This window comes from Suricata suricatta, chromosome 8 (genome assembly GCF_006229205.1).
Source record: "Suricata suricatta isolate VVHF042 chromosome 8, meerkat_22Aug2017_6uvM2_HiC, whole genome shotgun sequence".
Taxonomy (NCBI): Eukaryota; Metazoa; Chordata; class Mammalia; order Carnivora; family Herpestidae; genus Suricata; species Suricata suricatta.
This window is the reverse complement of record NC_043707.1, coordinates 45,200,704-45,338,558: the sequence shown is the minus strand read 5'-3', so window position 1 is coordinate 45,338,558 and position 137,855 is coordinate 45,200,704. Positions and strand designations below refer to the sequence as shown.

General features: G+C 45.9%; 3 protein-coding genes and 1 long non-coding RNA gene across 18 annotated transcripts in view; 2 read left to right on the top strand and 2 right to left on the bottom strand.

Moving 5' to 3' along the window:
- The window catches only part of TTF2 (transcription termination factor 2), a 41,881-nt gene extending 33,260 nt beyond the window's left edge, over positions 1-8,621 (top strand). For 2 of the 3 annotated variants that reach the window (XM_029948030.1, XM_029948027.1), the window contains 4 exons: positions 3,147-3,297; positions 3,974-4,056; positions 5,966-6,040; positions 7,864-8,621. In XM_029948030.1, the coding sequence (XP_029803890.1) occupies positions 3,147-3,297; positions 3,974-4,056; positions 5,966-6,040; positions 7,864-8,008 (454 nt within the window). In that variant the 3' untranslated portion in view covers positions 8,009-8,621. The remainder of the gene's footprint in view (positions 1-3,146; positions 3,298-3,973; positions 4,057-5,965; positions 6,041-7,863) is intronic. The other variant, XM_029948028.1, reaches the window with a different exon arrangement.
- A 9,978-nt stretch (positions 8,622-18,599) lies between these two features.
- On the bottom strand, positions 18,600-26,657 carry TRIM45 (tripartite motif containing 45). Of its 3 annotated transcripts, none has more exons than XM_029948680.1 (6): positions 26,000-26,657; positions 23,649-24,382; positions 22,252-22,381; positions 21,568-21,682; positions 19,733-19,893; positions 18,600-18,884 (listed from the first exon to the last, which is right to left on the bottom strand). In XM_029948680.1, the coding sequence occupies exons 1-6, from the start codon at positions 26,485-26,487 to the stop codon at positions 18,806-18,808; spliced, it is 1,707 nt and encodes a 568-aa protein (XP_029804540.1). In that variant the 5' UTR covers positions 26,488-26,657; the 3' UTR covers positions 18,600-18,805. The 3 variants fall into 3 exon arrangements, with proteins under 3 accessions (XP_029804540.1, XP_029804539.1, XP_029804541.1); XM_029948679.1 differs by having other exon boundaries at positions 19,733-19,859; XM_029948681.1 differs by lacking the exon at positions 18,600-18,884 and adding an exon at positions 21,174-21,252 and having other exon boundaries at positions 19,809-19,893.
- Positions 26,658-26,944: 287 nt separating this feature from the next.
- LOC115299312 lies at positions 26,945-47,904 on the top strand. Of its 11 annotated transcripts, XR_003912118.1 has the most exons (8): positions 27,479-27,561; positions 28,033-28,120; positions 34,260-34,512; positions 36,017-36,117; positions 37,584-37,630; positions 40,273-40,384; positions 44,922-45,253; positions 47,064-47,904. It is a non-coding gene; the product is annotated as an uncharacterized LOC115299312 (long non-coding RNA). The 11 variants fall into 11 exon arrangements; XR_003912117.1 differs by lacking the exons at positions 27,479-27,561; positions 47,064-47,904 and adding an exon at positions 26,945-27,034 and having other exon boundaries at positions 44,922-45,369; XR_003912114.1 differs by lacking the exons at positions 27,479-27,561; positions 47,064-47,904 and adding an exon at positions 27,245-27,380 and having other exon boundaries at positions 44,922-45,369.
- A 291-nt stretch (positions 47,905-48,195) lies between these two features.
- VTCN1 (V-set domain containing T cell activation inhibitor 1) lies at positions 48,196-104,606 on the bottom strand. The gene is made up of 6 exons (XM_029948031.1): positions 104,451-104,606; positions 70,144-70,208; positions 60,391-60,738; positions 57,301-57,579; positions 52,419-52,588; positions 48,196-49,771 (listed from the first exon to the last, which is right to left on the bottom strand). Exons 1-5 carry the CDS (start codon positions 104,480-104,482, stop codon positions 52,464-52,466), a joined length of 849 nt encoding a protein of 282 aa, XP_029803891.1. The 5' UTR covers positions 104,483-104,606; the 3' UTR covers positions 48,196-49,771; positions 52,419-52,463.
- Between the last annotated feature and the right edge of the window lie 33,249 nt (positions 104,607-137,855).

The window sequence follows — 137,855 nt, the reverse complement described above, 5'->3', positions numbered from 1 at the left end:
GCAGGGCTTTCATCTGCCTCCTGTCTTATATCATATACCCTAGTCAGATTAGTGGGCCTCTTAGCGGCCGCTTTGAGACCTGCCAATAGAGCCTGGCGATAGATCTTGAGGCGCTCCTTACCTTCTCCTGTGTAATAATTCCAATTGGGGCAGACAAGGGGAAATCCAGCATCGATGTCAGCGGGGTTTATGGTGGGTACTCCTGTCGGACCAGGAACAAATTTTCGTGCTTCCAGCAGGATCCGTTCTCGCTCCTCAGTTGTAAACAGAACCTGTAACAATTGCTGACAATCATCCCAAGTGGGTTGGTGAGTAAAGAGTACAGTTTCTAATAACCCAATGAGGCCTTTGGGGTTCTCTGAGTAGGGAGGGTTTTGAGATCTCCAATTATAAAGGTCAGAAAAGGCAAAGGGCCAATAATGATGAGGCTGGTTTCCTGTCTTGTCTATAGGTCCCATGGCTCACAAGGGGAACATGGTGGAGTCTGGGGTGGTGCCCCTTTGGCCACGGGTCCCATATGCTGGGCCTCCTTCAACGGAAGGGGACGGAGCAGAGGAAGATGGCTGTGGTGGCAATGGGACATTAGGAGCAGGGTCTGAGGGAGTTGGAGGGGGTTGGTAAGGTGGAGGGGGAAAGAGGAGATCCTCATCCGCTCCTTCCTGCAAAACCGGGTAGTGGGGTGCCGAGGGTGAGGTCATGGTTCGTCTTGGCTTTTCTTCTCCCGGGTTTCGATTCACCAGAACCTGAGAAGATACTGGAGAGAGAAAGGATTTCACCCAAACGGATGGGTTAGTGACCAGATCCTTCCAGACAACAATGTATGGGATCTGATCTAGATGACCCCCCATATGTTGGAAAACTCTTTCTTCTATTGCTTCTATGATGGGGAGGTAAAGGTCCCCTCAGGTGGCCATCCCACATTAAAGGTGGGCCACTCAGATTTACAGAGTTTTTCCATCTTTTCCTTTTTGATCTCTATTGCTAGATTGTGGGCTTGGAGTTTTAACCTCTTTAAAATGAGTCAGAACTAGATCTAGGGGATTGGAAGTAGATTGTGCCATGGCGCTAGTCCAAACAAAATAAACCAACACGAAAAACAAAATTAAGCCACAGAACACAAGAATTAGTCCTCCTGGCCAGGGGAGGAGAGAACCAAAGTGAGATAATGGTCCTCGCGCACTTTCCAAAGAAAAATATGTTGGGTAAAGACCCCACATTCTCGTAAGAAAGTCCCTAAATGTAGTCACAGCAAAAATCATACTTAGATGCACAGCAAACAAATGCACAGAGAACGGACACACGCACGGCAAACAAATGCAAGAGGGGTCTCACCGCTGCCACCAGAGGAACCCCTTAAACAGGGAGGAATTACACTTCTTCACTTCCGTCCCGGTGAGAACTTATACCTTGCCTTTCTCCCGGGGAGGACTTACACACCACCTCCGTCCATGCCTCCCTTCCGAGGAGGACTTACACAAACAACCGCACAGGGAAATACACACACAATGGGGTCACACTGCTGCCACCAGTGGAACCCCCAGAAATACCACACTATAAACAGATACACAGAGAGACAGACACAAATTGACTCTATGGCTAAGCCAAGGGCAGCCAGCTTTCCTTTGCGCCACCGATGTATGACCTGTTCCAGAGAGCCACCAGAATCCTGGCAAGAGGAGATTTACTCCAGTCTCCCCCTGTTCCTAATGGAGTCTCGCCGCTGCCACCAGCGAAACACCCTGCAGGCTCGCCGGCTCTCTGGCCTCCCGGTGGGATCCTAGATCCCACTCACCTAACCTACTGTAGGTGAACCAGCTCTCCGGTCTCCTGGTGGGATCCTAGACCCCACTCACCTACTTCCTCGGTGGGTGCAGACGTCTCTTGGCACCCACGGCCCCGAGCTTTCTGCGGCGCATCCACCTGGCTCCTTTGAGGCCCCACAGAGGTCCTAATGGGGTCGTTTCGGCCACCCCCTGTCTAGGCCCCGCGCACAAGGGCCCGTGCACACAAACAAACACAAAAACAGACAAGAAAACAAAAAAACGAGTGCACTCCCCAGCCGGCAAATAGGCCCAGCGTGTCGGTGTCCCAGGAACTCTGGGGCGGGGGGGGGGCGGGGAGGGAGGATTTCCCGGCCAATGCACCAAATGTTGTGCCCAAGTTTGTAAAATCACCCCAAAACAAGCACCAGAGACTACTAGGGAGACCGAGTCACGCCTGCAAAAGCAAAGGGCTTTATTATGGGCTTAAGCTCGGGCTCACAGACTCCACCGAACCGCTGGCCATGTGGAGAGAGAGCCCCGAACAAAGGCAGGGCAGGGCTTTTATAAGTTTGGGAAGGGGAGTTACAGGAAATGACAACAGGAGTACAGTGATCCAATCCCTACCCCCCCCCCATCAATACTGGCAGTTGTGGGAGCCAATCACAACATCCAGAGTATTAACCAATCAGAGTGGGCCCAGGACCCCCATGTAGGGCGTGACTAGGCCTGCCTCTAGAAAGGTCAAAGGTATAGGCCAGCCTCTCCCGATTGGGCGCCGCAGGAGCTGTCCCTCCTTAATGTGCACCCAATCATCTGGAGAAGCCGGCGCCTTCCCCTTTAAGTACAGGGGAAGGCTGAATCGGACCTGCGTCCTTACAATTTCGCAGTTCATGAGTTCAAGTCCCACATCGGGCTCTGTGCTGACAGCTCAGAGCCTGGAGCCTGCTTCAGATTCTGTACCTCCCTCTCTCTCTGCCCATCCCCTGCTCACACACTCTCTCTCTTTCTCTCAAAAATAAATAAATGTTAAAAAAAATTTTTTTAATAAAAAAATCAAAATAAAAACTTCAAACTAGCTATGGGATGCCTGGATAGCTGAGGTTGTGATCTCAGGGTTGTGAGATCGAGCTCCACGTCAGACTCTGCTGGGTGTAAAGCCTCCTTATGATTCTCTTTCTCTAGAAAGTAAATATAGATACAGCTAGATGGAGATAGAGATAGGTATAGATGGATATCAATATAGATTTGCCCCACAGGGAACAGAAGGCCTTTCCTTGCCCACATTTGATGACTGACTTTAGTGTAACAGGGACGGGAAGGCCCTGCACATGACTTTGTTTCACCTTTTCAGGGACTGATGTTTCATGGTGTGCTTTCTTCCAGCGTCATCGTCTCCCAGTGGACCAGCATGCTGCACGTGGTCGCATTGCATCTGAAGAGGCGCGGCCTGACTTATGCCACCATCGACGGCTCCGTCAGCCCCAAACAGAGGATGGACTTGGTGGAGGCATTTAACAGCTCCCGGGGCCCTCAGGTACAAGCTAGCCCCATCAGAGAGAGCTCTGTGGCTGAGAGCAAATTGTTCTCAGTTACACAGAGAGCATTCCAGCGTAGCAGCTCGGTTATAAAAACATTCACTACCTTGCTCCCTCCACATGCTTTTAATTTACGAGACATTTATTGGGGTATGTATCAAAGTGTGCAAATCCTTTAAAGAGAATAAAATGCAAGGGCTGTGAAAGCAGAGGAAGAGCAGAGCCGGTTGGACCGAGCGAGTCTTTGTGGACAAAGCAGGCCTTGAAGGGCAGGTGGGGGTTTGATGAGAGGGAGCATGGGGAGAAGCGATATGACAGCAAGAACACGGAAAACATCAGTGGGCCAATGGGCAGGAGAATCAGCAGCGGCGGGCGTGGGGGTGCAGAGACCCCAGGAACGGGCAGAACATGGCTCGTGGAAAGCCTGTGGAGCCAGCCGCCCCAGTGCTCTCTCAACAGCAGACTTTGTGTATTTGGGCAGGCGTGTGTGCCTCATGTTTTGAGCTTGACTCACAGAAAAATATGAGTGAGTTCTCTTATCGGTCAGGCATGGGAGATAACCTCTCAGAGTTTTTTGCCAGCAGAAGGAAATCTGATAAGTGACCTTGGGCTTGAACCTGAGACCAAGGGAAAGACCAAATCCATGTAAAACGAATGCTGTGCTTTCTTTTGAAGGTTATGCTAATCTCTCTCTCGGCTGGAGGTGTTGGCCTGAACCTGATTGGAGGAAACCACCTTTTTCTCCTGGATATGCACTGGTAATGATTCTGGGTTTTGTTGCATTGTCAACAGCATAACTTGGGGGTTGGGGGGCTAGAGGGGCGTTGGGGCCTGACCCCATGTAGAGGATGCTCTTTTTTGCATTCTGGAGATGCGGCAGCCGCGTGGGCATGTACAGGTCCAGGTCCAAAGAGGGTGCAGGACTGCTGATGGCCCCGAATTCCCGAGCAGGCAAGGCATCAAATGACTACTTAAAATAGCAGTCACTTTATTGTTAATCTGACATCTGTTTCCATGGAAACCGGAAAGAGGGCTTTTTCTCATGGCTAAGAGCTATCTCACTCAGTCCTACCTCCTTGGAATACCATATTTCACACACGCCTGGTGACGTCCAAGGAAATTTCAACCCTGGAAAGGAAGGAGAAGCTTTGCTCCAAAAGGAAAAGGAATTTTCTGGTGCTGCTAGGAATACACTGAACACAAGGCCATTAGACTCACATGGAGCGTCAACATTGGGAGCATAAAGCAAATTTCCTACACATGAGAAATGAGTGTGTGTGTTGATGGGAGAAAAATGTCACAATTAGTCCCGGTTTGGGGTTTTCCACTTATGCCAGATAGGGATTGTCTGACACTCTAGGCAGCCCGGATTGGTGCAAACAGGCCACCCTGTTATCGTCTCCTGGGAAAATGTGTTTTGGTCTCATCTGGGACTCCCTGGTACATATGAGGGAGGAATGGGTGCCTGGCTGGCCGTCGGTGGGGTGTGCGACTCTTGATCTCAAGGTCGTGAGTTCGAACCTCACATTGGGCATGGAGAGTACTTAAAAATAAACTTTATTAATTTTTTTTTTTTTTTTACTTTAGAGAGAGAGAGTGAGAGCAAGTGAGGGAGAGGGGCTGAGGAAGAGAGAGAGAGAATCGTAAGCAGACTCCATGCTTAGCACGGAGCCCCATGCAGGGCTGGATCCCATGACTCTGGGATCCTCACAAAATCAAGAGTTAGACCCCCAACCAACTGAGCCACCCAGGTGCCCCTAAAAATAAAGTTTTACATACATACATACACACATATGTGCTGTGTTCTGAAATGGAGAAATCTTGTCCAAGATTTCAGATGGGTAAGATGAGAAACTAGGTTGGAGTTGATTTTGAGAATCTATACAGAAGATAAGAAATTAAGTTCCCTTAGTTGAATCTCATAGTATGAGGGATGCCTGGGGGGCTCAGTCAGTTAAGTGTCTGACTTCGACTCTGGTCATGATCTCCTGGTTCGTGGGTTTGAGCCCCACCGCAGGCTCTGTGCTGACAGCTCAGAGCCTGGAGCCTGCTTTGGATTCTGTGTCTCCCTCTCTGCCTCTCCCCTGCTCATGCTCATGCTTTGTCCCTCTCTCTCTCTCTCTCTCTCTCTCTCTCTCTCTCTCTCTCTCAATAATAAACATGAATCTCAGAATATGAAGGTTGAAAAAGGGGTTTGGTCATTAGGCAGCCCTCACGTTTCCAGGTAGCAGTCTGAAGTTGAGGTTAGGGGACTCACTGAGCTCCTCCAGCTAGTTAGGGACCAAATCGAGTGTTGGTGTCCCCTGCGTTGCTTACGGTTGTCAGCTGATGGTGCTGTGCGGTTCCTGTCGGCGGACTGACCCGAGCTGCTGGCCCCAGGGCAAGATATCCAACACTAACTTCCTGGGCCCCAGTAGCCGAGGACAGGGATTTGCAAACTTTGTAGGCATTTTAGGCCTGATGGTAACTGTGTGAGGCTTTGCAGGCTACATCGGTCTCCGTCCCTTATTCGTCACTGTGGGTTTTTTTCCACCCTTTGAAAATGTGATCACCATCTTAGCTCCCTCCAGAGCTATCCGGAAGCAGCCACAAGCCGGCTCTGCCCAGGGCCCCTGCCCATCCAGCCCAGGGCATCAGCACCCTTGAGCTTTGCCTCTCTTCCAACAGGAATCCATCACTCGAAGACCAGGCTTGTGACCGAATTTACCGAGTAGGGCAGCAGAGAGATGTTGTTGTGCACAAGTAAGTCAAGGCCTCCCGGGACCTAGGCCCCTTCGCAAGCTTTACTTCTGTGAACGTCTTTCTTGGGTGGTTTTTTCGTAGAACGTAAGGTATTTGGTGATCCCTCGACTCACGACATCCGTGGGGCATGGCCTCCGTGGCGCTCATCGTCAGGAGGGAACATGAGCAACTTGGGGTCCCCGGGGGTTGTTCCCTGCAAGAGAAGAACGTGCTTATGTATCAGGGCGAGGGACGGCGGCCTCCTCCCCCGCCTTTGTTTATTGAGTTTTTGCTTTTAACTTCTATGTTGACATACTTTGAACCATGTGGAAAAGAACGTAAGAGTTCTTAAGAGAATAATATCTCCCAAAAATCGTGTTTGCAAAAATATTGCCAAAAATTTCTCACGTGCTGTACCAGGTACATGTGTGCGTCTCCAGGCCATCAGCGAATTCCACAGGTTGCCAAATACAGCGACGTGCCGCTTTCTCTGTCGCTCGCTCTCTCCTTTAATCATCCTGTGTACCCCACGGAGTCCACAGTCTGTGTCTTCGTCCCCAGGCTCTCCGACACATCAGACCTAGATACCCAAATCTGTGCTAACTCTCTGAATCTGAGCCTCCTTGTTCACTCATGCATCGTCTCATTCAGCTCCTAAAACTAATACCTGTTGAACGCTCTCTCTGTAGCGAGCACTGTGACCTGTTCCAGGCCCCCAGGAGGTCGCAGACTGAAATGGGATACCGCCTCACGTCTCCTGATGCTTCCGAATTCCTTGTCTTTGTGAATAGTGTCACCATATCCAATCCTGGAGCTGGGGACTATGTTCCTCCCTTTATTCTCACTCTTCACATACTAAGTCCATTAATTTTATTTTCTAAATGTCTGTGATAACCATCCCTTCCTTTCCCTCCACACTGCCACTTCCCTCTTGCAAATCTAAATTTCCTAGTATGACACGCAAAGCCACTCAGAATGTGGTCCCCGCCATCCCGTTTCGGTACAACATGGTGGAGTCCTTTTGACTTTTGCCCTGGGCAGACTGGACAACCTGCTCTTCCTCCAACACACCCATGTTCTGAAACTCCGCCATGATTTTACCAGGTTCCCAGTCCTAGGACGGGCTCCCTGTGTTCCACGTGGCAAACCCTTGCTCATCCCGCGGGTCACACATTGCGAGTGAGGTCTTCAGCGGAGCCTTCCCTGAACACTGCAGATGTTTCCCTGTGCACGCTGGACATCCTTACATAGCACTTGCCGGATGCCTTGTGTTTATTTTCAGGTCTCTCTCCTTGTGTGCCCTTTGACAGCACAGTACCTACAGCCCTCCATTCCTACGCCTGGCACAGCATATGGCCTATTGCAAATGCCTAATCAGTGTGTGTCGAATGAGTGAGTGACAGCAATGGCATCTCTTCAGGTTGTAAGACCTGTGTTCAGTGTGAATTCGCCACGAACTCAGACACTGCACTTACACGGGCACACATACCCCTTGCAGAAATTTGATAAGCTTTAAGGCCTTTCGACTTAATCAAGACTGAGCTTTTTGGGTGAAAGTTGTATCTCTACATGTTTTTGGATAGGGATATTTTTGGCTTATTTGGAAAATTTTCAGCCACCTTAGCTTCAGAAAGAAACAAAAAATAATTTAAGCTGCATCATTTTACATGGGCATATATTTATTCCAGGTTGTATGAATCTCCTAAACGTGGAGTTTTTAACTAAACCTTCGAAAACTTACATAAAGGAAGAAATCTTAAAAACCAAAGTATAAATAGAAGTTTGAATATGTTATGAAATACACTGTTCTGGGTGCTTGATTATTTGCTTATCTATTTTTTTAGGTTTATTTGTGAGGGAACAGTGGAAGAGAAGATCTTACACCTTCAAGAAAAAAAGAAAACCTTGGCCAAACAAGTTCTCACAGGATCTGGAAAATCTGTCAAGAAGCTCACATTGGCTGACCTCAAAGTGCTTTTTGGCATCTAGCTTCCTGTTTGCAGGGCTCAGGGCGTGCCCCTGTTGGTTTGTGTGGGGACCTGGGAGCTCGACCTGCAGTGACCCCTTGAGCCCTCCTCGGCCCTGGGCCCTCCCCGGAAGGAGGCGTACTGAACCCTCAATCGTCATGTTAACCAACGGGTGCCTCAGTTAGGGTAATCAGTCAACTTATTTAAGAGTGACAGAGAAACCAATGAACTGCTTCAGAAAAAAGAAAATGCCTCAGAGTTAGAGAATTCTGGAAGACAATGCCAGGGCAGTTGTACAAAAGCTTCAGTAAACGCTCAAAAAGCCATCTGTTGCCTTTCTCCTCTCAGCTCATGGGGGACCGGTGTCCCTGCGCTTTCCAGTGCCGGCTCCACGTCATGTGTTTCTCTCTCCTGCCCGAGAGGCTGCTCCTTGGAGCACGTCTCCGGGCGGCCGCGCCCCTGCAGCCCTTCCCGGGCGTGAGACCAAGGGGGGCCTCGGACGTGAGCAGGCGTCTGGGACGCGTAGCATCACAGCACTCAGTATTTGGTATCCTTTCACCTAGTGTTGTTCCATTGTTTCCTGTCACTATAATATGCGCTACTTGTGAAATAAAATGGACTGGGTCTTTTTTTTATGTTTATGTATTTATTTTTGAGAGAGTGAGGGCCAAGCAGGAGAGAGGCAGAGAGAGAGAGAGGGACAGAGGATCTGAAGTGGGCTCTGTGCTGACAGTGCACGGGGCTCGAACTCTTGAACCATGAGATCATGACGTGAGCCAGAATCTGCCGCTTAACCGTCGGAGCCACCCAGGCGTCCCTGCTGTGTGTCGTGTCATTTTTACAGTACAGGCAGATCTCACTTCATGGCATCTTGCCTGATACTGCATTTGTTGCAAAAGCATCTGCTCCTTTCCTGTCTGTGTCCCAGTTTGGTAATTTTCGGTGTTCCAAGCTTTTTTGTTATATTTGAATGGCTGCAATCTCGTGATCAAACTTGAACAGGTGAGGAGCTGCTTGTAACGGATGCGCAGAGAGTGGCTCCTTGAGATGGACTCTGCCCCTGGGGAAGATGCTGTGCAGACTGTCTGAAATGACAACACAGGATTTAGAACATTCCAGAAACTTCCTCGATGAATCAGCAGCAGGGTTTGAGAGGATTGACTCCCGAGTCTGAAGGACATTCTCCGGTGGATCAAATGTGGTCAAACTGCATCACATGGTACAGAGATACCTGTTTGTGAAAGAAAGAGTTGATCTGTGTGGCAAACTTCCCTGCAGTCTTGAGAGATGGCTGCAGCCACCCACCCTGATCCACGCCAAGGCAGGACCCTTCACCAACTTGCTGAAAGTTCAGACAGCCTTTTTAGCAATAAAATATTTTTTAATTAAGATATATATATATATATTTGTTTTTTAGATATACTGTTGTGGCACACTTAACAGACTACAGTATAGTGTAAGTATAATTTTTATACACACCAGGAAACCAAGAAATTTGTCTGACTTACTTTACTGATATTTGCTATCTTGTGGCAGCCTGGAACGGAATGAGCAATATCCCAGGTATGCCTGTGTTTGCAGTTTTACAAATTTACAGTATCGGGGGCACTTGGTATTACAGTCTCATAGTATTTTATTTTAGTATTTCTGCCATCGGATCCTTTAGTATTTGTAGGATGGTTGGTTTAATTCAGTGAACGTGTGCCTGATGCTGTAGCAAAGGTCATGCTGTGTGCTCACTAACCCTCCTCTCCCTGGGCGCCCAGAGAGACCACATCTCCCAGGCCACATCACCACAGTCACATGGGTCCGTGTTACTGAGTTCTAGCCAATGGAGTGAGGAGAGGAGGGATGGGAGTCATTTCTTACCTGCCCTGCTTGAATCTGTTTCTTCCCTCATTGGCCCACCGGATGCAAAGAACTGACGGACACCTAGGGGGTCCCAGAGAAGCCACTAAGTCAGGGATTCCTAACCTACTTCTGGGCCGTGAGCCCTTTTGGTAGACTAGCAAGATCAGAGCAAAGCCTTCCCCATGTGTGCCCCCCCCACCTCTGCTCACCCACATTGGGTTGTCACATGATCAAGAAAATATTTTTTAAGCCACTGACCTTGGGGGATTGTTCGTATAGTGTTGAGTAGTCTAGTGCAAACTCTTGATACTTGTATACTTGGAGAACCTTATCATGTTTCCTTCCCATTGGCAGTCATTTCCAAAACACATGTAGGATAGCCGTTGTCCTCGATAGAACTGTTGCCGTCACTTACATTAGGGTTAGGAGATGAAGCCTTTTGTTAACCCTGTCACAGTAACGACCAAGGCACCGGAGGCGGGGTAGGCGGAGGTGCTGAGGACCAGGACTGAAAGCCTACGAAGGCGAAGACAGCACGGCCTGGTAGAAAGAGTTCTGGTGCAGAACGTAGTCTTGAGTCGAGTCCCAGGTTCTTCCTAGTGGGGGGCATAACCTTGTAAAAGATCATTAACTTGACTGCAGTTTGGTTGCTCCACTTGTTAGGTGGGCATTGTTTTCAGATCTCAACAACTAAAGTGAGGTCCCTGATAAGTTCAGGAAATGAAGGAAGTAAGACAGCCTTTCTTGCAGGTTTGCTTCTAAGATCAATACATAGGGCGAAGACACAGTCCCTTGTAGCAATGGCTCCCAGGCCAGCAAGAATGTATCAACCCTGGCCCCTCTCTGTGCTGATTGTCTGCTATTAGGCCAGTGACAGATCCCCTGGGCGCCTCGGCTCTGTCAGCTGTAAGATGTATGGATTAGCATATCTTATCATGCACCCCTGGGAACTTAGTAACTAATACATGTACTGTAACCGTCTGACTAAACGGAAGTCAGTTGTGTCAGTGAGAAGGCATGTAAGAAGAACACCGCATTCAAGCACTGTTTAGGGGAGAGGCGCTGTTAGCTTTGAGGTTCAAGCATTTTATTTAAGTTTATTTTTGAGAGAGCATGTGCACAGGCATGAGGTGGAGAGGGGAAGAGAGACAGGGAGGGGAGAGAGAATCCCAAGCAGGCTGACAGCGCAGAGCCTGACACAGAGCTCGATCTCACAGACCATTCGTGACCTGAGCCAAAATGAAGAGCCAGATGCCTAAGTGACTAAGGTTCCCAGGCACCCTGAGGGTCAAGCATTTTTGCTTTAGTTTGGAGCTGGATGCAGGGATTATAACACAATCTTCAGGTATTCATGGTTATCTGTAAGATCCCATCTGATACCTTCACTAGTTTAAACTCTCTAATGTTCGGACTCTAAGCTAGCAAAGCCATGTGATTATGCCCTGGGTAATGTTCCTATACCACTGAGATGCTATTGGCGTGAAGTGGAACACTGCTTCAATGGGATGAATATACCAACCTATGCATTCTTTTTTGTTTTTTAATATTTATTTATTTTTGAGAGACACAGAGCACAAGCCAGGGAGGGGCAGAGAGAGAGGGAGACACTGAATCCCAAGCAGGCTCCAGGCCCTGAGCTGTCAGCACTGAGCCGGATGCACGAACTGTGAGATCATGACCTGAGCTGAAGTCAGACGTTTAACTGACTGACCCACCCAGGCTCTCCCCCCACAACCATGCATTCTTACATCCTACTCCTACTCATATTCATGAATTCATGTAAGTAGCATTCTGGTGTCTCACGCATTCACATTTGTCTTAAGTTATTGTGAGTCCATTTCTAAGGCCTGGGCATGACTTAAGGGGTCTCAATGCCCTCTGGCAACAGACCGCATGCCATAGTCGTGATCCAAGTGAGTTTCTGCCAGCGTCAACCAGCCTTCCTTATGTGGCAGCCCTACTGCCCACCCACCTACCTTACCAGACTCGGGCAAGGACAGAAGGACGGAATAAATGCTTTGTAAACTGTGAGTTACCAAACAAGTGCTAGTGTTACTGCCATGGGACCGGGTCTGGGGGTGAGAATAAAATAGGAGCAGGGGTGCCACTGAAGGCCGGGTGCTGAGTATCCGTCACCACAGGGCAACACTGCCGAGCACCCAATGGGTAAGGTATTTCTTATGTGACAAATTTGCCTTCATGGGGCCTTACAATTTGACTTTTCTTTAGTAGCGCTCATCTTAAAAAGGGCCATTGCATATGCCATGGTGGGACGCAATCCTGACCCCTTTAAAAATCCCGCCAAGGACTCTAAACATCCCACCAAGAAGCCCTGTTGCCATGCAATCGTTATGACCAGCAATAGGTAGGATGGCGTCTTTGTGGAGCATGCCTCTTTTCCCTAGTGGTTGTGTATGACTTAGGATTGCTATATATGAACTTGTTTACACCCTGATTCTCTCTGTTGCCCAATGACGTGGTTTTCACCAGTGCTCAAAGGTGGAGCCAGATTCTTCCCTACTAATAGGGTCATCATGCTGCCACCAGTGTTCAGTATGACCTCTGTGGTCATCTGGAATCTTGACATTGACCATGATGCCGCGAGAGAATTGAGTTTACCAAATGGGATATTGCATTGTATTTGCCATTTGGCATCTAGCGCCAAAAAAGGCAGAGGAATATACAAAGCATAGCTGCAGGCACAAAGAATTCTAATGGGAACTTAGAATTCCTAAGCGTATAACCTAGAAAAAATGTTTGCATAAATAAAAATGAAATTAGGGTCCGTGATAGCACAAAGGGCCACAACAGTCCCCCATCAGAATGGAGAAGGAAATGAGGGCCAGCTTGGCCCCGAGAGAGCAAACAGGGGAGACAGACCTGCAGTCACATGACCTCTTGCTGGAGTCCTTTTTACCCAGAATCCTTAGCTAATCTGAGTGTAGGTAGAGATCAAGCATGAAAGGTAGGATGGGGAGACTACTTTCAGTGCTAAATCATTCATACATTCAAAAACACATATTAAATGTGCCGGGCACTGCTGGGCACTGCAAGTGAAGGCTAAACAACAGCCCACACAGCCCCCGTCCTCCCTGAGGCTTGCAGTCACACAGGGGAGGGGGCACGAATCTCTTCACATGTGGACGCGAACAAGGCAGAGTGAAATGCCTCTTTTTATAGTTGCTCCAATTGGCATTTGCTTTACCCAGCCACCTCCTGTGACAAACTTAGCAGGTATACATCCTCTGGACGATTGCTTTTTAGAGATTGGAGTGGGTGGGCTGACGGGCATAAGTGTGTGTTTATGATCTAAGACAGCCACCGTGTTTATCCTGTCACAGCACCCCAGAGGACAGAGGCTCTCCTTTCTTACCTGTCACCCCAGAGATCACACTCCCATAATAACATTGCACCTTGTTGCTGCTTCAGCGCTCACAACTCCAGGTGATCTCTGAAGCACTTTGTGACACTGGGGACAATTCCTGAATCCCCAGACTTCTTGTTTTCCTCACCGTGGGAGTGGTGGGCTCTGGGAATTACTCTGAACTCGGCTAGCAGGGCAACTGAATTGAGTTTAGACTCCATTGTATTGGAGGCCAAGGAACAGGCCACCCTCCCCCACCTCCCACACAAACTATCGCGTTATTTGTAATAGAATTATTACTATTAATACTGCTTCAAAGCTAGGGCGTATGCCGGAAGCTGGATGTCTCACAGAAAATGTCTGTGGCAACATAATTTCATCTACTGTTGAGTTATACAATAACCAACCCCTTTTTCCAACTGAAATAAATGATACGCATTTTATCCTCAGTTCTGAAACCTGACTCCTTAAAAGACACGTAGGGAGAAATGATGTAACACAACAGGGTTCTTCATGGCAAAGCAATTCCCTGGATGTCTGAGGTAGTTGGAAAATTCAAGGCTGGTCCCTAAGGTGCATATAATTTATCGAGCGGGTTTGAGAGAAGGCTACGATTTTTTTTTTTTTCCAAGTGGGATTTGGTTAAATGACAAATACTGGAGTTTGGGGGAAGGGAAGTCTGGCGTGTAGAAACAGATACCAAGGAGATCCAAACTAAAACTTGTACCAAATTGTATCTTTATTTACTCAACAGAATGTTGATAAAGCCTTTACTGTGTGCCAGGAACCGTCCTACACGGGGACAACATGTTCGATGAATGTCACCCTCCTGCCTTCACAGAGCTGACACTGTCCAAGGAGAGAACAGACATTATATAAGTAGAGTATGTATGTGAGGTGGTGATGAAGCTGAACAGGGTGATGCGGAGTCCTAGGGGGAGGAGATGCCGGAGACCTTTCCGGTGAGATGTTTGACAGGAGCAGAAACGTGAGGAGAGTGAATCATTACGTATCTCTGAGAAAAGCACTCCAGGTGGAGGGTCAGTGATTGTAAAGGCTGCTCCACAGACTGCTTGGAGAGTTTGAGAAGCCCCGGGCAGGTGGGTCTGGCTCGAACGGAGTGATGGGGGGCAGGGGTAAGAGATGAGAGAAGAGCAGGGAGCCGGGTGCCGGCTCTTAGAAGCCGCTGCAAAGGCTGGCTTTGTTCTGAGTAAGACGGGAGGCCATTGGCGCGCGTTGAGCAGAAGAGTGGCGTGATCTAAGGTCTTTCCGAAGGACCCCTCTGACTCCTGTGGGGAGAAGAGGCCCCAGGAGGGGGTGGGGTTGGAAGCAGGGAGATGAGTAAGAAGGCCAGGAAGGAAGCTTGGTATCTTCCACCTGGACAGTAGCAGTGCTCCGCAGGTGTATTTTGAAGGGACAGCTGGATGGACTCGCCCATGCATTGGATATGGTGCTCCAGAGGGCCGGCAAGCCTGTTTGCAAGGCCACGGGCTTGACCACCTGTAAGAATGGATTTGGACTTTCCTTTTAAAGAGGCGGAACAGACTGCAGGAGAAGCAGGTTGGTAGTGTAGGCGGGTGGGAAGTGAGAACTGGAAACTGGGGTTTCTGCCATGGACATCTGAAATTTGAGGTGCCTGTGATACATCCAGGTAGAGGGGGTGAGCTACTGGAAATAATCCTTTGGAATTTGGAGCAGGAGATAAACGTAGGCGTTATCAGTGCCTACTTGGTATTGGAAGTCAGCGGAGGATGAGATCACCTAGGGAGGGGGAGGAGATGGAAATGCAAGGGTAGGACCTGGGGAGACGGGGAGGAACTAGCAAAGGTGAAAAGTCCGGGAAAGGCAAGGAGAGGAGGATGAAGGAGAATGATGCCACGGGAAGCACGGGAAAAGAACATTTCAAGGAGGGGGAAGGGATCGGCTGTGCTAAATGCTGTCGATGGAAACACTGGAGACTGATCATTGGATTCCATAATGCGGACATTATTAGGGACATTGATAAGCGGTTTTGGTGGAGTGGTGAGGAAGAAGGGCTGATTGGGTTAGATCTAAGAGACGATGCAAGAACATGTAGGGATAGCAAACAATTATTTTCAAGGGTTTTATAAAAGGAAGCAGAACAATGGAGCAGTTGTTGGGAGGAGGAGGGGATGGAAGATTTTGTGGACTGAAGTTTGTTCCCCCCAGATTCTTAGGCTGAAGCCCTAGGCCCCAGGGTGACAATATTTGGGGACAGGGCCTTTAAGGAAATAACTGAGGTCACATGGGGTCAGAAGTGTGGGCCCTGATTCAGTAGAACAGCTGTCCTTATAAGAAGAGAAAGTTGGGGGTGTGTGGAATATTGTAGCATGTTTATTTTATGAAATAAGTAGTGAGCAGAGGGGAAAATTCTGGGAGCAAGGTTCCTAGGGTGGAGAGATGGAATGTGCTCTAGTACAGACCCCAAGCATAGACAGAAATATTGGCAGATGTGTAGATGTAGTGGGACAGTAGGGAAATTCTCTTCTGAATCCTTTGATTTTTTTGGTGAAATAGGAGGCCAGGTCTTAAGTGGGGATGGGAAGTTGGTGGAAAGTGGAATTTGAGAAGAAAGTATGAAATAATTTCATTTTCTCAGGGTGGGGGAGCAAACAGACTAGAGAGGTCATCAGACAATTGGGCAATGCTAAGAGCCCACTGACATTAGAGGTCATAGATTAGAAGTGAGGCAAGTCCTTGTGTTCTTGTGTTTTTCTCCAAGATTATCCAGTTGGGTTGGATGGAGAGTCACATCCAACGGGGCACTTTGTCAAGAATGACAGGGAGGTCACAGGCAAGAGAGATTATAATGATGGTTGGGAGAATCTAAGCTGAGAGAGGATGAAGGAAAGCACATGGGAGCGTGATGGGAACAGTGAGAAGGACGTGGGGTCCCTGCATCGTGAGGTCCGGGAGGAGAGTCAGATTATTACAGTGGGTGAGCTGGAGAGGTGGGAGCTTGTGGTCACAGGATGCAGAGGGTACGGTGGAATCCAGCCAGGTCCAGGGGGTGACCGACTGACCATACGGCTGAGGATATGTGGATATTGAGACTGCGTGGCTCTTGAATTACTCTGAGACTGAGGAGTGGTTCTGCAACGGCAGGAAGCTCAGTGCTAAAATCTTCAAGGACCAAGGGGAAGTGATGTGGGGCTGTGTAGATGGCCGAACCACGGAGGGACAGCCAGTCACAGGAAGGCGTGAGCTTCAGGGCTGGCCATGTTTTGAAAAAAGAGAAGTAGTGGTCCAGAACAGGGTTTCTCAACAGCAGCACAGTTAAGTTTGGACCAGGTATTTCCTTGTTGCAGAAGGCTGTCGTGAGTGGAGCAGTTCCTGACTTCTATCCAATAGGTGCGAGGAGCACCAGCTCCCAGTTGTTGCAAGGACAAATGTCCCCAAGACTTTACTAAATGTCCCTTGTGGGGAAAGATTACTCCTGGCTGAGGAGCACTGACCCTAAAGCAGCATGGATGAGCCAGCAGGACACCTACCTGAGCTCGGGGAGTGAGGAAGGGCCAGCAGCTAACACTTGGAGAGGGTCACAGGGCCATCACTGTCTTCTGGGAAGATCAGACCGAGTTCAATAGCACCAAGGGAAATCTTCCCAGAAAACAATGAGAACACGGTGAACACCTTGATTTACAGCTCCCATGTAGCTCACGTCTGTCAGCCCTAAGGAGGAAATAAACCTCCTCCATGATGAGCTGACAGTTGTGCCTGACTCAATTCACGGCTCAAATGAGCCACCTCCTTCCTAATGGATCTTGCGATGCAGATTTCAGTAATTATATTTAATACATGTTGAGTTTTTGCCATGTAATAAATCGAGAGTCTCAGAAGGACACATCAAATATGTACAGTGAAGCCCTGGGCAGAGATGAGGCACCAGCACTATGTTCCTCCTCTTCCAAGAGCTCCCTGCAGACTCTAACAGATAAGTAGGCACACTCCAGGACTCAAAGCTTGTAGTTAACTTCCTAGCTTTATGGACAAAAGCGAAGACTCCTCTCTAAATGACAAGAGGGCTGAGAGAGGTGAGGAGGATGAACATATCTAGATTGCCTGGCATGGGTAGAACTGCAGTACATTTAGGAGGTGGTATTTCAACTCTGTTTCCTTTATTTACCTACTACTTGCATGGCCTTGACCCAAGAGTGATCTAGGCTTATGAGTGCGAGATGAGGGTGGCATAGGAGTCAAGTCAGGACCTTCCCCTAAGCAGCAAGACTGCATTATAATCCATGTAGTGTGCTAGCAAAAGGAGATACAATGGAAGGTTTTCGTTCCTTGATGGAAATAGCAAACATACGGCTCAGGGAGAAATAAAAGAGTTACACATTCAAAAGTAAGGAAACTAGGGGTGCCTGGGTGAGTCAGTAGGTTAAGTGTCCAACTTCAGCTCAGGTCATGATCTCATGGTTCGTGGGTTCGAGCCCCACATTGGGCTCTGTGCTGATAGCTCAGAGCCTGAAGTCTACTTTGGATTCTGTGTCTCCCTCTCTCTCTCTGCCCATACCCTGCTCACACTCTGTCTCTCTCTCCCTCTCAAAAATAAATAAATATTAAAAAAATTTTTTTTAAGTGGGAATGCAAACTGGTGCAGCTGCTCTGGAAAACAGTATGGAGATTCCTCAGAAAAAGTAAAAATAGAACTACCTTATGACCCAGCAATTGCACTACTAGGTATTTATCCAAAGGATACAGGTGTGCTGTTTTGAAGGGCACAGCACCCCAATGTTTATAGCAACACTATCAACAAGAGCCAAAGTATGGAAAGAGCCCAAATGTCCATCGACGGATGAATAAAGAAGATATGGTGTATATATACAATGGAGTATTACTCGGCAATCAAAAAGAATGAAATCTTGCCATTTACAACTACGTGGATGGAACTTGAGGGTATTATACTAAACGAAATTAGTCAGAGAAAGACAAATATTGTATGACTTCACTCATATGAGGACCTGACGATACAAAACAGATGAACATAAGGGAAGCAAAAACAATATAAAAACAGGGAGGAGGACAAAACATAAGAGACTCTTAAATATGGAGAACAAACAGAGGGTTGTTGGGGTTGTGGGGGTGGGGATGGACCAAATGGGTAAGGGGCACTAAGGAATCTACTCCTGAAATCACCGTTGCACTATAAGCTAACTAACTTGGATGTAAATTTAATAAATAAATATTGGGCAATTAAAAAAATTTAAAAAAAAAGTAAAGAACTAAACACCGAATGATCTCTAAGTTCCATCTGCACGGAGCCCATTCCATTCATGAGCCCTGCCAATCACCGCGAAGAGAAATGTGCTGGTCTCTTGTGCTCAGCCATCCACACACGTGATCAGTGAGTAACTCACAAAAAAGGACTTGGTTCTCGAGAGTATAAGACAAGGCACTTTGCTTTTAATTCGATCTGTTTCTTCAGAACTAATCAAGGCCTGGGGTCCTCTGGTCATCTGAGGTTGTGCTGGCTGCAGCTGTGAGAGGCTGACTGTGTGGCCACGAACGCGTCAGAGGGCCACGGTCCTGAGTAGGCTCCTCGGTGCGCCCTGCCCGCCTGTGCACGTGCATTCCGACTTCTCAGCAAACTTCCCGCAACATGACCAGTGCGGGCGGCCTGGGTGGCCTTTGTGTCCGTGGCCACAGCCCAGGTACCCACCTGCGTGGGGGTATAAAGAGGAGACAGAAGACAGCCGTTAGAATCAAGTCAGCAGCTGAGCAGGGAAACTCAAGCCTTTGGTGGCATTTAGACCCAAGGATGTGAAAACGTTTAATAAAATCCCAGAAGAAGAATGAGCGTCTGAGCAGGAGGGCTCCCAAGGGTTGTAGGCAGTCAATGAAGGTTCGCTGAAGTTCTAGGAAGGGTGTTGTTTTGACATTCTGCTAACTCTAGGAGAGGAGCTGGTTTGGATTTTAACTGAAAAATAACTGAAATAAGGGAAGAGTGGCAGAAATACAAAAAAGAAGGTAGTTCCTGGAGCATTTATGCAAAAGGGTGCCCAAGCCCATCTTAAGGCCCACCATCAGAGTAAGAACCCAACAGAACACTTTAAAGGAAACAGCTAGATCTCTGGCCTGAGCAGACACCCCACGCCCAAGAAAAGAGCTGGTGAACTGGTTTAATCATCAACTTCCCCATCCCTGCCTTGCTTGGGACTTCTTGAAGGTTTTAAGAGGAATGGCGTGGACGTCCAGTTTTTACAGTGCCGGGCTGTGGGACAGAGAACAGATGGAAACCGAGCACCCTAGGGGGAAGCACAGGGCTCATAAGATGGGGAAATTCTCTTGAAACTAAAAGAACTCTGACTTTTTCAGCTTACCGGTTCACTTTTCAGAACAAAGAAGCGCTAAGGGAAGCTTTGCGAGCTGTGGTAGATTTATAGGCACGGATTATACTGCCAGCAAGAACGCCAGTGTCTAAACACCCTACGCCTGGTTGGTGTCTGTGCGGTGGGTGCTGGGAGACAGGCCTGCGGGGGAAGGCCTTTCGAGAGAGGTCGTCCTCACCTGGCATGGTGCCTCCACAGGCACAGCGAGCCGTTTTCTGGCCTCCGCTGGAGCAGAAGGTGCAGCAGTGAAACACGCCTGGGTGTGGGCGGTGCCGTTTCCTCACGGTCACGGTGAATGGTGAGCCCTTCGGTGTGCAGACCAAGAGCAAAGAACAGCACCTTGTGAGTCAACAGGGAGGTGCTGAGCATCACACGTGCTAAACGCGGTATAAGTCACAGGGCCTGGCCACGGAGGACAGGGACCGCATTGGGGAAACAGATGAGGGGACAGTAACCAGCTGGGTGCTCAGCTGGGTGGCGCCAGGTACAAAGGCAGTGAGAGTCGAGGGATGTGTGCAGCCCTTCTGGCATGGGGCCCACCCGATACATGAGTAAGCCCCATCTGTGCTGTCGGGTCATGGACGTCATGGTCTTCCCCATCCCGGAGGGGTGTCGGGGTAATTAGTAGGCGCGCTGCAACCCCAAGGAGGCTGGGCCATCCTGTGGCCCGTTCTCCCCACTTCTCAGCCACACAAACCTCCTTCTCTAGCGTCCTGTGCCTCGCTCCCTTCCTTCCACCCGTCCACCTTGGACATATCCGTGTACCCATCTGCTTCATCTAGGTCTGTGAGGATGCAGGCAGGGGAGAAAGGTGACTAATTCTCAAATCAGAAACGCTCCTATCTGCCCCCTTCCTTCAAGGACAACTTCCACTCTCCAGTTTCTATTCTACGCTAGACAACAAATATTTGGTAAGTGTTGGTGCTGGGCCTGTTGTGAGTGGGAACCATGCTATCTGCAAAAGCACAAAGCAGAGGCGCCTCAGAAGCCTTTCAAATGCTCCATCTCTCTGTCCTTCGAGGGTTTCTGATCTATTTTAAAAACAACCTGGAGTTCAAAGAAATGGTTTCGAATTCTGATCCTGCTATACAGGGCCGGTGTATTTCATGAAGGAAGTTTGTTTCTCAGTCCAATTGAACGATGGTCACTATGCCTGAACAGTTTGGAAGAAAAGTGTACGAATGTATGAAAGGGAGCTGGCCCACCCGGAGTGCTGTAATCGGACAGCCAATAAGTGAATGGAAGTCTAGCCCAACATATCACGACACTATGGTATCTTACGGTCCCTGTCAGTGCTGCTTTCTGGCTGGGGAACACCTGTGACTACTTGAGACTCCGTTGAACATGCTGAGTATTGCCTGATTTTTAAAAATTTGTAATCTCCAAGCCGGAAGGTGTTATCCTTGCTGCGGATGTCGTGTGGTAACCCTGGTAATGGCTAAGCAAGTATGAAAGAGTGACGAGGGCAGGTGGCCAAGCAGAGAGAGGACTCGTCCATGGAAGGGAGAGAGCATAATTCCCCAAACTGCGTTCCAGTAAGTTCCCGTGCGTCCAGTCACAGCCTGAAGAAAGCTGCAGAATCCCTAGCGAGATCATATTGCCTGAAGGTGTATACTTGCCCCCAGGCAGATTGCCCACTTTGATTGAGGTATCTTTCCCAAATCAAGAATTCTCCAACTGGGAGGATGAAATACAAGCCTGCAAGGAGGGGACATAGGGATGGTGTTCTTACGGTGCTGACAGCTCAGAGCCTGGAGCCTGCTTCAAATTCTGTGTGTCCCTCTCTCTCTAACCCTCCCCTGCTCGCGCTGTCTCTCTCTGTCTCTCGAAAATAAATTAAAAAAAAAAAGTAGCAAAGTGTGCGTCATGAATAGAAGTAGGAAAGAGAATCCTATCAAGCCCTTCGTACAGCTGATCCTATGAGACATGTCTCCGTGTCCTGTGATCGTAGAAGCCAGAGGAGCCCGGGGAAAGGAGCCCAGGGAGGCACGCACATGGGTCCCGCTCACTCACCTGCACGTGCTGCTCTTTGACGCAGACCAACACAGTATAGACGCCAGGCTCCTTGGGGGTATAGGAGACACAGTATGTCCCATCCTTGTTATCTTGTACCAGTGTCCTGACCGGACTGAAAGCACAGAAGGTTCAATAACCACTCACTCTCCCAGGCCTGCCCCTGCCCACTACTTTGGGGTGTACTCTCTACACCATCGAACCCGATACTCATTTGGAATGTCCCCCAGCAGGACACTTCTTTCGTTGGTCTTGGAAATTAATTTTACAACAGAAGTGAAGCAGCCTAAATGCTGATCGAATCTGATGTACAGATGAGTTCCCTGAAAATGCCACGGTGTTCCTGTTGTACCCTCCCGCTCTCTCCTCCCTCCTGTGAGTCCAGAAACACATAAACACGCTCCCAGCACAATGCGGGGCTGAATTTTGAGAAGGGGACCATTCAGTCTACCACAGAGTATTTTCCAGACAGTCTGAGGGGCAAGGCATTGAGTACTGGCATGAAATCCACACAAGAAAGCCCATGTGCTCTAACTGGTCATATCACATTTTTAACAGCATGGGGTGGCGGGGGGCGGGGAGCGGGGCATCTAACCATGCAGTTACATCCCCACAGTAAAGGGCCTCAGGTTTCCAGTTTCGTCACCGCTTATTACCTCCAACATCTGACTGTGTAATACAAACCTGTCCTTCTTATCTTTGGGGACTACGGCCACGTGCACATTCTCTCCTCCCCTGCCCATGCTCTCTCCTGCTGCATCCTTACAAAGCAGGGTGAAAGAGGCTGTCTGTTTCTCCCGGGCTCGGTGGAGATCTGCAGAAGATAAACACTCCAGTCCTTCTCTCCAAGGCCAACCACTGGTGACTGCATTCCCAGACCAGACACCATCTCGCTCCTTCTCTTTAGAGCAAATGGTCGTGCTTCCTGTTTGTGATGGCCCCCTGCTCCCTTTCCTTCTCTTCCTGCTCTGTCCCCTAGAGCATACCTCTTAGCAGTCCCTCCTGGCGAGCCTGGTTGTCTCCCAGCCAGTAGCTGCTCTTGGATCCCACAGGATCCTGAACCTTAACCTCGGCCTGAAGGGAGCTAATCCTAAGGACAGACCTAGGTATTCAGAGATGAAAACTTCTAGACCCTGTGAGAGAAGATAATAATCCCCAAACTGCTCTCTCTGAGCTGCGGATCATGCTGGAACAGGCAGGGGGTCGGTTCATCAGCTTGGACTTTGCGGCGCTCCTGCCAAGGTGCTGGGGGAATATTCAGTAGCTACAGCCTCTGGTTCAGCAGATGCAACACGGCTTCTTCACCTGGGGTCCATGAACTACACTGTGGTCTCTGGAGAGGCTTATGAAGGGTCTAAGGACCTCCGAAACCAGGTGCCCAAATGAGTGGCTGTTCCTGGGGGAGAGATTATTCTCGAAGGGAGCTGTGACCTCCAAACAGTTAAGAATTCCTGCGCCAGAGTCAGCCTTCTTCTGCAGTACAGTCTAGCTGTCAGGACCCGTCTCTAAAATATATGTTGGAATGGCATGCCTCCTTTAGGAACAGAATGGTCAAAAAGAAATTGTTTCACCCCCGACTGAATGGAATGCCTATCATAATCTTTTAGATGCTGAGACGGGGCTTACATAAATCAAAAAGGGCACAGAAGAAAGGACATTATAACATTGTCTTCCTCCCTTCTCTGAAAGTCTCTTCAGAACCAGATCGAATACTCTGGGGCCTGCCATTCTCCTCTTCGGGCAGGCAGAACTTTGCCCCCGCCTATCCCGGTATCTTCTCTGGGCACAGGCTCTGTCCTATCATCTGATACAAACAGCATGCTCCTTGGGGTCCTTGCTAGTTACTGCTTTGCTCAACTGGAAAAGGGTCAAGCCTCACCCCTGTATGGAACACTCACTGTACCCTGACCAGAATGAAATAGAAAGAAAGGGGAAGGGAGGGGTCGCTGCCCTTCAGATGAGTATGGCTCTCTCCCTTGGTCAACCGGTCAGTGGGAAGCTCTTCTTCCCTGGCTGAAAAAGCGCTACCTCTTTAAAAACCATGTCTCCATCTCAAAAGCCAGCGAGGAACGCCTTCCTACCTTCTCCTTGAAGGACACACTTAGCTGGATCGACCTCTTTCGTGTTGATGGTCCCATAAACTTCATAGCCACGGCACCGGCCTGCTCTCTGCTGAGGAGAGAAGCATATCTTATCGTTTACTCCAGGACGGGCGCTATATTCGACTTTGTTCAGCTTCCTGAGTCGTTCTACCACCACCCCCTTGGTGATGAGGATCTCCAAGTCGGAGCCACTGGTCAGCAGGTGCTCGGTGAACTCCACCCCAGTCCGCATGTCCGCCAGCAGCTGCTCCAGCTGCGCCTTCTGCAGCTGCAGAGAGTTCTCCTTCTGGACCCGTACGTCTTCCAGCTGCTTCAGCAGCCTGTCCCGATGCTCCTCAATGGCCTTGACGTAGCCCTCGGAGAAGATTCGCACCTCGGCCGCCACAGCCTCCACGCGCGCCTGGAGGGTGCTGTTCATCTCTTCGATCTGCACCAGGGCTTCCCCCAGGGCCTCCACGTGGGGCTGTGTGCCTCTGAGAAGCTCCCGCACGGAGTCCCCGTGCTTGTGGATGACATTGCTCGTAAAGTCACAGGGGTGCTCCCGGTGGTTGCCCACCACGCAGTCCCGGCACACGGGCCGGTCACAGAGCTCGCAGAACAGCCTCAGCTCCTCTGCAGGGTGCTCGGGACACAGAATGGGCTTCCCAATCCTGCTGTAGCCTTTCAAGTCTTTCAGGTCCACCATCGTGTGGTAAGTTGTCTTCTTCTGCCGCCTACGGGCAAACAGAGTCGGGACCAGGACATTAGGGGATAATTCAGGTGGGAAACAGTCTGTCAGTTTCAAAAGCATGGGCTCCGAAGTCAAATCTGAGTTCGGTCCCTTGCTCTAACCTCTTACTGACCACAGGGTCCTTCCTCTCTGATTCCAGTTCCTCATCTGTCCTGGGGGGTTAATACCTACTTGAAAGGGCTACTATATTGAATAAAGTAATTGTGGACTAGGGCTCTCTGGCCTGGAATTGGACTTTGCCAAAGGTTGAAACACTAAGGCTATGTCCCGGAGCTTTTTCCGAAGAGTGAATTTGGCAAGTTTCAACAACAGCCACGGCCTGCCTCTTCAGCAAGCTAGAGGCGAGAGCATGGTGGTAATCCAGCACCAAGAGACAGAAACTGGGCAAGAGGGCACAGCCCCACACCCTCGGCAATTAAAAAGCACTAGCTGGTCATGATAACAGGCCTCCCTCAACTTTCACCTAAGATTTTGGTAAAGCATTTCCTCTGACCAGTGCCTCCATCATCACCCCAGAGCAGCAAGCTAGACTTTTCCTCGTGTCATCAAAATTATTAGAGTGAAATCAGTGGTCAGTAGGATCACAGTTCTTTTAATTCCCCTTTTCTGTAGCTTTCTAGAGATTCAAGGAAATCCCTAGGAAACCTGACTGTTGAGACATCCCCTGCTCCCCCCCTCCCCAACTGTTCGCATTATATCAACTTGGAGCTTGCATGCCTATTCTGGCCCTAGAAAAGTGGCTTTAGAGAAAACAGGGTCAGCTGTTTGGCAGCAAGGCAGTCATAATTACCAGTTAAAAATAGACTGAAGACTACTACCTTGTTCTGTTGGCGAGACCAGAAACCAAATGGAAGGCAGAATTTAGTAACTATTTTAAGCTAGTCCTAAAATCATGGCTATTTTCTATTCTGATGTCCTGGAATGGGGGAGAAGGTTGACAAGGGACAAGGACTGGTCCGTGTCACAAATGATTCACAAATGCCACGGAAGACCCCAACAGGTGCCTACCAGCCCACCCCACCAAGCTCCGGAGTGACTCTAGGGTACAAGGTAAAGGCTGTGGTGGGGCACGACCAAATAGCACCTTATACTGGCAGGGCACCGTGGATTAGCAGAGAGAGCACAGAATGTGGCCAGAAGCCCTAGGTGTAAAAATCAGTTCTGTTATGCGCTACTTCCCAGTTGGGGGGCCTTGGTGAATCACAAAGTGTTGAGCATCAGTTTCCTCAAATAATAAACAGGAGTGAAAACAGTGCCTGCTTTTTTACAAGAGCTGTGAGGCATCAAATGACATCAAGGCCAAGGGCTAAGCTATTATATTCATTCTTTTCTTTATCCAACACCCACTACAATTATTTTAGATACAAACGATCAATGATCTAGGGGAACTGAATGTGCTTTGCAAACCGCAAGAGAGCCATGCAAACCTTTGGTTCCATCACCCCTCCAGGTATTATGTAAGGTTGCAGGAGTTAACTACCGTCCTACAGTACTTATCACAGCATATGTTGCTATTTGACCTTACATGGCATTTGGGAGAGCTTTCCTTCCCATCTGCTCACAAGCGATTTCTACACCAGGTGAGGTATCCCATCTTTACCTATGAGCCTGGCAGCAGAAGTGGCAGAGATTGGCTTTGCAGGTCTGACATCTCTTCTCCACTTCCCTGTCGTTGCACAGGTCACACACCAGGCCCTGGCCTTCCCCACGAAGACTCTCCAGCATCACATCATTCATGGCCAGGTGGTCTATGGTTAAAGCCTTCACTCCACCCATGGGCAGGTCCACCTGAGCATCACATACCGGACACAGGATGCCGATCTGGGGTTGCAGACTGGGTGGCTTGAGTTCCTGGAATATTGACCCCTCAGAGCTGGTGTCAGAGTCACCCCCTCGGATGTCCACTACTGAGAAGGGTTCCAGCTGCTCCAGACACGTGGTGCAAACTGTGTGCAAACAAGGCAAGAGCCTGGGAGCTTTGAAAAGCCCCATGCACAAAGGGCAGTGAGTCTTGCCTGAATTCCCAAGTGCAGTCCCACTGGGGAGTTTGCTCACGAAGCCCAACAACGGCTTCCTGTTTTCTGACATATTCCCCCACGTTTGTGCCCAGTATCAGGAAAGGCTCTGGATAGTTCTATAATGAAGTAGTAGGTGATTAAGCCCACCCAAAGAGAAAGTTTCCAGAATTGGAGCAGAGACCATGGGGACCCTCTCTTGGGGAAAGCAAAGGGCAAAACGGTACAACAGTCAAAGGAACCACCCACCGATCTACTTAGGAGGGCGCCCTCCTTTCCACGGCATCCCATACCAGACGCGCCCACGCCCTCCTCTGCTACCCAAGTCCTTCGCCCCGAAAGCTCTTCCAGGTCTAAGTCTAGAGCTGGTCCTGCTGCCAACTTGTGGACCTCTGCACCTCTCACCCCCTCCACTACCACCCCCCTCCCGCCTCCCGTCCCAATGGTCCTGCGCCGGACACGCGACAAGCGCCTCCCCCGCCCCCGCGTGATGAGGTGGGAGGGGGCCTCCCGCTCCTTCCCTCGACCCGGCCCTTCGCGGACCGCACACGGCGGGCAAGGGAGCTGGGAGTCTCGCTGGCTCCTCGGCGGCCGCCGCCTCCCCGACACCTTGGCCCAAGGTGCCCGATGGCTCTGGCCCCTCCTCGCACCAGTCCCAGCCCAGGTCTATTCAGGCGAGTCCAATCACCGCCAGAGAGGGTCGGCCCTCGCCGCTGGAGGTCCCGCCTCCCCTCAGAGTGACACCGCCAGCATCCAATAATATTTGGGCATTCCACATCTTCGTCGGGCCACTCCGACGGAGAGGGGCGGGATCAAGTTAAGGACCGGGGGTCGGGCGGTGGGGAGGAAAAGAGCGAGGCTGGAAGTGAGCGGCATAGTATAACCAGCGTGACCCTTTTACGGGGACGATCTCTCTATCGCTGTGGCTACCAGAGAGGCCAGAGGACCACTTAAAAAGCCCCGCCGGTAGGCCACGGGGACGACCTCCTTTGCGCCCTCGGATTGGGCCCATGAACCCAGACTGGGCCCTTCCATTGGCGGGTGGCGCTGTCAGTTGCTCAGCGCACAGCTTTCTGGGAGTTGTAGGCCGAGGACTCCTCGTCCCGGAGGCTTCGGACGCTAAGAAGGACGTTTCTGCTCCGCTAGTGTGAGCCCGCGAGTTCCCGCCCCAGCCTCCCCAGCGTATTTTAGTTCAGAAACCTCAATCCCTCCCCCTCCGCTAGGCTCAGCGTGCAGGTTCTAAGAGCTTCGGTTCCCGGGGCTAAGGACCCAGAGGTTCTGGGGACCCGTTTGCGAGACCGTTGAACCGAGTGCTGGCTTCGCGGTTCCCTGGCTTCGCGGTTCCCTGAAGCCGTTGTTCGACCCGTCGGGCCAAGGGCGCAGAACACCTGAGGGGTTAGGTGTTTGTTCCCCAGAGGCCTACAGTTCCGGACGCCAGAAACGGAGCAAGTTTGTCTGGCTGTTTGGCTCAGTCAGTCCCAGGGGGCCTGTGACTGGTCACAATGGGAGAGTGGAGGACGGCCAAGAGGGAGGAACCCTTTGTGGGCTCACAAAATAATTGGGAGATTGACAATTGACAGGCACCCTTGTCAATTGCTTTGTCTCCTTCTTCAAGTAGCCTTACCAGGAGTCTCCTGACTCGGCCCGGGGAGCGCTTTGCCACAACTCGAGATCTGGGACCTGTATCTCCACAATTTCCGGAAATGGTAACACTCTAGCTCCTTCCCTTCCACTGTTGTGTGATTTCCAGTCCCTTAAGTTTGTCTATCTCGCTGGTGTATAACCCACAGCCTGGGTGTCTCACTGCTTGTTTTGTTCATGACCTTCCCTAGTTGATTTGGACCCAATGGGCAGTTGTTTCATTTCATGCTCTAGGCACACTTTACCTGGAGACTAAGCTTTAAAAATATAGAATCCGAAACACAAAACAAAGCAAAATAAAACTTGACTCTAAAGTATGAAAACTAAACATCAAAAAAAATTTTTTTAATTCAATTTTGAGAAAGAGAGAGCGTGGGAGGGGACAGTCAGAGAGGGAGGGAGACACAGAATCTGAAGCAGGCTCCAGGCTCTGAGCTGTCAGCACCACAGAGCCAGATGTGGGGCTTCATTCCACCAGCTGTGCAATTATGACCTGAGCTGAAGTCAGGTGCTTAACCCACCCAGGTGCCCCGCAAACTATAAACTTTTTAAAAAATGGAAACACTTGGCCATTTCCAAAATATAACATGGCAATGAGTCAAATGCCACTGTTATATAAAAATTATTTGTGATTTCTAAAAATAAGTATGACCACAGCTGTCTTGAAAAATAGTCCTTACCTAGATTTCTTCAGCTTCTCCTCCTGCTCCTCACTCTGACTCAGACTCTTCTTTCTACACTTGGGTGTGCTGGAGTTAGTCACAAAAACTGGGCAGATTTGTGTTTGCTATAGATTCTTGTTCTGACCTTCACCTGATGCTTGGTGATGCTTCGCTTCATCTCTTATTCATAGGCTTTATCCCATTTCCTGTGGTCTGTGTTCCAAGCTTCTCTTGTTTAAGAGGTGCTTTCTAACTTACATGTACGTTATTTAATTTAATCTTTTAACAGCTCTGTGAGGAAAGTGAGTCTCAAAGAGGTCTGGTGGCCCGCCCAAGGTAACACATCCGAGACTTGAACTCTTGTAGAATGTTTAAGATTCTACCCTAACCGTCTCTGCCCTTTCCTTTCCCAGTTTCTTAAGTATCTAATGCCTTATGTACTCAGCAGGCAACTGCCTCAAATGGGCTGAGAAAAGCAAGACTATCTGGAGAACTCCCTCACTTTCTACTTAAAAATCTCTGGTGTGTCACACCAACCTGACTGCCTTTCTTCTATTCCTCAAGACCTTTGCTCTTTACTCTGACCTCTCCTGGTTCCTCAAAACTTTGCTGCTCCTGCATTTTCAGTCACCCCTTTACTAGCATGTTCTTTCTGCCAAGAGTTATGATGAAGTCCTAAATCCTCCCTTGACTTAGCTGGCTTTCAACTTCACTGACTTTTGTGACTCTCGCCACTATGTTTCTCAAAAGAGTTGTCCCACTTTCTGTGTTCGTCACCACCCATTTCCCCCCTCCCTCCAATAAACTCCTCTTCCTTTAAACAAATTATTTTTAATGTTTATTTATTTTTGAGAGATAGAGTGGGGGACACAGAATCTGAAGCAGGCTCCAGGCTCTGAGCTATTAGAACAGAGCCTGACATGTGGCTTGAGCTCACAAACCATGAAATCATGACCTGAGCCAAAGTCGGATGCTTAGCCAAATGAGCCACCCAGGTGCCCTGTCTCCTCCTCTTTACTGTTGAAACTTTTCACTTGTAGATTCCAGGTGACCAAATCACTTTTCTCAATATACAGGCTCTTCAGTACTCAACCATTTTTAGGTACTTTCTCATCCTTAAAACTTGCTTCCTTCTTGTGAATATTCTCCTGGCTTACTTACACGCTCCTTCCTCGCTGGTTTCCCTTCGTACTGTTTATCACCTGCCTTTTGTTCTCTATTGGTCCTGTTACTAGATGATTCCCACACCCACACTTTCTCTCCTGAGCTTTGGTCACAATTACTCAAATCTGCACCCAAATGTGTCCCCATCATCTTGAACCCCACACACCTTAAACTTCATTGAAGTTTTTTGCTCACTAAACTGTGCTCTCTGAATTCTCCTAGTTTATTCTCTCAAGGATATCATTATTCCCCCTTCTCTCCAGCTTGAAACCTTATAGTGTTCCTGGTGTCCTTTCTCTTTTACCATGTCCAGGCAGGTACCAATTTATTTCCATTCTCACTGCCAACATCTTACTGCATAGAATTCAGGGTGATACAGGACCCTTACCTGTAGTCTTACACCCTCACCTCTGATATTACAGTTGTCTCTGAATTATCCCTGCCCTCCATTTTTTTCGCAATCCATCCTACAGTTTTCCTCAAATTAATTATAAAAACATGTGAAAACATGGTTCAAGTCAGTCCTCATTCTAAAAGTTTCATAGCTCTCTATCTCTGTAGGATAAAGCCTGGATTCCCTAATACATTGTTAAAACTGGCCTTTTCGTTACCCCCTACACATTGTCAGATGCACTTCTTGGTCTTTGCCAGTTGTGTCTGCAGAATTCTTCCACCTTTACTATTTTAACCCTCCCTTCCTTTGAGGTCAGGCCCGCTTTATACTACCTCCTCAAAATTCCCTGTTGTTTCAGAGCTCCAAATTTGAGCTCCAATAGCTCTTTCCCTACACTTTTCTCTTTTCAGTTTGTGCTGCATGGTAGTATTAAATGGTTTATTATGTATGTATATATGGGTGCATGGATATATATATATATACCACACACATGCACAAATCTGCTCTGTGAAGATGAGAACCCTTGGGAACCAGCCTAGTGCCTGATCAGTAGACACGTAATAAAGGTCTGTTACGGATGAAGCAGGGAACGGCGATCTTGAATTAAGGAGGATAAACAGGACTACAGGCAACCACAAGGTTTGTGGCTCGTGCAGACTGTAAGCGATATGGCGTGAGGTCACAGGAGAGGGTTAGTTAAGGACTCCCCTTTCCTAGCATCAGTTCCATGTTTTGTTTTATGCTAGCATGCTGCTTCGTCTTTCTGGGGACCCCAGGCAGCAAATAGTTACAGGGAGGGACAGAAGTCACAGGGCCAGAGGAATGGGACTAATGAAAGCGATCAGGTCCATCGGGGTGTCGAAGGAGTTGCAGCCCACTCTTGCAGCCCAAGACAGGGAAAGTACCAAAGGCAGGAAAGATGGAAACGCAGGATGACCAGTCAAGAAGTCAGTCAGGGTTTGCTTGGACATTTTGATCGATCAGCACCGCCAGAGACTGTGTATGCGTAGAAAGTGACCCAGAGAGCTATCTATGTCAGACTTTCCACTGTTACCCTTCTTTCTCACTCACCGTCCTTCTTCCTTCCTGCCTTCAGAAGAAGGAGAATCCTTTTTCCTAGGATCCGTGCTCTGAGGCCCAGCCTCCTCTGTCTCCTCCCTCCCCTCTGTCTTCAGCCGTTCCTTTCTGGTGGATTTTTCTTTCAACAAGTATTCATGCTGAAGTCTCCAACTCTCAGCCCCTCTTGAGCTCCTGATTTCCCTTGGCCTCTTAAAAAGAATAGTCTACACTTGCTTCTCTAATTCTTGCATTTTACCCCTAAACACTAGAACCTGCCAGGAGTCCCTAATAACTTCCAACGTGTTAAATCCAGTGGACATTTTTTAGTTACAATAGAACAGAATTTGCTGTCATTTTGGTTTGTTTGTTTTTTAAGTAAGCTCTACGCCCATCGTGGGGCTGGAGCTCACAACCTGGAGATCAAGAGTCACATCCTAGGTGCGCCTGCCTTTTTTTTTTTTTTAATTTTTTAATGTTTATTTATTTTTGAGAGAGAGAGACACAGAGTGTGAGCGGGGGAAGGTCAGAGAAAGAGGGAGACACAGAATCCAAAGCAGGCTCCAGGCTCTGAGCTGTCAGCACAGAGCCAGATGCGGGACTTGAACCCACGAACCATGAGATCATGACCTGAGCCGAAGCTGACCACCCAACCGACTGAGCCACCCAGCTGCCCCTGCCCCTGCTTTTGACATTGCCACATTTCTTCTTGAAACTTTCTCCTCCCTTGGTTGCTGTCACACTATTTTTGAGTTTCCTTCCACTTCCTGCCTCTCTAACTAGTCCTTTTCTTTCTCCCTGGAGTGCCCTACTTCTTCCATCTGGCTCTTACTGCTATTTCCCAGGGTCTTCAGCCCTATTTAAAAAAAAATCTTCATCCTCTCCTGATGGCTGTGACATTCGGAGGTGGTGTTTATAGAGCACTAGCTCATGTGTTATGGGGGTCCTCTTTCTCTTTTTTTTCTTTTACTGTTACTACTATTGCCCACATCGTATCTCTGAATTTACTCCCTTCCTTCTATGAACCCCATTATTTCTGCTTTTTAGTTCAAGTCCTTATTACGCTTTCTTTGGATTACTTAGTGTCCCTGTTTCCATTCTCTATGGTCCTGTCAGAGATCTTTCTGAAACCCTAATTAGGTCATGATCTTCAGTGAGTATTCAGGACCTTCATTTATTCATCACATATTCTTTAAGCACCTGGAATATGTTTTCCCCAAATGTCTTTGGGGCTTGCTCCCCACTAGAATAGTGAGGAGAGCAGGAACTTTTGACTGTGTGCTGGGATACATCATCGTGTGGAGCAAAAATCCCTGCTTTTGTGGACGCTGTCTTCTAGGAGGGACTTCCCTTAACCCTTCCTCTGCCAGCCTTGTCACCCTCATTTCTTGTACTGCCCCACCCTGATTTTTTTAAGAGCTTGATTCCTAAGAGTCTTTAGTGCCATCTAGTGGAAGTAGCTGCAATAATATGCTCTCCTACTTCCAAAGCTTTAGACAGTGCACACTTCTGTTTTGCTTATTTTGAACTGAGATGGACACGAAAAAAACTTGGTTGCATTGCATTATGGCTGCTTTGCATTTTATAGAAATTCATTACACATTGAGATGTTTCTTTTTGTAAAAAAAAAAACATTTATCTTTGAGAAAGACTGCGTGTGCACACGGAGGGGGTGATCCAGAGAGAGAGGGAGGCAGATGAACCAGTATGGAGCCAGATGCGGGGCTTGAACTCACGAACTATGAGATCATGACCCGAACCAAGAGTTGGACGCTCAACAGCCTGAGCTACCGAGGTGGCCCAAGATGTTTCTAATTGTGAGATCTAATAAGTATAAATAGTTCCTTGTAACTGATATGTTATGTTTATGTGAACTGGGCAGCTCTTCAATCTTGAGAAGGTGTGGGGTGAAAGGCCTAGAATGATATGAGCTTCGGAGTTCTCCTTGTGTAAGCATGGTCAGGTCGGACCAGAACTAAATGACACATAAGTTCCGTTGTTACTTGTTACCCACTGTTTCAGAAAACATTCTCCACAGTCTTCTTTAACATTGTCTCACTTGTCTTGTAGCTGTCTGACCAAATGCTCTGCCCTGACCCCAAAGAGTCCATAGTTAATATAGTCAGGAAGCTGCACCCAATCTTAATTGGTTTGGCATAAATACAAGCTATTCTTAGATGGTACTTTATTACCCACTTTTTTCATGTTACTCAGTTTTTGTGAATTCCTTTTTCTGTTTATGAAATAATAACATTCATTATTAACCTTTTTTGAGATAAATGTTTTATGAAGCGCCTAATAGATGAACATATTTACTAAAATTTTAATGTGGATAAACGCTTGGTGATTAGATTATCTTTTATATAAATTTATTTTCCCCATAAAATGTACATAAATAAGTTGGGTCATAATATAAAGAAAATGGCACATTTCGAGATTGGATTTTTGTACTGCGTATGGTGATAATTCTTGTGATTAAAATTAGAGCAGTAGTTGTGGATGCTCATATTGGTGTGTTAGAGAACAGATAGTAAAAGGCGTGTTCTGTGAATCAATAAACCAAGAGAATCACACCTGTATGCACAGAGAAAAAACTGGTGGTTTCCAGAAGGGAGGGAAGCAGGGGAAAGAGCAAAGTGGATAAAGGGCAGTGGGAGATACAGGCTTCTGGTCTTGGAATGAATGGGCCACGGGAATGAAAAGCAACAGCGTAAGGGATACAGTCAATGATATGGTCACAGCATTGTATGGTGACAAATGGTGGTGACACCTGTGGTGAGTGTAGCATCGTGGTGAGGCTTGCCGAATGACTATGTTATATACCTGAAGTGTAACATTGCATGACAACTATGCTCAAAAAAATTAATGAAAAAGAAGAAAAAAGAAAAGGCTCTTTATAATATTGCATATGCTGTTTTTTTCTCTTAGGGTTCTTCTGTTATTTGTATTTAATGAACATGTCAACTTGCCGGATTCATCGTGACACTTGATTTGGAAGAGACCCTTTGGCTGGAATGCATTCGCCCCAGCTGTCTCCATGGCTTTTCCATGTCTGAAGACAGAGGCTGTTGTCTGTGATATTCTCTGTGTATTCACAGTAGCTAGATGCATGCCTGGCCCAGAACTGGAGCCCCGTAACTATGTATTAAATGGACATATGAGAAAATTGAGGCCCGGCTAGGTAAAGACATGGCCTGCGGTCCCATGAAGTTACTAGAGAACTCGAACATGAACCCATGTCTTCTGACTCTTACTGCTGAGTTGTTCAGTATAATGTGTGGTCTCTATTCAGCATAGCTTTATTTGTTTGTTTGTCTGTTTGTTTGTTTAGAGAGCCTGAATGGGAGAGTGGCAGAGAGAGAGATTGGGAGAGAATCCCAGGCCGGCTCCACGTCGTCAACACAGAGGCTGACGCAGGGCTTGATCTCATGAACCATGAGATCATAACCTGAGCCAAAACCGAAAGTCAGACACTTAACTGACTGAGCCACCCAGGTACCTTTAATCAGGCACCTGGGCCCCCTACCCTGAGCTCTTTGCTTTGAAAGGAACTGCTCAGGCTTCTCTCCAGTCACACCCCTACTACGAGTACATTATCCCACTCCACCCCTCCACCGTGGCCTCAGGAGCCGTCAAAGGGTAGCTGTTGGGGTGGTGGAGCTTGATGGAGTTTGTCAGGATGCCCTCCATGGGGTGGTAAGAGAAAACCAATATGGCCTAGTGCCTCGTTTTCTCCTTTTGCTCACGGCCCCCCACATGTTGGGGGTGGGCCTATCTCCATAAGTGAATTGAGGTCCCCCTGTGTATTAAATGTCATTTAAGCCAACACTATGTGAGTACCTGTATTGTGCCAGACACTGTGCTGGGTATTTTCAAATGTATTTTCTCATTTAAATGTTATCCTTACTTAATAAGGCTCAGAAGTAACTCAATTAAGGACCCACAACTAATCAGTATCCATAAATGCATAACCAGTATCCTCAGGAAGTGTTAAGTGTTCTCCCCTTACCAAAACACTAATGTGTGTGTGTGTGTGTGTGTGTGTGTGTGTGTGTGTGATTTTTCTTATTGAGAAAATAATGGTTGATAAAAACATGTGAACAATTTAAGACAGGGTAAATAAATAGTAAATCTCGCGTGCCAGGCCCTGAGTCAGAAATAACTAGTTAGCAATTTCTTTTGTTAAAGATACCTATATATTTTAAAACTTAGCACCAACGATTTTGAATTTTTTAATTTGGGAAACCTTAGATATCAGCTATACAGAGTGGAGAGAGCATAAGGAACCTCCAAGTATGTATCATTCAGTGTCGCCAGTTCATAGCATTCTGTCATTTGTATTTCCTATATTTCCCCCACTGTTACTTTTATTATCATTTTAATTTGTTGGGCTATTTTAAATCAAGTCCCAGATATAATGTCATTTAAAAAATTATATTAAGATTATATTAATATACTTAATTGAAAAGGTTTAATTATAGAGATGGAAAATATTTTGGCTTTTCATGTAGAATTCTTAATTTGAAAAATACCACATACAGTTAAGTACTAATTTAATTTAAATCCTCTCCTGCATTTCAAAGAGAACTCAGATGGGAGCTGGGCATTTAAAACTGATTTTTGTGACTATAAATAAAACTTAACATGTATACAGTCTGCGTTATATCATGCTGTTTTCTTTTCAGGATTCTGTGGGACGGTGTGTTTTTTTGTTAGAGTCCGTCCACTTTTCGGGTTTTTTTTTCTTTTCCCTTCCTTCAGAAGAGCTGTTCCAAATGGTAAGCAAGTAAGTGCCTTTTTTTCTTCTCATTTCTCTGAGTGATAGGACCCGAAAATGATGAATATAAAAGGGCAGGCTGTGATTTAATGTATCGCCTTTTCTAATTCAAATGACAGCTAACTTTTCCAAGCTCACCCACACCTGGGTAATAGCATTTAGAGCATGAGTGGATTATAATATATCATGGCTTGTAGAGAGCCTATACATTAGTTCCGGGAATGGCGCTAAGGAAATATATATCAATAATGTTCCTGGTTGCCCAGAAATCTATATAATCTCCACCAACTGAGGCAAAGCTGAGTTATTTATTTCTATATTGACAGCAACTCTTTTTATCTTAAGAACTTATTTTCTAGGTAGCATTTAAATATGAACTGCATTTTAATAAATTCTTGAATTTTTTTTTTTTTTTGCACAGTGTGCATATCCTGAAAGCTTTTTGTCCTTTTATTAATGAGGAGTTCATGGTGGTTTCAGGAAACTCCGGTGTGATACATCCTTATATTCTTCTGTGTTCAGTGCCTCTCTTTTAGACAGAGTCCCATCAGGAACATCTTTGGAGTGACACTGTCTATGGGGGCTGGACTGGGGAGGGGGCTTTTAGGGAGGTTGTTCCTAAATATCTATATGACAGGGGAAGAGGCAGCAGTCTGGGTGGAAAGAAGGTGCTGGGCCTTGACTGGAAGCTGCCTTTGCACAGCAAAAACACATTTTCCTCACATATGTATCCAGCATGGTTTGGTAGCGCCACTGTCTAGACTTGCGCTGTCCCACATGTGGCTTTTGAGCCCTTGACATACGCTTCATCCAAATTAGAAATGGTGTACGTGTAAAATCATGCTGGTTTTAAAAGATTTATAGTGAGAAAAGGAATGTCAGATATCCCAAATATAATGTTTTATATGGATTGCATATTGAAATGGCATATATTCTCAATATACCTATGTTTTAATATAGACACTTGATGAACGACTAGAGTCGTTCTAGATTCACAGCAAACTTGAGCAGGAAGTGCAGAGAGTTCCTATATATCCCCACTCCTCTCATGTGCGGCCTCCCTACCATCAACACCCAGCACTAAAGAGTTACATTTGTTGTAATTGAACCAGTATTGATACACCATTATCACCGAAGTCCATGGTTTTCACTAGGGTCGCTCTGGGTGTAGTATATTATATAGATTTTGACAAACATATAATGACATGCATCCACCATTATGGTATCACACGGAGTACTTACACAGTCTTAAAAATCCCTGGTGCTTCACGTATTCACCTCTCTTTCTCCTCCAACTCCTGGCAACCCCCTCATCTTTTTACTGTCCGTAGTCTTGTCCTTTGCAGGATGGCGTATTGCTGGAGTCATTCAGTCTGCAGCCTTTTCAGATTGGCTTCTTTCACCCACTAAACAGACATTTAAGTTTCCTTCGTGTCTTTTCATGACTTGATCGCTTATTATTATTTCTTTTGCAGTGGCCACTATTTCAATCTATGAATGTCCTACAGTTCATCTGAAAGTGGTAATATTTTCATAAAACCTATTACATAAAATCTTTTATGAAAATTCTCTTTACTTGTTCCTTTTTACTTTCATAATGTGGCTTCTAAAATAAAACTACGTAGACCACTTACGTTAGATGTGTACGGAACAGCACTGCTCTAGACCTTGGTCGGACAGTGTTGTTGCTAGTTTGTCTTCAAGAAAATCTTCTCATCCTAATACGTGCCTAAACTTTGCTGCCCCCGCAAAGAGCATTCTCCATCTCTAGGACTTGTACACTTCGGGTGGGTCCTTCTCTCTGTCCCCAAACTGCTGGGATTACCATGGTTCTCCCCCTACCTTTCCCAGAAGAGACTTATATTATTTAATTCATTTTGTCAGGACCAGGTGACAACTGACGAATTAGGTCCTTTATCACTGTATTGGGTTCTCTGGAGCATGTTAATTCTGGTGTCCATGGCCATGTGGTTTACAATAAAAAGTATTTCATAGATGTGACACAAAGCCTTGGGAATGAACCATTTTTTGGTTAGAGATCTTTGAATTTATCTTACTTCACATTCATAGAAGCGACTAATACATTACTATTGTTTATAAAAACTAATTGGAATAGAAGTTCATTCTATCATAGTCTGATTTATTCATACTCTTTATGTTAGATCTGTTTATCCTTACGTTCTCAGTGGGAGTGGTGTTGCCCGCAAGAAGGCAAAAATCGGTCCTTGGGGTATGAAAAAATCTTTCTTAAAGTGTAAAACATATATATTATAGATACATAATATGTATAACACATGTGTATATGTAATAAACGCACACACACACACATCTTACAATGCCATATATACAGCATATCTGTATATTAAAGTTTCCTGAGAAGGCAATTAGGAAAAAAAGGCTGAAAATGTTCCTTCGGGGGTTAGTTATGAAAGGCATGTTGAGGAACCCTGGTCTATCTGGGCTAAATATTCCTGTAGCCTGCACATTACGAAGGGTGTTTTTACGACCAGTTAATCCTAAAAGTTTGTCAAGTAGGGAGAGGAGGAAAAACTACAGGAAAGATACAGAAAGATTTCTACTTGCAGACTGGGGGAGAGGGAGAATCTGGAGAGTGTTAGAAATCCCATTTGATCACCTGTTATTAACATTTTGCCAGATTATTACTTTTTAAATCTTTTTTTATATTTTTAGCACAAGCAGGGGAGAGGGGCGGGGGTGTGAGAGAGAGAGAAAGAGAGAGAGAGAGAGAGAGAGAGAGAAAGAAAGAAAGAATCCTAAGCAGGTTCCACGCTCAGCACAGAGCCCGATGTGGGGCTCAGTGTCACAACCCTGGGATCATGATCTGAGCTGAAATCAAGAGTCAGACCCTTGACCGACTGAGCCACCCAGGCGCCCCTGCCAGATTATCACTGATTGGTTGATTCATGCATTCATTCTCTCTCTCCCTCTTCTCACTGACCCTCCCCACCACTCTCTGGCTTAGTGAGGCGATAGTATATGGACATTTATTGCACTATTTTTTCAAGTGTTTTCTAGGTGTGAACATTTTCAAAATACAAGTTGGGGTAAAATGCCATCCTTTTTCACATCCTGTCTTTACCCACTTCTGTACGCTCATTCTACATGGGGGCCCCCATGGAACTAAGTTTCTTGGTAACATGTCTCTGTCACCTTTTGTCTTTTGCATATATTGCTCCCTTCTCCCTGGACATATTATTTGGCCTCCTTTTCTTCCTTTACCCACACCTTTGCCTGGCTAACTTCAGGCATGAAGTCTCTGAAGGTTTTACTTCCTCCAGGAAGCCTTTCATGACCACCCAGCCCTCCTTAAGTCTAGGTTAACAGTCCTGCATATATTCCCCTTATTGTGATTGCCCTTGTCATGTAATGTCAACTTGCACATTGAACTTGGCTGTCTTCTGTGGACTGAGTTCCATGAAGACAAGGCTTATGACTTCTTTTATTCATCTTTTTTTCCCTTGGTAGTTACTACAGGGCCTCACACAGTATTTATTAAATAAAGCAACAGTTAATTTTTCTATGAGATATATATTTGTTTTATATAATTGCATACAAAAGGGAAAACAAGAAAAATTAAAGAAGGCATTGATGTTTTATTTAGCTTGTAAAGCTTTACCACTGATAACAGTATAATATCAGGTTAGACATTCATAAATATTAAAAATAGCTCTTGGGTCCCTATTATTACCCCTGTAAAACTCTTGGCGAGATGTCACTGACAATTCCAGGAAAAACTGTTTCTCTCAGCTCCAGCAGAGCTCTGTGTCTGCTTCTATATTATATTCTGGGGAATTCAGCGGCGAGATACAAAGATAGGAGGCAAGGGTGTTGTCTTTTAGGAGTTTGGAGTTTAGTGAGAGAAACAGGTTAGGAGTGTTACTAATAGCTTTCCCTTACATTTGTATCATTTAAAAAAATAATTTACAATGCAATTTAACATAAGTTATCCCTCACAAAAGACCTGTAAAGTAGGTACTATTAACTCCATTTTAAGGATGTTGCTAATAAGAGCCAGAAGGTGTTATGAAGATAAAAGATTCTGTTTTCTGTTTTCTAGATGTTAGGCATTTCCCCCATATCTGGGGTTCATCAATTTTAAATGGACAGCACCTGACCAAACTCTGCACCCTTCCCTTTGTACAGAATTGTGTAGGTCTAACCAAGCTCCAACTTCACCCTTCACCATCAAGAACTACTCCCTAATGAATAATGTACTCCAGATTGGAAAGTCCTCAAGTGAAATGCATGCGATTAGGTAAGGTCAGTTGTTTTTCTTTCTCTTTTTTAAAGTTTATTTAGTTTTAGTAATCTGTACACCCAATGTGGGGTTTGAACTCATAATCTAGAGTTGTAATGCTCTTCTGACCGACCCAGCCAGGTGCCCCAGGTCAATTGTTTTTCTGACTTAGCACATCTTGCCAGTGCATGGGTGGTTCAGTGGTAGAATTCTGACTTAGCACATCTTTAGATATATAATTCCATATATTTACCCAAGACAAAGGCTATGATTGCAGCTATACAAAATATGCTTGCAGTGAGAAAAGCCTGGAAGGTTGTGCACGGACATGGTAGTCCTTATCAGGGTGGTGGATCGGAGTACTTTTTTTCTCTATAAATTAAAATTTGTTTATGATTTTTAGAGTGTGTACAGATCCAAGTTCTTTTGCATATTAATTAAGGAAAGCTAAGGGTCACCTACCTTGAATCCTAATAGATTCTTGGCTGATTTAACCCACTAGTTGAATAGCCATTTTCCTCGTGTCTTCCCATCTCTCATCAAGAATATCTTCCCATCTCCTCTCAAGAAAATGCCTAGAACCCTTCCAGAATCATTGGTTCAAACTAAGCATCAAGTCACTTTGACTGGGAAAGACTTGACCCCCTACTCCTCAGCTCTATCACGTTTCTCCTGTGAGTTGGACCTAGTGAATTCTTGCTTTGTCCCTCCTGAAGTGAATGACTTTGTTCCCGGTGGGGGTGGGGGGGTCAGGCTTGTATTCCCAGCCACTGTGTTTCACAGCAGTGGCTCTCTGATCAAAACTCAGAAATCAGAATGAAACTGGGGCCAGGAAGATTAGTTCAGAGGCTGAGCAATTGTTTACTTGAGAGAAGGTACAGAACCAAGCCAAGAACAATAAAATAAAAGGTGGAACAATACGGATACAGAGGCCCTTGGGCAGTACAATTGACAAAAGATGATGCTCAATTAATTCGGCCTTAGGGGTCAAAGATGACTGAAAGCTCTAACTTGGATGACTTTGGTAGATAGTGTAACTCACAACAATGAGTTTGTTTTAGATATGTTTAGAATGAGGTAGCTTCGGATAGAGATGCCTGGGCAGTTAGTTGGGAACATGTCTGGGTTGGGAGAGATGAAAGCTGGAGATAAAAATTTGAGAATCATCAGATTTGTTGTTGTTGTTGTTGTTGCTGCTGCTGTTGGTGGTGGTAACTACCAAAACCTGTATGTGATCTTTTGGTTAAGGTGTGAGCCTCCTCCTTTGAGGTAAATTACATCTGCTCCACAATATGTTTGGGACATGTTTACTGTCTTCATTGTGTTAATGAGCATTTGGACCACCATTCATCCAGGGTCCGGGGAGCAACTGAACGCATGAAGCAGAGCAGAACATCAAAGGAAGAGACTTCATCACTCAGTGAACTCAGAGGGCTATCCTCAGAGGGACCCACACTGTTATCTCTCTCCCTGGGGATGAGAGACTGTTAGTGGTCTGCAAAAGACAGAAAGGAATCTAGAGATCCCATGTTCATGGCCCTTTCTCAAAATATGACTCCAGAGAGCTTCCTTAGTTTTTTTGTTTGTTTTTAAATCACGATTTGGGCCCTAAGGCAAAAAAAGAGTCCTGCAGAGTCCGGGCTCACGCTGCATGTGCGGCCACACCTATGTAAGAACTCTTGAAGAGAATCAGTCACACTTTGGGCTGCCATTTCAGTGACCTCCAGTAGTCCAGTGACATAGGTAGTGAGGATTGCCCTCCCCACAATGGTGGGTACATACTCTTTTCCTTGGCTGAGCACAGCCCATCTGGAGGGCCTTGAAGGCCCTTGGAGGGAGAATGATCTAGTACCAGTTCCCGAGCTCTGGGTGATCCCCCTTCTAACAAGGCCATTTCCTCCACTGGGGACTTCCATAGCATCGTAGTGACCTACTCGTCCTTTTCTACAAATACATAGAGCAATGTTGTGGGGGGAGGGTCACTTTCCACTGTAGTGGAGGTGGTGACTACTCTCTCCTTGAATGCTTGATCCCGATGAGTCCAGTGCAGCTATGCCCGCCCAAGCCTGCCACCCTCCCAAGAGCACAGAGGCTTGCCCTGCTCCTTCAGATCTGCCTGGAAGTTTTTTTTCCCCAAGTAAACCCTCTTTTATATTTACATTATGTAGCACTAGGGGTAAGCGTGTCTGTATCCCCTTTATATCACTTTGGCCAACACACAGACATTTTCCATCTTCAAAGACTGCAAAAGGATTTTAGTGAGAAGGAAAGAAAAAAGGAAAAAAGCTGTTGTCTCTCCTGAGAGCCCCAAGACAGAAAAGACTGTGATCTACCTCTAGCCCAGAGATAGCTTCATACTCAGCAATTTAGTTTAGTCACATGCAGCCAAACTGCCTCTATCACTCGGTTCTCCTCCTTTGAAGATTGGGCCCACACTGGTTTTATTTTTCATCTTTTCACGCTCCACGGTCTCTTGTACCATTTAAAATAGTAACCTATGGTTTGGGGAGGCCATTAGCCAATTCAGTCCCCTTAGCTGCACCCACCTGCTGAGCCATTGTGCTCTAGTCTTCAAGTATCCTCTGACCTGGTTTGAATCAGTAGCTCTTTGGACAAGGCTTTCTGTTGTGCCCAGCTGTTCAAATATTAGACATCTGTTCTTGGTCAAAAAGGAGGAAAGAGCAAAGTTGTTCATATGTTTCCTGTTATGGTTGCATCAATATGCATTTGCCTCGCCCAACACGTTTCCTTCATAATCGCTCATTTTTATTCGTTCCTTCATATATATATGCCAGTGTTACTGTGTGAATTGTACCTGCCACATTCATATGTTGAAGTTCTAACCCCAGTACACATCAGATGATGACAGTATTTGGAGACAGGGCCTTTAAAGAAATAATTAAGGTTAAATGAAGCCAAGTGGCTGGGCCCTAATCCAATATGACTGGTCCGTATAAAGTAGAGGAAGAGACCCCAGGGAGGCATGTGTGCTGAGAAAAGGTGACGTAAGGACACAGGACACGGTGAGAAGGTGCCATCTGTAAGCCAGGAAGAGAGACCTCAGGAGAAACGAAACCTGTTGACACTTTGATCTTAGATTTCCAGCCCTCAGAACCGTGAGAAACTCAATTTCTGTTGTTTCAGGCACCCGATCAACGGTATTCTGTTAGGGCGGCCCTAGTGTACCAATACAGCCGGGCCATGTGGTGATTGCTTTTCATGAGTTCCCTCTTTAATAGTTGCAGTTACCAAATGAGGCAGGCCCTATTGAGGCAGGGTCTCTCAGGATAATTTTTACCCACAGTATGCTCAGGTCTGACCCTGAAGGTGGGTAAGTAAATAAAATACCCTGGCTCATAAATAGGTGAGGGGCAGAGAGGAATGAAACAGAGCCAAGCCTTTTCCTGACAGGCATGTCTCTATCCTGATTATGCTTATTCCTTTCTTGTTGCACTAAGGGAGAATAGTAACACTTCATTTACACCATGGCAGATTCGTACAAGGTTCTATTTATTGAACTGATAAGTCCCTTCTCATCATTCACTGTTTATTTCTAAGTTTCTCCTCTGTTTTGGTCTCTTACCCATATCTAGGGAATAGCTGGGGAAAATGTATTTGCATATACCTATTTTTTTTCTTTCCTCTATAGACTGGTTAAAGTTGTAGGTCTCAAAGTTTGCCAGAAATTCAGAAACTGACACAAGTATGTAGAAGAACATGCAGAGTAATTCAAAAAAATTTTTTTTCACCCTTAAATAATTTTTGAAAGACAGAGACACAGAGTGAGCAGGGGAGAGGCAGAGAGAGAGAGAGACAGAATCCGAAGCAGGCTCCAGGCTCTGAGCTGTCAGCACAGAGCCCGATGCGGGGCTCAAACTCACCAACTGTGAGATCATGACCTGAGCCAAAATCAGATGCTTAACTTACTGAGCCACCCAGGTGCCCCAAACATGCAATGTAATGTTGTAAAAAGTCAGTGGGGGTAAGGATTGATTAATAAATGGTATTGGAGAATAATTTGAAAAAACAATAGTTGACTCCCTTACCTCACAGATTATACCCAAAATTAAGATGGAGTCAAGATTTACATATTAAAAAAGAAAGATGGAAGCATTAAAATGTAAAGATGAATATTTTAATATAATCTTGGGGTACAGAAGTTATGTCTAAACACCCCTAAACAGATGTACTAAAAGAAGAAACAACGCTGGAAAAGGTGACAGGTTTGATTGCAAACAAGCAGCATGTAGGTCACGGCAGAGGAGGTGGGACCAGGGCTCAACATCAGTGGATTCGAGGAAGAATTTATAATATTTAAGGGGCACCAGGGTGGCTCAGTCAGTTAAGCGTCTGGCTTCAGCTCAGGTCATGATCTCACGGTTCGTGGGTTCAAGCCCCACGTCAGGCTCTGTGCTGACAGCTCAGAGCCTGGAGCCTGTCTTCAGATTCGGTGTTTCCCTTTCTCTCTGACCCTCCCCTGCTCTCTCTGTCTCTCAAAAATAAATAAAAAATTTTTAAAAAGGATAGATTATAATAAGAAAAGTTTCCTTTCCAGGTGTACTTGAGGCGGGACAAGAACGAACGTATCAGCTGGCCGCCGGGGACAGTTTTGCCAGCTGGAAAAGGCTTCACCTCAGCAGCTGACACCCAAGATCTTGAAGGCTTAGAGGCAGTCCCCTGAAGGGCTGTTGGGGACACACCAAGGTGGTGTCGTTTGAGCCAGTCGGAAGCAGCTTGCGTTTCCGCTGCCAGCGCCTTTGTGAACCAGGGGAGTGGCCGTGATGAAAAGCGGCCCGCGTGTAGCTGAGGAAGCGTTGTGGTCTCCTCCAGGGAGAAGAGCTGTCCTCACGGGGAGCTGCTCATGAGCAGCTAAGCCGCAAGCTCCCGGTGATTCCTCCTATTTTTATACACATAATAATGTGATGGCCCATAGTTATATAATATCTGAAATCTCTTGTAGCACTTTCACACATGACCCTAAGAGTCTGGGTAGTGATGACGAATCTGAGTTTGAATTCTGGCTGTGTGATCCTAAGTAAGTTACTTAACCTCTCTGGACCAGTTTTCTCCTCTGTAAAATGGTGATGGTGATGGTGATGGGTCAAGGTGAGACCCACCTTACAGGATAAGGCTTGCATTTGACCCCAGGAGGCGTGGATTTCTTTTCCTTCTCTAAAGGTTGCTATTTGCATCAGGTGACCTCAGACTTTCACAACGGTCGCATGTTGATCAAGGGAACACAGTCTCTTCATATGTGTCTCCAGTTACACAGCAATTCCTCACGGCAGCAGTGGGGGTGGAGGTGGTGATGTCTGTACTGTTAAAAAGCACCCGCACCCCAGCCCCAGACTTCCTGGCGGGGGGTCGCTGGCAGAGGAGGAGATATCCCAAGTATCTCCCAGTCGTCGGATATTTTCAGTCCTCACTTTGTTTCAGTAAAGTAAGGATTTCCTCAATGGGATGGCAATACGTTAGGCTAATCGAGAAGGTTTTTTTGCAGATGATGTTCTCATGTGTAGCTAGGTGCTGGGATGCATCTGTTTCTTGGGTGGTGGGAGGTGGGCAGTTAATGGAAAGAATGGGGGAAACACAAAGAGCACTCAGGGCTAGAGCAGGGTGGATTGGGCCATGTGGGGGAACGTGCATACGCAGGAAGGGAGAGGGAACTGAAGACAATTACCACTTTTCTCATAGACCCTCATTCTGCAGCTGTGACGTGGCTTCTCCGGGGGCCCCATGCCTCTCAGTAGAAACTGCTGCCTGTGTGCTGTGACCCTGCATACCCGTAGTCTGTCCTCCCCTGGGTGTGAGGCCTGGATCTGCTACTCCAGTCACACAGGGCTCCCTGAACCGACCCATCCAAGTCCTGTCAAATATCATACGGTCCTGGAATTTTATCTGTCAAAACCTAAATCTCTCTCCCTAGAATGACACGTGAACAGCTACAAATACCGTTTGGTCACTGCAAATATAGAAGGTGCCAAGAAGGGAAATGCTCTCATTCTGCTGTGAATTGCTCACAGGCTGGAGTCACCGAGCATCACTTGGGGCTTATTCTAAGGAAGTGCTATGGGACCAAGGTGTTCCCAGAGTTCTTATTTGAAATGTTGTTTAGAGTTTGGGCTAAGGGACCTTATACCTGAAAAGGCTAAGGATACATCTTAGGCCAAACAGTTATATTTGAGCTGAGAGATAAGATAATGCTGAAGGTCCGGCTATGACTTTGAGAAGATGCAGGCCTATCGTTATCTGGCGGGAGTCAAAGCGTTCAGTAGACCCAGGGGCTCCTGCAGTGATTACTGCAGACCCCCCTTCTAGGCTGCGAGTTAACTGCTTTGTCCCAGCAAACGCTGTCAGGAAGCTAGGCTTCCTGGGTTTATGTGCTTGACCTTCTTTTTAATAGCAGACTTCCAAGGGCTGCCTGGACCCCATCCTTATTTTGTCATCATCCTCAGGGGAGTCTAAGTACATAGCAGTTGAAACCAATAGACAAAACAGTGTGTGGTTTTTTGCTAAATTGCAAGTATAAGGACAAGAGTAAAATCATATCGTGTGAGGCTCAGAAACTGCTTCATGGGGAAAGAATTTCTGCTCGAGGGTGAGTAGAATTTAAAGAAAGGAGAGGGCAGAGCTAAGCCTCTGTTTTTATGACTGTTGATTCTCACTCATGGCTTTTATCCTGAAACTCCTGGAGAAGACTGAAGTGAAAGAGAAGATAAGACAAAGTTTAGGAGGAGCCTGGAGCTCGGGCACAGAGTAGGACAGTCTGAATTAGAGCAGCCCGTCGGATGTGCGGAGACTTCACCAGCCGGAGGGAGATTGGGAGTCATGTTTCATCAGGAGAACCAAAGCATACCACATACGCCGTCGAGCAGAAGTTTTATGATGCAGTGGTGAGCCACGCACGCCCCTTCCCCCAGTTAATGCACACACGGAGGCCACTGTGCACTTACATCTTCAAAGAGCCTGGGTAGAGCTGGGAGCCAATACTTCCACTTGAAGTTTGACTTGGTTGGTCAAATGTGTTAATATTTGCAAAATGTTTTAACCTTTGGCATCTAAATTGGAACTTCCCCAGATGTCTGTGGTGTGTACCATATTTGGTCTTTGCACTTTAGCAGATATGATCCACCTGTTTTCTAATGCATCTGCCATGTGCCCAAGGGCAAGGCCAGAGGATGACCCTGGGTTGGGAGTGTTTACGCTCTCGCAGTTTGCTCTCTCAATTTGGTTCAGCGTTGGTCTCCTCTTGCAGAAGGCCTATGAGAACCAAGCTAGAAATACAACAAGGAAGTGTTATGAACGTCCCCTGAAAATTTCCCCTTTGGCAATTAAATTGTCTATTAACGACTACCAGTGCAAGTTTTGGCACGTCCCATAACCCGAGGATAGCCAGTTACCCACACTTCCGCCTGGGCCTCTGGGTCTTCATCTAAAACGTGAAGGGACCAGGAAAGATGATTTTGAGGTCCTCTACCTCCAAGATTTAGAATTGGATACTTCCTGAATAGTAAAAATTGGATTTTTTTGATACTAGAGCAATGGGGTTGTCCACCTTTATGTATTCTCCCAAAGTTGTCTGCGTCAAGCCCCTGAGACTGTTCCCTGATGGATTCATGGCAGGTTGGTAAAGGCCGTGGCGGTTCCTTATGTAGCCAGGCCCAGTCAGTTGGCCCACGCTCATATCCTATTCATTTATCTTTTCATTCAACAAACACTTATTGAAGACCTGTTATGTGCTAGGTTCTAATCTTTAGAACTTGATCCATGGCTTCCTGCCCATCTTCCCTTGCACTCACTTTGTTTGACAAACCAGGCAGACAACAGCATAGGAAATGGTGTATTTAATCATTCTCTTGAATGGTCAAAACTCAAAAATCAAGTTTTCTGTAACAAAATGTAATACAGTCACAGTGGGTCCACAGTGCTGGGGGCCAGCAGGCAACACATGAAAAGAAGGGGAAGGGGGCTTGTGAACAAAACATTCTTTTCAATCACAGCTGTGTTCCTCAGGGTCTCACTTCAAAGGTTCATTGCCCCCACTTTCTTAAGTCTCTGTGTGTTTCAAAGAAGGTACATGTTTTTGTTACCTTAATGTGACATGTGGCCAGGCAAGGTCCTGAGCTCTGAATTTGAGATCTGAGACCTTGAGATGGAGCGCAGGCAGCTCTCCTGGGGCCTGGCTTGCACACCAGAACGAGGGGAGAGGGACCCGTCAGGAACTCCGGATTGCCTGACACTGAGCTCCCACTCTCTGTGCTGACGCAGCAGCCAAAGAGACGGAGGACGGCGCCCGCCTGTAGGAAGCAAACAGCCTTGTTTGCTCCCCTCTTTTCTGGATCCTTGTCTACTCTGCATCAGGGTTTCTTATTCCAGCACGACTGACGTTTGGGGCCGGATAACTCTGTTGTGGGTGGATGTCCTGTACATTGTAGGGCGTTGAGCAGCCTTCCCGAGGTCTGTCCATGACAGTGGCACCCTCCCCTCTCCCCTGAGTTGTGACAACTTCAGTTGTCTTCAGACATTTCCAGATGTCTCCTGAGTGTGGGGAGGGGTGTGAAAAATCACCCCAGCTGAGCAGTTAAGCATGCTCTAGATGCGGTGGAAAGTTGAGGTCCTCGCAGTCCATGCAGGACCGAAAGCAGAAGCCTGAAGCCATGTGATGATGCTATGTGGATAGCACCACATGCAGCGACGATGAGCGGTCCTTCCCGGACTGTTCAGGCGTGAACAGCATCCGGGAAATGTAATGGCATTTGTTTGTTTTAAAAACAGAGGCTCAGATAGTTTAGAAAATTTGTGTCATAATTTTTGTGTCGCATGTATGTCCTGTCCCCCATTTCTTTAGCATTTGTCACGGGGGAGGAGATTTCAAGGTGCCCATGGAAGCACCCTTATGAAAGGTGAATTATCTGACCCATCACTAAAATGCAGCCATCTCTGGATTGTGAAGTGGCAGCCAATTAGCAGCCTCCTACTATATCCGCTGCACTTTAATTTGTGGATTATAAGATGTGGATCTATTGCAGTCAGAACTTTCTGGGAAATTAGGGCAACATGACAGCAATATAAAGATTCAGAGATCAAGGAGATGCAGCACCCCTTCCTCTCACCCCCTCGATGGGCAGGGGTCAGGGGAGGTCCCTGAGATATGGAGATATGCCTGTCTCCATGTGCAGTTTACTTAGTCTTAACACCTATCCAGTTCTGATGAATTATGTTCCCAGCTTTTATTATATGTCTTTGAAGACAGATTTATCTTGTACATCCTGGAGTCTTCCGTGGGTTGCTTTTGGCTTTTTTTGCTTCTTGATCTTATTTGTTCACTCAAAACTTCATTTCCCCCCAGAAATATAAAACTAGGTCATAGCTTGTGGTGAAATAGTTCTGCAGATTCCTGGGCTTCTGAAAATAAGAGAAACAGGCCATCATTACAACCATTCAGCACACGTTTGTTGAGAACCAACAGTCTGCCCCTGTATAAGGGCATCTCTTGCTCAGAAGTGGGCTCGTTTTTCTGTGTTTTGATGGTGTTCTCCCAAGACCACATGGTACCGTGGGTTGCTGGGGGAAAGGAGATGGCTAAGTCTCTTCTTAAGGGCGGGGATCATCCTTAGAGCAAACAGGACCTGAGAGATGAACTCTGAGGCTCCCAGGGAGAAGCAGAAAGATGACTTCTGTTTGAGTGTCCAACCGAGGAAAGACCTAAAATGTTGTAATCTGCATCAGTTGGCATCTCTCTCTCTCTCTCTCTCTCTCTCTCTCTGTCTAGCTTCCTGGGTGTAATCTGAGACTGCCTCGCCTCCTCCCCACTGAGTAGTAGGGCAGGCAAGGAGAGAGCAAAGAAAGAGGCAGGTTACTACAGGCCCATAGGTGGCAGGGAGCACTTACACGTGGGGCTTGTCATGGGCGACCACAGATCAGTGCGTCCCTGCAAATCTTGATCCAGGGGCCGTGGGAGGCTCACATTACCCACAAGGTGTCCTCAACGCCACTTCATTATTTCAAGGCTGTGTTCTTGGAGCAGCTCTGGGAGCGGGAAAGGCCAGTGGGGACCTCATTCCACAGACAGAGGCGGTGGCCAGGAGCCTCTGATCACCCAGGTCTAGCTCATGGGTCAACTGACAGTCACGTCTTTTCCGTGACCTTCCCCAACAGTCACTTATAATGTGTATCCTAAGTAATAATCTATTGGGTTATTTAAAAATACATATTTCAAGGTTCCCCCTCTGTAGTTGATGGAGAGCTCCTCAGTTACCAGTATATAACCTATGCATACTGCATGTCAACATTATCCCTTGTGTATATGGCATGGCTTTTAAAAAAAAAAAAAAGCCTGCAAATTACTGCTTGAAGGGAATACAAGATCAAGATGAGGGGCGCCTGGGCGGCTCAGTCAGTTAAGCGTCCGACTTTGGCTCAGGTCATGATCTCACAGTTTGTGAGTTCGAACCCTGCGTCAGGCTCTGTGCTGCCAGCTCAGATCCTGGAACCTGCTTCAGATTCTGTGTCTTCCCTTCTCTCTGCCCCTCCCATGCTCATGCTCTGTTTCTCTTTCTTTTTCTCAATAATAAATAAATGTTAAAAAATAGAAAAAAAATCAAGATGAATAAGTGATATTTTATAGGTCAGATTCTCTAGTCGCAGGATATTAAAAATTTATTTACAGTGTTGTGGGGAATCAGGGAAAGAAGAAAGTGTTCCTCCTTCTACTAGTGAGATCCTTGAGAGATCGTTTCCTTGGGGAAATCTCCCTCTGCTGACAGCAGTGGAGGCGGGAACTGGCTGCTTTCCTTACAAAGAATCCAGTCTGTGCACTGCACCGTTGTGTTTGGAGCAGGAGCAGGAGTGAGAAGCAGATCAACAGAGCTTCGCCTGCCCTACTTAACGATCTAGGCAAGGAACGGATGTGCCTAGAGAGTGTAAGATGTAAATTATTCACGCATGCCGAAGGGATGTGGAATGAAGGGGCCACCAGGAAAGTGGGCCAGAAGCTGGGAAGCTCTCAACCGAAATGGATGAAGGAAACATGGGGGTGAGTCACCACAGAGCAGAGGGGACTTCCAGGAAGGGGCAGTGAGAGAGGGAGCAGAGCCAGAGAGAGGAGTGGGTAGCCGAGAGAAACAGGAAGTTCAGGGAGAGAAACTGTTAGAGAGCTGTGACCCCACGGCTGAGGCTTTCAAGTTTGACACAACAGTGCCCCGAGAGTCACTTTGGGTTCCAGAGCAAAGGAATGCTGTGATGAAAATAGTATTTGAAGAATTGTATTTTGGTATCTGACTTCGTATCACTGGAAACAGGGAGAGGAAGGAGCAAGTATAAGGTTTTAGAACTAGTCTGGTGTGTAAAACAATGAAGGCTGGATTAGGGGCAGTCTGAGGGACAACACGGGACAATGCAATAAGGGCTTGGTAACTAATGGACATGAAGGACAGTGAGGGACAGAAATAGCTCTCACTGGGAGCCCGGGTACTCAGTGGTGATGCCCCTGAACGTGGTCGTGCTGACTGGAGCCTTGTGAGTTCAGCTCTGGGCAAATTCCACACAGAAGCAGATTCAGAGAGAAACGTCTTACCAATCACTGGAGCCCGAGGACTGAAGTGATAGAAGCCTCGGTGGGGGAGGCTAGTTTCTGAGTCACTTGTCAAATTTCTGGTCAAGAGGAGCTTTGCTGGGGTCCTAGGAGGAGGTCATGTGTGGGAGTGGCATGTTCATGTCATGATGCTTCGTAAAGTAACAGCAAAACCCAAAGGAACTCTCAGGGCTGAACATCTCTTTCTCTCTTTGCCTTGTGGATGGATGACTCAGGAAATGAAAAGATGTTTGAATTTACACGAGTATCTGAATTGCATCATTGCTCTTGCTGTGTGCGTTATCAGTGAGATCTACACTCTTGTTCACAAACATTTACCTTTCACAATTACCAGTGGGAACAGTGCCCACTGGCCTGGTACCATCAAATGCTTCTCCCCTTGGCTGAGGCCCCGTGACCCATGTGAGGAACACCAGCACACACGGAACGGCCCCCCACACCGTCCGTGATTCATCTCACCTGTTGTGCCAATGACTTTGCACGTTTCTGTGTGGCCAGGGCTCCTTATTTGAGCATCAGGTGAGGGCAGAGAGGCAGGAGTCCCCAGATGATGGCAGAGAAAGAAGAGACACACAGGGAGGCCTTTGAGTTCAGCAGTTGCAGGTGGCTTCGCCTTTTAATCTCAGAGTCTACAAAGGGAGAGAAGAAAGTTCAGGGTCGCAGAGGAAGAGCTAGGTGTCTTCCTCACATGGCTGGGTAGCAAAGAAGAGTACCTGAGAAACTCAACACGTTGTTTCTAATACAACTAATACCCCAACTGGGCGGAGAGGCAATTTCGTACCCTATTCTCTACCTCTCTATAACTGGCTTAAAATCAGAACTTTCTCTTTCTTCGAAGGGAAGTCCCATTCTGTTGTCCATGCCAGTGAACACTCAGCCAAACGGAGAACAAGGTCAACCAAGAGATTGTCACTGCTCACCAAATGCTGAGTAGGGTGGACAGTCATGGCCAGTCTCTGGTTTCAGACATATTTGTTCCTGTGGGCCGGGACCTCCACAGGTTGTGTCATTTGCTTCCTCACACCACCACGCAGTGATGAGAAAGTAGCGTCCCCGTTTTGAGGTAGAGGAAGGTAGAAGTGAAGACAGGAGATTACTCTTCTTTGACTCTGTTTCCTTCCTAGGCAATCCAGTCTCACTTAGTTCATTTCGGCTTTGACACTTACGAGCTGTGTGACTGTAGGCAAGTTACTATCTTTACACGCCTCAGTGTCTTCCCCTACAAAACCAGGCTAAAATAATAATAATCTGCTTCCTAGAGTTCTTCTGAGGATTAGTGAGTTAATACTGGCGAAGAACTTAGAACAGGCCCTGGCACGTAGTACGTAAGCCCTCAGGAAGTATCACCTGTAACAACAGTCACAGTGACCCCACTCAAACTCAATCAGCTTCACGTCCACTAAGCTGATGATCGTTTCCAGACCCTCCTCCTCAGTGTGAACCCTGTCCTGAATTCCACCTCTGGATTTACGGCTGCTCCTGAATATGTCAGTTAAAAATGGAATCATTCGGTAAATATTTTTGAGTACCTGCTCTTGGGGTTAAAGGAGACCAGTACTAAAAAAAAACCCCAAACAAATGCCTTCTTTCCCGGCTGAGTTCTGCGTTGATTGAAAAATAGGACAAAAAGAGTGAGCCCCCCAGGAGACCAGAATATCACCTTTATTAATTATTGGTAAGCCTGGTAATAAAACATGCAGCTTTGTCTGTAGGCAGATGGGCTACCGCCCAGGCTTTCCCAGTGACGGACGGCACCGGACTGGGACAGGCTTCCGGCCGCAAGGGCAGATTCTGTATTGGAAAAAAAACTGATGTCTTAGAGGAGTGAAGTATTGTATAGACTTCCTGAGGGTTAGCTGGAGAGAAAAGGAAAATGAAGGGGCCAAACTACTTGTATCTAGTTTCTGCTATTAAGGCCAGCAGTCAGATAAATTAATTAATTCCTCCTCGGGGAAGAAGGGGAGGAAGGGAGAGAAGAGAGAGGCTAGAGGGGTTATGCTGGTGGGGATTCCTCATCATGGAAGGAAGTATGTAAAGTAGGGTTGAAGGTTTGGAGGAGAATGCTGTCCGTGCTGGATAGTGTGCTAAGCATCAGACACATGTACCTACGTGCATAGTGAGCACTTTCAACTCCACATCTCTCAAACCCTCGTCTTCATGTTCTCCTGTGGTTTTTGTTTGTTTTTTTTTATCAGTTGTGTTACTAACCTCCTAACCAAGCTGGGTACAGGTATCAGGTGCAGTTTGACTTGCTCTTGCTCTCCTTCACATTTGTGTCACCGAGATTATTTTCTTCATTAACTTTTGATTCTTCCCCTTTCCTTTCCACGGTCACTGCCCCAGTTAAAGCCCTCACAGTTGCCCCCCCTGGACCACTGCCATTGGTTCCCGACTTCATACTTTCCTGTCTATCAGAACCGTTCTTCTTCTCCCTCAAAGCCTAGCTTGAACTCTGCCTCCTCTACTGAGCCACAGTCATGATGAACAATGCTTTCCCCTAGACACCATATCTACACCGTGATTGACCTCTCTTATGACCTTTGTGTTATTCATCTCAGTATTTCATGGGACTTAAAAAAATTGCTTTTTACATGTTTGTCACACAATGCATGCTTGTTGAATGAATGGACCACATTAGCACTACAGTCAGAGAACACAGGATATAAACTTCATGGTCTCATCTGATGGTTTAAAAACATGTATGGAGTAATTACTTTGTACATGGCGAGAAGGAACTGTGTTATTTGAGCTAGGTCATGCTGCCATATTGCATTTAGTCCTAGTACCGATACATGGAACATTTGTCCTAATGTATTCAATAAACATGTATGGAAAAAGAATCTACTCACTGAATAAAATGTGTGCTCAGTTTCTATGGTTTGCTCAGTCATTGTCCTTTCTCTTAGAAGGCATTGGTTACACAGTTTAGATATTTATTGAGATCTGAACTGAGATACTATTGTTAACACCAGTTGTTCTAAATGCCCGATGTTTCATTCCCCACTTTCCTTCTGGGAAGGCCTTCCATCAGCTACTGCCTCATTGGTCTATGTGTGGGCAGCTGACCCAAATGTAGGATAGGACTGACGGAGTAAGGCTCAATATGGCTACTCTACTGAGTGGGAAAGACTTTTAAACTAGGAACTCTTGGCAATCACATTCTGCCCTATAGACTAAGACAAGAGAACCCAAATTAGAGAGTAAGGAGAGAATAGGGAATTGACAATCCCAATGGAGTTTGTGTTCTTGGTTCCAGTACTTCCTGAAGGCAAACTGCACTTTCTGTCCTTGGTTCTACGAGACACCCTAATGTTCTTTTATTAAATTTCCCTTTTAGCTTAGGCCTATGTGAGCTGGTTTTCTGCTATAATCAACTAAGAGCAGTCTATTTAGTATAGTCACCAATTTGTTCCTCAGGATGGTCGAAGAGCTCTCTTTTTCTCATATGTATGTTTTTTTTGTTAGTTACTTTTTTTATTGTGGTACACATACCATAAAATTTACCATCTTTACCATTTTTAAGTGCACAGTTTAGTAGTTTTAGGTATATTCACATTCTTGTGAAACAGACTTCCAAAACTCTTTCAACTTGCAAATCGGAAACTCTGTTCCCATTAAACAACGCCCTTTGTGCTTGTCTTCCCCCGAGCTCCTGGTAACCACCATTCTACTTTCTATTTCGATGAATTAGACTACTCCTTTAGATACCTCACAAGAGTAGGATCATAGAATATTTGTCTTTCTATGACTAGCTTGTTTCATGTAGCATGATATCCTGAAAATTTGTCCATTTTGCAGCATGTGAGAGAATTTCCTTCCTTTTTAAGGCTGAATAATATTCCATTGTATGTATGCACCGCACTCTGTTTATTCATTCATCTGCTACGGACACTTTGGGTTGCTTCCATCTCTTGTCTATTGTGAACCAATGCTGCTATGAACATGGGTGTACAAATACCTCTTAGAGAAACTGCTTTCAATTCTTCTGGGTTTATACTGAGAAATGATAGTGTTAGATCATGTGGTAGTAATATTTTTAATTCTTTGAGAAATCTCCATCCTGATTTTCAGAGTGGCTGCACCATTTTATAATCTCATCAACATGTACAAGGGTCCCAGGTTCTTCACTTTCTCACTGAAACCTGTTATTTCCTGGGATTTTTTTTTTCTTTTTGATACTAGCTCTTCTAATGGTTGTGAGGCAATATGTGATTTTAATTTGCATTTCTCTGATGATTTCCTGATATTGAGCATCTTTTCATATGTTTGTTGGCCATTTGTTGGTATCTGCTTTGGAGAAATGTCCGTTCAAGGCCTTTGTCCATTTTTTAGTTGGGTTATTTGATTTTTATTGTTGTTATTGTTGTAGAAGTTCTTCATGAATTCTGGATATTAACCCTTCATCAGATACATGATTTGCAAATACTTTCTCCCATTCCATTGGTTGCTTTTTCATATTTATAATTTTAAATTAAAAAGTAAGCTGACAGAAATATGATTTATTCAGTTAAATCCAGCAAAAATTTTTAGGACTTTTAAATGTGCAAGTATTCCACTGGTTCTGGGCTGGATATAAGACAGCAGTTCTCCTGACATACACCTTCCACTCTAGCCTGACTTTAATTCAGCTGCAGTAGAGATGGTCTTGAAAATCATAATCCAGTCTGTGCACTTTCTAGACACTAACTCAACCTTAGGTGTTGTTTTGTTTTGTTTTGATATTGGTTTTTTTTGGTCCATGAAAGCAGAGCAATAGAGTGTTGGGCCTCTCTGAGTCTTGGTCATCTCCGCCTGGGAGGTCACTTAATTCCAGAGCTTTCAGATTAATCCTGGGCCAATATTAGTGGGATCATGAGCCAGTCCCAGATGGGCTGAATAAGATGACTAAGTCAGACCCTAAAAAAGTCTTCTCAAAAGCAGGCTAGAACCAAATCAATGTTGGGGGGTTTGGGATGTGGATCACCAGCTGAATATGTCAAATATGTCAAATAATTGTCATTTTCCTCATTGCTTCACCAAAGCAGACCTGCTGGGCTAGACAGGGCCACAGATTCCTAAATATTGCTTTCCAGGGAACTACCCCCAGTCAATGAGAAGGCATACAAGATGAAGCCTCATTGTGATTTTTGACCTATATGCCCTACATATTGTCTTGTGTGAGTCTTCTTCTTATGTAATGACATCATTGGCTATCATTGTGGCCAAGGTCTCCCTGAAGAGGACTCTAGAGCTTTTTGTTCCCTGATACATATCAGTTAACGAAATTAGATTTTAATTCATATTTGACTCTCACCCCAATAAACCCATATGAAAAGTGTACAAGAAGCATGGAGAAACCCACCTGTCACTTTGATATCCCCTGTGGCTTTGGCAATGTTGTTCTCAATCATACAGGAGTATGTGTTATTGGTGGTGACATTGTAGAGTACAGACACAACCTTCATGGTCACATTCTCAGAGTTCAGCTCAAAGCTGGTATTGGAGACTTCGGAGAAGTTGGCTCCCTTGTCAACCTGGGATGCCCAGACCACTGTAGGCTGGGGGAACCATCGGGGAGCCTCACACCGTAAGCTCTCTGAGCTGGCATTATAGTCCACGTTCACCTCTGGGATGCTGAAGGCTGCAGGGTTCAAAGGGGCATCTGTCAAGGTCATACCAATAAAACAATATAGCCTTTGAAGTGCTAGGTCTTAAACATGCAGTCATTTCCACCACTGAAATGACTCAGTACTTCCCCAGTGGGTGGTCTGTGTATGGCCCATTGTATAGCAGTTGCAAATAAAGATTTGCGCAACCCTTTGGCCAAGATCACAAACTCCAAGGACCTATGTTTTAGGTATAATTGTTATAACAGATAAATCTCTCCAACTAAGATGAGTTTTCCAGTTTATCCCTTAAAGATAAAGGATAATGTTGATCTCTCCGAAAGTTTATCCCTTAAGGAAATTGGGCATTTTCTCAGGCACCTGTGAAGTCTGTTGGATTTTTATGTATTTTTCTGCCTGGAGGATAAGGTTAGGGTGGGGAGGGAGAAGGAGAAGGAAAAAAAACAAACAGCATTCACCTGTCACCCACAGAAATTCCATACACAGGCCTTCCCATCATGGGGGTTTGGATTTTGCTTGGTATCCAACCTTGGTATCCAGGAGTAGAGGCAGGCATTTGCCTTCTAGATAATTCTTTTTCTTGGGGAAAAATAACTTTGCAATACCTCTTGGGGAGGTAGATGAACTTTGAAATTAAGACTAGCTTCCTCTAATATTCAGACAGAGAGACACTTGTGGGGAAATGGTAAGACCTGGACTTTCGACTATAAAATGCTTATGCCAGGATAAATCTATTAAGTTATTTAGCACTTTGCCTTGCCCAGGACTGTGCTGGAACTGTGACTGGTAAAAGGAAAGCCCGTGTCTTGCCCTTTAGGAGTCTGCCGTGTAGCAGCGGAGATGAGACTCATCCCCTCACCGCAGGCAGGAGCTCCTGGGAGATGAAGTAAGGAACTGAGTGTACATGGCAGTGAACCACCATTTAGTGAGGGTGTTCTCTGTGCCAGCTACCAAATTCCAGACATTATTTCATTTGCTCCTCACTCCAGTTCCAGGGATATCCATTATTATCACCGTTTTTTAAGAAGCTTTTCATTTTGGCACACTTTTAGATGTACAGACACGTTAGCACAGAGTTCTTTTTCTGCACCTCTCCCGGTTTTCCCTAATGTTAACATTGTAACTAACCAAGACACGTTTGTCAAAACTGAGAAGCCATCACTGGTACATACCTGTGAACTCATCTCCAGACTTTGTTTGCATTTCACCAGTTTCCCCACTAATGTCCTTTTTCTGTCCCAGCCTCCCTATTGCCTTTGGTCGTCCTGTCCTCTTAGGTTCCTCTGGTCTGTGACAGCTTCTCAGTTTTTTCATGTTTTTCCTGTTCTTGACACTTTTGAGTGGTATTTTTCAGGTATTTTGTGAGATGTCCCTCTCCTGGAATGTGCCTGATGTTTTTCTCATGGCTAGAATGGTTCTATGGGTTTTGGAGAGGAAGACTATGGGAGGAACAGTACTCTTCCCAACACGTCCCATCAGAAGCCATGCTGTCAACATGACTTATCACTGGTGAGGTTAACTCTGGTCACCTGGCTGAGGCGGGTTTCTCTGGAAGCTGGACTTCCCTAAGAAAAACACACCCTATGTGTGGTCATGAGGAAGGGAGGAAGTGTTAAGCTCTACCTCCAGGAGTAGGGGGATCTATATACATTATTTGGAATTCATCTGCAAAGATTTGTGTCATCCCCTCATATTTATGGAGGTGTGGGCTCGGGGGGTTATTTTATATGTGGAGTTCTGATTTTTTATTTATTTGGTTCTAAGTTTTATTTGGTTGCTCAAACTGTTCCAGCTTGGCCATTGGAGGCCCTTTCCATTGGCTCCAGTGTCCCTTTGACATAGCCCTAGGAATCCCCATTTTAAGATGAAGAAACTAAGGCCCAGTCAGGTTGCCTTGTCCAGGTCCCTGTGCCTGTCCAGGTCTGGCTCCAGATCTGTGCTTCAGACAAATATAAACACATGTTATGAACTGTCCAGGGAAGGTATGTGCAGCCCTGGGGACCTCAGGATACTTGCTGCCTATCTCATGAGGCCTTTCTCAAATGCGAAATTCTCCATTCCCTCCTTATGCATTTGGATGTGATCTCCCTCTCCCTCTGGATCCCCAAATCACGGTGTATTTCTCTTAAAGCATTTGATACACTTTACCAATTATTATAGTTATTTACCCATTTTTCTTATCTCTGTTCCAGCCCTCAACTCTATTTGCTCTATACTATGAGCTCTTCGAGAGGGGGGACAATTATCTAGTTTTCTTAATCAACTTTACTCCCGCAGTACCTATTTGAGTTCCTTGTATGTAAATTCACCAAACTGAGTTGATAAGGAACAGTAAGTTTCACTCGGGGAGGATTAGTGAATTTATAGAACAATACTGGTTTTGGTTAGTTCCCTTTGAACTCCTCCTAAAATGGGTTCCACTGCTGTGAGTCCCTGGAGGTACTGATTTCAGACCTGGGCTAGGGCTTACTTCTAGAAAAGTCTCAGGCCAGATCACAGGTGTCTCTTACAAGCAATAACAAAGGTTACCATAAGAGATCACATTTATTTTGGCAAAATAGTTCAGGGAATATACCTGAAAATCCGGGAAAGACTAGAGTCCAAAACAGAAGATTTTAAGACCTAATGTGATAGGGGGCTATTTTCAGAGTTGGTGTGGGTCTTGGACAGTGAGGATGGCTGCTGGCAGAATTCAGACGCTCTTTGTCTTATTGGTCACTCTTGGGCACAACATATTTCATCAGCCATCCATGGTCTTTAGCCCCAAACACCTTTGGATGCCTACCTTTGGGCACTTTCTTTCCCTCTCTCCGAAAGCGACTCACCTCCAGTTTTATACTCAAGGTTGGCATTCCCCTTGCCTTTGGAGGTGATGATGTAACATTTATAGGTGCCAGCATCCGTGAGTTGCACGTTTTTCAGCCTCAGAGAGGCATTGCCACCTATCACTTGATCTGCAAACACTGCCGTCCGGCCTCTGAACATCTCGTCTTGGTCTGACAGGTCGTCTTTGCCTTCTTTGAACTCATGTACCAAGCCCATAACACCTTCCTTCAGCCACTGTATCACGATATCAGAAAGTTTGATGTCAGGTTCAAAAGTGCAGCTCAGGATTCCGTCCTCCCCGATGTTCCCGGCTGAGGTGAGGGTAGTGACTGTAATGGAGTGTGTCCCTGCAATTCAGGAAGCAAGGGTCAATGCTGACGGAAGTCTCAGAACATCTACAACCAAACCCTTCATTGCTGAAGGCCAAACACTTCTGGAATCAATTAGAAATGTAGAACAGGAGGGGCATAAAAAAAAAAAAGAAGAAGACATAAGAACGGAATGAAAGGGACACAGTCATCTTGATATCTAAAGCAGATCTGCTCTTTGGGAACAGGCAGCCCAAACTTGAGAGGCGGCAAGTAGAGAACATACTGCACTTGCAGTCTGAAATGAGAATTCAAGTCCTGGCTTTGTCACTTAATAGATGTGTGACCTTGAGTAAGTCATATAACTTCTCTGGGTGTCAGAAAAATGGAGGGAGTGATGTCTGTCTTACCCACCTGAAAGGGTTCTTATGAGGATCAAAGCAAATGGATGTGAACTTGATTTGTAGACTGCAGTGGCACACATCATATATTATTACTCTTGGTTAACCAGAAGTGAGATTTCACGTCAACTAAGTGTGGCTAGTGATCGTGAATAACGGTAAATTCTAAAGTGCCGTTACTTTGATCTCCATTTGAATGATGAAGAAACCAAAGTAAGGAGGAGAGAAGTGACTTGGTCAAGGTTATAGTGCTAGCTATGGTGTAATGAAGAATGGTACTTAATGTAATTGATTTTTGGCTTAAGATAGATGTCACCCTCCCCAAACATTGCACCAGTAGAAATATTAATTATGATGCCCGCCTGTCCACTGCCTCTCACCCACTCGCCCAGTGGACAGCCTGTGAAGGACCAGCCAACTGTTCCTCAGTCCCTGGAGGCTGCTGACTGGGCATGCCTGTGGGGGCGATTTAATTAACCGAATCTTCTTGAGAGACTCTGTGGTTGGATGTGAAGTGAAGGAGGCGGAGGGGTATTTGAGCCCAAGAGGAGAGCGGAGCAGATACAAAGTGTGGGGGGAGAGAACATGACAGAGAAAGATGAAACGAATCCTGTATCCCTAGAACTGTCTTAAATCCTGAGAGTTTTCAAGCCTAGTCCCAATCTCAGAGCATCTCTTAAACAAGCGCTTTATAGTCAAACAGTCTGTACACCCCTCTCTTTATTAGAGCCCATAGGGTCCAACCTGATGGGTCCTGAGCACGTCTCAACCACACATCTTGGCTTCCCTATTGGTGCTTCTCCTCTTTGGCCCCATCTAATCTATTTTACATGCATTCATCTCACAGGTAGACCTTAAAATACCACCTGGACACGTCAGTTTTATAATCACGAATCTCCTCGGCTAACTAGCATGGCCTTCAAAGCTAAATACTGGATGGCACATAGTAAGTGCCCCATAGATATTTTTTTTTTATTGCTGCCTTTCCTATCTCATTTCCTACCCCATCCTTTCATAGTCTCTACTATTTATGTATATCAAGTGATTTGTTGATGCTTTTCTGCTTTCAGTGGAGAAAAATATACAATGTATACATGCTATTTTTCAGATTTAAGAGGTAAACATTATGAACATAAGGATATCCTTGGCATTTCACCCCTCCCAGCCCATTAGGGATTGGAATGAATTGGCTCCGAGGCTTTTTGGAAAAGTAGGTGAAGGAATGGATGGGGGACAGACCTGGAGAAGCTCAGCTTGATGGATTTATATTAGAAGGAAGAGAGTTACTGATAGAAGCAAAGTTCTAGGTAAAAAAGAGGCAGGGGAATCAAAACCTGCACCCAGGCTGGCTTGGGGAGATGTTGGGAGGCTTTAGGGTGTGGGGGACGTGAGACTTGGAAGCAGTTGCCATGCATGGTGGCCATTCACGTGGGAGGTGTGGGAGAGAAATTAGGAAAGCCAACTGTATGGGGTTTTGCTGTGTTATATGAATGCCACACGCTCCACCCTCTGCCTTGGCATTTTCTTCAACACTGCTTTAAAGATTTAATTTGCTTTTCAATTATTTTTACTTGACAGACTAATATCCAAGACATTCCAGGGTAGTGCTGGTTATACAATTATACAATGCATCTTCACACCCCTGTTCATCTCGCACCTACAATTTATAGTTCCCTCCTCTCCTTTATCACCAGTTATCCAAATTCTACTAATATGCATGGCTGTTCAGATGGTGGCCCTTGCGTGAAGCCCTCTTTTGATCTGCAAGACAAGATTAATAGATTCTCTACTCTCCCATAATACTTTCATTGCCTTTATTATAGCAGCTGTCTCCCTCTCCTAGTGTCTAGTCGGTCCCTGGCACACATTTGTAAGCTTTTCAAGGACAGAGGCTGTCTTAAGGATATTTGTAAGTCCTATAATGCTATGATTTTCTATGTCAACTTGACTGGACCATGGAGTGCCCAGGCATTTGGTCAGACACTCTGGGGTGTCTGTGAGGATGTTTCTGGATAAGATTTAACTTTGATTCAGTAGACTGAGTAAAGCAGATCACCCTTCCTAATGGGGTGGGGGTGGGGGACTCATCCAATCACTGGAAGGCCTGAATAGAACCAGAAACCCGAGTAAGAGAGGACTCCTACTGCCTGACTGCTCTCAGCTGGGACATTAGTCTTTTCCTGCCTTTGGGCTAGAACTGAAACACTTGAGGCTGCCAGGTTTTGGACTGGGACTCCATCCTTGGCTCTCCAGGTTCTCAAACATTTGGACTCAGATTGGAATAAACCATCTGGGTCTCCAGATTGATGAAGCAGATCCTGGGATTTCTCAGCCTCCACAATTGTGTGAGCCAATTCTTTCTAATCTCCCCCCCCCCCCCACACCTCTCATTACAAACACATGCACAAAAAATCGAATTGGTTCTGTTTCTCTGGACAACCCTGATTAATACAAATTTTGGTACTGAGAAGTGGGGGTGCTAGTGTAACAGAGTACTAAGCACATGGAAGAGGCTTTGCAACAGGGTAATGGAGAGGAGCCGGAAGAATTGTAAGGTGCATGGTCAAAATACGGATGCTAAGGGTGATTCTGGTAAGGCCTCAGAAATGAGGAATGTTATTGGAAACTGGAGGAAAGGTCATCCTGTTATAAAGTGGCAAAGAACTTGGTTGAACTATGTTCTCGCCTCTTGTGGAAAGTTGAATTTATAAGTGATGGAATTGGATATTTAGCTGAAGAGGGTTTGTAAAAATTAATTATATATTTTTAAAGTGATCACTACACCGAACATGGGGCTTGAACTCAGGACCCTGCAATCAAGAGTCAGATGCTCTACTGACTAAGCCAGCCGGTACCCCTGGCTGGGATGTCTAAGCAAAAGTTTCAAGGAGCATCTTGGTTACTCCTGACTGCTTATAGTAAAATTTGGGAAAGGAGAGAGATGAACTGAGGAAGGAATTGTTAAGTTAAAAGGAACCCATACCTTGAAGATCCAGAAAATTTTTAGCCTATTGTCTGGCAAAAAATGAGAAAGGTTTAGTAAGCCACTCAGCAAAATCCAGGAATAAAAATGGGGACTATACCATCAGTAACACCACCCGCAGAGGACAAAAACAGTAAAGGGAATAGAAAGAAATGAGACAAAATGAGGGAAGGCTGCCAGATTTCTAAGATCCTGCAGGACGGGACCATAGAGCCATTTAGCCTTTAACATGTGCTATTCTTCCAGAAAAGGGAAGAATAATCTAAAGGTGATTCAGAGATCATTGGGTGTGCCTCCTTCATTTCAAAGGATGAGGGCCATTGTCTGTGTTTCAACCGGCCAGAGGGCCACTGATGGTAGTCTTGGAGACAGGGCCACCTGAAAAGCAGGGGAGGACTTTCCAGCCTCCAGAACTATGAGAAAATACATTTCTGATTTTGAACTCGCCCAGTCTATGATATTTTGTTATGGCAGCCTGAGCAAAGTAAGACAAGTGCCTAATACTACATTTCTACAAAGAAAAATAATATTTGTTGGCTGAATGAATAAATGAATGAATGGATGGAAATGAGTGAAAATCAAGGCACTATGTGAGATAATGGTTCTATCCAAAATGGTTGTAGGAATGAGGAACATTCAGCAGGATTACCGCATCTAAATTTGGGGGGAATGTGAGTCAGTGAAAAGGAAGGCAATGAAAATACAGAGATTCTCAATCATGGAGTGAATGGAACTATGTTAGAGCAGGGATAAATTTGATTCTAGTTTATAAAGTGCCATTAAAGTTGAATTGAAAAATTACTTTTCAGAAAAACACATGATTAACACAGTTTATAGAGAGAATGAAATGGTAATGACATATCTTAGTTTGGTAATTGTACTACCAAATTAATTTTAATGTGTTGGCCTTGAGCCCAAAGGTAAAGAATTCGCCGAACTGTCTCTTAGAGAACTTAATGATTGAAAAATAGACAAGTGCGGAGTGCCCCAGGGACCCACTGCAGGCCCTCGCCCATTTAAGGTTGCATTAAAGATGTGGCAGATGGAATAAGCATAATGTTGATTAAATCCTCCCATCCCTTATCAAATCGAGAGGAGGAATAAACACCAAGGAGAACTAAAAAAAAAAAAAAATTAGAGGACCTAGCCATGGCTTTGCACCCAGAAAGCCATCAATAAATGCTTGTTGGGTGAATAAATGATTAAAAGTGATTAAATGAAATTTAATTTGTAAGGAACAGCATATAGATATTGCTTCTCAAAAAGGAAGGAAGGAAGAAAGAAAGAAAAGAAAAGAAAGAAAACAATAGAAACTTTTAGACAAATATTGGCTCAAAGAGCTATGTTCTAGGAAATACAACAGGGCCCAGTAGGATTCTCCACGCCCCTTAGCCCTTGTGTGAGTTTTAAAAAAATTTTTAATGTTTTATTTATTTTTGATACAGAGAGAGACAAGAGCATGAGAGGGGGAGGGGCAGAGAGAGAAGGAGACAGAACCGGAAGCAGGCTCCAGGCTCTGAGCTGTCAGAACAGAGCCCGATGCGGGGCTTGAACCCACGAACGTGAGATCTGACCTGAGCCAAAGTCGGAGGCTTAACCGACTGAGCCAACCAGGAGCCCCAGCCCTTGTGTGATTTGGTGAGCCAAATGGTAAAGGGCTCTAGGAGACTGGGTTGAGGCAGTTCTCTATAGATAGAGATTTCTGTTGATTGAAACGGGCACAGATTTTAAGAATTTCACTGGCCTCTAAGATTTGAACTTGAAAGTTGGGAGCCCGCGCTACTCACTGAAAATGCATCCACTAGCCCTTGAGGGGGAATTACTCTGACAGCTCTGGGTGAGTGCTATCCAATTGCCCTGTCTTGTAGGAGCAGAAACCTCTTGGAAAACGAGGTGATAGGTAACACAAGGTAAGACTCCTTTATGGAAATTATGAACCTGGGATGTCCAATGCCACTGGATAAAACCTGGAAAATGAACTTCTTTTGAAATGACTCAGTGAGACAAGTTTGGTGCCTCCCAGTAGTGTGGAGAGCATACGAGAGGCTTTCAGGAACTGTCGCTCAGTATCAGTCGGAGCCCAGCCGCCTGGATGGGCACCACAGCAGGACGCTTAAAGGCGGTGACACCGGCTTGAGCTGGCACCAACGTGAGTGCCACTCTTGCCAGAGAGGAGAGCAGGACTGGGGTAACGGTTGCTTCCATGAGAAGGAAGGATGCTGGGCCATGCTGGATGAAGGGACAATGTGGGGAACCACCGTAGAATATGGTGTTTGAGGACAGTATCAGGCTGTCTGGGTTCAAGTCTCAGCCCCGCCACTTACTGGCTGTGTGATGTTGGGCAAGTTTTCTCACTTCTTTATTTCATAATTTTTTTCATCTTAAAAAGTTTTTTTTTGTTTATTTATTCTTGAGAGACAGAAACAGAGCATAAATGGGGGAGCGGCAGAGAGAGAGGGAGACACAGAATCCAAAGCAGACTCCAGGGTCTGAGTTGTCAGCATAGAGCCAGATGCGGGGCTCGAACTCATGAACCATGAGATCATGACCTGAGCCGAGGTTGGATGCTTAACCGACTGAGCCCCCCAGGCACCCATGAACAGAAGATGTTAGTGATCATACTCCCTCAGATGGTCCCTGAAGGTTTAAATCATACAGCACAGGCAAAGAGCTTAACATAGCACCTGATTTGCCACATGTTAAATCTTAATGCTGTCAATAACCATTATTAACTAGACTCACTGGGAAAGATTGTAGAGCAGAGCACCAGGAGGAAGGGAACACTTTTCTAAGTGCTTCAGTTAGTGACTCCTTTTAAGCCTGGTAAGCACCATGAGAGATAAGCATTACCATTATACCCATTTTATGACTGAGGGAAAAGAGGCTCCGTGGGTCTAATCGGCTGGCTAAAGCCCTGTGTCTAGCACGCCGTGGCACTCGGATCCAACACGATGTTGTCTGGAGCCGAGCCTGTGCTCTCTCTACCACATTTGGCTGACAGTCATGACCCGCTTGAGACGCACAGAGAGCCCACCCCCTGACATGGTATCCTCACCTTATGTAAAACAAAAACGACCGAAAACCGTAAAACAAAAGAAAGGCCAACAACTGTTTCTCAGATGATGACAAAGAAAAATATCTATACATCTAGATCTAGATCTAGATAGATAGATCTATATGTCTCTCAAATACTTGCAGACAATTTGTTCAGTCTCCTGTTTCGGCACCAGGGGCACATGCCTGGAGGCTTATCCAGTGTCCACAGATGGAGAATTTATTATGAGACCGTGTCCTGTGGCTTCCTGCCCTGGCCTAACTTCAGAGGAGGCGTCCAGCCCTAGTGTGATCAGGAAATTATGTAAGTTTTAGGAAGTGCTATACAATGCACTAATAATAACAAATTATTATGAATAGCACCAACGCTATCAGTCTAAATAACAGTGATCACCATTTATTGCACTCCCGTGCCAGGTACTTCGCAAAGGCTTTTCTCATTTAATTCCCACGGTGGCTCTTTTACCAGTGAGGAAACTATTTCTGGAAAGTTATGTCCCCAAGGACATACAGCCAGTGTCAGACCTGAGATGAGAACGTGTCTATCTGATCCCTCAACTCTTCCCTTTTTTTTTTTAATGTTTTATTTTTATTTTTGAGACAGAGAGATACAGAGGGGAGGGGCAGAGAGAGAGGGAGACACACAATCCAAAGCAGGTTCCAGGCTCTGAGCTGTCAGCACAGAGCCCGATGCGGGGCTCCAACCCATGAACATGAGATCAGGACCTGAGCCGAAGTTGGAGGCTTAACCGACTGAGCCACCCAGGAGCCCCACCCTTAACTCTTCCTCTACATAGAGCTGTCTCAATGTCTCTTCCAGATGATCCACCTCGAATGTGTTCTGGGATCCATACTTAGTACTTATCAGGAGTAGGATGACAGTGAGGAACTGGCATACATGTGACCTCAGGAGAATTTTGAAGAAATGGAATTTTTTTTCTGTATTTAGGAATATCTCTGTGTCTGAGCTGTGGTCTCAGGAATAATGCCTTCAAGGCACACCAGAAAACACCCTTCCCCGCCATAACTCTGTATGAATGTCATTATCAGTACAGGGTGGTAGGGAAGGGTGTGGGTTCTGGAAGCAAATTACCAGGGCTTGAAACACAACCGTCCTATTTGCTAGCTGTGTGCAACCCTGAGTGAGTAGTTAGCAGGATGTAGGAAAAATACTTATCTCCTATTTGTTGTGAATCATATATGAAGACAGAGCAGAGGAGAGAGAATCCTCAGCAGGCTCCACACTATCAGCATGGAGCCCAGTGTGAACAAACAGTGAGATTATGACCTGAGCTGAAATCAAGAGTCAGACCCTAACTGAGACACCCACGTGCCCCAAGCCAGCTAACATTTGAGAAAAATCCAACTTGGTGAGATGTGGTGGGAAGGACAGTGTTTTCCTAGAGAGCCACATGGTCCATGTGAATCTTGACCACTGTCTTGCACCACACACACAATTAATTCTGCATGGTTAGTAGATATAAATGTGAAAGGTAAAACAAGAAAACTTCTATAAGATGCTTGGGGTAGGCAACGACTTTTCTAACCAAACAGCTTACAAAAAGCTCCACCACAAAGGAAAAGATGTATAAAATGCACTAGGTTAAATTAAGAGCATTTGATCACATTGAAAGACATCATTAAGAGAGGGGAAAAGCAAGCCATAGAGTAGAAGAGATTTTGCAACACATATAACCAACTTGCATCTAGAATATATGAAGGATTCCTACAAATTCAAAAGGAAAAGACAGATAATCCAATCAAAATGAATGAACGATAAATACTTCTATTTTTGTAAAGACTTTAGTTTTTTTGAAGTAATCTCTACATCCAACGTGGGGCTCAGACTTACAGTCGCAACAGAGCAGCATCTCATGCTCTACTGACTGAGCCAACCAGGCACCACAAAATACCTGTTTTCTTCCCTTAAAAATTTTTTTAATGTTGATTTTTGAGAAAGAAAGAGAAAGCATGGGAGTGGGGGAGGGGCAGAGAGAGAGGGAGACACAGAATCAGAAGCAGGGTCCAGGCTCCGAGCTGTCAGCACAGACCCTGACATGGAGCTCGAACTCACGGACCATGAGATCGTGACCTGAGCCAGAGTCAAACTTTTTACCCCCGGAGCCACCCAGACGCCCCCCAAATATCTATTTTTGGTCAAGAAAGTGGGGAAAGGTGCTTATGCCTTTTCTAGGCAAACGCATGTACCAGCTGCCATTTCCTTCACTTCAGCCACAACCACTGTTTGGTGGCAGCACATCCCCACCAGAGGAGAGTAACAGACAACAGGCAGCTGGAACTATAAAAAACTAGAGTTATAAAGTGACAGCTTTGGCCCCAGACTAAGTTAAAATAGAAATGTTGGGGGAAATGGAGCAAACGATTTGCCTCAGAGAAGACAGCTGCGGGCCCAACTCACTCAGTGTCTTAATTAAAGTGGCATCCACAACAGATGCTCCTAAAACATGGCCCTCACAGAAGAGAGAGACTATTCCTGCAAGTGGTATGAGCCGCGTTCAGAAACTCACCATCCACGCATGGTGGCATCTGCTTCCTGTGCAAATAGCAGTCACACCAGTATTCCCACTACCTAGACCCCTGTGCCCAAGGACTTGATATTCTTTGACACTTTGGCCAAGTTTGACTGCAAAGGAACCACCTACCCAGGTCAACCATTGCTGGAATGGCTCACCATAGCCTTACCCGTGATGCCAGACGCTGTCAGCACTGCCTGGTAGTAGAACACTCTGATAAACATCCCGTTTGGCTCCCTCAACTACCTGGTGACATGGACATTATTTCCCTACCCTACAAATGAGGAAACTGAGGCCCGGGGAGCTAAATGGCTAATTTGGGTAGAGCAGAGTCAATGAGTAGAAGAGCCAGTGCTCTACTCTGAGGTTTTCTGGGTCCAAGCCCTGTGCTCTTTCCATTCGACCGCGCTGAGTGATCAGGGAGCTATTGGTAAGGGGGGAATGGATCATGGTAAGGCAAGAAATCACATACCTGAAATACCAAAACCGATGATAAGTGCAATGGCTCCAGCCAAAACAATGATGATGCTAATAATGCTATGGAGAGACAGAGAAACAGGAAGTTACTCTTCAGTTCACTTGACATGCTGCTTTGCAACCTGGGTTCAAGTTTGTCATTTGTCAGAGGTGCCACAGAAAACCTCTCAACTGTCTTCTTTGCCGGAAGCCCCTTCTTAGAAACAGGTGTCTTTGGAAAGAGTCTCAACAATTCCATCCCTGTCTCCCTGGGGGTGCCAGGAGTCATGAAAAAAGTGACCCTTTTATCTGACTTTGCATATCATCTTTCTGTCCTATTCCCAGAGCAGGGAAGACCACAGACCAAGATCGTTGGGGCAAAACTGAGGGCATCTCTGTAGCACGAGGTGTGACCTGGGGGGTCTGGTTCCATACTCCGCCCACATTGAGCACTGATGCCCAGCATCGATCTGTCTGCCTTGTCTCCTTCCATAGACTTTAAACAAACAGTTTTAAAATTTTTTAATGTTTATTCGTTTTTTAGAGACAGAGACAATGCAAGCAGGGGAAGGACAGAGAGAGAGAGACAGACAGGCAGACAGAATCCTAAGCAGGCTCCAGGCTCTGAGCTGTCAGCACAGAGTCCAATGCAGAGCTTGAACCCACAAACCATGAGATCGTGACCTGAGCCAAAGTCAGAAGGTTTTCGGACTGAGCCCCCCAGGTGCCCCACCCTCCAGAGACCTTAAATTCCACTAAGTTCAGTGGTCACATCTTCACTCGTACCCACATGTCCCTAGTCCACTGCACCCTGTAGGTCCTCAGTGGGAGTTTGTTTTCTCTTATTAAAAAAGTAATACGTATTTATTACAGAAATTTTAGGAAATACAAATTTTTTTTTTAAAGGACCATAAAATCACCCACAATTCCATCATCCAGGCACAATCATTGTTAACTTCTTGGAATGTATTCTGGCAGGGGCACCTGGGTGGCTCAGTCAGTTAAGCGTCCATCTTCAGTTCAGGTCATGATCTTGCGGTTCGTGGGTTCGAGCTCCACATTAGGCTCTGTGCTGACAGCTTGGAGCCTAGAGCCTGCTTTGGATTCTCTGTCTCCCTTTTTCTCTGTCCTTCCCCTACTTGTGCTCTGTGTCTCTTTATCTCTTAAAAACAAACAAACATTTTTAAAAAAAGAAATGTATCAGGCCAGTTTTCAATGAACAGAGTAACAAATGACATTTGGGGGGAAAGAAATAAGGCTGGATTGTTTACATGTGCTGAGCACTGGAATTACTTGGCAGACACGTTGTTCTTGGCACTGTCTATGGATTTTATCATTTATCTATTCAGTAACCTTATGAGGCAAACAAACTTATCAGCCCCATTTTACAGACGAGGAAATGACACAGGGAGGTTAAGCATCTTCCCTAAATTCACATTGTCGGCAAGTGGCAGAGCTGGGATTGGAATCTGTCTCTGGAATCAGCCCTCATCTGCTTCCCACACCGAGTCCTGAGAGGAGGGGGCTCATGCACGGGGCACCGCCATCCTCCATCCAGGTGGACGCGTGCTCCTGGAGGGCCACCAGCTTTAGCTATTGAGAGTGACGCGGGCAGAGCGAAGGTCCAGGCCGGAGCTGGTGTGTCAGCCGAGCGGTCCATGGGGAGCTCGCCTGTCGCTACCCACCCTTGTGCAGAAGTCATCAGGCTGGCGTCCTGGGCCCCGGCTCGCTCTCCTGGGCCACGCTCACTCGCTGCTGGCAATCCCCACATTTTCCACACCCACGCCGATATTGCTCAATTGCAGGACAAAAGAAAGGCACATGGAGGCAAAGAATGATGCCACAGAGAGAAAAGGGAGGCACGGGGCATTTGACTTTCTGCCCTGAATAGGCTCATTGTACCCAGCTCTCCCCTTGACTCAGGGATGGGCCCACCAAGAGCAACAACGGACGTACAAGAAACAATGCGAGTTAAGTTTCCCCGGAGGTCAGGCCCTCGTGAGGTGAGGCTGTGGGGACAGCCACTGAATAAAGCAAAGTGATGCTTTTAGTAACAGGATATCTGCCGTTGATTCTAGAGGAGACCACACTTGACCGCTTCCCTCTCTCTCCAGCCTCGGTTCTGACGGCAGCAAGGGTGTGAGAACAGCCACACGCACCCAGCGAGGGGCACTGCCTGGCTCTCCGCGACTCCTGAGCCAGGGGGCGGACTTGCTTTTGTGACTCCGGGTTTCACTTACCTTGGGGGAAATTACTTCATCTCTCTGAGACGCAGTTTCTTTTTCTTTAAAATTGGGACAGGAGTCCTTCCTGCTTTGCCTGCTGGAAGGGTGTTACGGGCTGACGTGTGTCCACCCCTCCAGATTTAGATATTGAAGTCCAAACCCCAAGTACTTCAGAATGTGACTACTTGGAAAGATGGTCATGGCAAATGACATTTGTTAGATGAGGTCATGCCAGAGCAAGGTGTCCTTGTGACCAGGGGACACCTAGACACAGACATGCACACACAGTTAGGGAAAACACTACTTTAAGATGAAAGCAGAGATGTACAAGCCAAGGAGCATCAAAGATGGCCCGCAAACCACCAGAAGCTGGAAGGGAAGCCGGGAGAAGATTCTCCCGCAGCCTCTGAAGGAATCAGGCCTGCCAACACGTGGTCTGCTGATCTCCCAAGCTGTGAGAGAGCAGATTCTGTTGTTTAAACCACCAGTTAGGGGCGCCTGGGTGGCTCAGTTGATTAAGCCTCCGACTTCGGCTCAGGTCAGATCTCACATTGTGGGTTCGAGCCCCGCGTCAGGCTCTGTGCTGACAGCTAGCTCAGAGCCTGGAGCCTGCTTCCGGTTCTGTGTCTCCTTCTCTCTCTGCCCCTCCCCCTCTCATGCTCTGTCTCTCTCTGAATCAAAAATAAATAAAACATTAAAAAAAAATACCAGTTAGTGGTTCCTTATTACAGCAGACATAACAGACGGGTCTCAGAGGATTGTTTTAAGATCAAATTCGATAGTGGATACGGTATAATCCGTAAAGGGTTATTCACATATAGTGGTGGTGTTTTTCTAACCATAAAAACATTTACCTGCAGCTTTTTGCTGCAAATTTGTTATTAGAAGCTGACTTAAACCTGGGGAATAGTCCAACCAGTAATCCTAACAATATTATAGTATTTTGATACATCAGAAGTACTGTGTAGCAGGCTCCGTGCCAGAGTTCAGTGAGCAGGCTCTCTTTTGAGTTACCAAGTCCTGTTGATTATCCTGTTAATTTCTCTCCCAATCTCTTCACTTCTTTCTTCGCTGCCTCCCCTCGCCACGGTGTCTCACTAGCATTTGTACAAGGCTGTCCCAACAGTCTTCCCTGTCCCCAGTCTGGACCCTTCCTGCTCATGGTTCACACCGCCCGCAGCAGCGGGACCTCAGAGTTTCAGTGTGAGAGCGGCTGGGGGGAGCACGTCGTCCAGGCAGAAGCCTGAGCACTCACGGGGAGGGTGTGATGCTGAGATCCCAGGCATGGCTTCCGGGCGGAGCCTGCTGGATTCAAGCCACCACATCGCCGCTTATAGTCATGTGACTTCAGGCTCCCATTCCTTCGTGTTGCGATTAAATGAGTCGGGGCGCCTGGGTGGCTCAGTAGGTTGTGTCTGACCTCAGTTCAGGTCATGGTTTCACAGTTCATGGGTTTAAGCCCTGCGTTGGGCTCTGTGCTGACAACTCAGAGTCTGGAGCCTGCTTCACATTCTCTGTCTTCCTTTCTCTCTGCCCCTTGCCCACTCACACTATCTGTCTCTCTCAAAAATAAATAAACATTAAGAAAAACATTAAAAAATAATTAAATGAGTTAACAGGGTTAACGCGAGTTGAGTGATTTAAAAAACCATGTAGAATAGTGCTGAGCACACGGGGAAGCGTCAGCAAGTATTAGCTATGCCCATTCTTGGTTTTCTGCTGTGATTATATAACAGACATGTATTTTTTTAAGTTGGAATATGTTTCCTTGGTGGTGCTGATGGAAGTTGGTGTGGGGATTAGCCCTTGGTTCAGCTACAGAGCTCTTGGGAAAAATGATTACCAAACTGTAATGTAGTCCTAACAGCCCTCTGCTTAAAACTTTGAGTGCCTGCCTTGGGGCCCTGGGTGGCTCAGTCAGTCAAGTGCCCGACTTCGGCTCAGGTCATGATCTCGCAGTTCATGAGTGTGAGCTCCGCATCGGGCTCTGTGCTAACAGCTCGGAGCCTGGAGCCTGCTTCAGATTCTGTGTCTCCCCCTCTCTCTCTGCGCTTCCCCTGCTCATGCTGTCTCTCACTGTCTCTCAATAATAAATAAACACTAAAAAAACATTTTTTTAAAACCTTGAGTGTTTTCCCATTTCCCTCATGATAACACTTAACCCTTTGATGTGGCCCAAGTGGCCTTTCCAAGGGCTATCTTGCCTTCTCTCCAGCCTCTGCCTCTCCCCACGCTCCCCCTGCATCCCTGCCCTACAGCCACCCTGAAGCATCGTAGATACCCCTGCCACAGCTGTCCCCTATCCTCTCTGAGGAAAAGCAAAGACAGACCAGACACCTGGACACTCTCCAGCAGGGAGGGGACAGTGGAGGTCGCGTATGTTAGTCAAAGCTGCTGAGCCCATCCCCGTCACCTGCGGACCCTCATGTTTTCCTAAGCAGAAATTGTTATTTGTCAGCAATTTCCCTAAGCAGGGATCACCTTGAGGTTTGTTCTGAGCTGCTGTTCAGAACCTCTAGCGCTTTGGAAAGAGAGGCAGGAACTATCAGAGACACCAGATTAAATAATTCCTGTCTGCTGCTTATTAATTTTTTAAGAAGTGGAATAAAATATTCGTATAAGGCGTTCTCACATTGCTTTTTGGCTTTTACTTTTCAATAATTTCCAGTACCGACACTGCAGGAAATTTCTATTGCAAAACCGTCTTTTCACCACTGTGTTGGAATTCACAGCCACATTTTAGTAGGTCCCCTTACAAAAGGGCCCAGGTGAAAATCAGTGCTCTTGGAGGAGTTGCCCATTTAGGAGGCTTTACTGAGTATTGAGTGTGTGAAAGTTATTGCTGGGAATATGCGGGGGGATGACGTGCTGGTCCTCAAGGAGCTTCCAGTCTAACCAACGTAAAATACACACACACGTACAACACACACAGACGTGCACATACTCGTGCACACTGTAATTACACAAGACACATAATCAGGGCTTCGGTACAGAGATGAACAAATTCTCACCGGAATTCTAGGGCATAGGAAGTATTTACATCTGAGAGGAATAGGGAGAATCCAAGTGTGTTTCCATGAACAAATTTCAAAGGAAGTAGAGAGGAAGGTTTTATTGAGAAATGGATGTAGCTAATTCATGCTGCAAACACTGCCCCAAGGCAGCAACCCAGAGGAACGTGGTCTTTCTGCTGCCTGGACCGGGTCAGGACCCAGGCACCCGCTCAGTGCTCTGGGCTGGGAGGAGGGGGCTTTGAGGGGCAGCAGGACTCCGAGCCTTCCAGGGGAGGGACTCGGATTCTGCCGAACAAGTCCACACTACCCGCGGACGGCCCCCTTCAGTTCTTTGCTTCAGCTGCGGCCGCCTTGATAGACATGGGGCCCTTCTGGGAGGACAGGATACGTGCGTATCCAGAGGAAAACAGGGTGGGAGGCCGGCCACTCACAGCGTGCGACTCTGTCACCCATCTACTGCCAGGAGCAGTGCTTGGCGTGTCAGGAGACAACTCGGGCACCTCAGTGGGGCCTTATTCAAACCGCACACAGACAACTGTGCCGACTGAGGGTGCTGTGAGCCGAAGGGTTTTCAGGGAAGGTGGGGCCACAGGGAGGTGCAGACTGGGGTGTGCTCATCCGGGGAGGGAGCCCTGAGTGCAGGCATTTGTTTGAAATTTAAAACACAGACGAACCTGAAAGCCACGCCAAGGTCCCACAGGGCAGGAGGCCACACGGTCAGAAGGCTCCCCTCATCCCCACCCGTGTGTCTCGTCTAGCTCCATTTCAGAAAACGAGGGCTTTCTGGATCTACTACCCAGTGTGTAGGGCACTCCTTCTGGAAGGCATAAAGCACCCTCTGTTTTATCTAAACATTAATGGTTTCTATGCTCTCTAGTTTCTGCCTCCTTCCCAAATACTGACTGAGCTGGGGGACAGCACACCCTTACCGATCATCAGCTTACCTCCACTTGAATAAATGATAAATGATTAAGGACCCGGAAATGTAGATTAAGTTAGCACACGTATGATTGATCTGAATGCATTACACTTTTAAATTAAATATAGCAAACAGAATATTTGAGTAAATCAAGTAAATATTTGAATAAATCAAACATATTCCTTTGTTCATAAACGAACCAAGTGACTGAGTTTATAAAGAACGCTGAAATTGAAGACATTTATTTCAGCCTATCTAAAACATTTCTCTTTCTCCCCCCCCTAGAAAGGTGAAAAGGCATTGCTTTTAAATACTATGTGGAATAGAGCATTGGGCTTTAAGGTAAAATGATCTATTTTCTAGATATTGATTAGTACAGGTTTCAGGTTTTGGAGAGGCTTAGATTGGTGCCCCCTCAAACTTGGTCTCCCCATCTCTCCATTCCCCTGCTTTATTTCTGTTGGTAAAATCAAGGCCAGCACTGATCCAGGGAACTGAGGGTGTGACCATTGAAGATTGGTAAATGGAGGGTTGGGAAGCAACAGGCAAAGAGGAGGCTGTTCTGTGGAGTTTCAGCTGCATGTGTGTGGGGGGCAGGGGAGGGCGGGCATCCTTCTGGGCAGCTGTGCCCTGTCCACATGGCTTTCATGCCAGCGGACAGCATGGCTTTCTGCTTGGGAAAGACATGTAGAAAATTGCATGTAAGACACTTGGGCGCTTTCGAGGACCAGGCTGAGTTCCTTCAAGCCGCCACTGACAATGGTGGAGCAGTATTCTGGGGGTCCTCCGTCACAGGACCCAGGGTGACGTCGTACCTGGGCCCCAATGTCGTAAGTCCGGCGACATATGACCAGCAAGTAGGTTGCATCTTGCATTGTGTACCAACTTCTTCTGCATGGTTGATGGTGGTGGCCTAGGCTATTGTGTTGGAGAAAAGGGTAAGGCTGCCTCTAGGCTCTCAGCAAGGGAGAGTGCCACCACTGATGAGTGACTTCTGGGTGAGCATGTGGGCCCCCTGAGTACCATTTCTGGGCTAGCAGTGACACATGATAGGGGGCTTGAGCTAACCACGAGCCACAAACTACCAGAGTCTTAGACTAATTTAACAGAAAAAGAATGACAGAAAAATGGCTGACGCTCCTCTATGCACATTTTTGGCCCACACTTTAAGAGGAACACTGATTGGGGTGCCTGGGTGGCTGAGTCAGTTAAGTGTCCGACTTCAGCTCAGGACATGATCTCATGGTTTGTGGGTTCAAGCTAGCTCTGTGCTGACAGCTCGGAGCCTGGAGCCTGCTTCAGATTCTGTGTCTCCCTCTCTCTCTCTACCCTCCCCTGCTCTTGCTCTCTCTTTCTCTCTCTCAAAAATAAATTAACATTAAAAAAAAAAGAACACTGATTAACATGTTTGTTCAGGACAGGGTTTCTCACACGCAGCTATATTCAATATTTGGGCCAGACAATTCTTTGCCACTGGGGCTGCCCTGGGAACTGTAAGCAGCGTCCCTGGCCTCTGTCTTTTAGATTGCAGCTGTACCTTTGCCCTTGCTCTGACAACCTAAAATGTCTCAAGACATGTTGCTCTGGTTGAGAGCCATTGATCTAGGAGAAGTGGGACCAGCAGGGGGATGTGACCAGAACACATTTCTCTTGAAGGGTAGTTGAAGTCACTGGGGCAGTTTACTTTGGAGATGTCTAAACATAGTAATGATCCTTTCAAAAATTGAAAAGTGCCCTGTGGGCCCATCCTGGATCACTCTGGAAGAAACAGAGCCAATAGGTGAAAGTTCGAGGAGGTTAGTTTTATATCTGGAATACAGAGAGCCTTTCCAACAGAGCGCTCTGGCACTGGCCCGAGACTGCAGATTTCTTGTCACTGGACATGTGCCTACAAGCAGGGGCTGAGTAACTACTTGGGGACAAAAGTGGGGAAGGAAGCTTTAGGACACCGGATAGGGCTTGGAACAGTTTTGAAAGTACCTTCCAGATAGTCAGACAGTTCCATAATTTGGTATTCCCTGGGGTTTGCTCTGGCCTTGCCCTTGCCAAAGTTATGTATTCTGAATATGCCTCCTAAAACCTTTATTAAGAACGTAACAATGATGGCTGATATTTACGGAGTACAGGGCCTCACTTATCTCATTTCATCCCCACAACAGCCATATGAGATTGGTACTATTATCTTTCTCTTCAGAGAGGGAAACTGAGGCCTTGTGTTCAGTGACTCATCATGGGATAGATTGTTGAAGCGGGATTAGACTTGGGTCTAATACTCCATCATGCATGGCCTTCATTATTGTACGGTCTGATCTAAAAATCCAAATTTTGCAACTCCCAGGGTCCCCATAGGCTTCCAGGCTCATGCTCTGTGCAGTTGTAACCGTGGAGGCCATCAGGCCTGATGCCCCACAGACCACCTCTTGCAGGTGGTACCTTTTCATTCAAGGAATCCCAGAAGGTGGGGGGGGGGGGTCAGGTGGAAAAATACAGAATGTTAACAGACAAATACCTTTCCCTAAACAATATTTGAGTTTGTGGCAGAGCTATTCTATAAAAAAGTCTTTTTTATGTTTATTATTTATGTTTGGGGGGGGGCAGAGAGAGGGAGACACAGAATCCGAAGCAGGCTCCAGGTTCTGAGCTGTCAGCACAGAGCCAGACAAGGGCCTTGAACCCATGACCTGCGAGATCATGACCTGAGCCGGAGTCAGACACTTAATCTGACTGAGCCGCCCAGGCGCCCTGTTCTGTTTTATCCCTAAGCCTTCCCTAGTTATAACTGTGCCCTAACGCCCACGAAGCACACGGTAGCATTTCATCAGCACTGCGTGCAGTTTTCCAGTGGAACAAGCAGGCAGGACAAAAGTCCATATCAGGGTGATTGCTAGTCTTTTTGCTAATCATACCTGTGTTGCCCATTCCTCCTTATTCTCACTGCAGAGGAAATAACGTTTCCTGATTTCTTCAGTAGTAGAACTGATACCACTGTGTTTAATAACAAACAGACCTCACCATTTATGAACCGCCCCATGAAGTGTCTGCTCTGTTGGAAAGGCCTGGAACACCCCTGAGCAGTCTATGTGGTCGGAACTGAAACAGCCTAATTGTAAGTCTTCCAAACCGAAGTTTGGGAGAGATTTCCAGGGGCGCTCACAGCACCTGGAGTGGAGTTCGGCCGCTAAGAAGCACGTCCTTCCCACGATTGGCTGTTGTGTTTCAGGCTGCTCTTCTGTGATACACAGCCTCCTTCCCACCTTGTCTCACATCACCTGCCCTCCTCACCCCTGCTGCGTCAGCCCAGTCCAGATGAGGGCGGGAGCACTGCTCAGTGACAGCCCGATCCTTTCTGGAATGGAGACGCCTAGAGAAGGTGTTCTCTACCTCTCCCCTCACCAGCTCCACAGAGGACTTGGTGGTATTTTCCTAGTGAAGACTTGATGGGGGCAGGGGGCCCGTATGACTGAGCAGTGCCGCAGTTCTTCCTCTGCCCTGTCCGCGTGAAACACTACTGCCTCCACAGGAGTGCTGCGGGGGCCAAAGCCACTGACTGGGCTTTGTGTAGATACTAGTTTTTGTTTTTAAATTATAAATGTTAATTCTTAATCTTATCCCCTTCCCATTATCTCCCAATTATTATTATTATTATTTTATTTTTTTTATTTTTTAGAGAGAGAGAGCACAAGCGGGGAGGCGGGGAGAGAGAGAGAGAATCTGAAGCAGGCTCCACGCTCAGTGTGGAACCCAATGTGGGATTTGATCCCATAACCCTGGGATCATGACCTAGACTGAAATCAAGAGTCAGATGCTCAACTGACTGAGCCACCCAGGCAACCTACGTCCCCTAATTTAAGTGATTTGTCATTACTTATAGATCAAAGTTGAAATCAAGCCTACAATTTAAGACCATCATAAAACACCCCATTTCATCTATGTGAAAGGCCTGGAACACCCCTGAGCAGTCTATGTGGTCGGAACTGAAACAGCTTCATTGTAAGTCTTCCAAACCGAAGTTTGGGAGAGATTTCTAGGGGCGCTCACAGCACCTGGAGTGGGGTTCAGCCGCTAAGAAGCATGTCCTTCCCATGATTGGCTCCCCTTCTGGAGCCATGAATCCTTATCAAGGACTGTCCCCTGTTGTCCTCTGTCTGTGACATTCTTCTACCCCCTCTCTGGCTTGTCACTGACACCTCTCCTGAAGGCCCAGCCCAGAGCATGCTCTCCTTTCTCTTTCGTTAGTGGACTTACGAGGTGAGGCAGGAAGGGAGCATCAGAAGGGAGGGCCTGAGCAAGAGGAGGCGGGCCCGGCACTGGGCTTTAGGATGGGGACTGGGAGGCAGGCCCGAGAACTAGCAAGTTTGATGGGGTAGGACGGGCAGCCTCCCTCTGGCACATGTACATTTCCCTCAACCCTTTCTCCCCATCCATCACCGTGATCTGGGCCTTGGGCAGATGGATGGCCCACAGAGCGAATGATCTGGAATCTACATCACCTTTGAAACACCCTAAAGCCACGGTGACTGTTGTGACTTTTCATTCCTTTTTCGCCTTGAGGAGACCCACGCTGTCACTGAAAGAGATTCAGAGATGAACTTGGGCTGTCTCCTGTCAGAAGGCCTCGCCCTGGGCCCAGCTCATTGTTTATTCATCAATAAAGCCGCGAACAGGTTTATCTGTCACCCTCAGAACTTTTTTCTCCCCAAGCACATCTCCCTGTCTTAGGCGGTCTGATACCTCTGTGTTCTGAAACGGGATACAATGTCATATTTGTACGCCCAAGGCCTCTGTCATTCACTATTTCGGCAACGCCAGAAAATCTCCCCAGTGAAACACAGACCGCCATGTCCCGGAAACCAATAGGGATATGTTGTTCAGTCTTCCAAGAGTCCAACCCAGAGCTCTACCACAAGTCCTCCCCTGCTGGGACCCACGGTCTCATGGCGCATGTGTGGACACAGTGCTGAAGGTGTGGCCGTATGGAGCCCAAGAGGATGGACAGACTTGTGGAAGTCAGGCCGTGGGGCCCATCCCTTGAGGGATGCTGCACCCCTCAGCCGCAGACCCTGGGGCTGCCCTCTCTAACGTATGACAGGCCGTGGCTGCTGCTCACACCACGGACGGTAGGGGACACGCGCCCTGTCCTAGGATCCACAGTCATCCTCGAATTAAACAACCCCGTGGACTTGTTCATCTGTAACAGACACCAAGGAAGGTTCCCCGGCCTTCCAGCCTGGAGCCCACACCCTGCTTCTGCCCCAGAGCTGGGCTTGAACCCAGGGCCTCCTTGTGATTTCTGACTCTGCAGCGTGGTTCTTTTCCCTCTGGCCCAGCCTGACTTCTAGGGTGCTGGTCTCAACTCTCTCCCATGTTCCTGCTAGCCTGATACTATATGCAAGAAGGTCCTGCTGTGTTCTCCTATATGTCCCTCCCCCCACCCCCAACTCCCCAGCTCAGCTTATGCCTGGTCCTGGAGGTTTGCACTCCCTGAGGGATTGGGGGGCTTCAGGGCTTCTATAAAGCACAAAATTTCTGTTTTATCTTCTGGTTTAGACTTCTACATGTTCAAATACCATATTTTAATAAAAGCTTAAGCTTTAAATCTAAATATAAAATATTGCTTTGAGCATAAAAAGCAAAGAATGTATATGAATTCTGTATGTTAAAAAAAACATTTGAAGCCAAATACAAGCTCAAGAAGAGTTTATATAAACTTATGGACGCTCTAGGGGTGCCTGGGTGGCTCAGTCAGATAAGCATCCGACTTCAGCTCGGGTCATGATCTCACAGTTTGTGAGTTCGAGCCCCAGGTTAGGCTCTGTGCTGACAGTGCAGAGTCTGCTTGGGATCTTCTGTCTCCCACTCTCTGTGTCCCTCCCCCACTCATGCTCTGACTCCCTCTCTCTCTCTCAAAAATAAATATGAAAAAAAACCACATGGATACTTTATCTCATTTCTTGCCTCATTTCTGGCCCCCGACCTCCATGTTTCATCTATTCTAAATGACTTGGGTCCCCTAAGATGCCAGCCTGTTTCTTGCCTCTGTGTTTTGTTCATGCTGGTTTTCCAGATCTTAGAACATGGTAGGAATTTAATAAATGTTTGTGGAATAAATGCTTCACCTTAGAGAATGCTTCCCTCAGAGTATCTAGCACATAGTACTTAAAAGTTGTTGAATCAATGGATAAACCAAATATCCATGCTGTGTTATGAAGGGCAACTAACACAGTCTTAACTTTTGAGGAGCCATTTTGGGGAGAAATGATCATTTATATTCCTCTCTAAAGGAAAATAATCTTGAAAAAAATCACAGTATATGAAATCCTGCTGGTGCTATGAATAAAGCACAGTGCTTTGGAGGGCTCGAAAACATAGAAGACCTAGCTGACCAGGGTCGAGATACAAACCCGGAGATGGAATTAATGGATAATAGCTGTGCTTGATCACTTATTCAACTTGGGTCCTTTTAGTCATTTCTCTCCACAGATGATTTACAAAATAGACACGCCCTTCTAAGCCAAAAAAGAACTTTTCAGCGAATGCAAATTTAAATGTTCAGCAGTAGTGACTATAAACATCCTTTAAAAAAATGACACTCTTACGTTAAAAATGCTTTACGTGCTGAATAAAACATAACAAAACAAAAAAACCCACACACATATCTTTGAACACTTGGTTTTGCTGGCAAGAGAGCAAAAGAGGTTTGCAGAGGCTGGAGATGAAGGAAACCCATGAATCCGGACAGGTGCGATGGTGCTGAATGCAGCGGCCGTCTCTGGGTTCTAGTGGCCGAAAGCTTGAAGCTTAAGAGCCACGTCAATACAGAGACAAAGCTAAAGGGCCACACAAGCTGGGGACTCTAATTGGTGACTCACATAGCCCAGGACCGCCCCATCCCCACCCCCACTCTTTCAAAGGGCGCCAAGCTCATCTGGTTTGGTTTTGGGTGAAGAGAAAGAAACACTGTCCTGAGATCGGATATAACCCAGCCGGTGGTTGTGCCGGTTTGAAGCCTGATTTCACAAAGCTTCCGGTTCCGAGAACCCTGAGCTAAAAGTCAGGTGTAAAGGACTCCTAGATGCTAAGTCCCAGTGCCTATAGACACAAAGGGAAACTGTCTCTGAAGACACGTGCTCTCCGTCCAAGCCTTAAAGAATTTCAACAGATAAAATTCCCTCCAAAATATAAACGCATAATAAAACAACAGATCACAAGGGAAAAGGTACCGCAAACAAGAATTGGTAGAAACACACAGCAGATCTGGAAAGAAAAGACTTTGTTACAGAAACCATTGAATACAGAATATAAAATAAAGTGTTCAGATGAATGGAGCAGGATAATGGAAAGCCCGAGGAAGGAGCAAGAGACTACAAAAGCTTAGCGGATAAAGCGTTAAAAAAACAACTAAACGGAACATCCAGACATAAAAAATAAATAAGAATTGAAATAGAAAACTCTTGAGCTGGAAGAGACAATTAAGCAGAAGAAAAATGACACATGACAGAGTATAGAGAAACAAAAGATTTCAAAAATATAAGACAGAGGGTAAGACACAGCAAGACCAAAATGAGAAAATGCAATATATAAATAATCAGAGGTAGAGAATGAGAGAGGGGGCACTGTCCAAAGAGAAAAAGACCAATTATTAAAAAAAATTTTTTTCTTAATGTTTATTTATTTTTGAGAGAGAGAGAGAGAGCCCAAGCAGAGGAGGGTCAGAGAGGGAGACACAGAATCAGAAGCATAGAGCTTGACATGGGGCTCGAACCCACAAACCTTGAGATCATGACCTGAGCCAAAGTCGGCTGTTTAACCGACTGAGGCACCCAAGTTCCCCCGATTATTTTTTAATATGTGGGAAAGATCCCAAATTTCAGATTTCAGGAAGCTCAGTGAATCTCAAGTAGGGTAAGTAAAAAGAAAACTATAAGACACTTCACAGCACAGCTGATGAACAAAGACTGGAAAGATCTTAACAGTGGTAAAAGAGAAAAGACAAATTACCTAGAAAGGAAGGACAAACTCATAGCTTGCTTTCCAAAGTAACAAGGAATGCCCTAAAAATGATGGGATCGTATCTTCAAAGTGCTAAGAGGAAAGGAAATTCTAGCTCCAGCGCCCAGCAGGTATCACAGACACAGCTACGGCATGGAGGGAATATGGTGCCCAACACGAACGCGTCCTGCCCAATCGACAGACTATTCGATGATGGCTCCAAAAACTTAAAAGTAAGATTTCTACCTTCACGGCAGGGTAGAATCAGTATTAATGGGCATCCAGAGAATTTGCTTCAGGCAATATTGAACAAGTTAGAGAAACAAGCGACGGACAAAGCTTTGCTGTCCAGGGGTCCAAGCTATCAGAACTTCAAGAGATGGGCCAAAGCAAGCTTTATTGGGCAGCACCGACAGCCCAGGCAGCACTGGGCTATTCATTAGGCCGAGGAAGTGTGGCCTTATGGCCTTAGCCCAGCGGGAACAGCAACGTGTCCCTCCCAGCCCCGACCAACCCTCACAAAGGGACCAGAGATCAAAGTTAAGTTTCAGTGGACTTTACAATCAGAAACACTGGAAGTGTTTTTAATGTTAACTTGTGTATACTTTTTGTTTTGTTTTAAGGTGGAATTGTTTTTTTGTACTGTGAATTACCTGGTGGTTGGTGAGGCATTAGGGGGCACCACTATCGTCTTTTTATTTTTATTTATTTTTGATACAGAGAGAGAGAGAGAGAGAGAGAGAGAGAGAGAGAGAGAGAGAGATGGCATGAGCAGGGGAGGGTGAGAGAGAGGGAGACACAGAATCTGAAGACAGGTTCTGGCTCTCACAATCGTGAGATCATGACCTGAGCTGAAACCAGACGCTCAACCCACTGAGCCTCCCAGGTGCCCCTACGACCATCTTTTTAAAGCTCTGAATGGGAGGAGGAATATTTGAAGGCCAAGGACAGACCTATCTTCTTCATTCAGTGCCTTTCTTCATGATATGTATAACACCTGTTAGTGCCCGGCAGGCAGCAAATGCCCTAACAAGGCTATCCCTTTCCTCTAAGGTCTATGTGAGGAATCAGGGTGATTGTGGGTGCAAAGTGTGCTGTTTCCCAGGCCAAAGGGGTGGAGGGTAGAGTTCAGAGAGGAAGATCTCCTGGGGAGACACTTAGATTCTGTTGGGGACTAAGAATCCTACCAGACCTGGGAGAAATGTCTCCCTGATTTTCCCTTGGTCTGGAAATGGCTGTACTTTGTTTCTCACTAACCTATATAATAGAGGATAATGCCAGTGTTCTTTTCTTTTTAATTTTTAAAAATTTTTTTCTTTTTTTTTTTTTTGGATAGGTCACCCAGAGGTCAGTGCCCATAAAGCTGCACCAGCCACATCAACCTTGACTTAGATTTCAGAAGTTAGGATAAGAAACTAGCTTTGTTTAGGTTCATATTTACAATGGTTCCTTAGTTTCTTCCCCCTTTCCAGGCCTACCTTGCCCAAACTGAGGACAGAAACAATGTCTCGCATTGCAGTCAAATGTGACGATTCCAATGGCCACCAGAGCTGAGAAACCCAGGATGACCATGGGGATGTGGCACCAAAGCAGGGGAGGGGACAGCAGACAAGAGGCAGGAGTGACTGGGGATGCTGGAATTATCTCCATCTGGCCAGCGTCCCTACTACCCAGTGGATGGAACCACGTTCTCCCCGGGGAGGTAGCCCAGGCGGGCCACAGGGGTCCCAGTGTAACAGGGCAGGGCACACTCTGGGCATGCAGTGCTGCTTCATTGCTCTGAAATGGCCTCTACTTATGGGAGCCATCTTTCCCAAAATGGGAACTGTGATTTGGCGTGTGTGAGAGGTCTGAAGGAGGTAGTTCCCATTCATAACTGCTTGAATTCCTGCGCTATTCCAATGGCTTGGATGTGCCATGGGTAAAATCACTAAAACTACAACAGGCCTGTGGACTTGTAGCCAGGGTAGGGTTCTCCCGGTGTGGAGAGTGGATTGTACCTGTTTGGATAGGTGGAGAGGACATCTCTAGGGCCCTGGGCTCAGCATCATAAACTTCAGTTGAGACCCTAACAGGTCACAGCTCCCTCTCCCTCCTGCCTTAGCACCATGGGTGGAGCAAGCCCATTCTTAGACGTGTTCAATTTCGTAAAGCCGTGTCTTGGGTTGGGGTTGGGGGCTGGGAAAGTGCAATGAGCTACTTACTGCAAAGGAAAAGAGGGAATTGCGTGGGAGATAAAATGCAGAGAATGAGAAGGTAGCTTTCGTGGACAGGGCCCCCCTCCACTCCTAAAATCTGGGGCTCTGTTCGTGCAGACGTCTTCCATATGGGCATTGATGCCAGGGAGCTGAGAGCAGCAGAGGGACAGGTTAGAGGGCGCTGGCCCCCCAAACCGGTTCTGTTTCTACAACATCTCCAGGAAGAGCCAGAGAGGATTGCTATTTTTAGATGTGGCTGCCAAGATTTCTGGGCCTCCTTTCAAACCCTTAAAAAAGGATCCTTCTCCTATCCACTTTAACCAATTATATAGTATTACCCCAAATGTGTAATCTTATCATTTATCCAGGCACCGGAGTAACTAGGGGACAAATCAGTAACCTTTGTTCTGAAGCTAGAAGTTCCCAGGAACACACCACATTCTTTGAGCTCACTTTTAAGCTATACAGTCTCCTCATTCTTTTGTGTATGGCCTTCCTCTGGATGGTGCCTGAAGGAAAATAGTGGCAATATGTATCAGAAGCTGTCTTAGTGTCCTCATTGTCCCTGGTACATGTTTCTTTCACGATGCCCGTCACATCAAATTGAAATGATCTGTTTATACATTTGTGTATCCTTTGGTCTCCTCTACATTTCTCAGTAATGGGCACTGTATCTTTGCGTGTGTTTGTGCGTGTGTGTGCGCGCGTGTGTGTAATCAGATGTTAAGTTTAAAGTTTCAGCTGAGGCTCCAAGATACAATAGGCACTGCAAACCAAAGCAAGATACCACAGCACTATATAGATTTTTAAAAGGGGATCTTTGACAACCACTTCCATAATTCTTAGCCTCCTCAATCAGACACAGGATATAAAAAGGGCTCAGAGTAGAGAAAGAAGATTCGTGAAGTTATTTCTGGGGATGGAACTCCTCCCCTTCCCCAGTGCACAAAGCACAAAGTTGGGGTGCGGTGGTGACACCGCCCACTAGAAATGAAATCACACTTGAGGGATTTAATGTGGTCTAGAGCAGATCAGCGAGGGAGACAGAGACAGAGACAGGGGTTCAGGTGGGGGGAGATGGAACACAGAGCTGCGTTTGGGGTCATCACCCTTTCACAAGGCAAGGAATACGTGAGCTTGTCCAATGGGCTTCATACTCAAGAGTTAGGAATCCTCACCATGAGGAATGTGTGGGACACGGAGCCCGAGCGCTGAGAGTCATGTGAGAAATGTACCTTCTGTGAACCAGGGGCTGACAAGACATCAGCCAGCTGAAGGAGAGCCAGGTTTTCATGACAGCTTTCAGAAGGTTTGTCATGGATGGAACTAGAGGGTATTATGCTAAGTGAAATAAGTCCATCAGAGAAAGACAGATATCCTGTGATTTCCCTTGTATGTGGAATTTGAGAAATGAAATAGATAACATAGGGAAAGAGAAGGAAACATAAGATAAAAACAGAGAGGGAGGCAAAGTATACTAGACTCTTAAGTACAGAGAACAAACTGAGGGCTGCAGCGGGGTGTTGGGTGGGGGGATGGGCTAGATGGGTGATGGGCATTCAGAAGGGCACTTGTTGGGATGAGCACTGGGTGCTTTATGAAAGTGATGAATCACTGGGTTCTACTCCTGAAGCCAAGACTACACTGTATGTTAACTAACTTGAATTAAGAAAAAAAAGGTTTGTTATATATTTCCCTACTGACTGCTCTTTAAATGGTCAGAGAGAGATAAAAATAAAATTGTGCTTTGATTATAACCAACTGGTCCTGATGAATCAATATATCAGTCACATTTATTCCCCTGAGTGTCAGACGTAGTGCATGACTCATCCTAGGCTTTTGATAAATACGGAACTGAGCTGATCTGATTTTTGGAACATATCCTTCTTCTACTGAACCAAAAAACATGTCCACAAGGCAGCCCAATGGAATGGCAGTCCAAATTTTTATCTCAGAGTCGTCTCTCTTTAAATAACCTTTTTGGAAAGATTTTAGATGAATAATTAAAATTAGCAGCTAAATATAAATAGACATTTATAAATCAGCTCTTAATTATTATACATAAGTATCATCTAGCTTGAGGGACACGATATTATTATAAACCTATATAAAGTCCAAATGTCTTGTGGTCCAGTTTTTGACAATGTCACAAAGAAATACTGAAACATTTCAGGGAAACCACTGGACGTCCAGGAAAACATCAAACGGCATACGCGGACAATGTACAGCAAGACTTCTTAAAACAAAATAAACTCTCTTTTGCAACTTCTCTCCTTCTTATTGGCTTCCCCAAACTTTTCCTTCTTGAAAGTTCCCCCATTTTGTCTCTCAAGGCTAGTGCCTGGTCTCTTCTCCCTTGTAGCTTTAAATCTATTCTCACCAGCAAATCCTCTCTCCTCTCTCTTCCACCTTCATCAGGTTTGCCTGCCTGGCTTACTCCATTGAATTCACAATTATGAGCTAGAGGCTAGGGAGATGTAGGGGAAAACACCAAGATTTTCCGGAGGGCTTGGGTAGAGAAGTAATAGGCTGTGAATATTCCATTGTTTTCTTTGTCACTCCATATAAGAGACTGGCAGAGGACAGGTCTAGAAGTGAGGGGGACAAGTGGCCTCTCTTTTACTACATCTTGGGCCTTCTCCATTCCACAGTCCCTCCCAGCTCTAGCTTGATAGATAATAAAGCGCCCAATAAGAAATTTAGCCCTTTGGTTTTGTTACTGATTAAAATGTATAGGATAATATTTTCTCTCATTTGTCACTGACTAGCATATCTGAGTGTGAATTAGTATATTAGTTATTTTACTGAGAGTAGGGTTGGATGGGAAATTAAGGAGGCTAAGACATTAAAAAGAAAGCCTCAACAATAGGGAAATGTGGGAACGTTAGATATAAAATTTGCCATTTCCGGGGGGCCTGGGTTGCTCAGTTGGTTAGGTGCCTGACTTCAGCTCAGGTCATGATCTCGCAGTTTGTGAGTTCGAGCCCTGAGATGGGCTCTGTGCTAACAGCTCAGAGCCTGGAGACTGCTTTGGATTCTATGTCTCCCCACCTCTCTCTCCCCCTCCCCGGCTGGTGCTTTGTCTCTCTCTATCTCAAAAATAAATAGATTTTTTTTTAATTTGCCATTTTCTTTTCAAAATGTTGGCCAGGGGTTAGTGTTGGTCCTGGAAAAGGCCTATTCAGACACGATTATTTTGGGGAGTCTAGATGGCTGGTAGGAGTGTGAGTTGGTGCAGACTTTAGGGTGAGAAGAAGTAGGACAGTTTCTTCACATGCGGCAAAAGGCATATGATGTACATTGTGAGTTTCCATCCTGTAATTCTTTCTAAGAACTCATTCCAAAGAACCAACAGGTTCTTTAGATGCATTTCCAAGGATGGTAACTATACGGTTGGTTGGGGCCCCTACGTGGCTCAGTCAGTTAAGCATCTGACTTCAGCTCAGGTCATGATCTCACAGTTCATGAGTTTGAGCCCCGCATCAGAGTCTGTGCTGACAGCTCAGAGCCCAGAGCCCGCTTTAGGTTCTGTGTCTCCCTCTGTCTCTACATCTTTCCTGATTGTGCACTCTCTCTCTCAAAAATAAATAAACATTTAAAAATATTAAACCAATGGGAATGGATTCCCAAGGATAGTAATTATTGGGTTGGTTAAAATTAGCATAGTAATCATGGGCAAATCATTGAAAAGACCTACATGTCCAAGGACAGAGAACTAAGTGAGAGAATTAGGTTCATTATAGAGGCTGTGCTATGCAGTTGTAAAGAGTCACATTGCCCAGGAATATTTATTTATATGAAAAACGTTCAGAAAATCAGTAAGTAGAAAGTAGCTTCTAAAATAATATGCACTGTAGGATATCATTATTAAATACAAATACCAAGAAAAAAAGACTGGAAGGACTATCCCTCGGTTAGGGACGATATGGATTTTGATACTTTTTTCTTTTGTGCTTTTCTGTATTTTCCAAGGTTTCCACACGAATCCCACATTACATTTATAAAACGAATAAGGGAAATGCATCTTGTAAGAGGAAACACTAATTCCTTTAGGTCTTTCACAGTGATGCTCTCAGGAAGGAGTTCCAGCAGTTTCCTGGGTCAGCTGTTTGCACCTTTAGACGCAGAGCCAGCACCCAGTGACCACGTGTAGAAGTTCTACAGAACTGGCCTGCCTTCTTTTAAGTGAGCAGACATGTGCTTCCTAACACAATAGGCTCTTCACGGCTGCCCTATCTGATGGTTCAGAACAGCCTCAGCTCCAGGAAGCCCTGCTGGGCAGCACCAGGAGCCCCCAGAATTTTCCGAAAAGTGAAAAACACTTTCTTCACAGTTTGCCATCTTTGGGGGATGCCAGTGGCAGCCCAGCATCTTGCAATCCACTTCTCTGCAGTTGTGCCTTAAGGGTAGGAAACTGGGAAGCTAGCAGGCTCCTTTACACATATTAAACAGACTCTCTGCAGGCCCTTCATTTGCTGCCTATGAAAATTAGCATATACATTCAGATAACACCTTGATTAGAATAAATGGAATATGTTGGGGGTCAGCATTAGGGAACCTACAATTACCTATTTGCTAAACCTATAAAAGTTGAGTATTTTGTTGATCTAGGAATTTGCCTATGAGAAAACGTCAACCTGGAAATATGAGAAAAAAGCTAGATTTATCCTTTTTTTCAGTTTTGGTCATAGTCAAAAGTGTTCAAAGTTTCTTTTGTTGTTGTTTTGTTTTTCCTTTTAAAGATTTTAATTTAAAGTCATCTCTGCACCCAATGTGGGGCTCAAACCCACAACTCCAAGATCAAGAGTCACATGCTCCACTGACTGAGCCAGCCAGGCAACCCAACACTTTGAAAATTTTAGTCCTCTCTTACAGTTTAAGCGTTGCTAAGAAGTTTGGGGGAATCTCTTTAAGGAAAAAAGTCCTTCTGGTGCCTCAAAATTGCCAAGAAGCTGGTAGATTTGCAATGTCAAAACACCTCCTTCTCATAGAGTTTTACTTCTAAGGGCTTTTCAAGAAAGGCAGTGGCATTTCGGGTTTTGGCACAGAAGCTCCTGGTGAGCTGGGCTCCAGAGCTCTTGACACAGTACAGCCATCAAGCCCTTGCACCTAAAGGATTGGCCTCATAATGTCCACCTTGCCACCAGCCGGCCACCCCAACCTCCCCACCTCCTTCAACCACCTAATCTTAGTATTAAAATAAAATAAATTTCTTCCTAAACTAGGAAAGGGTATAGACTTTGGAGGCAGATGGATCTAGACTCTATTTTCAATTCCCTTTGTATATATTATATTCAACACTTGTGACAATGGATAGGCAGTGACATTTATGATCCCTTGCAGAAAGTATAAGTAAGGGACCTCACAGAATCCTGCCATTAACCAATGGCTTCCTGACCGCATAGTCTCTCCTCATGCATTTGAAAATCATTCTCAAAAGTGACTTGATCTCATCTGCTAGTTTCGCACATCTTCTAATCTTTCCCCCAAGCATCCCCCTTCACTTTCTCTGAGCACCCTCAGCCTTAATTTACTCAGCTGCGAAGTGGGAGGATAAAGCCCAACGTCTTCAGTTGTTGAGGTGAAACCCAGCTCTTGCTGTCTCCCCAGATGCCACTCCAGTCCCTGCTCTACCTTCCCCCTTGTCTTCCCATCCTCCACCACCTCGTAGGCCTTGCACTTCACCTGGATGTTCTTTCCACTTCTCCTTGCTTCACTAATTCCCACGCAGGAGCCATCTCCTTCAAAAAGTCTCTCTAACCATGCACCATGATCACTACCATTAACACTGGATTAGACGTTGATTCCAAAACATTCTGAAAGTGGTCTTCAGAGGCACTTCGCTTACTCTCTTATAGCTTTGTATTTACGTATCCTGGTTCACGACTATAATCCTCGGGTCTCTGGTGCCAAGTACAAAGTAGATGATCAATAACTATTTGTTAAATTAATCAATAATGTATATGGAACTTGGGGAATGGTACTGATACACAGGAAGAACCCAACATCGGAGGCCACGACTACAAGGTTGTGGGTCTGTAAGGAGATCCTATAAGAAAGCCAATGCTAGAATTAACATAAGTTGTTGTCTGAGAGATCCAAAACGTGGGGCTACATCCCTGATATGTGGAGCCTTCTTGAAGGCTGGACCCAAAGGGAAATGGACAATAGGACATGTATGACCATTGCTTTTAATCCTGTTTTTTTTTTAAGCTGACTTATTTATCTGAAAAAGAGAGTGCAAGTGGAGGAGGGGCAGAGAGAGGAGAGAGAGAATCCCAAGCAAGCTCTGTGCTGTCAGTGCAGAGCCCGATGTGGGGCTTGAACTCAAGAACCATGAGATCATGACCTGAGCTGAAGTCCAGGCTGAACTGACTGAGCCACCCAGGTGCTCCTGGGCTTCTGCCTGTTTTAAAGCCCACGGTGTATGGGTCTTGTGTTTTTTAAAAGTTCTCTTCTTCAAATGGGTGACACAGCTTCTCAATGCTGGTATCCCGATCACCCATTGTGCCTTATCACCTCTGATCCTCAGGACAGTTTTGGGAGGTCCATTTATTGTCATTACTTAATGGGAGAAATTAAGTGACTGGCGTAAGATTACCCATTATACATGTGGAAAGGGAAGTCAAGCCAGGCCCCTCAAGGTTCCAAATCCTACCCTCTTCCCATCTCTCATGGAGTGGGAGAGAAGTAGCAATGTCCACACCCCTTCAGCGGCTCTCAGAGCTCTCCCAATACTAGTAAGACTATTTGACTTTTATGAGGAGAAGACAAAAGACGTATGAGGATCTTCAAGATGATATGGCCTGTTCAAGGCTTATCCGTGTTTGCTCTTTAGTTGAGACTAAGTCAAAGGCTTTTTTTTTCACTTACATCATGAGAAATCAAAAAGGCTTGATGTTATCCTTCCTGGCAATTGAATGTTTGTAGCCATGCCTTGACAGGCTAAGAATTTCCTTCATAAGGATGCTCACTCTAGACAGGTCTCTTCCACTGCAGGACACAAAATTGTCAGGGCCCCATTTGATGTCACTAGTCCCAATGAACCATGATTCACAACTCTGATGAACACTGTGATGTCCTAGGGGAGCAACACCCTACCTTTCAACTCTCATCCTCCACTTCCTCTGGAGTCTTAGATAATGCCTACCCACTCCTAACACCTTCTAGGTGACCAGGGGGGCTGACTGATGTCAAAACACCTAGATCCTCCACAGAGGGTCGGTCACAGAGATGGCCATTAGTTGGCATGTGAATGACAGAGGCACCTGTTAGAGGCTCTCTCATGGGAAGAATTCCAGACAGCGGGATGGGGTGGGGGGTGTGGAAACACCGGGGATCTAGTCCCAGCCGCGCCCCGGTCTCACTCTACTCTACCTGAATCTAACTCGTCTGACAATTTCATTCCCTGTCATGGACATTTGGCTCCAGTGCCTGGAGAGCAACAAACTCACATCCGACTTTGTGCCCACACGCTTTGTGGAGAGCGTGTGTGAGATGCTCCCTGGAGCACTGGCAGCCAGGGCTGAGTCCCCTCCCTGAATCCTGATTAGCTTCGCTCACCTCACAGGTGTACGCAGATCTGATGCACACCTATGAGCTGGGATGATGATAATACCCGGAAAAGACGAACTAATTAATAATTATGATAATGAGAGGGCAGTCAACATAATGCCCATGTTTATGTAGTATCTGTCCTTTGAGGAATATGGTGTAAGCCATTGATGTCACTTCATGAATCCTCCCTACACTTCAGGAGGGAGAGAAGGGCAAAAAAAAAAAAAAAAGGCCTACTTGGAAGAAGGTCCATCAAGGAAGAACTACTGTAGAAGGAAAAGTCTGAAAAATATGACTTTGACTATTAAAGATGGGTGGGCATTCCCAGGATGGAAAATCCCAACCTGCTCTTTTCCTCCTGTGCGTTTGCTCAGCCCTGGATGCTGCTGGTACATTCCAACATGCTTGTGTTTTTTTTTTTCTATTCATGACTGCCGGTTGTTCTCAATTACCCTGGCCCCGAGTTTCCCAAAGTGTCCTGATGTTTATTAATAAGTATTATTTTATTCTATTTTAATTTTTAAAAATATATATTTATTTATTTTGAGGGAGAGAGAGCGAGAGAAAGGAGCAGAGAGAGAAGGAGACACAGAACCCAAAGCAGGCTCTAGGCTCCGAGCTATCAGCACAGAGCCCGACGCGGGGCTTGAACCCACGAACTGTGAGATCATGACCTGAGCTGAAGTCAGATGCTTAATCAACTGAGCTCCCCAGGCACCCCAGTAAGTATTATTTTTAAAAGGATTACATTTTCATAACATTGGGTCCATTACAAGGAGATTTCTCTACCTTTAGGACTTTAAGATGCTAATATGCCCAAGTGAATGTCCCAGAGGAATACACATGTGGTTGAATCATCTGAAATTGCCATTTCGGAAGGTCAAAAGCAATCGAACATTGGCAATTTCATATGGTCCAACCTAACAACACTCAGCACCTCCAAGCTTGCTTGTCTGCAGAACTCTCCTGGGGAAAATTTAGTCGCAGTGTCAGTGCCCTTTGGACTCACTTTGGGAACCACGGTCTTAGGTACTTAAATACAGAGATTGTTAGGGGCTTGAATCAAGCATGTTGCTTGGACCCCATGATGCTCTGATATGACCGGATAATGCTTGGGCAGAATGAGAAGCAGAGGCAGATGGGGGAATTCTAACAGGCATCGGGGCTGTTTCCGGGAAGGTGGGCCATCCTCCTATATAGCACTTGCTAGAATATGACTTACCCTGCCATCCTTATGGGACTTAATCCCAACCCTGAAGCTTATGCCAGCCCTTTTAAAGGATAATTGTTCCTATGCCATTTTATTTTGTTCCCAGACCCTAAGGTTTTTTTAGCAGAGTAGAGCCAATCATCAAATATAGGAAATGAATGAAAGTCCTCATAACAGAGACAGGTTCCCCAGAGGAAGATTCCAGTTGTGTGGGGGCAGCAGAGGAAATGGCTTCCCCAGACCAGGCTCAGGCATGGAGAAACAGAGGTAAACCCGGGGACTGTACCAGTGCCACAGGGGAGGAGGCTGGGAGGGTGGGGGGCGGGGAATCAGGAGAGGGTAGTATCATGGAAACTAAGAAATCACGAAGTAGGTAGTAGGACATCTGTGTTGAATGCTGCTGTGAAATTAAGGTAAGTACAGAGAGGTCAATGTCAGGTTTGGCACGGACAGGAGCAATGCCTCGGTGTGGGGAGGTCGAAAGTGTTGTTTGCAGTAAGGGTCTGCTAAGTGCTCTATATGATTTCATTCATGCAATTCTCACAGTCTTATTATGCGGGTTCTAGTATCATCCTCATTTTACAGATGAGGGGTCCAGGCACAGGGAGGACAAAGAACCTGCCCAGTGGCAGTGGCTGGAAAGCCTGGCTCCAGTCTGCACTAGCAACTGCATCATACTCCCTCTACGATGCCACACATCTAATCAGCAACTCCAGACAGGTTTGCTGAGAAGGGACAAGAGACAATGGGGTGAGAGCTGGAGAGGCTGTGGGCTGAGAGAGGGTTTTCCCTTTAAGCTAGCACTGGGCTGATGCGGACAAGGATAATCGAGGAGGAGTGGGGGGGGGGCTGAGGGTGCTGGCTGGGGGAGGTGCCCTTGAGCAGGCAAGAGTGGATCCTGGGGACTGAGGGGTCGCCCTGTGATAGGAGCTGGACTCATCCTTCGGACCAGGAAGGGAGCCACAGAAAAAGAGCACGGGTGAGCGTAGCAGGTAGTTTTGGAAGTGAAAAGATGAAGGATGCCTGTCTGCTGGCTCCTCTTTTCTCAGGGAAAGATAAAGGCGAGATCATCATCTGAGACTGAGGTGGGGTGGGGGCGGAGGGCGGCTTGCAAGAGGCTTGAAGAGAGGAGAGGTATGAAATGGCCATTTCGGGGGGGGGGGGGAGGGAGCACGATGAGGAGGCCATAGGAAGCTGAAAGAGACAATTCAATACCTAAATTTTATGGATGTTCTCTCTCTTTCTCCAATCTTTCATGGATCTTAGTGTATGAAAATTTTCATTCTAAATCTGTGGAAAAAGAAAGAGGGGAAACCGCCTGCCCTTTCTCCCATTACTGCTGTGCGGGGAGTAGTAGAATACATCTGGAAGTGATGGCGCTAGTAAATCTGAAACGTTCCAGGCAGATGGTTTGGGATTGCGGAAAGCTAATATAAAGAGAAATATAACCTGGGCTTCTTACCTGCAGAAACTTCATGTTTTTCTCTTTGTTTTCATCAAAGCCCATCTGTCCCTTTTAAGACATTTCTGAAGGAGAAATGTGGAATGATAAATGATGCCAGGTGAAATTTATCTCTGTCTGGATTAAATCCTGTGCTTTTCCTGAGGAATCAGGGGTCCAGAAAGAATGCTAATACAGAGCTTCTGGAACTTGAGCTCACGTGGGCATCAGCTGGATGGCTTATTAAAACCCATTGTGGGGGCACCTGGGTGGCTCAGTCAATTAAGCGTCTGACTTCGGCTCAGGGCACAATCTTGGATTCGTGAGTTCGAGCCCTGCACCAGGCTCTGTGCTGAGCGCTCAGAGCCTGGAGCCTTCTTCGGATTCTGTGTCTCCCTCTCTTTCTGCCCCTACCCTACTTCTCTCTCAAAAATAAACATTTAAAAAATTAAAAATACCCACATAGCTGGGCCCTGTCTCTGGGTTGTGATTCAGTAAGTCTGGGGGATTGGTAAGGGGGGGTTGTGTGTGATAATTGCATTTCCAACAGGCCCAGGTGATGCTACTCTGCTATTAGGAGACTGAACTCTGAGTATATGGAGTATGTTGTGACTCAGGCGGCCAGGGATTTTTCCCAGATCTCACAGAACAGGGACTAGAAAAGAAAGTATTTCCGGTTGACTGAAATCCTAAAGCAATTCAGACAACGAGGTCCCTTAAACCCAGCTGCCACTATTGGGCTCGCCATTCCCCTCCCTCGCTCCCTCCCTCCGAATCATTTTGCTATTCTGTGAAAACAGTGGGAGGGGATAACTGACCGAGAGTCACTCACACACAAAGCGTTAACCCCAGAAAGGTGCGGCTCCAAAACTGCCACCTGCATTAACTCATTTGGTCCTGACAACAGCTCTCTGGGGTAGGTTCTGCTATGCATCCCAATGTCCTGAGGAAGAACTGAAGACACAGAGATGTTAAGTAGCGTACTTGAGGTCACCCAGCGAGGAAGTGGAGAGCTGGAACACGAACACATGTCAGATGAATTCCGGTACCAACAACATCTCCACCGCTTCATATGTCAAAGGTACATATGGTGGAAGATTTGGTCTCTCAGATCTAGGGACCTCGCAGTTTGGTCAGTCGTGGTTGGCTGGGATCCTACACCATTTCTAGCTAGGGACACTGGGCAATATAAGATGATTGAAAGAGTTCCGTTGTACCCATTTTTGAAAAACTGCATGACCCTTGGGAAAGTTGCACAATTTATTGTCTTAGCAATAAAATGAGGGGGTGTTCTGCTCTGAATGTTCAAGCTCTGAGAGTATGTAATTCACGCTGAGTATCAGTCACTTCCTCCTGAGCTTACTCATCTAGAGCAGCTACTTGAAACCACGCAAACTGGGGGCCAATAATCCACAGGCTCCAGTCTGAAGGAAGCTCCCTCCTCAGCAGTGAAGAACTCTGGCTGTCACTTGCCCCTGAGGAGATGAGTTTTGCCAGTGGGGAGCTGGGTTTTTCTAGGTGGCAGGAGATGAGGCAGAGCTGAGTAGAAAGACACTTTTCTAATAACAGTCAGAATAGAGGTCTTGGTGGAAACTAGTTGGCTCTTGCCATTGGCTGGCTGGGAGCCACTGAGCAAGTCATCTTGTCTCAACATTGGTATCTATGAAACGGAGATAATTAGGACTGTGGGGTGCGTTAGCCAATTAACCATTACCGAGCGCTTGGTTAGATCGCCATAGCTCCAACTGCTCCCTGAAGGCTGTGGCTCCTGACGTCAGCAGCACCTCATCAGGAAGATCTAGATGCTGAGCATGTATGCATAGGGATCTCCCAGACTCACCTTGTCTGCTTTCATGCTTGATACAGGGAAAGCCAGACATGTATTCTAAACCATAGTCCTCCTCAGGTTGAGGAAAGGATTCTGTGTCAGACACATAGACAACAGAGGGGGGATGGACTGGATTCTTTTTCTCAAAATAAGAATCTAGGAAACAGAATGTTCTCCAGACTGTTGTTAGAGTTAACTGTCTTTAAGATGCCTCAATGGCAATTTATCCAAGTGTAGTCCCACTCAAACACTTATTTAAGGGACAGGAGAGCCAGTGGAGCCACAGGGTTGAGGGTAACAGGTTTTCATGGAGAGCCGGTCATGTACCAGGCATGGCAGAGTGGCAACCCCCAGCTCTAGCAATAGCTAACATTATAGAACCCTATGGAACATTATAGAACTCTATAGAGTTCTTTGGATGTGCCAGGCACATAATCATCACATGTCATTCACATGGCCCTAGGAGTTAGGAACTATTGCCATAGACTGAGGAGACTTGAGGCTCACAGAGAGTAAGCGTTCAAGGTGCAGGAGGATTTGAATCCAGGCAGTCTGATCCCAGAGCCCAGTGGTGTAACCACGGGGTCACACTGCCTCCACACAACAGTGAACAAGATGAGGAAAAGACCCCCAAGGGGCTAAAACCCTACTGACGGAGACAGATGGGCGCCAGGAACAGAAATTCACCAATGTGGCCAACCACTAACATAAACGGGGGAGTTAACAGCAACTACAAAGATTCAGGAAGACTTCAAAGTAGTAGTGCCATGTGAGCTAAATGGAAAGAGAGGGGCAGCATTGTAGCAGGTGGAGGTGGGGAAAGAGTGCCAGGCTCAGAAGATAATGCCCCTCGGAGAGGGGCAGCCACATGGGTGCTACCTGTTTAAGTCTTTCTTCTGATGTGCAGTTTATCTCATTTTCTAACTTCTTGTCCTGTCCATGGAGATGGGCCCTGAAGGCCTTAAAGCCTTAGATTTCATAGGCCCAGAGGGTCTGAAAATTGGGCACATCTCCAAGTCAGATGATTTTCTTATCAGGCAAACTGTCATTGTGCTGCCAAGCTCTGTTTTCTCTGCCACTAAGGTGCGGTAGGTCTGAGGCAGCCACCAGCTTGAAAACCCCTTGAGTAGTGGGAAACCAAGCTTGAAGGCCCCTTGAGCTGCTTTTGTTCTAGTTTCCCTTATTTTCTGTTTCATGCACTTTCTTCCGGTAAAAAGATTCCTGCTCCTTCTCTACCCAGTCACTTCCTTCCTTGGACATGTCTTCATTAATGCCATTGTTGCTGGTGATTTCCCCCGGTCTTTAAGGCTCCAAAGAGCTTACTTCAGAAGTGTCAGAAAGGACAGATGAAGAATCTAGGGAAAAGGAAGGAAGGAAAGAAGGGAAGGAGGGAGAGAAGGATGGAGGGCAGGAAAGCAGAAAAACATTTTGAAATCTGTGCCAACTGGGCCTCACTTCTACAGCTGTGTCTCTGCTTTCTGGAAGGAGAGCTACCGGATGTTATAACAATTGATGTCCTCTGCTGACTGCACACTCAGCGTACGCCTGAGCCCTCTTCAGGCTAGACTCAGAGGGTCTTTGCCCCTTCTTGGCCTCCTCTGGGTGTCGGGTTTACTTGGCAGTCTGCCCTCTTCATTTTCTGGGTGAAGCCATGTGCGTTTCGCTGAAATCCTGCACAGGTCATACCTTTTATCTGGATTGGATCTCTCTATCAGGGCCAGACCTTACTGAGCCTGAATGACACCCTTCTAGCCAGAAGACCTCTATGAAACTTTGCTCTGGTGACATTCCTGAGATTTATCCACCCTGGTCTCTTCCTAGTCTTCCACCATGTACTCCCAGCTCTTTCTTTGACTCATCTTTGCCCACCCATAAAAGTTATTTTTCTGTAGCTTCTTATCCTCGGCTCCTTGCCCCCTCTCCCTTTGTGTTCTCCTTAGAAGAAATCCCAGGTGACCATTCCCTCAACTGCTGTCCAACTGCTGTCTCCAGCCCTGACTCTCCCAGTCTCATGCCTTCCACTGCCTGTTGAGCACCTCCAGTGGGAGGTCCCAGGGGACCCTCAAATTCAACCTGTACCAGAGTGAATCAACTCTCATCTCTCCTCACTCTTCTCCAACTCACTCTCTCCAATCCAGAAACATGTGGCTCATTCTAGGCTCTGCCCTTCACCTCATCTACTCCTACGTCATCTACCTGCCCCTCCATTAATTTTTCATATATTACTGGTTTTAAGTTCTAAATGTTTCTGGAATGGACTTTCCCCTCTAGATCCCAGCCATCATTCTCTACTTCAGGTCTTCACTATTCCTTACACGGCTGACAGCCATGGCTTCCCCACTGTTTCTCCTGGCCTCCAGGCTCACTGCCTCATATCCTTCCTCCATACTACCTCTGGAATAGCCCGCCCAAGATGAAAACCCCCTGATTCCCCTGCTTGTGAGCCTTCATTGGCTTCTTGTCACAACAACAAACTGAACCTGACAGATAAGGCCCACAATGATCTGGTTCTGCCTCTCCTGCTTCATCCCAGCACCCCTGCCTCATGCTTTATACTTGATGCTGAGAGGAGAGCAGCTGGTTCAGGTGTCCTATTGCATTGTATTGTGTTGCCTTGTATTGCATTCTATTCTATTCTATTCTATTCTATTCTATTCTATTCTATTCTATTCTATTCCATTCCATTCTACTTTCCTCCACACAGAGTGTCCTTCCCAACCTTCTTCACCTGGATCACACTAACTCATCCTTCAAGACTTGGCCCAGCCATCACCTAGCTCATGAAACCTTCCCCAACGCCTCAGGTTAAGGAAATGCTGCTGTTGCATCCTGCCTTGTTATCTTATAACTTATGAACAGCATACTGGAATTATCTGTTTGGGAGTCTTTCCTCTCCATTAGGCTATAATCTCATCAACGTCCTAGCTGCCTTTGCCCCAGTGCCCAGTCCGATGCACATAGAAGGTATTGCCTTAACGTTGTTGACCATAACATAACCTCTTTGAGCAAGGGTCATGACCTTTCTACCCTTGAACTCCTAGCAGGTACTTCATAAATGTTCCATGGGCAAATGCTGTTCCCACCGACAGCTACAATGAGAAGAGGGGAGGAAAATTCTGATCACACAGCACTTAAATATACCAAGGTCAGGCTCAGCAGAAGCTGCACATTGGCATTCCATCCCTGAGTGGCATGCATTTCTGAGCATGAGATTTGAAGGTATTAAGCTCTCTGGTAATTATTTAACAGACAAATCCACTGGGTCTGCAGAGGATGGCAGGCCCTCTCTTAAGCTCCCCCACATCACCCTGGTCACAATGACCTCAATAAGAGGAGTTACTATGAATGAAGAAAATTATGGCAAAGAAAGGTTTGTTGGGACCAAGGGTGGACACTGGGTTCCCCCATGTGGGTTCCCAGGCTCCCCTGGCATGAATTCTCCAGACCCTGCTTCCCCCTGAACCAGCCCACTGGCCCTCTTCCTGGTGGCCTCTTTGCACAAAAGATCTGCCCTTGTGACTTGTCATGGACTTTGCAATTGCAGAGCATGAATAGCTAATGAGACATGCTAGGGCCAACAAGAGGAGCCTCTGTTGATCCCATTGGGTCTCTAAAGGGTGGGGGAATAGGAGTTTTGAACACCTACCTCCTGCTAATCCTCCAGCAAAACCAGTCTGGCTGGTTCTGGTGTATTATTAGAAAGCCCACACGTCCATCCTTGGAACAACAGACCCACTTGTTGCAAGAGGAGTGTTTCACATCTAGGGAACCAGAATGGAGGGATGGGGGTGGGGGCGGGGGAGAGCTGGGACAGGCAAGGCAGGGAGGGGAGTGGGGGCAAGCATGGCCCAGGGGAGACAGCTTGGGTTTCAGAGTTAGGGAGAGTGAATTGAAGTGGCACCCTGACCCCTGCACTCTGTGTGGACTTGAGCGCATGGCTTAACTTCTCTGAGGTGGTAATGAACTCTCACAGGCTCTGGTGAGGATTAAAGGAGACTTCTGTAAGGCTCCTAGCCCAGGGCGTGGAGATAGAAGGTGCTGGCAAAACACCAGCTCCTCTGACGTAGGTGCTTCCTGGGACATCCTTGCAGGACAGAAAAGCCTGAAGGGAAGCTCTGAACTACCTGCTCCTTACCCCTGGAGCTGGGTGTCCTTGGGGGGGGCACAGGGAGGTGACAGCCTTGCTAACCACACAGAGCCCCGCTCCCCAATCCCCCCCCCCTCCCCCGCAACCTCAGGACTGGCTATTCCAGGGGGACCCAGGTGAGGGAGCTGTCATTTTTTTTAAAAGGGAAGGATTTTCTTTAAAAAATTTTTTTTTTAAAGTATCTATTTATTTTTGAGAGAGACAAAGTGCAAGCGAGGGAGGGGCAGAGAGAGAGGGAGACACAGAGTCTGAAGCAGGCTCCAGGCTCCAAGCTGTCAGCGCAGAGCCTGACACAGGGCTCGAACCCACCAGCCATGAGATCATGACCTGAGCCAAAGTCGGACGCTCAACCACTCTCCACCGACGGAGCCACCCAATCGCCCCTAAAGGAAAGAATTTTCTAGGTTGCCACTGGGAAATAACATTCTCTCAGCCTCTTCACACACGTCCTTGTGAACCTGAGCTTTCCTTTCCTCCCTCCCTCCTTTTCCTTTCTCTAGAAAAGACACCTAGAAATTAGAGGACTGGCCTCTCTAACAACCCCTAGAGTCCTCACGTACCAGCCTTCCCATCTTCCTAAACACCATCGTGGGTTGTGAGGGACATTGAATCACTAGTCCTTTCAGGAAAACACTTCCTTCACTTTCCATCTCTGTCTTTCCAGAAAGGGAAGTGATGTCCTGACGGAAAAAGAGGCAATTAGAAGTAGCTAAGTGAGAGGACTAAAATGCAAGCGGTGGGCTTTCTTCTTCTTCATGAGCCTTGCTCCTCCCCTCAGCTCTGGGCCCTCCTTCCTGTCAGCTCTACGTGCCTGCTGCATTTTATACTTTCCTCTCCGGCCTCTCCTGCTCTTTCTTTCATTTAAAAAGAAATTTTAAATGTTTGTTTATTTTTGAGTTGGAGAGTAAGACAGAGACAGAGTGTGGCGGGTGGGAGGGAGAAGCAGAGAGAGAGGGAGACACAGAATCTGAAGCAGGCTCCAGGCTCCAAGCTGTCAGCACAGAGCCTGACTCAGGATTCGAACTCACAAGCCATGAGATCATGACCTGAGCTGAAGTTGGAGGTTTAACTGACTTCATGACCTGAGCTGAAGTCGGAGGCTTAACTGACTGAGCCTCCCAGGTGCCCCTCCCCTGCTCTCTCTCTCTCTCTTTCTTTCTTTCTGTGTCCTTCCCTATTCTACCCCAGCCCCCAGGATGGGCAGACCAGACCCGGGCCTTAGGAAAGGCCTGCTTTCTCAGCAGCAGCATCCAGGTCTCATCTCCAGGGAACCTCCAAAACAACTAGGGACCTCATCCTGGAGCTGGGGGTGGAGGAGGGGTATTGGTGTGGTTTACTCAGCAGTACTGGGAAGGGTCAGAGCCCACAGAGAAGGGTCACAGCAGGCTCACCTGCTTCATCCTTGGGACCATATAGTGCATAGGGCGGCCCCCCTGCCCCCTGCATCCTGTCCATCATCAGTCACTGATTCCCTGCTATCAGGGAGCCCCCTGCAGCCCTGCTCAGTGCCCCACAAGAGCCTCGATGTCTCCGTGGAGCTCTCAGCCTGACACACACAAGCCTTGACCCAGAGCTGCCCGGGCGGGGGCCAGCCCTCCATAACAGAAAACCAACCTCACCCTGAAGAGAGGTGCCCTGAGTGGCTGGGGGGTGATGTTCAGTCAAGCCCAGTTAGGCTCTGGCCTGGCCAAGGCCTCTTGGTGGAGTGCTAGGGGACAGCCCAGTTGTCCTCAGCACTCCTGGAACAACTCACCCCTGGCCCCTTCACCGGGAAGGAGAGAGAAGAGCACACTACCTCCAGAAGATGACCTGCCCCGGGGAAGCCATGGCGGGGGCCCGCGCCCCTTCCCACGGTGCGCCGGCTGCTGGGGTGCGCGGAGCTGCCCTCTCCTCCCAGGACGTGACTCACAGCCAGCACCAGCGTGCTGCCCTTAAATAGTGCGCTCAGGGGTGCGTGCGGCCCTGGACACCTCTGGTATGAGGAAACCGGGCCACTGGGCAGAAGGCCCTGCAGGCACAGAGCCTGGCTGTGAGCTCGCAGAGCGCCTCTCCAAGCCTTGACCTGGGGAGAGAGCGAGCGACAGGGAAACGCTTCCCAGGCCCCTGCTGCAGGGCTTGTGCTCCTGGTGCTGGAAGGGAGCACCGTGGGGGGGAGGGTGGGGGGTGGAGATTTAATCTCCAAATAAGAAAGGACTCTGGAACAGCTCCAAGGGGCTGAGCAGGCTCTGCCAGGAAGCTGGGAGGCTGGAGTCCTTGTCTCTGGGGCAGCCGATGCTCTGACAGAGGCCTGTCACTACTGGTGGGGTCTCTCTCGAGGGAGAGCCATGCCGAGGGACCCCAGCCACGCTGTGCGCCGGAAGGACAAGGGCACTGGGTTTGTCTCTGAGGACTGAGCTCGCCTGGGGCCCCTGAGACAGCCCAGCTGGGCGGGCAGACCTCTTCAGGCTCGAGGGCCAGCCCCCACCGCCTCCTGATTGTCTCCGGACTCCCAAAAGACCCTGACTGGCATTCCACCGAAGCTATTGCCGAGTGGGTTAGAAAAACGGATCCCTGACATTGTATGCAGCACTCAGATTGCCAAGGAGATGAAAAGTTCTTAAGGCATAAAGCTTTCTCTTGCTTTCTTGATATTGTGCTGTCCATCCCCTCCACACCCCGGAGGAGTGCCCTGGAGAGTAAACATCCACTGACTGGCAAGCTGGTTCACCAGCCACTGCCTGACCGACTGTGCTTCTTTCAGGGTAAAGCACCCCAGGATTTCAGCAGCTTGATTCCAGCCTTGGTGGTGGGCGGGTGAATGCCTGGAAAGGCAGGGAGAAGAGGGGAGGGGAAGACAACAAGAGAAGGCATTATTTAACAGTGGAGAGATCTTCAAAGTCACCCAGAGCCAGGTCCTGGGTTCTTTCTCTTTCTTTCTTTTTTAAAAGTTTATTTATTTTTAGCAATCTTTATTCCCAACGTGGGGCTTGAACTCACAACCCCCGAGATCAAGAGTCAAGTCTCTTCTGACTGAGGCAGCCAGGTAACCCCACATCCTGGATTCTTAATTAATCAGCCAACTCTGGGCAAATTGCCGTTCTGCAAGGCACCTGTCACTGGCCTGGAGTAGGAGTCCACGAGAAGGGGTCCACATGCCTTCTGGTCCCCAGATGACATAAACCACTGAAGTGTCCCTGCTGAATGGGTTCTTTCCAGGTCTGGGAGGCTGGGCTAAGTGGGTGTGGTGGTTTCCACATCTCCTATACATCTGGCCCCACCCCAGAGGCACAAGGTTTCTGTCCAACTCCTCAAAAAGCCTTAAAAAGAGCGGTCTCACCTCAAACGTGCTGGAGCAGGGCCACTGAGTCTGCGTCCTTCGGTCAGGTAATCAGTACAGGGTGGGCTAAGAAGGCCTGGGAGGAAAATCCAGGCCAACAGAGGGAGACATCAAGTGACCAATGGGCAGCTTCCGTTGGGGGGCTGGCTGGAGGGGCCTGTCCTCAGGCCCCAGGCAGGGACCCAGAGCTTAGAGCGTTCTGCAGCCTCTGGAGAAGTAGACAGATATTGCTCTGGTTCTGACTCTAAACCCTGAAGAGCAACGCACATAAAACAATGGAAAAATCACTGCAGAGCGGCAGACCAATGTCACAAAATGGTAGAATGACATAAATTTTATGTGTGTGTGCACGCATGCGCATGAAAGAGAGACAGAGACTTTGAGACATTGATCACTTGAGGATTTGAGAACCCCTCTTGACATTTTCTTCCCTGAGGAATGCCTCTTCCTCTGTCCTGTGCCCAGGCCATCTGTCTTCACTTCTCCCATAAGTGATGGGGCTCTCTGTGATTCTGGTGTCTGCTTTCTCTTTTTATGGGTTCCCTGTGTGACCCCAGCTATCCTCTGCTTCAGTGGCCCCTCTGTCTGAAGATGACATTATCTGTACCCCCACACCTCCTGTGTGAGCTGTGGCCCCATACGTCCAGCTGGTTGGTGGGCATCTCCGCTCCCTGTTCTACAGGGACCATGAACATGTCCAAGATGGAACGCACCATTTTCTCTCTCCAACCCCACGGGTCCTCCTGAGTTCTACCTCTTGGAAAGTGGCGGAATCACATGCCAGAGGGCCAATTAAGGAATCTGAAAGTCCCTCCCCCATTCTCTTCCTTCAGCCCCTACATCCATCTTGCCCCCAGATCTCCTGATTCTTCCTCTTTGTATTTGCTTGCCCAGGTTGCCATAGTGAAGTACTATAATGGGTTGGCTTAAAAAATAGGAATTTATTTTCACATGATTCTGGATGCTGGAAATCCAAGACACTGTGTCAGCAGGATTGATTTCTTCTGAGGCTTCTTTCCTTGGATTGCAGATGGCTGGCTTCTCTCTTTGTCTTCACATGGTCATCCTTCTCCGTGTCTCTGTGTCCCCATCTTATAAGCACAATAATGTTATAGGATTAGAGCTCATCCTAATAACCTGTAACTCAATCATATCTTTAAAGACCTTCTCAGGGCACCTGGGTGCTTCGGTTGGTTGAGTGCCTGACTCTTAATTTTGGCTCAGGTCATGATCTCATGGTTCCAAAGATTGAGCCCCATGTTGAGCATGGAGCCTACTTCTTAAGATTCTCTCTTTCTCTCCCTCTCTGCCCCTCCCTGTTTGCATATGTGGGATCCCACTCTCTCTCTCTAAAAAAAAAAAAAAGACCTTCTCTCTAAACACAGTCACATTCTGAGCTATCAGGGACTTGACACATTTATTTTTCAGGGGAGGACACAATTCAGCCCATAACATTCTTCCTTTCTGGCTCCCAAATCCACCCCCTTCTTTCTGTCCCCACTAGTATTATCTAAATTCAATCCCATGTAATTTCCCATTTGAAGTGAATTTTAAACAGCCTCTGTGTCACTGTCCTGTGCCCAGACCACCCGTATATGTGCTGACCTGCTCCCCTCTGCTACCGTAATCTTTCTAAAATGCAGCTGCAACCAGACCACTTCCCAGATTGAAATGATCAATGGTTCCCCGATGCCTGTGGTCTGGCCTCTGCCCTCCAGACTTTGCTCCTTGGCTTTCACCTCCCCCCTGCTCACTCTATGTACCAAGCGTGCTGAGCAGCTTTGGGCTTCTCCAAAATGCCACACTCCTCCAGGCCATTCTGCCTTTGTACACGCTGCTTTGCCCCCGCATCCACCCCTGCTTTTTCTTGTTTGAGATAAATTCAATGGGAAACTTTCCCAAACGCTTCAATCTGGGCTCCCGGGTGAACCTCGTGCTTGCTTCTGTGGTGCTGGACTGTGACTGTTGACTTGTCTGACTCCAGCATGAGACACCCCTTAAAAACAGAAAAGCCATATTATTCATTTTGGATTTCATGCCAGGAGAAGGCATGCATAGGGTGAGAGATCATTACGTGTTTGTTGGGGGAAGAAATACCCATTTTTCTGTCACAGCACACAATGATGGCGCTATTTCCTGTTTATGCATCTATCTCATCACCAGTCTGTGAGCAGCTGGAGGATAAAAACTATGCCTCATTCATCTTTGTGTCACCAGGTCCTAGCCCCGTGCCAGACACATACAAAGGACGTGGTAATATCTGATGGATGGCTGGGTAGGGATCGACTTGGGGTGCGATCCATCAAACACTTTCTGGAAAAGACGTCTAGTGAGTGGATCAACGCTATTCGGAGCAGGAGAGAGAGAACACATTGCCTTCCAGATAGAGGAATGATTTAGAATTAGCACAAAAGGAAAGCACATGTGTGAAACAAAGACAGAATCTGTTTGCTCCTTGTCCGTCTTGGGGAGAGGGACACAGAGGCCAACACTAACTTAATGTCTCTCAAACCAAGAGATCTTCTCATGAATTTTTCAAAAGATTCTTTAAACAGCCCAGTCTCCCTGAGCTCTCTTTTCTCATTGAGTATCTGCACATTTTCCTGTGCACGAGCTTAAAGTTTCCCTCATGGCATCTCCTGGCTGATAGGAGAACACCACTGATGGCTTTGCACTTTCCAGAAGGCCCTGAGCTCATGCGATCCTTACTACATGTAACCTTATAGGGAGAGGTTTTTTTGTTTTTTGGTTTTTTTATATTATATCCCTCGGGCTTATTTATTTGTTTATTTATTTTTAATATAATTTATTGTCAAATTGTCTTGCTTATAACACCCAGTGCTCATCCCAACAAGTGCCCTCCTCCATGCCCATCACCCACTTTGCCCTTTCCTCCACCCCACCATTCACTCTCAATTTGTTCTCTGTATTTGAGAGACTCTTGTGGTTTGCCTCCCTCCCTCTCTGTTTATAACTATTTTTCCCCTTCCTTTCAGTTAAATTTCTCAAGATCCACATATGAGTGAAAACATATTGTATCTGTCCTTCTCTGACTGACTTATTTCACTTAGCATAATACCTTCCAGTTCCATCCACATTGCTGCAAACTGCCATGATTTCATTTTCTCATTGCCATGTAATACTCTATTGTATATACACCACATCTTCTTGATCCATTCATCAGGTGATGGACATTTAGGCTCTTTCCATGATTCGGCTGTTGTAGAAAGTGCTGCTATGAACATTGGGGTACATGTGCTCCTATGCATCAGCACTTCTGTATTCCTTGGGTAGATCCCTAGCAGTGCTATTGCTGGGTCATAGGGGAGTTCTATTGTTAATTTTTTGAGGAACCTCCACGCTGTTTTCTAGAGCAGCTGCACCAGTTTACATTTCCACCAGCAGTGTAAGAGGGTGCCCATCTCTCCACATCCTTGCCAGCATCTAGAGTCTCCTGATTTGTTCATTTCAGCCACTCTGATCAGTGTGAGGTGGTTTCTCAGTGTGGTTTTGATTTGTATTTCCCTGATGATGCCGATGCAGTGAGTCTTACAAATGGGAAACTGAGTCTCAGGGAGGAAGGGATTTATCCAAGATCCATAATTTGAGTTTCCCCAGGCATACCTGCCTGTGTGTATAGATGGGATCCTAGTAATGAAAATAACAAAGATTTCACTACCTTCTAAGGTATAGACACTCCAGGCGTCTGCAAGTTTTACCTTTGAGAATCTCAGCCCCTTTTACAAAAAGTCTCAGGAACGCAAACTGTGGAAGATTCTTATACTGAAAGACCCCCAAGGGATCATGGCTTCCTGTAGCTAAGGCTTTGTGCAATCCCCTCCCACATTGGCTCTGGGCTTGGCCACTGGGACATTAGCAGATGTGATGTAAGCAGAGACCTGAAAAACGTTAATGCATCTGGGCTTGCCCTCTAGCTCTTGAGGACTCTTCTGCCACCGTGTGATAAAGCCTGTGGAGCTGAGAAGAGCCACGCTAGCCGAGATCCCTTACGTCACCCCGCCCCCAGGTGGCTGCAGCCACGTGAATGGCCTTGGGTCATCACCCAGCTGAGCCCAGCCCAAATTACTGACCACCATAATCACGAACATATAAAACGGTGGTTGTTTCAAGTCACAGTTTCGGGGATGGTTTGTTACACAAACAATAGATGAACTCTTCTTTTGTCTTATTTTATAACGTTTAAAAAATTTTTAAGTTTATTTATTTGAGAGAGAGAAAAAGCACAAATGGGGGAGGTGCAGAGAGAGAGGGGGAGAGAATCCCAAGAAGGCACCATGCTGACATCACAGAGCCCGATGCCGGCCTCGAACTCACAAACGTGACGTGAGGCAAAGTTGAACACTTAACCGACTGAGCCACCCAGGCGCCATTTTCTTTTGTCTTATTCTGCATCATGTTTCTTTCTGGTGATCACTGTCTCTAAAGTCACTTCAGATGGCATGTCACCATTGTTACTGCTGCCAGGGCCTGGGGAGTCAACCCTGCTATCAATGCCAAGTGTGCTACCTTGCTTCTAAATTGGGATGGTGTTCCAGGGAGCACCCAGTATGCCGAGACACCTTATGCATACACATGCACATGCACATGCACTAATGCCTCAAGTTAAAAATACAAAAGTTTGGGGGCACCTGGGTGGCTTAGTCGGTTGTGCGTCTGACTTCAGCTCAGGTGATGATCTCACAGTCTGTGAGTTCGAGCCCCGCATCGGGCTCTGTGCTGACCGCTCAGAGCCTTGGGCCTGCTTCAGATTCTGTGTGTCCCTCTCTCTCTCTGCCCCTCCCCTGCTCACTCTCTCAAAAATAAATAAAGCTAAAACAAATTAAAAAAATACAAAAGTTTGTTGGTAAATCTGCCTTTAGGGAGGAAATAAAGAGGGGCCCTCAGCTGCCAAAAGCACCCACTATACCCACATCTCTGGACCTTTTCATGCGTTTTTCAGGCTTCGTCTTATACCCTCTGAGACCTGCCTTGAGGAATACTTCACGGTTAACAGGGCTTTGGAATCACCTCTGCTGGAGGTGGAGCGATCTCATAATACTCAGCAGAGCTGGGAAGAGCAGACATTGAAGTCTTAATACAACAAACTTCAAAAAGGGTAACTGAAGGGGATGCTGATGTCTGATAAGGTATTAAGAGGCTATCATTTTGTCTGAGACCTTGCCTTTCTCTTGCTAGTCACTAGTGCTGTCTTATTAGTTAAAGGGCTGACTGCTTTTGAGCAGGCTAGGGACCAATATCCACGTGGATGCCATGCTAGTTCTCCGTTCTCCCTCCCTCATCTTTTCAGCAAAGCCGCTGTTTTTCAGTCACAGTGTGCTGGAGCCTGGGGGCTTTCCTGGCCAGCTGCTGCCAAATTCGGTTTGCCTCCCCACGCCACATTCATGGAAGACATTGCTAGTTGATCACGGATTTCTTTCCTGCTTTTCTGGTATGGCACCAGAAGTCCTTTCCAAAGAGCAGTCGGGAGGTCTCCATCAAGCAACTGGAGATGTTCCCTGTGTTCATTCGTGAGGGCTGCCGTAACCAAGAACTGGATGCCTTGTGCAGCAGACACTTAGCCTTCTTACAGGTCTGGAGCCTGGAAGTCTGACAACCAAGGTGTTGGCAGACTTGGTTCCTTTTGCGGGCTGGGAAGGAAGGGTCTGTTCCGGGCCTCCCACCTTGGCTTGTGGATGGCTGTCTTTTCCCTATGGATTCACCTCATCATCCCTTGGCACATCTCTGTGTCTAAATCCCCACCCTCTGTTTTTGTAAGGATACCAGTCACATTGGATCAGGACTCATCCTAATGACTTCATTTTAACTTGAGTATCTGTCAAGACACCATCTCTGAATAAGGTAACACTCTGAGGCACTGAGGGTGAGGGTTAGTGCTCCAATATGTCATTCTAGGGAGACATAATTCAACAGTCCCATAGATGAGGCCCCCTATTCCTCTTACTGCTCTGGATTATATGTGCGCCTTCTGGTCTGAGCAGCATACAAGATCTGGGGAAGAAATGTTGGGGTGGGGCTCGTTGGCCTCTGGCAGGTAGAACCACAGGCTAGCGGTAATGTTCCTGAACTGGCTGGTGAGACGGAGTCCTCAGCCTGCCTCAGGCTCCACGTGCCTTTCTTTGCAAAACCGCACATCGGCAGAAAAGACAATCATGTCAGTCGAAATGTTCCCAAATATTTGCTGTCCCTCCTCAGGGGAGAATCCCCTTGGCATCAATATGGGTTGTGCGGCTTGCTTTAGCCAATGAAATGAGAGTGGAAGGGACATGTGTCACTTCTGAGAGGAAGTGGAAAGGTGGTCTGTGCTCAGTCTCGGTCTCTCTCCCGTGCAAGACTGGCAATGATCTGGATGGAGGATGGGTCATCAGTCTGGGCAGCAGGGTAAAGTTGATTTGGGGCAGAGCTTATGCCAAACCCTGATGGACATGTAGATAAAATAGTTTTTTCTTGTTCAAAGCCACTACTATTAGGATTTGTTCGTAACTGGGTATAACTTTGCCTACCCTGACTGGTACAACAACCTTCCCAAATAGAGGAAGACTGTTTGCTCATTAAGAATATAAATGTGGAGTGAGCACAGGATAAATTCCAAATGAATCAAAATTCACATGTAAGCAGTGAAGCCATAAAAGAAGAAAATAGGAATTCCCTTTAGAACCCGAGACTGGGGAAGGGCTTTCTACCTATGACTCAAAATTTAGACCCCATGACATTGTGTTATTTAAAACTGCATGGATGGGGCACCTGGGTGGCTCAGTTGGTTAAGCGTCTGACTTCGGCTTAGGTCATGATCTCACAGTTTGTGGGTTCAAGCCTCAAATCAGGCTCTGTGCTGAACATTTGCTCAGAGTCTGGAGCCTGCTTCGGAATCTATGTCTCCTTCTCTCACTGCCCCTCCTCCACTGGTGTTCTGCCTCACTCGGTCTCTCAAAAATAAAGAAGTGTAAATAAAAACTGCATGGACAGACAAGCTAACAAATGGTAACACCATGATAAAGGACCCAAACCCCAAACAAACAAAAATAGCCACACGTTTCTCCTCTTTATTCACCCCCTAGGGTATTCCTTTCCTACTCTGACTCCAACCTTAGCCATGTAACTTGGGTTGGCCATTGGAACAATAACAAATGTGTCACAAGTAGAAGCTGAAAAACACATGGGCACTGCTGCCTGCTCTCCTGCTGTTTTTGGAAGCTGTGGCCACCATGAGAAGAATACGAGGTTAGCCTACTGAATGGCCAGTGGTCTCCATCATCTCTCCTTTCAGTCAACCACCAGACAGGTGATTGAGGTCATCAACCACTGGGTGGCTTTAAAGCCTAAGTGAGCCCAGCTGACACCTCGTGGAACAGAGATCAGTGGTCTCAACTGAGTCCACACCATTGCATCATGACCAAATAAATGTGGGTTAAGCCAATATGTTTTGGGATGGTTTCTCTCTGCCTCTCTGTGTCTGTGTGTCTCTCTGTCTCTGTCTCTCTCTCTCACACACGCACGCACACACACACACACAACTGATGCTGTAAGCAAGATCAAAAGGCAAATAGCAAATTAAGAAAGTTATTTGCAGCTCATACTACAAATGAAGAGCTTATATTTCTCACATAACATTTTCCTTCCATAAATTTCCTTATTATAAATACAGAAGGTCAAGAATCCAACGGAAAAGTGGGCAAAGGATATGAACATACAATTTACAGTAAATAGAACACAAATACCTTCTAAAAATTATGAATCCACCCTTAAACTCATTTATAATAAGATAAATTCAAATCGATACTGAGATGCTAGTTTCACTTGTCAGGTTGGCAACCATACAAGGATTTGACAAGGGTTGGCAAGGGTTTGGGTAAACAGGGACCCTCATACATTGACATTGTGAGCAGAAGTCTAACCTGATAGAGGGCAGCTTGGCATTGGTGTGGAAATGCCAAATGCACAAGCTGTTTGACCCAGGAATTGTACTTCCAGGAGTTTATCTTGTGAATGCACTCATTCACAAAACGGTATAGGTACAGGCTATTCTCGGCAGTGTTGTTTGTAATAACAAGGGACTATGGCAACAACCTGAAAGCCCATCAATAGGAAACTGGTTGAATGAATTACTGGACATCCCTCTACTTGAATATCATGCAACTGTAAAAACGAATAAGGAGCTGGTAGGTTCTGATATGCAAAAGGATCTAAGATGTGTTGTTAAAAAGTAACAAAAATATAATAAAAATAAATATTTATGTGCATTTGGATTGACTTCTCTATGTGTAAAGACTCAGAAAAGGATACATAGCAAAGTACTGAAGGATGAACAGGTTACTTATAGCTGTGATGGATGGATAGGAAAGGATAGGAACGGATCTCATAGCTTTTGTACTGTTAAGTTTTGAATCTTATAAGATATGATATATTCAAAATGTAAATAATCAAATATTTAAGAAAGAATGTGAATATGGACGTGAAAAGTTGACCAAAGACGCTGAAGCTCAGAGAGCATAAATGTCCAAAGGTGCCTTAGCTAGCAGAGGCAGCAGAGGCAGCTTCTGAGCACAGGTCTACCTGCCCCTGAAGGTAGGAACTTGGGGAAGTCAAGGCTTCTATAAACTTCGGTTTTCCCAGCAGTACTAGTGGGAGGTCCATTCTAATGAGTTTGTGTTTGTGAGTGCTTTGCAAACCATGGAGGGCTCTAGCCACGAAAGCTCAATTGATCTTCACATACTAGATGTTGTCTGACCATTTTTCTGGTCTCACTATTGCCAGCATGAAGGGCTGGGTACTTTGTGCACATTATCATTTCATTGAATCCTAAACTGACAACTTAGGGATGAAGTATTTTATTCCAATTTTAGAATTGAGGATATTGAGACTCAGGGTTATTCATTTAGCTATTGTGTGACACAGGTGGGATTTGAGTTCAGGTTTGTTTGACACTGATGCAGTTGCCTCTTGGTTATTGGTGTAGGGACTGGGGATCATCCCACCCCATCCTCAGGAACGGCTTTTCACTGTCTGATATGCACCATTGAGATTCATTCCCATTTTAGGATTTGTTCATGCACCTGAGTGGGTGGCCTCCTTTTTTCTTTTCCTACTCAAATATTGCTCATTCTTTAAGGCCCATATCAAATCCATCCTTCCTCCTAAAGTCTTTCATGACATGGGTGCCTGGGTGGCTCAGTCAGTTAAGTGACCAACTCTTGATCTTGGCTAAGGTCATGATCTCATGAGGTCATGATCTCACAGTTCGTGAGTTCTAGCCCTGTGTTGGGCTCTGCACTGATAGCGCAGAGCCTACTTGGAGTTCTCTCTCCCTCTTTATCTACCCCACTAGTGCACGCTCTCTCTCTCTCAAAATAAATAAACTTCAAAAAAAAATTTAAAGACTTCCATGACCCCATCCCTTAGCAGTGACTTCTGCTTTCTCTAAATTCTCACTGCTCTTAATATCTTGATTTTTAGTCTTATACAACACTTGGGATAGTTGTCTTTTTGTTGTGTATTTGTCTTATTTTAATGTAAATGATGTTTAGTTCCTTATGGTCAGAGGCTGTCTTGTTCATCTATGTAAATAAAATTAAGTAGGTAAAAGGCCTCTCTTAGAGGCCTTTTGGTCTTCCTCATGACATAAGGAGGGGGAGGGAAGGCTGTTCTAGAAGCATTTCAGGAGGTTGCTATTCAGGTTGACTAGCTTAGGCAAATGGAAATGGTTAATTTGAGGGAAAACACAAAGCCAAGTTGGAACCTCAAGCTGAACTTGTGTGACCATCTGTCACTCCCAGGAATCACAATTTTAGAATGTTTTCTTTTTCCCACCACAGCCAAGGGTAATGACCTCTGCTAGAGCCTTGTAAATCATTCTCTTACCCCAACAATAAATTCATGAGCTACAGGAAAATAAGACTCCAAACTGACTCAAGTGATGTCATTCTTCTTTGCAGTGGTAACAGTTAGGTGAAAGTTTCCACTTGACCCAGAAGCTGGGTTGGCCAGTGACTCCCATTGCTATTAATTAAAGAATGGGGAGGTAGACATCACATAAGGAGATCTGGCCAAATATTTAGGCAGTAATTTAAGGGGCATGAGGGCTGTGTGTTTATCATTAGGTTTTACCTCTGGCACTGATTCTGCTGCCTGACCTTGAGGAAGTCCCTTTGCCTTTCTGTACCTTCATCTGTAAGGTTACACTGGTGATGATCTTTATAACTGTTATCCTCCTCCTCTTTTCTTACTATGAACACTAGTTTTGCTACACATGGAAGTTAAAATACACTGCTTGGTACATGGATGTTTATGCCTATGTTTCATTCTCTTTCTCAAAGGGCAAGGGTCACATTGTTTTTAACATTATATCCCATAAAGCACCACCACAGGGCCTTCTGCCCATAGAAGGCAAATTTAGAACTTTGGGCATGAGGATTCACTGACCTGGTTTTCCTTTCTTTCCTCTTTTGCACATCATGGACCCTCACTCCATCTGTTCTGTTCTTGGATTTCAATAAGTGTAATTGTTCAACTATCTTATTGAGTGCTATAGTGGGTAGTGGGGATGTGCCACCCAAGTCTCCCTTCAGAAGTGAAGGAATGATTTCCCTAGCTCCTGGGAGTGCTGCAGGCAGCACTCAGCAATTGCTGAGCTGAAGAGAGGCCCTCTTCCTAGGCAACCCCAGGAATGACTTACCGATGTGGGTTTATAAAGGCCCAGGCTTGTCACCCCAGTTTGGTACCACTCTGAAAGGCCATCCCAGCTTGAGAATTTCCTGTGGGGTTGTCTAAGGCCTTCATTAAGCCTGTATCATCACCCAACTTCTCCCTCCATCCAGTTCTGTTTCTTTCTCTTCTCTTCTATGAGTACTCCCTCATAGAAGTCATGCACACAAAACCCTATCTCAGAATCTGCCTCCCAGGGACTCCAACCTATAACAAGTGTCAGATATTACTCTAAGTGGTGGGGTTAGAGTAATGAACAACACCAGGCCCCTGTCTCCATGGAGCATTTATTCTATAGGGAAAATACATACAATAAATAAATAAGGGGGGAAGGGTTATGAACAGAATAAGGGAATTGAGAAATGACTCGGGAAGTGGACAAGGATGCTGTTCCTAATGAGGGCTGAGGAGTCACTAGTGAGTAACAGCTGGAATAAAATAAGAGAGAATGACAAGATATTTTGGGAAATATTCTGGGCAGTTGGAATAGCAACTTGCAAGACTTTAGGCCAAAGAAACAGTGAAGAAGATGGTAGCAGATAAGAACTGAGAGTCAGGTCATATGGGTTCTGATAATCCATTATAAGGACTTTGGATTTTTTCCTGCATGAGAAGCGAAGCCATTGCAAGTTGTAAAGCAAGAATTTATGTGAGCTGACCTTGAAGAATCACTCCAGATGCAATGAAAAGAATAGATTGGCTGCGGGCGGGGGGTGGGAGGCAAAAGAAAAAACAGGAAGATCCATCATAAGACCTTGTGTGAGTCTAAGAGACAGCTGATGGTGTAGGGGACAGTCATGGTGATGGAGATGGTGAGAGGGGTTTAACTGGGGTGGGGGGTGGGGTGGGGTAGGATACAGAGATGGGACAGAGGAAAACCACAGAGTATGGTTTCCATTATTGTCAACATTCTATTTTCTGTATTGGGCTGTAGGTTCATACATCTTTTTTATATTATTTAAAATAATTAGTAAAAAATTTTTAAAAGAAGGCCAAACATTGACAAAAAAATGAATGTGTCATCAGCCAAAGGTTATAATTAATTCATTTCTATGCACCTGAAATTTAAAAGACAAAAGAGAGAGAAAGAGAAATGTCTATTGAAATCTCAGAGGCAATACACAAGTCTTGAATTTAGGGCCTGGGTATGAATTTTAGTCATCATAATATAGAGAGGATATAAAGTGGGGGAGTGAGTCTGATAGGAAAGAGATGTCTGAAAAGCAGAAACAGAATATTTCAACATTAACTGCTGGGTAGGAACCAGCAGAACCAGCAAATGTGACTGAGAAGAAGGGGCCAATGAGGAAAAGGGAAGAAGACATGATTACCTGGGTTAAATGATTGCTTGATGGGTCAAGTGGGATCAGGTCTAAGAATTGAATCTGGCAAAATGGAGGTCATTGGTGTTCTCAAAATTTCAGTACAGTGGTAGAAATGAAAGGACAGTTGGAATGAGATCAAGAGAGAGAAAGGGGCCAGAAGTGGAGACAGCAAGTATATAAACAATATTCTTGTGGATTTTGCTGCAAAAGAAGAGGAATGAATGGGACGCCTGGGTGGCCCAGTTGGTTAAGCTTCCGACTTTGGCTCAGGTCATGATCTCCCAGTTCATGAGTCTGAGCCCTGTGTTGGGCTCTGTGCTGACAGCTCAGAGCCCGGAGCCTGGATTGGATTCTGTGTCTCCCTTGCTTTCTGTCCCTCCCCCACTCATTCTCTGTCTCTCTGTCTCTCAAATATAAACATAGACAATTTTAAAAATTAATAAGAGGAGGAGGATGGCATGGCAGTTGGAGGGAGTAGAGCCAAAAGAGGGATAATTTAAGATGGGAGATATTATTCGTTCTTCAGTGAATATTTATTGAACACCTACTAATTGTCAGGTACAAAATTATGCATTAGAAAAACTATAGTCAGCTCCTTCAGTAGATGCTTTGGGTACCTGCAGGCCACCTAAAGATAGCTTTGTTGGACGGTGCTATGCAGGCTGCCATCACCCAATCACATACCAAAGCATCTCTTTCCTTTTCTGCCTCAGAGCTTCTCCTAAACCAATTTGAATGCTGATGGGAATTATCCAGCTGAGAGGAAAAACTGGTGATGCAGGAGAGAGAAGAGTCAACTGCACAGCAAAGCCTTGAGGTTGCAGCAGGGACTCAGATGCCATTTACAATCAGAAGAGTCCGCCTTGGATAGTTGCTGAGAGAAATTGTCCTTTGTGATAAGTGGAAAGGGACAAACTTGGGTAAGTTTGCAAGGGGGTGGTTGCTTCTGCGGTGGGAGTATGTGGATGGTCTTCTCAGATTCATTTTGCTTTCTCAGTGAACTAAGTAGCTGAAGGTGCATTGCAGTCAAAGGGTTTGAGGTCTTTGGAAAGAGGAGGAAGTGTGAAATACTTGTCCATAACATTCACTGTACATGCTATGTACCAGGCAGGCCCTATTCAAGGCTCTTGTGATAGATAGAACAGTGGACAGAACAGAAATCCCTGCCCCCTTGGAGCTCACACTCCAGTGAATTTGCTAGAGAAATGTATTCAGATTGTCAGGCAGCACTTAGGATCCACCTGAGATTTGGCATCAGAGTATAAATAAAAGAGGTCACATGATTGTGATTATTGGTCCGTTGCTTGAGGGCATTGTTGAATGGTCAGTGTAGGGAAGGAAAAATTTCCTCTACTCTCTTAGGTTTAGCTCCCAGGGTTTGCAAATTAAACTGACAAAAGATAGATTAATAAGGGAAGTGAAAATGCAAAAAGGGGGTTAGACTCAGGGGTTTATATACCATTTTAACAAAGGGTGACAAATAGTGGAGAAGTGACTAAAAGTGGGCAGTGCGAGCATCTAGGGGATGTAAATTGTGGGAAGATAACTAGGAAATTCATGGTAGGTATTTGTTCAATAAGGTTTGTTATGCAGACTGAAGTTAGTGCTGTCTCCAGGGATAAGTGTCATTCCCAGTGATTCAAAGTATTCTCTTCTTCCTGGTGCTAGAAAGGGGGACACCTTTACAAATGGAAATTTGTGCTGTCTTTACAAAGAAAAATTTATGCCTTCCTTTTAGGCAGTAAGGGGGAGGGCAGAGAATTCCTCCTTTGTCTGCTAGTTTTTAATTCCTTTGTGCTCAAAATAATCCTTAAGCCAAAATGGCATATTTTGGGGTGTCATATTCTGATCTCCTTCATCAGCTAAGGAGGTGCTTATTTCCAACAGAGCAGTGTGTGGAAGATATGAAGCATGGATGGATAAATTAAACATAAAATGAACACTTTTTAATATCTGTCTAAAACTGAAGAAAGCCCACTTTATTTATGAATCCACCTCCTTCTCCTGTATAGCCCCATTCTGTATAGTCCCATTGCCACTGCTCTAGTCCAAATTCTCAATTCTGGGCCGGACTATTTCAACAGTCTCTTGACTTCTCTTTTCCATTATTTTCTCCCTTTAAGCTAGCCTATAAAACCTTGTTAGATTACTTTTCTGTTAAGTATAACTGTCAAAGTGTCATCCTCCCGCTCAGAAGCCCAAACTGCTTCTCAATCCCTCCAGGATAAAGTCTAAACTTATTCGTATTTTCAGTGCTCTTTTCAATCTGGTTCCCAGTTTTCCCATGCTATCCTGTATCTTTTATTCCCTTACCTGAATATCCTGCTCCATTTAGACTAATTTACTCAATGGTCCTTAACCACGGCATGCTCTTGACATTCACCATGCTCTTTACTTGGAACACACAACCTCCCCGCCCATCGTAAGTACTTCTTCACACCTCATGGACTGCTCAAGTAGCATCTCTTCTTACCCCCTGCCCCACCTAATACTGCCAACTGTTTGTTACTTCTTTAGCTCTTCCATGTTACCTACATTGATAATTTCCTTTTACATGTTTATTTCTCACCTCTCTGGTTAGATGATAAGTTCTTAGAAAGGAGAAGCCATGCCTTATACGCCTCTGTCTAACCCTCAGTGCTTTTGCACTTGGAAAGTCAACTCTTTTCCAGCATTTAACGTTGTATGCTGATTCAGAGACAAAAAGCATCCCATGAGGAGCCCTCCTGCAACACCTCTGATTGGTGGTTCCAATTACAGGAAGCTCACATGAGAAGCACCCCCCCCATTTGTTTTCACTCCATTAGGAAATTTTTGTGTTAATTCAACATTTTGTCCTATGACCCATTAAGTAAAGCTACTTTGAAAGCAATTTAATTAAAACCCTTGTGAGTTTGTAAGATTGCCAAAAACGCTAGTAGCTCTAGACAGACCTATGGCTTATACAATGCAGCATTTTCAGATATCAGCATAGCAGTAGAGGAGCCCCGAAACTCAGGCTTGTTCAAAGATGAAGTTCTGAGAAGCTCCTGCTACATTGGTTGAGGTCACTTGGCTGGTAGACGCATTTTGCAAATGCAGCTTAGTGTCAGAAAGCTGCAGCCCCGGAAGTACAGCCTCCTCTTCCCCACACATGTACACACATACGCCCTCTCTTTCTTTGCCTAAATAAATATAATAGCAACCTTGGTGTGCCAGCACAGCCCAAGCAGCTACAGCTAAAAACAGCAATTACCACATTGTCGCATCTGAAGTTCTTGGTTTTCCAAATGAAAAGTCAGCCCATTGGAAGCTAAGTTTTCTGTGCACCCAGAACAGTCATTTTCTCAGCAAAGATTGAGAACTTACAACCCACTAAAGATAAATGGAGTTGTGCTAAGCAGAGAAAAATAAGGCCTGGGTTCTGCCCTGAAGGAGTTTATAATCTACCAGTGGGAGGCAGGAGACATAAGACTATTAAACTCAAGTTCAGGTGGCAGGAGAGACGTGTACATTGTAATCAGTGGTGATACAGAGAGGGTGGGATGACCTGGGTGGAAGGGGAAAGACTAGTCCAAAAAAATTTCCAAGTGGATTTCTTTAAAGATGTTCTATTGATGGATAAGCATAAAATTACAATGCGGTTCAGCAATTCCACCCCTGGGTATATAACCCTCAAACCTGATCACAGGTGCAAACAAAAACTTGTCCACAAATATTGACACTAGCACGATTCACAAGAGCCAAAATGTAGAAACAACACAATGTCCATCAACAGATGACTGGATAAAGAGAATATCGGGTATCCATACAGTGGAATATTATTTACCCATAAAATGAAATGATGTGCTGACACATCCTACAACAGGGATGAGCCTTGAAAACATTATGCCTAGTGAATGAAACCAGACCCAAAGGCAAGAGATCACATGATTCCATCCATATGACATATTTACAATAGGCAAATCTATCAAGACAGAAAGTTTAGTGGTTTCCAGGGGCTGGGGTTGGTGATGGAAACAAGGAGTACCTGCTTAATGGGTACAGGGTTTCCTCTTGGGGTGATGCAAACATTCTGCAACTAGGTAGTGATAATGGTTGCACAGTCAATAATACATGCCCACAACTGACACCCAGATGGGGCGGAACATTGCAGGAAGAGGGCATGACACACACAAATACATGTACACCTCAAACTGTCCAGTAGGGGCCTTCAACAGATTTGAGGTGACTGGGGCCAAGAGCACCTCCCAATCATCATGACAACCATAAGCATCTATGCATTTCCAAACTCCCCAAGGCACTGTGTCTATAGTCAAGAACTGCTGACTTCAAGGTTGGTGAGAACTTTCTAAATGAAATGTAAATATGCCCTTCTTGATTAACAGGTTATTTCAATTAGATCTTCTTTCCAAAGAAGGATGTAGCTAGGTGGCTCAAGGTCCTTAAAAACAGGTGGGGTTCTACTCTGGCATGGTGTTGGCTGTGCTATTGCAAGTCTGCATAAAATAGGCAGATTGACCGCTTAGAAGTTATTACTGTATTAGTTATGTCACATACTGAAATTCAGGAAATTGTATTAAAAAATGGGTGGAAGGTAGTTTGTCATGTCAAGATAAAATGCTTTTATGATATTTTATTTAAAGATAATCTAACAGCAACACAAATTTGGAATATAGCCCTCTTTTTATGAGAGGCTTAAAACTAATTTCATGGGCCACTTTGAAAAAGATTAAATGTTACACATATTGAACTACTTCTTTTTTTTTTTTTAATTTTTGAGAGACAGAAAGAGACAACATGAGCAGGGGAGGCTCAGAGAGAGAAGAGGACACAGAATCTGAAACAGGCTCCAGGCTCTGAGCTAGCTGTTAGCACAGAGCCCAACACGGGGCTTGAACCCATGAACCATGAGATCATGACCTGAGCTGAAGCGAGATGCTTAACCGACTGAACCACCCAGGTGCCCCTTGAACTACTTCTTTAGGATTCTATCCATCATGTGATAATGGATGCTGTTGGTTGGAATGAGGCAAGCCTTTCACAACCATATTTTCCAACCAAAATGGTTCAAAGAAGGTGTAGATGGGAGGGAACACAAAGCCAATCTCCACCTAGAAACACTTTGTAAGGAGGGCAGTCCACCAACCTATCAGAATTAGCTGCAGGCTCTTTTGAAAAACACTTTACATCACAAATTGGAAAGACAACTCCACTCTCTTCTGTTAAGGGTATGGCATTTGTCAGAAGTCCTTTATTCGCTTCTTGATTACCAGGATATTTAAATTAGAACCTTTTTTCAGGGGAGCATCTTCACTCATTGATTCAAAGTCTTTAAAAGTCTGCATCAAAGAACAGGAGAAAGAAAGGAGAGAAAGAAGGAAGAAGAGAAGGAAGAAAGGAGTGGGAGAAAGTTGTTTAAGCAACTGCAATTTGCTGGTGCAAATAGATATCCATGTAGATATAAACATGCTTTCCTCTCAACAGACACTGTTCTTGGGGATCCAACCCCCCACAATTGTGTAAGCACAAACGCGCATCTACACATGCTCACACACATCCCTACAAGAGATTGAAAAAGAATCATTTAGCACATAATTATGGGACTTCTTTCAGATGTCAGCCATTATTCAAGTGTCTTGGTATCACCCAAGGCACAAGCTTCTCCTTTCTGTTATCGGTATTGGCTCAGCCCTACTAAGGTCCATTGTCCACTGTTGACCTTCCTGACTGCCTCCATGGGCTATCATCTCCTGGCCCCCAAACTGCAACCTCTTCTATGTCTCTCACCTGGCTAATGGCCTCATCTTCCACCCTTCCTCCCAGCAACCTCTTAATTATACCATCTAACGGCTTTCTCCAGTCCTCACCTTCTTAGCTGCAACATTGAGTCCTGCAGTAAAAGCCATTCACGAAATATTTGTTAAGACCTTACTATGTATCATCATGGTTCAAGGCATCAGGAATACCAAAACCAATGAGGCCTTCTCCCCCTCCCCTTTTTTTCTTTCTCTGATAACATTCATTCAATTCAACAAATATTTGGCTTGTAAATGGAATGATATAGGGAACAACATGTTAGGCTTTTTATTAAAGAAATTTGGTTTTCAAATTTCATTTCATTACTGATTCTTTGCAACATATTTACCTTTAAAATCCATGCTATGTCATTGCTAACATCAGAACATTAAACTATTGTTAATTTAAAAATTTTTTTCAAGTTTCTTTAAATCAAAGAAGAGTACAATGGGACACCATGGAACACCTTTGTTTTCATACTGTCATTTTTATCTCTTAAGTGTTCGATTGTTCCTTCTACCAACCAAGAAACAAACCCCCCTAAATCTAGAAATTTCCCTCATATCTCATCAGCAAGTTATGTCATTTCTACCTTCAAAACCTATGTCAGGTTTGTCCTCCTCTTACCATCTCCACGGCCACCATTCATGTTCCAATGCTGCACCCGCCACCCTGGACTAGGGGTGGGCTCTCGCTGCCCCACCTGCTCTCCGCAGTTCACAGCAGGCAGAGCAGTCCTTCCAAAAAGCAAGTCAGGGGCTCTGTTAGTTGGGTGTCCAACTCTTAACTCTTGATTTCAGCTCAGGTCATGATCTTGCTGTTCGTGGGATGGATTCTCACCTTGGGAACGGTGCTAACAGCATGGAGCCTACTTGGGACTCCCTCTCCCTCTCCTTCTACCCCTCCCCTGCTCTCAGAAGTAAATAAACTTAAAAGAAGTGCTTCCCACACTATCCCTCCCATTTCTCCTTGCTCCCTTCATGTCCCCAAACCCTCATCACTGTCTAGCCCTCTTCTGTTTTATTTTTTCCTTGGTTCCACTGAAACCATTTAGTATCTGTGTGTGTATTCTTTCACTTTAGAGCAGAAGCTCCAAGAAGGGGAGGTCTTTGATGCCAGGACACAGAGACACTTGGGGCGAATGTAGGAGCTCCCGTGTGGGCAGATTCTCTTCCTCGACTCCTTAAATAGCCATTTTCAGTCACCTTGTGTTCTTTGTACACTCCCAGAAGTCCCTAAGTCCACAGCACCGTCTCTCAGTGTGATCAATGCCCCACATGCACTGACACCATTTGGGATGTGACTTAAAAAAATACAGATTCCTGGACCCAAACCTGAATCTTACTTTCTACGTCCACAGGTCAGGGCCCGAAACCTGCATTAAATAAGCTCCCAGGTAATTCTGTTTCATATACTTGAGAACCACTATTCTGTAATTTCAGTAATTACCTTTATGATTTCTAAATCTGTATTTCCACTCTTGTTTCTAAAGGATCCCCAAGGCTTACTGATCCAGCTCCCTTCGCTTCCCTCAAATCCCTGCTCTCCGTTCACACAAGTCTCCAATGGTTCAGGAAGGTAAAGTTCATCTGAGTCACTGCAGGCATTGTTTAGACAGCATCTGTCTGCTTTCCAAACCGCTCAGCTAACCCATGTCACTTCTGATTTCTAAAGTCATCAACGGTTTTCCAGTCTCTCCTCCTTGGGGCTCCCTCCCATCGCTTTTTGGGGCTTGCTTCTACAACAAGGATCAGTTTAGGCACCAGTGTTTCCAGAAACCTTCTGTTGCCTCAGCTGAATATCCTCTCTCCCTCCTTTGTTGCCCAAAGAAATGTCATCTCTGATCATACTCGTTCATTTTACCTTTAGTAGGGCTATTTATCTGTTTTATTTGCTGTGATTCATAAGTTCTCTGAGAGCAGGAAATATGATTTATTCATCTTAGTATACCTCAGAGGACTCAGCCCAATAGTTGGTACTCAATAAATATTTGTTGAATGAATGATTGAGCTCGTGTTTGGTTCAAAATATACTTTATCATTGTGTGTGTGTGTGTGTTTTCCCTTCAAGCAGTTAAACAAGAAACCCACACCATACTAATTAAAAAAATTTGTATCATTTATTCCTGTTAAAAGAAAAATACTGACAGCCAAATACTGACATCAATTTGTAATAATGATCAACTTAGATTTTATAATAAAATTCAAAAACAAATTTATTATAATCAAGGTACATAAAACCATTTACTAATTGTAACAAAGAGCAAAAAAACCCCACCTTTGAGTTCTCAATCATGGTCACAAAACAGGTTCTGAATTAATTCAAAGGCAAGAAGTCTGTTGTGAATATTCAATTTGTAAACTAATTTAAAAGGAAGGATAGGGAGAGGTGACATCCACCACGTCACTCTTCTGGATGACTTTTCCTTGTTCCCAGTGTGGAACAACGGCATCTCCTCTTTGGCAGAGGCAAAGCTCTAAGGAACTGCGGGCGGCTGACACGTGTCCCTACCATGGCAGGTCTGTCTCCGCTGCTGGACTGAGGGACATATGTCCATGGCCTTGCAGCAGAGAATGCAGAATGTTTTTCTCCCTAAGAAAATGATGCCGTAAGTTAGGCTAAATATATCAAAATAAAGCTTTTAATGATACTTTTCTATTATATTTTGGGTTCAATGGCTTTTGGTAGCTAGCCTGGTAAACTAGCCATATAACCTTAATGGTTTGGGCAAATGAATTTTGGATTCCTACCAACAGATCAACTCTTGAAATACCCTCTGTCTTCACATTTTTAAGCAGCTGGAAGAAAATCCTCTCCTTCCTTCATTTAGTCCTATTGACCTTGCAAAATGGCTCTAGATCCTCAGGGTATGGAAGACATTACAAATACACATACCATTTGCCAAATCACAGTTGAAACTTCATGCAAGTGGCATTTTTTTGAAAGCAAGAAAAATAAGATGAAAATGAAGCTATGTATCATGAGGCACGGAAGATAAGTTCTAAAGTGTTCTTTCTGAGATTTATTGCCATTGTATGCTACTTGTTTGTGCCAAGAACAATTTATTTTTTACCCAGTTCACCTGAAAGCCACACTGTTGTTCTCATCTGCCCAGAAATCATAAACGTTCAGGCTCAAAGATCATCTGGTCCAATGCCCTCACTTTGCCTACAAACAATGAAATTGCTTCGGTTTTATCTTTATCATAAATTCTATATGCCACAAATGTTCTGAATGCTTCCTGTGGGCTCCAGATGTAGCCCATTGCGTTTTTATATTGAACCAGCTTTGTTTATAAAACTGTAGGGAGAATTAAAACATGGTAACTCCTTGGATAATACTAAACAGAAAATGATATCAGAATCGGCTCTATACATTGGAATTCTGGAAATAAAAGACCACAGACTCAACATTTTAAATTAAGACTCTGCATGCAGGAAGACTAAATGGGAGAGGCACCCAACAGCAATGGCTTAATTCCCAGACTCCTTGGCACTTTGGAGATACACTAACTCTTTCATGTAACTTTCTGGAAACTAGTTTAGTAATTTTGGCAAGAAGCCAGAGGCCTCTTTATAGGAATATTCTTTGTGGTTATGAATCTCTTTGTCTAAAAATGTCTCTCCTTCACCCCCTCCCCATAATTGGGAATTTGTGGTGGCACAGGACAGTTGTGAGTGGGGGCACCTGGTAACACAGGCGAGTGAGGATTAGGGACACTTTCAGAGAGGGTGATTGGCGTCTTCATCAGGTGGTGGAGCATATGTGGAGAGAGGGGAAGGTGGCAGAAAAACGAATCTCTTATGCATGGGAGGCAGATAGAAAGCAACCTGAATGACAAAATAGCCTTGGGATCAAACTCATCAATTTTCTCTTCAACCAGATCAGTTCCACCTTTATCCAAATTATAAATTGAGATTCCTTGTAACATTTTGTTTTTAATAAGGGTTGTATTAAGGAATGTTCAAAAAGACTTGAAAACCATTGATCTATTTTGATTCTCTCAATTCAAATCAATTAAAAGACCTTAATTAAGCACCTGCTCCAGTTTTGTGACCCACACTGGTTTCCGGGTTTATAAAGATGGATAAGACACACTTCCTGCTCCTCAGAAGTTTATCATCTTGTGGGAAAGACAGACTCATCAATCACCATTGCAGAGGTGATAAGAGCTGTGGGAACAAAGAGGAAGGAGCAATTAATTCAGCCTGAGAAAGCCAAATAAAGTTATAAAAAGGTAATGTTTGAGTCAGGCTTTAATTGTGTTAGAAGTTTGTTGTGTGGACAAATAGGATAGGAGCACTCAAGGGCAAATGACCTTGGTATAGTTGGAGTTAGCTGCCTGCCAGGGAAGTGGAGGATCCCTGAGGTGTTCTGGAGAGGGTGCTGGGCTCTGCAGTGGGCAAGAAATTGTCATCACCAATTGTTGATACTATTGCTTTAAGAACAGGGTGGTAGAAGGATCAGATCCCTGCTTCCAATACGCAGCTTTGAGAAGAATATGGGGGGTAGGGCCTGGGTTCTGAGATTCAGGAGAGACTGGCTTCTCCACAGATCTGGATGGGACAGGACAAGTGCAAGAAATGCCTGGCGGTAGAATTGGTTGTATTTGGTGATAAACTGGATGTGCAAGGAAAGGAAGAAAAGGAGCCAAAGTGGAATCTTTGAGCAATTTTTTGGGAAGAAGGTGGATGAGGGTACTATCATTCTGTCTGCAAAGCTAGAAACTCAGCTTGGACAAAGTGATACACATACTGCCCCAAGAATATACGTCTGGGTTAAGTTACCAAACTGGAGAGCAGCTGGGCGTTTAGAACAGGAGAACGCGATACAAATATCATTCTCTTGTCTTCCCTCCCTCCTGCAGATACACTGCTTCTCTCTGTGTTAATTTTTCCTCTCATATCTGCCCTTTAAAAAACACCTTTGTTGAGGTACCACGGACAGGGAATGAACTGCATAAATTTAAAGTGTACTATTTGATGGGTTTTGAAATATGTACCCATCCATGGAACCACCACAATTAATATAGTACATATATCAATCACTCTACAATTCTCCCTGTGTCTCCTTGTAATTCCTCTTTTCCACCCCACTCTGCCTTTCCTCACCCTCCTCTTCCTGGCAATGACTGACCTGAATTCTGTCACTCTAGATTAGTTTAACATTTTTAAGAGTTTTGAGTCAACAGTACTTATTTGGGTCTCGCTTCTTTCACTCAGGTTGATTCATACTGTTGTGTGTATCTATAGTTTGTTCCTTTTTATTGCTGAGTAGTATTCTATCATCTCTGCCATTTTCTCTGTGATAATTATACTCCTTCACCACTACCTTGCTAGCTCATGTGGAAGGAAGCCTGGCCCATGGAAGTCCCAGCGTATACCTTTACTGGCCTCTTCACCAAATACTTCCTGATTCTTATGCTTATGATTCTTATTCCCAAGGTCAGAAATTCCTAAGAAGGACTCTAAATGACCTCTGTTGGGTTGGATATCACCTCTTGGCCAAAGGACTGTGGTTGGAAGGGCAGGGACATATGAAAGGCATGACAAAGCTACTAGAATCTTCTGGATGTTTTTGATTTTAGCCTTCAGAAGGCCCACATAGGAATGTCCTTCTGACTTTCTTCCTTGTCCTACTCTTCAGGTTCATGCTAAAACTGTGAAATGCATACTAGGATCCATTCCAAATGAATCAAATATTGATTGTGAAAAAATAAATCCTAAAAGAAAAGTTTCTGTGTAGGGTAGAGAAGCCCTTTCTAACTATAACTCAAAATCTAGAAGGCATAAAGTAAAATATTTGAAAATCAAATTCCATAAAAATAAAAATCTTTGCCCAGCAAACAAAACAAAACAAAACCCCGAGCCAAGTAAAAACACAAATGACAAGTGGGGAGCAAATTATTTGTAACTCTTTTCACAGACAAAGTTTAATGTTTATATATATATTTTAAAGAGAAACAGAAGTTCAAACTACAATGAAATACCATTTTTCACTATCAACTTAGTAAAAATCTGAGTGCATTAGTGTATGATATTAGCAAGGAAAGGGAATGGGCATTCTCCTGCACCACTCTTCCAAGTGTCATTTGGTGTCACCCTTGGGGGGGCGGAATTTAGTAATAAGCATCAGAACTAGTTATTCATTAATATTATTTGCTATGGCAAGACATTGGTAGCAACCTAAATGTCCACCAATAGGGGACTGGTTATACACTATGGTATATCCATACAATGGAATACTGTACAGTTGTCAAAAGAGAATGAGGGCACTTCTTATGAATTGAATCAAAAGATTTCCGAGATGGATTATGAAGCAAAAGAAAGTAAGATGCAAAATAGTACACAGAGCATGCTCTCATTTGTGTAGAAAGGAAGAGATTGCATTGTAAGTCTGTATTTGCTTCTGCATGTATTTACAATCTCTGGAAACATCCACAGGAAATATAAACATGGTTACCAGTTTGGGAAGGTGAGGTAGAGCTGTATATACATATATAAGTGCATATATATTTATTTAACTTTGAATCCTATAAATGTATTATCTACTTAAAAAATTAAGTGATTTTTGAAAAATGCTATGGCTTGCCTTGAATGGAACCATGTGATTTTCTTCTAAGCTTTTCTCCTAAGAAAAGTTTAGCTTTCAGATTTGCCATAGTTTGGGAAGCCAGCCTGTTTCCTTTAGGTTTGGCTTCATGACTTTGGTTTGAGGCCCCAATAACTATACGCATCCAGATCACACAGATACAAATATTAACAAGCACACTGGAGGTAACGCTGTATGTAAACCTGTGTAGACATCATTTGGTGGCATTCACAGAACTCAAAAACAGCTGAGTGAGTGCGTGTCTCTACAGAGGAAGAATGCAGGGTCTGAGGAAGTGTGCTTTGGGGAGGTGACTGGAGGGGGAGGGTAAGTGAACAGGCCATGGGGGGAATTGAACCCACAGGATTCTGTCCCTTCCCGTCTGCTGCTGCAAGCACTGCAGGCGCCTGCCAGGGGACAGTCTTCCCTGACCTGGCAGATCTCAGGGCTGAGTCACTTGGCTCTGCAGCACTGTGGGGGGCCATCCAAGAGCACCCGGCTACCCCCCTGCCCTGTGCCCATATTCCGCATATTCTTTAATTTGAAGCCTATGTGCAGAGTTCTGAGGACAGCCAAGAGCCTTCTAGGCACACCAAGACCTATTATGACCCCTCCACTCTTCCCTCCTGATAACCAGAGCTAAGACCAGAAGAGAATGTCCATTTTAATGACCCCTTTTAGGGAGGTGAAGGGATTCACCACATCACTGCGCCAGATTCAAATGGACACCTCCCTTCAGATTTCCATTGTTGGCTTTACAGCCTCTGGGGCTAGGATCTGCATTCCCGGCTCAGGTATAGGGTGTGTCTCTTTGAAGCCTCCAACTCATTTTCAGCAACACGTCCCTTACATCACCACTGGGAAATGTTGTCAGCCAGGAGCTCCCCTGGCACTGCAGTGTGATCTCAGTCCCGTTCTGGAGTGCTGCCAGCTAATACGAGAAACCCTGCCATACAGTTTTACGTTCCTCATAACAGGAGGAGAAATAAAACAATAAATAATTGCTAGCATTTATAGAGCCCTTAGTATGAGCTGAACAGCTTATGCATGTTATTTAATGTGACCTTCACTATCTTACATACCCTATGTACTGCTGTTATCCCATTTTACAGGTGAAGAAACTGAGGCTTAGAGGTTGATTTTGGCTCAGGTCATGATCCTAGGGTCATGGGATCGAGCCCTGCATCAGATTCTCAGTCTCTCTTTCTCTCTCTCTCTGCCCCTCTCCTGCTCACACATACATGCGCGCGCTCTCTCTCTCAAAAAAAATTTTTTTTAAGGTATGTAAAAGACTAAGGAGTATTTGTTATTTTTCTTAGAACTTCCTCCCTATTGTCAAAATTTCTACGGATCTGACAGTGCTGATAGCCGGCCCCATGTAACACTCCTACTATGTGCCAGGCACTCTTCCAGCTGCTGAGGACACAAACAGGATGAAATCTGCTTTCTCTTTTCCAGGAACTCACAATCTACACTTTAGCCTTTTTCCCCAGGGAGGAGCCCCAACCACCCCTTCAAGGAATAGAGGTGCTTCTGGAGTATAGACATCATTGCTGCATGTTCAGCTCCCCAGGTGTGAGCACAAGTTGAAAATCCAGGCAGCGTGGAGAAGCACCAGCTCGCCACGCTTGTGCTCAACACGCCCTTGTTATTGTTCTGGGTGAAGGCAGAAGACCAAGGAGTGGAGAAATGGGAGACGAAGCCTTTTAATTTGCTGGCAATTAATTCTTTCACTTACTTTAAATTAAAATGTTCAACCTTTCCCAGCCACTCATCAACAACTGTTAACATCAGTGTCTTTTCGGCACTGGAAGGCTCTGAGTATAAACAGCCCATTACCTTGCAATGAAAGATAAATTGTAGAACCTTGATTAAGCAGAATGCTCTGGAAATGAGCTTTACTGGTTCATTGATTCTTCTACTTATCAGAAACTTATCCAGAGCTTTTTATTTTTTTTACTTTTAGCATTCATTCATTCATTCGTTCATTCCACCAATTGCACAACATGGCAGAGGGGCTAAGAGCAGTCTCTGGAACCAAACTGTCTGGATTCAACCCCAACTCCATCACTTGGTTACCTTCAGCAGCTTGATTATCCTCTCTGTGTTTCTTTCTTCCCGTCTACAAAATGAAAATGGTAATGGTATTTATTTCATAGCATATTTATAAAAATTCAATAGACTAACATCTGTAACGTCCAAAGGATGGTGCCTAGCACACAACTTTAAGTATTTTTATTGTTTGTCACTTCCATATTTTATTTATCAAAGGGCAATCAGCTGGATAAGATGATCCCTGCGTCACAGTGAATTCTTATTATTTAAAAAATTCAAACAATATAAAATTATATAGACTAAAATATGAAAACCTACCCCCATCGCCCCTAATACTACTTCCCAGAGGTAACCATTGTTAATAATTTCATATGTATCCTTCCGGGCTATTTTTCTCAGCATATTAAAATATATATAGAAACATCAGTTGCTCATTTTTATAAAAGATACAATCATCTTGCTAACAATATATCAGATACATTTTCGCAAGTCAGTCCATACAGACCTATCTCCTTTGAAGTGGCTGCCTTTGGTTTCTATAATATGATAAACCAGATACTTTTTATTTTCTCCTCTTCCTATTGATGCATATTAGGTTGTTTCCAGTTTTATGACTGATGCAAACAACACCAAAATTAACTTCCTTATGCCTGTAGCTTTGTACATTTGTAGACTATTTCTTTAGCATAAGTTCCTTAAAATTGACATGATAGTCTATGTCCCCATACTATGAAAGCATCTGCTTTGATAAAGGAGAAATAAACAAGCATTGAAAGGACAGCTTCAGACCCTTTATGAGAAATACCCATTCTCTGGTACCTGGGAGGCTCAGTCCAGTTAAGTGTCTGACTCTTGATTTTGGCTCAGGTCATGATCTCGTGGTTTGTGGCATCGAGCCCCATATTGGGCTCCGTGCTGAAAGAGAGAAGCCCGCTTGGGATTCTCTCTCTCCTCTTTCTCTGCCCCTACTCTCTCACTCTCAAAATAAATAAACTTAGAGAGAGAGAGAGAGAGAGAGAGAGAGAGAGAGAGAGAGAGAGAGAGAGAGAGAGAGAAATACCAATCCCATCACACTGGCTGTGGATGCCACCAAGAAAGAGTAGCCAATGGGGTGACATGCTGTGATGGACTAAGGAGACGGATTTTTTTGAGTAAATCTCTCTCTCATAACAGCTTATTTTGTTGCAGTTTACTTCTTTCTAAAGATGTGGTAGAAGATTCTCATTACTAGAGAGCTGTGATGAGCCACACTGCAGGTAATTAAAGTCTTCATCTTAATTTCAGAATCTCTTTCACAACCCTTTTTTCTCCTAGCCCACTCCCCCATAAGACACTGTGACCTGGCAAGAAAGCCCATGACTCCATGCCGTTCATTCTTGTCCAAATGTTTAGAGCACCTGAACAATGAAAGAAGAAGCAGGTGAGCAGAGGAAGGGGACTGGAAGACTGAAAAGAAATGACGCCCAGACAGGGATCACGATACACTCAAGAGAACCTCATGCTGTCACTGTATAGAGATTATGATGAACTGAGTAAATGCCTCTGTGGTCCTGAGCTAAGCAAAAGACATGCCAGGGGGTGGACCCTGGATACGTGGTAGTTAGGTTACAGGCGTAACTGCCTTGCAAAGAGGTCCAAAAATACAGTGGCTCAAACAAGACAGAAATTGAACCCTCTGGTTGCAAGTGTCCACAGGTAGGCTGGAGCTGCCCAACAGTCATACAGCTCCGTTCCCTAAGGTCATCAGAGGTCTAGGCAGTGAGGCAGCTCTTCCGTCCTCCGTGGTGGCTCCCTCCCACCTTTGGTTAAAGGTGGCTCTGGCAGTTGCTGCCATTCCCCTCACAGGAGGAAAGAGAGAGTGCGCACAGCCCTTTCTCTATAAAGCAGGTGGCACTGATGTTGTTCACATCACTTCCACTCTTGTCCAGTAGTAGGAATTCAGTCACACATCCCTCCTAGCTGCAAAGGGCACTGGGAGATATGGCTGTTACCTGGGTGGCCATTTGCCCAGATGAATCTCGGCATTCTATTACAGAAGGATAAGGGCGCCTGGGTGCCTCAGTCTGCTGAGCATCTGACTCTTGATTTTTGGCTCAGGTCATGAACCCAGGGTCATGGGATCAAGCCCCCTCTTGGGCCCCAGGCTTGAGTGTGGGGTCTGCTTAAGATTTTCTCTCTCTCTCTCTCTCTGTCTCCCTTTCTCTCTCCTTCCCTAAGCTCCTCCCCCTCTCATGCTCACTCTCTCTCTCTCTCTCTCAAAAAAAGAAATTAAAACTATTCTCTCTTTCTCCCCTCTGTTCTCCCCCACTCCTTCTTTCTCTCACTCTCTCTTTCAAAATAAATAAAATTTTAAAAAATTTTTAAAAAGGAGGAAAGGAAAGATATTGGGTTTTTTGGTAGGATTTGGAACCGGAAGTTAGACATGTAGACACGGGGTAGAACTAGCCAGCCAAGCAAACCAATAGCTACCATAACTCATTATGTCCTAGGGCCAATCTACTTGTTCAAAGTGCTCTCACCTAAGACTCTTATTTGACCTTGCCAGAAATCCTCTCAGACAGGCAGAGAAGGTACAGGCACAGGAAGAGAAGATGAGTTGTCCAAGAGCACCCAGTAAGTGCTCTCCAAGGTTGGGTGGAGAAAGGGGTTCTGGGGGGTGGGGAGCCCCCATTCTCTAGGGAAGGGACAACAGATGCAAGAAAGCTACAGAAAGCTCAATTTTCATTCAGTCCAAAGGGAAAGTTCCTGTTCAGGATCCAGGGAGTAATGGCCCTCGATGTGCCCAGCTGTTGGTGGGCTGCAGGACAAGAAAGCTCTAGAGGAGATTGACGGGCAGGAGTTGGGAGTTTTTACACATGATGACCTTTGGTTTCTTCCACCCCAAGCATTTCTGATTTGGGACAGAAATGTCATCAGTTGGTCCTAAAAGAATCTGAGGCTTGAAAATACATAATCAGCCCTTAGCTTATCCCCTAAGTCCCAAGGCTTCGGGGATGGGGCTGTGAGCAGCTCCTTAGTTCTCCAGTTGCGTGCTGCCTCTTGGACCTCCCCTGATGCACCCCGCCCCCCACCCCGGCCCCCCCACATCTGCACCCCCCATGCTTGGTATGGCCTGGTCTCACCTGAGTGCTAGTACATGCTGCTGGAAAAGCACCAAGCACATTCTCAAGAGAACCACTAGGAGTAGCCTGGCCCATTTGCCTAGGACTCATGGCTGCCCCTACACCCCAGACCTACTGAGTCAAAACCTGCATTTAACAGTGATGTGTATGCACATTCAAGTCTGAGAATATGTCTGCTCTAGGAGACTTGCTTCTCTAGCAGAGGCTGCAAAGTCAGCTAACCCTGGAGATAGAGGCACGTTCTGGAAGATCAAGTCGGTAGGCTCATTCCAGGATGATTTGGCCTCTCCAAAGGGGCCTTGAAGAGCCTCAGTTGGTATTTGGCTCTCTCCTATAGGCCACATCTCTCCTATGGCCCCCCACAACCACCCTCAAACCTTCCCAGGCTTGGGGGACACTAGGAAGTCATGCTTGAGATCAAATGTTCACATAAGCAACTGAAATTCAGGTGGTTGTAAAAAGGTGGTATACACCACCTTTGCCAAAGAGAATATGGGGCTTACCCTAAGACACCAGTGCACCTTACACTCACAGATGGCAACAGGCCCAAGGGAATTATGAAACTCACAGATGTATGAAATAAAATACAGGAGACATGTATTATTAGGGCTTTTCTTGGACCTGTGCCTGACGTCTTGACTTATATCTTGAGTTCTTTCAGTGCAGTCTTTGGATATTTATTTTCATGGCTCCTCTCATTTGAGAAACAGGTTCACTTTATTGTGGTAAGGCTTGTGCTTTCAGAGAGAGAGAAACTAGAACACAATACAGTTCCCATGGGTTCTTCTGAAGGCACGGAAAGATTGTGAAATTCTCTCTACTAGAGTTCCCAGTGGTATTGTTTGGGGTTGAGATGTTTGCCCTGGCAAGGACTGTGCTCAGTGGTTGTTCTTATGGTTTTCTAAATAAAGAACCAAGCTTCGACGTGACCCTTGAACTAACGTCAAGGCATTTGGTGCCTGAACTGGAGGCAGTGACCCAAGCCACAACCCCCATCTCAGCTGCTCTGAACCTTGGCCAGCCAGAGCTGTTTGCTCCTTACCTGTTCACTTGTAGCCACTGAGGACAATTTACAAAGACTGGTCCACTTCCAAAGTCAGTCATCTCTTGTGAAAATCTGACCTACAGGCAGAGGCACAGGGGTCTCAGAGCTGACATCTGCCTTGTAATTTAGTGACTTCAGTTTCCTGACGTATAATCACTTCCCAACATTTTCCATGTCACCCTTAGAGATAAAGTGACTTTGGAATGAACCCTAAACTAGTTACCTGCCTTGTTGCTCCAAACTGTCATCAGCTTACACCTTGTGTTCTGTGTTCCTAACCAGCCAGAGACACCATGTCAGCCCCCAGTTCTGTTTCCAGGACAGTGTCGGGTCAGGGATAGACCTAGCACCACCAACATCATGGCCTAGAGGACTCTGTACCGGACTGTGCAGTCCAGAAGCGCATGGAAGCCAGGCAGATGCGTCAGTGGAGTTGGCCTGCCGTCCTGGGTTCTATGAACCCTGAGAAACACAGGGCTCATCTAAGGAGGCATCTAAGGACCTTCAGGTCTTCATGATTTAGTGTTATAATAATGGCAGTGCTAACTTTTATCACTAATACTCACCTCCAGTAGATGAAAGCCTTTAGGACAGAAGGCCCAATCTTGCCAGACATATCTATTTTTAAGGAGATAGCATTTTATATGTATTTATAAGTGAAATCTCTTGCATTTTAAATACTGGCTCACATTTTTAAATGACTTTTAAAACACTGCAGGCTAAACACAGCCCAGCCCGTGGGCTGCCCATACGCCACCTGCAGCATGGCAGTGGGTGGAAAGCAGACACTAGAGGCAGACAGACCGGCATGAGGCCTGGATCAGCCCCTCTCTGACCTTGGGTGAAGCACCCCTCCCAACTTCAGTTTCCTCATCCATAAGGCGAGGATAGCATTGGTCTTATCTCATAGCGTTCTTGGGAAGATTAAGTGACCTAATGTAGCTGAAACACTTGGAATGCTGCCAGGCACATAATCAATACTCAATAAAAGTTAGCACTGCCATTATTATAACACTAAATCATGAAGACCTGAAGGTCCTTAGTCACAGCTCCACCCAGCAAGCGCGCATCATCCCTCACAGATAGTTTCAGGAACTGCATCCCTTATGGCTGAACCATCTCTTCTGAGTATTATGTGTTGGGGTAACAGGCTGACCTATCCTGGGGGACCTGGAAGGTGCCAGGCCCTGGCCAGGGGCTGTGAGCACGCACAGAGGGAAGCCTGGCTTCAGCTACAAGGCCAGGGGGC

Bases quoted from the DNA above. Each gene is read 5' to 3' on its own strand.
- VTCN1 (XM_029948031.1), bottom strand. From the start codon at position 104,482: ATGGCTTCCCCGGGGCAGGTCATCTTCTGGAG. The intron at 70,209-104,450 runs GTAGTGTGCTCT...GTCTCTCCATAG, and splicing joins GGGCAGGTCATCTTCTGGAG to CATTATTAGCATCATCATTG. The intron at 57,580-60,390 runs GTGAGTCGCTTT...TGAACCCTGCAG, and splicing joins CCTTGAGTATAAAACTGGAG to CCTTCAGCATCCCAGAGGTG.
- TRIM45 (XM_029948679.1), bottom strand. From the start codon at position 26,487: ATGTCAGAAAACAGGAAGCCGTTGTTGGGCTTCGTGAGCAAACTCCCC. The intron at 24,383-25,999 runs GTAAAGATGGGA...GTTTGCCCGTAG, and splicing joins TTCTGCTGCCAGGCTCATAG to GCGGCAGAAGAAGACAACTT. The intron at 22,382-23,648 runs GTAGGAAGGCGT...TATCTTCTGCAG, and splicing joins GTGTGTCCTTCAAGGAGAAG to ATCTCCACCGAGCCCGGGAG.